Source organism: Prinia subflava, chromosome 1 (assembly GCF_021018805.1).
Source record: "Prinia subflava isolate CZ2003 ecotype Zambia chromosome 1, Cam_Psub_1.2, whole genome shotgun sequence".
Classification (NCBI taxonomy): Eukaryota; Metazoa; Chordata; class Aves; order Passeriformes; family Cisticolidae; genus Prinia; species Prinia subflava.
The window spans coordinates 3,023,877-3,168,055 of NC_086247.1; positions in this window are offsets into that span (position 1 = coordinate 3,023,877).

The following is a 144,179-nucleotide window of genomic DNA, read 5'->3' on the forward strand; positions in this document are numbered from 1 at the left end:
ATACCAATTCTTTGAAGAGGAAGAATCTTTGACTTCTGTGGTAATTCACACCTCCTGTGTTCAGTGCTGTCCATCCTCTGAAGTTTCCTCCACTTGTGTTACGAACCTGCAGTACACAACCCCTGAGAAAGAATCCTGTAAACACAGGATTCTGGTGGCAGGCTGTGTTTGTCTCTCCTCACTCATCTATACAAAGGAAAGGAATATTCAGAATTAAATAGCAACCTCCAGCAGTGCTGTGTAACTTGATGAGCAGACATAAGTATGTTGAGCAGCCTAATGCTGTCTGAAATTAAATTTCTTCAGAATTACAGACAAGTGGAAGGATGATGGACAGTCTGACTCTTTGCAGCAAATTAAAAACCAAGTAGTCCTTAAGGCAGGAATACTCATCTACATAAATGTGATGAAATGAAATTATCTTAGGTCTATTATTTTCACAGAATCACAGAGCCATTTAGATTGCAAAAAATCACTGAGTCCAAACTTTGACTAACCACCACCTTTGTGGACTAAACCAGAGCACTGAGTGCCACATCCAGTTGTTTCCTGAACACCTCCAGGGATGGGGACTCCACCAGCTCCCTGGGCAGCCCCTTCCAATGCCTGACCACCCTTTTCATGAAGAAATTCTTCCTGGTGTCCAACCTGAACCTTCCCTAGCACAGCTTGAGGCATTTCCTTCTGTCCTGGCATTAATTTCCTGGTAGAAGAGGCTGAATTCCACCTGGCTCCAATCACCCTTCAGGGCTATGTAGAGAGTGATAAGTTCTTCCCTGAGACTCCTTTTTCTCCAGGCTAAACACTTCCAGCTCCCCCAGTCACTCCTCCTTTTTCTCAAGACTCTTCACCAACTTTGTTGCCCTGCCCTGGAATCCCCTTTTCATTTTGCCTGAGACAGCTACACATTTCATCTGAGTATTAAAATATTCCCAAATATTTTCCTGCCAGTCCACCAGCTATAAAAATAACAGGAAAAGCCACAAGGCAAGAGGATGAAGATAGCATTGATCAGGTAAATATTCTTATCTCAATGAAAGTGCGACTTCTGCACAACATCCCTGTTTAATTTTTGACCAGTGTATTTTTCTGAACCAGGAATGAGTGTCACCATCTCTTCCCTTTGCACCTGCCTTGCCTCCCTGATCTGACTGCTCTGCATCTGGCCAAGATGCACAGTAGCATGGGATGTTCCAGCTGACAACTCTTCTTTTAATATTTTACTCATATTTCATTACTCATATAGTTCATACTTCACTAAAGAACCCTTTGATGGTTTTTCTGCTATAAAAGTAGAGGTCCCACAGTTGCATCCCACTTTGCAGCCATCAGGAAGTCTCAGAGAAACTCAAAGGAATTCTGCTTTGTGGGAGGAATGAAAACTCACCAATTTTCACTCAACTGATTCACACAAGGTCAGGGTTTTGCCTCCCTTTCCACGGTTCTTCTTCCAGGTAACAAGCAACAGGACGAGAGGAAATGGCCTCAAGTTGCCCCAGGGGATGTTTAAAATGGATATTAGGAAAAATTTCTTCACTGCAAGGATGGTCAAACACTGGAACAGGCTGCCCAGAGAAATGTTCGAGTAACACCCCTGAAAATGTTCAGCTAAAATGTAGATGCAGCACTTTGGGGCATGATTTGGTGGTGGACCTGACAATGTTTAATTAATGATTGAACGTAGAGGTCTTTTCCATCCTCCGTGATTCTGTGATTCTAGATCTGTGCTCCTCTGATTCTTTCTCTGCTCATGGTGAGATGCGCAGTTGGAAGTTCATATCAGCTTACCTTGCATGTTGCTTCATGGAAAGCATATTCTTCCCAATTACTTTGGACTCTAATTGAGCTGAACTAAACAATGATGTGTTAACTTGGTTTGCTTCCTATGACTCAAGGATTTGCAAAAAGATAACCCATTTAGGGCTCAAGGTGTCTGTGCTAATTGTTTTCCTGAACAATCTTTCAATCACCTTTTCCATTATCCACATGGATTAACTTCATTGTCTTTGGAAGTAATTGACACTGCTTTTTATTCTTCAATCATCTCATAATGATGTCAGTGTAAACATAACCAGAGGTAATTAAACCAGCAAAGGGGATAAATTCTGCATGCTGTGCAAACAAAAAGGAAAAATCCAGGGAGATTTAGGCAATAGCACTGCGAGCTTAATCATCTCCTAAGATACATTAATAGGGATAATATCCAGCTTTGTTTGTAATTTATTTTCCTCCAGTTTGCAAGTGTGAACAATGGTTTCCCATAAGTATCAAACTATGGTAACTGATAAACCAAGGCAGCTGTTTATACCTAAACCCTGGCTCATTATAGGCAATGGCTCATAAACGTTAATTTTGTAACAATGAGTAATCCACTTGACCACACTCTCAGATAAAGAAGCCAGACTATTTCTGTTCAAATCAATTTATTTTTTTTTCTGTATCATGAGCTATCAAAGCCTTGTTTGAGGAAAAGTGCAGAAAAACCTTTCAGGATTTTCTTTCGTAGGCTTTGTCTAAAATGGGATTGTTGACAGTAATTAAGGCTTAAACTACTTTGTCCATTACCTGCTTATCTACTTGCTTGGAAAGCACACAGAAAGGATATACTGTTTAATCAGTCTGCCTCCTTTTTCAGGCATAATTTCTCTTTAGACTCTGAGTTATGAGTGCAGGAATTTTGTGTTACCTTGCACAGCGTTGGGTACGAAATTCTCAAACTGCAGATCAAGCTCTGACATGTATTACAATACAATAACTGATCGTTAAGAACATTGATTAAAAATAACAGCTAAAATCATCTGCATCACGTTCAGCTGAGAGCAATTATAAGTAGACGGGAATACTCCCAGGTTTTACTTGCTATAATCTGTTAATTATGTGCAAAGCTGTGTTTTCCCAGCCAGTTACTAAATGTTCTGTCAACTTTTGTGGGGGAGATAAAATCACTCAGAATTTCTGAGAGACAGAATGCTTTAAATTAAAACCTAAAGGGCTGACTCTGGAACACAAGTTTCTGAAAAGATACTCAGGTTTTACATTTTTGGCCTAAGTGCCTTTTCCAACGTAAGAATACAAATCAAATTCAGCTAAATATCTGGGACAAAGAATGGAGAAACACATTTCCTAGTCCATAACACAGATTCCTGAGAGAATCATGTTTATAAATGTCCTTCCAAATATTCTCCAGAATGAAAATATATTAAATTAAACAATTAAATTAATAATTAAATAGATATAATTCAATAGAACTGGAACATAATAGTTGTATATAAATATTTTTAGATTCAAGTCTCATGTACATGAGGCCATAGAATAAGTTCATGTGTCACAGAGGAAGAAGCTCTTGGTTTTTAATTGGTAGAAAAGTACAACATTAAGCAGTAACAAGCTATTAGACCACACACTAATTACTAGAACTCAATAATAAAACTGGACAACAATTTTTTCTTGTCATCCTCATATTTAATCTTATGAATTCTTTTTTTGACAGTGAATAAATTCCACAGAGATAAACAGTCTTATTAAAAGCAGCACACGTTTTTCTGCTAGGTTATCTTTTAACAGTTTATGAGTGAACAAAACTATAGTTCAAGGGACTAAGACTACTCAGAGCTACATATTGTCCTTTTATTCCTACAAAGATAACAGAGAATGCCAGGTCCTTAAACATGTCCAGCTCTCCCAAAATGTCTCGATCCCAGAATATTTTGTTGATCCAACAGACCCATCAGAATGCAGAGGAGGAGCTGTCCTGGTACTGAGTGCTCCTCTTTTTCTGTGGTGATTAATGTTTTTGTATTGTCACTTATGTCCTGGGATCAAAACTAACCTTTAATAATGCTCATTGCTTGCTCTCCTGTCTTTGCTGGCACAAGGAGATTAATATTATGGGAAAACTGGCTCATCTAAACCAGAAAAAAAAAATTTTTAACCTTAGAGTTAATTTGGCTTTAAGCAAGACTTTTCTCATGCTTCATTCTCATTCTAGGTAATTTCAAACAATGACAGTAATTACAAGTTGTTTTGCATGATATTTTGCTTTCAGTTGGTTTAGCGACATGACTGAAAATGAACCTATTGATTTTTCCATTTTCATTGAGACACCCAAATAGGGATTTTTTAGGAAAAAAGTCCTGCAAGCAATATATAGTTCAATGTCTTCTGAATCTATGATAGCCCCCAACACTGCAGATTAACAGTTTCTTTTACATTTCTTTGGCTGATGACAGTTTAAACATCTTCCAAATCTGATCATGTTCCTATATCTGTTTTATTGACTGTTTGTGCAGCCAGTTTGTACAGCACGTTATACACTAATCCAGAATAAAACAATTCAACAAAATTATACTTACAGTATATATGAATACATATTTATTCAAAGGGGGATGAAACAGCTGCAGAGGGATTTTTCACAAGGGCATGAAGCAATAGGAAAAGGGGAAATGACATTAAGATGAAGGAGGGTAGAGTTAGATCAGATATTAGGAAATAAATCTTTACTGTGAGGGTGGGGAGGCCCTGGCACAGGTTGTTCAGAGAATTTTTGGATCCCTCATCCCTGGAAGTGTTCAAGTCCAGGCTGGAAAGGGCTTAGAGCAACCTGGTCTGGTGGAAGGTGATGACCTATAAGGTCCTTTCCAATCCAAACCATGCTGATTATATGACTGAATGATTGCTTGGCATCTCAAATATTTCCTTAATCCAGTTCACCAAGAAGTTGCCCATCTGAGTCATTCCAGCACAATGCCTGCAGTTGTTGGAACAACCAGCTGGAAACTTGTGGGAAGGGAAGAGGCACTAAATTTGTCTAAGTTAGCTACAACAGCAGTACCTCCGAATGTGCAAGCAAGAAAATAGTTTCATTTTGCTCTGAAAATGAACTTCTTTATATGGAAAATATATGCAAATCGACCAGATGTACTGAGAGGGGAAAACATAGAAGTCCTGATTTAGCAAAGTACTTAAGCACACTCTTAAAGTTAATCATGTGCTTAAGTCTATTCACTGAAGCACTTGACACATGTGTGTGCTTTTGCTGAGTTAATGTAATAAAGCAGAGACCATAATGATAGTCCTAGGATAAACAGACAGGCTGAGTTGTTAAAAGCAAAGCATGTGTGAGCTCTTGATTCCTATATCCCATCCTAAAATAGGTCTCTAGAGCAGAGATGCATCTCACACTGCAGGCACTTCTCCCCTTCCCTTGAGGGAACTCAACAAGACACCAAATGCTCACAAAGCCCAGATTCAGTGGCATGAGATGGCATCATGGACTGAAAGCTGACCTGCTTTCAACCAGCAGTGTATTCTCCTGCACAGGGGAGTTGGAAGTTTTCTGGGAGAAAAATGCAAAAAGATTGATGTCTCATGAAAAATGATGATCTCATCCCCTAAGAAGACGGCCAAGCCTACAGAGTGTTCCCCCCAGTACTGGGACCTTATTGAAAATGAATGACAAATTGCTTCCTGCTTACGACCTGCTAAAAAACCCAAACCATGGAATCATTAAGATTGGGAAAAACCTCTCAGATCTTCAAGTCCAACCATTAAACCAGCACACTCCATGTTCACCACTAAGCTGTATCCTCAAGTGCCACATTTACACACATTCTAAAACTTCCAAGGGTGGTGATTCCACCACTGCCTTGGGCAGCCTGTGCCAATGCCCAACCACCATTTCAATGAACAATTTTTTTCCTAATATCTAATATAAAGATCATGCAGGGGAGGTTTTTTCAGACTAGATCTATTGTTCCTAGGATGAACCTACACGCCTGAAATCAGGCAAGCAAAGGTGATTCAAAGAGGCACAGCCACCACAAAAATTAAACCTTCTTAATGGAAAAACATGAACCCTATTTCTCATTAATGAGCATATACATGGTCCATGCTCATTAACTACTAAATATGTGAGTGAGCCATAGGTGAAGACACACTGTGGACTTCCCAGTCCTGGAAATGGTCAAGACAGGCTGGATTGGGCTTTGAGCAACCTGGTCTGGTCTGACAGGGAGGTGGAATTGGAAAATTTCTAAGGTCTCTTCCAACCTATGGTTATATGATTCTAAATTTAGAACAGTTTTCTGACAGTTTTCTACAGGCAGAGGAGATGTCAGAGCTCCTGTGACACTCAGGGGAGATCAGGTCCATGTGATGCCTCAGGAAGGCTGACCTGGAACAGAGACTGGACAGAGCTGGAGAATAAAGTAGATATTTATTAAAAAGGCCTTTAAGGATACACTTTGGGCAGGACAAGAGCCTGGCCAGGGCTACACCCAAGGTGGACTTAAAATGGTCACAAAATGTGGCAACTTGTCATGAGGTCTTACACTTTTATAAGTTTGGGTTCATTTGCATATTGGGTCCAATTACAGCTTCAGGCTGTGAAGTCCCATCCTTCTTGTTTCTCTCTTCAGTCCACCATTGTTTGTGCTTTTGGGCCTGAAAGTTGTACCTGTTGTCCTTGGTGTCCAACAGGAAAAGGATTTGTTTTGTCTCCCTGCTCTGTGAAGAGAGCTGAGTGACCCTGAATGTGAGGCTCAGAACTGCACCCCTGGGCAGCACAGAATCTGAAAACATGAAAGCTGAAATTTAAGGCATCACATGTACTTACAGAAGCCTAGAAAGTGAAAGAGCTCATCCTACAAAAGACTGGCTGTTCCAGCTAAATTCTTTCTAGTTTTTGTACATCAAATGGAGTTCATCTTCCTTGGTTTCCATTGAATGCTCACGTGTGGGTACTTACATCTAAATCTTTCACTGAATCCTATCCTGAGTGAGTTAAATGCTCAAGACCCTCCTGTGGAGTGGTGCACATAAAGTTCATTTAGTAAATGTCTCGTTTTACCCTCTGTCTCTGGGAAGCTGGTACTGTTGAAGACAGGACCCTCATGGTCAACCTGGCTGGCAGCTAAACTCCACAGTTGTTCACTCACACCCCTCCAGTGGGATGGGGGAGAGAATCAGAAAAAAGCTAAAACTTGTAGGTTGAATTAAAGCAGCTTAATAGGACAGGAAAAAAAAAAAAAAAAAGGAAACTATAATAAGAATAAAAAGATGTACAAAGAAGTGATGCACAATTTCTCTTCACCTTCTGACTGAGAGCCAGCCAGCTCCTGAGCAGAAGCTGCCACACACTGGTGAACTCCTCAGAGTTTTATTGTTCAGCATGATGCCATAAGGTATGGAATTTCATTTTGGATCAAATGTCCCAGCTGTGCCCCCTCCCAGGTTTTTGTCCTCCCCCAGTCTCCTCGCTGGCAGGGCAGTCTGAGTGAGAAGTCCTTGACTTAGTGTAAGCACTAAACAACAACAAAATCATCAGTGTGGATCATCCTAAATCCAAAGCAAAGCACTGCACCAGCTACTACAAAGAAAATTGACTCTATTCCAGGAGAGAACAGGGCAATACTGAGCAAGGTGAATCCTGATCTGGCCAGCTCTGGCTTTTCTTATGTCCTGGTATTGTGGTGTGTTCATACACAGTCAGTGTTTACTTTGTCTGTGTCCACTGGTGGGACTTGACTCTTTTGTATTTCATTCTTTCACCAGAATCTCTGTTGTTTTCACAATATCTGCAGCTACCCATTACTTTTCTTTTCTCTTTTTTTTTGCTTTATGCAGGATTTTGCTCATTTGGCATTTTCTCAATTTTACCTGTTTGTCATAGCTCTTAGCAACCAAAGCCTTTTGTAGACTTGAAAAGAGATATTCAGGGATTCTAGGATGTGAGCCAACTATCATTTCAAGCTTAGATGCAACTTAAAATGTTTTCTTTTTTTTTTCTTTCTTTTCAACACTGTCCTTTCCAGGACTTAACATTCCACCTGCTGTTTAGTCATCACAAAATCATAGAATCATAGAATCAATCATAGAATCATAGAATCATAGAATCATAGAATCACAGAATCATAGAATGGTTTGTGTTGGAAGGGACCTTAAAAATAATCTTGTTCCACTTCCTGCCATGGGCAGGGACACCTTCCACTAGACCAGGTTTTTCCAAGTCCTGTCCAATCTGGACTTGAACACTTCCAGAGTTGAGGCAGCCACAGCTTCTCTGGTCAACTTGTTTCATTATTTCCATATCTTCACAGTAAAGAATTTCTTCATAAATGGTTTCCACCTAACAAAGGTACTGCACTCACATCCCATTGCACAGAACAATTAATTCACGCATTAAATCCTCACAGTTGTTTTACTGGGGTGAGTAAAGTCACATGTGCTTATCATCAATTACTGTCAGTAAAAAAAGATATCTTCTTCATTAATTCAAAGAAAGGCCAAAAGGAAATTTATATGTATTCATCAGAAAACTAAAAATATGGATCAAGTGTACAAAAAAGCAATTTAATATTTCTGTTTTGGAAAGGAGCTAAGGGAAGCAGGACAACTTTTGGAGAATGGTTCATGGACTGAAATGGAACAAGTTGCCTTTACTACTCCCATTCAACATTCTTCAGAGGCACATTTTAATAATGTATATGCAGGATGCACATTAATGATTGCAGACATTCGGTTGAAAAATAACACATTAAATTAATTTCAAACAGAGGTAAAAATGACAAAAATTGATTTTGTGTCTATAAATAGTAACTAAATCACCATAAAATGTTGCTGCCAAAAACCTGTTGCAGCTGGTGTAAATTTGCAGTATGAAGGAAATATGCGTGGGTTTGATTCATCACTTCTGCTCAAGTTATGCAATATCACCAAAATATTCTGCATAAATACAGTTTTGTTCACTTCTACCTGGACTTGATAGACTGCAGGACAACAAAAAATCAGATTCCTTTTATTCACTCCCGTATCAATCTGCTTGTGCTCCCCTTTCACAAGAAAAAAAAGAACCTTGGATTTGCAAAACACAAAAGAAGTTTATTCTTGTGACTTTCATCTCCCTATAAATTTTACACTGTTGTGCCCCTATTGACTGAAGGGGAGTTAGTGCTGACTTAATGACTGGTCAGAAAAAGTTCTGTTTTAACACAGCTGCTTTACAAGGTAATCTTGATGTCTGCACTGGCTACAGGATGCATTTGCTGAATAATAATATTGGACAAGAGTTCTTTTACTTGGTGCAGGCATAAATGGATACAACTGCATTGACTTTTCCAACATGTATTTTACACACCAAATTTCCTCTGTGTGTGAAATAATAATTATTCATTCATATCCTGTGCATGGGGGAGATATGAGCTTCTATCTGAAGCCTGGATGGGTTTTGTAACAGCTTGGACTGGAAGAAAGAGCTTTAATGAGAAATCAGTGTAACTGTAAAATATGCTAAATTATGATCTTCAGGAGTCGGTATCTACAGTGCACATCTGAGGAAATCACTCTGGGTTCCTGTCAAAGGTAGTAGAGAGCTCATTTGTGTAGTCAATGACTTCAGGATGTGATTCATCTCCTTAAATAGGCACCTGCTTTCAGCTCAATATAAATTCTATTGACCAGCTTTTTACTGACTATTTTAAGAGCCTGAAGAACCACCTCTGAAGCAGATGCCCTGTTGTAGATATCTGGAGTTAGGTGAGGGGAATTTATCAGTGTTGTTAAGTCTCTTATCTGAGGATTCCAGCCTGATGCTACCCCTGTGTGCAAGTTTGGCTCAAATTTGGGGTAACTAAAGAACCCTTAGAAAAATTACTCCTTTTTATTACAGAAAATAAGGGCTGTTTAACACATGAACGGGGAAAGTTCAACTTTTATTTCTTTTGTATTCAGAGACTCATAGAATCCTTGAGGCTGAAAAAGACCTTTAAGATTATCAAGTCCAACCATGAACGTGACAAAACCCACCCTGTTCAGCACTAAACCTTGTCCCCAGGTGCCACTGCCTCACATTTTCTGATCACTTCTTGGAATGTGACTGTCAAACCAGGGCTGCTTCTGTTTCAAGACTTCTGTGTGTTTCTTCACCTCAGACTCTACTGAAGCTACATGGAGCTAAAAGGACAAAATTTTTTATGAAGTTGCACTCAGTCAGTTGTGCTTTTGGAGTAGTTTTTCACATGGCTTCTTGAGCCACAATGCCTCCTTTTCTTACACAGCAAAAAAACTGTAGGATCTGTCTGGTTGGTTTTGAATTGTCTGCATTCAAACAGAATTACCTCCAGTCTACAAAAAACAGACCTTCAGCAAAAACGTATCTCTGAAAATGCATCAAAACTGTTTTATGACTTTATCACTGCTTAGCTTGTCATATCATGGACTAGTGTGAAAGTGCTCCTGGTGAAAATCCACCCTACCACACAAATGTCCCTGTTTAAAATGTCTAAGTCTCACTTTGGAAAATCAATGAAACAAAAAAAAATACAGCTTTACCTATCTTTCATATATTGGAGATCTCAGATCATGCTCATCGAATAAACTTTCCACAGTTCTTTTTTTAGTTTAGATGAGAATCAGTATCTCTTCATCAATGCTGCCTTGATACTGCAGAAGAACAGGGAAGGTAAGTGAGATTATAGATGATGAAAAGTCAAATATAAGTGGTATTAAAGAAGAATATCCTACAACGTCTGCTTGACATTTAATGTCAGATTTTTTTCTCAAATAAAGTAAGATATTAAGTGAGAAAGGAGGGGTTTGATCAGCAGCTGAAAATTGTGCTTGGAATATCAAACCAAGGGCAATTACAGAATCACAGAATAATTAGGGCTGGAAGGGACTTTGGGAGATCATCTGGTCAAGGGAAGTTCACCTAGAGCAGGTGATGCAGGAAAACATCCAGGCCAGTTTTCACTGTCTCCAGGTGGGTTTATTGCCATGGAAAATGTCACAAGTAAATTACATGGTAAAGAAGCATGGTGGTGTAGTAAAGTGAATTCCTTTACTCCAAGCTCAGTTCACCTTGTGTGGAATGTCTGAGTGAGACACCAAACATTGATGAAATCCCAAAATACAACCTAGTCTGACATTGCACAGGAAAGAAGCCATCAGGTAAGACTTAGGGGAAATTTACTTTGTCAGACATCTCAGCCTGAAAACAAACAAAGGTGGGTTTGGGACACCCCTCTTCTATTCTCTGGCTTAAAAATTCATACTAATCTTTCCAAGTCCTATCAGGAAGTAGACATGAAATTACCTCTGTGCTTCCAGATTATCATCAAACACTTTGACACCTCTGCTAAGTGTAGGTTAGAGGAGCACATCCCTTGCTTCCATCCTTTTCCAGCTTGCTCACACACATCCATTCATGCAGCTCCAAGCAGTTTGCTGGCTGAGGACTCGGAATTGTCAGTATTGCAGAAGCACCAATAACCTCAATTTACTTCAATGACCACTGAATCAAACTAAGTATTTGCAATTACACCTGCGTGTGTGTGCTTGGGCCATGAAAGGCAACTTTATTTCCTTGTAGATGAGAAGCCTCTCTGTATGTGAAGTATTATTGTTGTTCCTTCAAACCACAATCCTTAATTCAGAGATCTGAAGTTATTACAACAACAAGACACATTTGTCATCTGCTGTGGGTATTACTTTAAAAATTTATGCTTTGCTGCTTTAAATATGCATTCAGAACACTAAAGGCTTTTTGTTCAAACATTAAGATTGGAGTATTACACTGAAAATCCTTAGTAATAATTAATTTTATGATTTCAGCAGTAAAGCTTCTTGAGCCAAGAACCGAGGGAGACGTAGGAGAAGCAGAGTTTGACAGATGATTAATATTTTGTGGGTTTCTTTCTTTTTGTTTTTGCCAGTTCTTTCAGGCACATGTCAGACTTACAGCTTCAGCGGGACCTGATCCTCTTCCAAATGATCATGATTGTCACAGTGAAAGGACAGAGGAGGTCAGTACCAAATGAACTGGATCTTTGAAGGTTTGGGTTTGTTCCCTTCTCACTTTGTGTAATTATCACTCCTTGTGTGGTGTGGATCTTGGCTTGTTTCCTGGTAGGGTTCTTCTTATCACCATGGTCATGGCTTTCCTGCTTAGAGGGGCTGACAGGCTGGGCAGACTGGGGGGAAAGAGGGGTGACACTGATGCTGCTGCCACCCCTATATTTCCTAGGAAAACAACAGAAACTCCTTGATTTCAACATGCATGAATTTTTTATGAGCAATACATTTAATGCAAGGGAAACAGAGAGACCTGAGATGACTTGCGAGCTAAAACTCTGTTCTCACTTACTGGAGAAATATGATGGTGCAACAAGGGAATTAAAAGCTTTGATTACTCAGTGATCATTTCACTCATCTAACTGAAACATTCATACACTATCTGCAAAGTATTTATCTCATCTCCTTAGTTTGTTCAGATTTTTTCATTTGTTAATGGATCTTTCTAATGCAGTATCAGTGTCTTAAAAATCTCAGATAAGAGTGTAAATGAGAAAGAGGATTTTAAAGGATTGTGGTTTGGGCATATGGTCGACCTGCTTTGTAATTAAACCTCTAGTGAAAAGTTGTTTTAACATATTTTTGAACCCAGAATCTCAAAAATTCCTAAGTCACAGCAAAGAAACCACCTCATTAGACATTTCTAAGTTGCAACTATTGCACAAACCAAAGGTTTCTTGTTTATTGGAGTAACTGATGTGTTTACACAAACCTGGCATGGATTGTAGATCATGTCAGGGGTTGTGAAAGATGAGACCATAACCAAAGAGAGAAGAGAGTTCATGTGTTCATGTGCACATCTCAGAATCACAGAATGGTTTGGATTGGAAAAGACTTCAAGGATCATCCAGTTCCAACCCCCTGCTGTGGGCAGGGACATCTCCCTCTATACCAGGTTTTTCCAAGCCCTGTCCAGCCCAGGCTTAAACACTTCCAGGAGTTGGGAATACACAACCTCTGTGGGCAACCTGTGCAAGGGCCTCACCACCCTCACAGGGAAGAATTTATTCCTAATAGCCAATCTAACTCTACCCTCCTTCAGCTTAAGGCCATCCCCCTTTGTCCTGTCATCCCATATCCTTGTTGAAAGTCCTCTCCATTCTTCCTGTAAGCCCTCTTTAGGCACTGGAAGGAGCTCTAAATTCTCCCTCAAGCCTGCTCTTCTCCAGGCTGACCTTCCCTAACTCTCCCAGCCTGTCTCCGTGGGAGAGGATCCCCAACCCTGTCGTCAACTTGATGGGCTCTTCTGGACTCATTTCAGGAGGTCAGAGTCTGCAGATGGGTCTTGCTTAGCCTTGGGCACTGAGAATTTATTTTTGTGCAAGAGAAGGTGTCCTGATGGTGATGATTTTATAAGTTATTTTGATAAATGTGAGAAACAAAGGATGATCATTTTAAGAAATGAAAAGTAGCTTAAGCTTGGTGGAGCAAGAAGATGAGAGAGTTATGCACAGGCATGGAGAGAGACAGAAAAGGAGCCACAGAGCTGCAAGGAGCCGGCAGATATTCAGGGAAGAATGCAGATGACAAAGTGAACGTAACTATTCATTGCCTTTTTGTTGAGCAGAGTTCACACATCCTCAGACAACCCAAACAGAGACTGGCACAATGAGACACCACTGAGGGGAAAACAAAAAGAACAAGCATGAATGGCACAGCACAGACCTTACACTCAGTCAGCTTACACCACATTTCAGCTGGCAAGTGAACAATCTGACGTTCTCTAGCTCATTCCCAAAGCAAGAGAGGAAGCAACATAAATCTTCAGCACTACCCGCAAAGACACCGAAAGCAAGGCTGTAAGAAACCCTGCCAACGAGCCCTCCTTTCAGCCACAAGGCAGCAAAAGCTCTCTTAGAAAAAGCTCTGATCAAATGTCTGCCTGGCCCCATCTCTGGGCACACCCAGCCATGAAATCCGTGCTTCACCTCTGTGAAATCTTCCGTGCACCTTCACCCTCTACAGGAGACTTCCTTTTTTTTTCCCTTTAGTGCTTGCTAAAATTTAACTGTGAGGGTATGTCAGCTCAGTTACTGGAGTTCAGGCATTTAGCACCATTTGGGAGATCCTGAGGTGTCCAAATGTCCACATGGGCAGACAGATAGGACAGAGAAGACTCACACCCTTCTGAAATGGAGTGAGGCCAGACAAAACACCGTAGGAAGTGTCAGATTGTGTGAGTGCTGATAAATGCCATACAATTCACTGAACTGGAACTCTAATGTTTAATATAAATCTCCTTTATAGAATTTGATAATCCCCCTGATGCTTTATTGGAGAAATCTCCCCAGTCGTAGAATCTGAGCCAAGGAATTTGAACTGTTTTTCAGCTGTCCTTTGAACAGAATAGAAACAGAAACTAAGGGAACATGAAAACCTCTATGCATGGCATCTAAACAGCTTAGTATCAGAGCAGAAAGGGAGTTTTCCCTACCAGTTGTGGCCAAAACTGAAATGTTTTTTCACGTGTCTAACAGAATAGAGAGCACTTCATGCTCCTTGAAATATTTCTTCATAGTTCTTGTCTTTTCATGGAATCACAGAATCACAGAATGATTTGGGTTGGAAAGGACGTTAAAGATCATCTTGTTCCAACCCTCTGCCATGGGCACTGTCCCAGGTTGCTCCAAGCTTGTCCAACCTGGCTTTGAACACTTCCAGGGATGGGGCAGCCACAACTTCTCTGGGTACCCTGTGCCAGGGCCTCACCACCCTCACAGGGAAGAATTTCCTCCTAGTAGCTAATGTGAACCTACTCTGAGTTTAAAGCCATTTCCTCTTGTCCTGTCACTCCATACACTTGTGAAAAGTCCCTCTCCAGATTTCTTGTCAGCTCCCTTCAGGTACTGGAAGGCTGCAGTTAGGTCACCCCCTTCTTTCTTCTAGGAGGAATAGTCACAATTTTCACTGCCTTTCCTTATAGGAGATGTTATAAATGCCAAGCCAATTCCAATTAATAAAATAAAATTTTATTAATTAAAGAATTACAGAACAAAAATTTGGGCAAGCCAGCAATCAGAAGTTCAGTGTCGATGCCCGCTATTGGCACTGGGTGAACCTCAGCTACGGCCTCTATCACACCTTAAATACCTCTGTTCACTAATTGGCCCTTTGGGGGTCCCCTTTTTATACAGTTTATTTTGCAGAATATTTCCCCACAGTTGTCTTTGGGTTGGTTTCTTCATATTCATTTCTGCCACCCGGTCTGCTGAATGGGGTTTCCCCGCGGAAAGATGAATGTTAATTTCTTTCCTCCAGTGTACGAAGGGGAGGTGAAATCCTGAATGGAAGGCGTTCTCCCGATTGTATCTCCAGTGATGGCTGGGCACTTCACAGTTCCACCACCCTGGAGGACTGATTCCAATCTTGATTTGCCCTTTATTCTGGTCTCAATAGTGGGCTTCCTGATTTCCCAGCAGGGGCATTGTCTTTCCTGGATTCGTAGCCTTTGGATGTTGCCTGTCCTAAAATTATTCGGTTTCATGCCCGACCTGCTTGTGCATTTCATTTTACAAAACATATTTACATTTTATATACACTAAAACACGAATTATTTAACAGTGTTTATTACAGAGAGATGCTCCACCCCTCCAATCATCCTGGTGGCCTCCTCTGCTCCAACAGACTGATCTTCTTGCTGTTCTGGGGACCCCAGAGGTGGATGCAGAACTCTGGATGGGGTCTTTAGGTTTAACTGTGTGGCTCCAAACCTCTTGTGAAGCAGTGATAGTCTAGATCCTCTGCTGCAGAGTGACTGTCTAGCATACATTTCTCATCTGTATCTAAAAAAAAAAACAAAAACAAAAACAAAAACAAAAACAAAAACAAAACAAAACAAAACAAAACAAAAAAAAACAAAAAAAAAAAACAAAAAAAAAAAAAAAAAAAAAAAAAAAAAAAAAAAAAACAAAAAAAAACCACAAAAAACCCCAAAAACCAAACATTCAACCCTTTAGATTAAAATATGCATTTGTCCTAACTGAATTGCAGTGTAATAGTTTCTTCAGTCCACTTTGTCAAGATAATTCTGTGGAGTTTGTGCTAATCTTGTCTTCCACCCTGCTCTCCTGGTAGCCCCACCCATCACAGCGACACCAACAAATCAGATAAGAATATCTTTTACTCTCTGTTCTGACTCACTGCGCTCTGAAGACTGATAAGTTCCTGCCAGTTCAGTAGGGGATTCCTGTCACAGTGATCTGATAATCACACTGTGAACACGGTATTTCTACCAGTTATGCATCTACATCACAGTCATTCAGTTTAGATCCTGTTCATGATAAAAATACCAGAAGTGTCAAACACTTTCTAAATCTAATACAGAGGATGTCTATTGCTTTTTTATATCTGTGAGGCTTTTACACTCTCACAGTATGATTTTAGAGGGCTTGGCGAATTTTGTATTGACAAATCTATTTTGGTTTTAACTCATCCTTTTGTTATCTTCCAAGTGTTTACAGATAGTTTGATAATTTGTTATTGTGTTGTGCCAGGAACTGAAGTTAAGCTGACTGGTTTAGAGTTTCTTTTCTCTCTGAGTTTTAAAGATAAATATTAAGATTTCATTCTGCCAGTTGTCAAGGAATTCATTTGCATTTCATAAGTTCTCAGAAATGTCCATGAAGAAATCTGCAGTTACCTCAGTTTTCAGCCTAAGTACCCTATCATGAAATTCATGAGACCCAAAAGAATTGAAAACTATTTGTTCTGACTGTGAAATCTTCTGCCTTTTTTCATTGCTTGCTCTCAAATTTCATTTGCAAAGATACTTATGGTGTGGGGTTAAGGTTTTTTCTTTCTTCAATCAACATGCATGGTCTAGATTCTTTTAAATTCTGTTCATTTTCAGAACCAATAAAATGCCCTTTTTCAATTTTGACTTGACCTTGTATTTCACAATACGAATTATAGCCTATTCATGATTTTCAGAGTATTGTTCTTACTTATTTTCTGATGTTAATGTTCTTACCAGGAACTCAGAAAAGTTTCTGATGAGTGCATTTAAGAAATGGTTGGCTGTGCAGGGTTTGGCAGCTGTGTTGTTCATAGAAGTCTTCAGCATTTTTTTAACACTTTCCCATTCTCCAGAAATTACTTACAGAATTCCCTCTTTTGAACCTCCTAATCCCTTACATATTAGATTTTTTTTAATCTGGGGAAATTATCAGAAGTATCTCAAATGTTTCAATGTTTATAGGCCTATTATTTCTCATTTAATCACTTTTTTTTTATTCATTAGAGATTTCTCCGAGCCGCAGAACACAGTTTGAGTTGCAGCCAGTTTCTAGTTGCTCACAGTAAATAGTTTTGAAAAGCAACATTTAAGAAGTCATTAAAAAAATCAGATTTTTAGTGCTTTGCTTCTCAAGGTAAATTGTAGAACTTCCACCATCTCGTGTAAAAGGAACATTTACAGACTTTGGTGTGTTATGTATACATCCTTTCCTGATATCCACCTTACATTTTTAATAGGAATAATTTCATTATATGCCACCATTCTGCATTGTCTTATTTCTACCCTCCACATTTGCAGTCTACACATATTTGCAAGCAGTTCCTTAGTGCAGCCCAAAAAAGTCCAGATTCATCCTTGTCTGATTTTCTAGGTAACTGGAGAGGCAGTGTGGGTCTTAACCTTTTCCTGGTCTTGAACACTTCCAGGAATGGGACACCCACAACTTCCCTGGGAAACCTGCTGCAGGGCCTCACCACCTTCACAGGGAAGAATTTCTTCCTAATATCTTAAATAAGCCTACCCTCATTCTGTTTAAAACAACAACTCTTCATCCTACACTACTCTTCCTGATGAAGAATCCCTCTCAATTTTTCTTGGAGCCCCTTTAGGCACTGGAAGGGGCCCTGAGGTCTCCCTGGAGCCTTCTCTTCTCCAGGCTGAACAACTCCAACTCTCTCAGTGTTTCCTTACAGTAGTGGTTGAACCATCTGAATTCTTATCCCAAAAGACCCCACAAACATCCAAAGAACTCTCTGCACAAGGGAGACGTAAATCATTATCTGTAAAACTGAGATAAGGCACAAAATAGATCAAGTGAATTGGCCAAAGTCACATCCAGGCAAGAAGTGGAACCAGTGAAAGGTGTCCTGGCCCGTGGCAGGGGGGCTGGAACAAGATAATGTTTAATGTCCTTTCCAACCCAAACCACTCTGTGATTCTGTTTCCAGGGATGCAGGCATGGATTTCATCTCAAGTCTTGCAGAAGGAATGTACCTGATATAACATTTCCCCACTTCTAGTATTTCTACAAGTTCATATCCCTGTAGTTAGGGTAGCACAACAGAAGAAATAATGTAAATTTTGTTCCCCTTCTACATTTTGGGAGCTAACTGGATTTCAGGTAGAACTTCTGTGGCTAAACCACAGACAGCAAACCTGTTCGAAATCGTGCTGATGACCAGGCTGAAATTTGCTTATAACAGATTCAATGATATTGTACAAAATAGATCTGTAATCTTCCACTGCCATGGATAGAGGGTGTGTGATTAGCTGCTAAAATTAATTACAATCTTGCAAATGGAAGCCAGGCATGTAAATGTACAAATATCCAGCCTTGTCTGTATCATTAATAAGATCCTTAATCCCTTCATCTGAAATGTGGAGCACATGTGAGTTGTAGTGTGAACAGCAGGTTATTAAATCAAGAGAGTTTGGTAGGGAAGATAAGTATAGGAATATAGATTTGCCCATACAGGTAGAAATTCCTATATTGACAAACCTTTAATTCTTAATTGAAATCTTTCAAACCAGTTCAACTTTCCTTTTCCTTTTCTCTCATTTGATTCCTGTCCCAAAAAAAAAAAAAAAAAAAAAAAAAAAAAAAAAAAAAAAAAAAAAAAAAAAAGCCATCAAATTTCAAAAGATCAAAAATAAAGAAAAGTATTTTTCCTTTCCATATTTACAGCCTTTTGGAGGTAAGGTAGAAAAAGTATCTGGCAAATCAAAGTGCAAATGAGGAGCTGTATGCATTTGCTAGGAGCACACACAGAGATTGACTACAGAACGACTTTAAACAAAAGCACTCGGGATAGGATGAAGAGCAGAAAGTAATTATAATGCCAAAGGATAAATTTCAAAGATGCTTCTGGGAATTTGTTGCTGAATTTCTATTAGAGTTAAACACTGTCCTGGTGCAAACCCTGTCTGAGGATCACTGAGTTTAATAAGGTAGAACCAGTGGGCTATACAGGAAATGAGAGAAGGGCAATATCTTCTCATAAAACATAAGAAAAGGAGTCCTTTGAAGGTACAAGTGTGCATGAAGAACAGGGATGTGTGGGAATAGCTTCTCAGGTGAGAATAATTGTGTATTACATTTGTGGCAGTTCTGTGCGTGAAGTAAAACAGTAAAGAACGCAACAAAAACATTTTAACATTTCTAAAAAACACAGATGCAAGAGTAATATCCCCAGCTGGTATAAATCAGCATATATCCATTTAAGATAGATTGATAACTATTGGTAAGAATATCTGCCTTGCCTTAACAAAACAGTTAGTTTTCATATTTACTCTGATCATCCTTTTCAGGAGGCAAAGATTCTGCTTACCATGGGGTGCACTGTTCCAAGAAATCCACAGGGTTTACAAATTTCGCACATGGTGACATGTTTTATAACCAGTTTGGGGCAAAGAAAAATCTCTATTAACTTTATTATCGATTTCTTTGTAAAATGCAGCAGAAAAACTCCGAAGGCACCCAGAAAAACAAGAGCAGCATAAAATTACAGTGATGTAGACATATATCCAAGACTATACAAAATGTTTGTTACGGTTTAGAGTGACAAACAAAAGCAGGAATTAGTGAATGTATTTTGGCCACCCCCCTTAATAATTCTGCAGATACTGAAATAATTGACACTATCGTGGAATTTTCCCTGATTTCTAGACCCAGTGATTTTCCAGGCACATTGAAGCACTGAATATAATTTTCAAAGGCCCTCTCCACTTTTGTGTAGCTATTGTAAGCCCATTAAATGGATCAGTGCTTTGGATGAAGTGGGAAAACTTCCATTGACTTCAGCAGGGTCAAAATTTCATTTTCAGCATTCATCTTCCTTTCTCTTAGAGGAATGCTATTTTTAAAGCCTCCCTGCCATGCTTTGTGCCTATTTATAAAGGGAAGATGTCAAAGTGTACCTCTCCACTCCTTTCAGACCTAGAGCCAGGGGTTATTTTGCCTGGCAAAGGTCTTCCCAGTCAGGACACTCAAGGCAATGGTTTCATTAGTGAGGGTGAACCAGCAATCAAGAGGTCAGCACCCAGTGGGTTTTGAAAACTCTCAATCCTCCAAAGCAGAACATATCCCAGTAGGATTAAGAGGGAACTCTGCCTTCAACTCCTCTGTATGTTTTAGAGCTCCTTTGTATGGCACAACTTTATTTTAAGAGGCTGGGGAATGAGAGTAGGTAGCAGCAGGTCTCCAGCTGGTTTTTCCAAGGTTTCGGGCCCATTCTGATGATCCCTGGATAAAAAAGAGGATGTGGGTGGGCATGGTTAGAATTGCCCCACACGTATCAATAGCCAATTAGGGAACATAATTCAGTTTGATCTGCTACATACAGGGAAAGAGTAAATGGCTTTATATGAATAAATCAGTTAAAGAGAATTATTTCTCCCTCTTAAGAAATTATAAATGGTTCTATCAAGTACCATTATCGGCTCTAGCGGAAATAAAATCTGACATTTGTGTCTAGAGCCTATTACATTAAAGCATGATTTTTTACAATTACATTCTCCAAACTTTTAGTTCACTAATGGCAGGAAAGGAGGTGTAAGGGCAACAGTTGGCAAAGAGAGGAGGCTCATTCTCATGCATGTAAAAACTAAAGAAATACTTAGGAAAATTCAGGAAATAGGAAAGGTCACATTTGAGTCTTCAGGACTCTGGATGTAGACAACATTTTTAGAGTAAAATATCACTTTCCTGTAGTTAATCACAGTATCTGATGACATTTGTAAAGAAGAGAAGAAAACTTTTGGAAACTATTGGGTTTACATGTCATAAGAACTGAAAGGTCTTTATTGTAGGTTATCATAATTAGGGCATTTTTAGATGTTTTTTACACTTTCAAGTGACCGACATGAAACTGGCCAAGGTTCCCAAAAGGGTCCTGTACCAAATGAGTGATCACTCTGACTCAGTCTGATGGGTCTGGTGGTTTTCATTAGTGTCGATTTACCCCAAAATCAGGGTTATTGACTGTTGTATTTCTACACATAAGACAGAATTGGTTTTAAAATTCAACCCTCTTATTACATATGAATCAATCTAATCTACCTTTGGAATGAGTGCAAGAGATGATGAAAACAATTCAATCCTACACCAGGTTGTAAAGACATTAGTGAAACAAGCACTGTAAATCCTCACCCTTCACTGGCTCAGAATGACAGAAATTATTGAGGTTGGAGGGGATCTTTGGAAATCTCATGTCCTGCAAGACAAAGAAACAACCTTGCCAGGAGTGACTGGAAAGAACAGTGAGTTTCTGCTATGTCTTGACCTGCAGTCTCTGCTGGCTGGGCTCTCCTGAGGAGTGTCTGGGGACAGTGGTCAGGGACTCCATGGACATGGATGAGCTCCAGATTTGCTGCTGTCATCTGTGACCTTCAATGCCCCTGGCAGCTCCTCTGATGACAGAGACAAGGAGGGTTCTTTTTAAGTGTGTTCAAATTATCTCCCTCCTTCCTGGCTCATGGATGCACTTTCAAAATATATTAAAACTTTGGTCTATGTTTTCCAGTTTTTTTTACTTCTCAGAATTTTCAATAATTTTTTTTTCCTATATTCACTGAAAATACGGACCTTGTTATCACAGAATCACAGCTAGGACTGGAAAGGACCTCTGGAGATGATGCAGCCCATTCTTCCTGTTAAAGCAGGGTGACATAGACCAGTTACACAGGAACACATCCAGGTGTGTTTGGAATGTCTCCAGAGAGGGAGACTCCACACCCTCCCTGGGCAGCTATTCTAGGGCTGTGCCACCCTCCATGGAGAGAAGTCATTACTCATGTTGAGGTGGAACTTGTTGTGTTTTAATTTATGGCCATTTCTCCTTATCCTGTTGTTGGACACCACTGGAAAGAGTGGTGGTACCTGCCTTGGAGATGTTTATATGGGTTGATGAGATTTCTCTTCTCTTCTCTTCTCTTCTCTTCTCTTCTCTTCTCTTCTCTTCTCTTCTCTTCTCTTCTCTTCTCTCTCTTCTCTTCTCTTCTCTTCTCTTCTCTTCTCTTCTCTTCTCTTCTCTTCTCTTCTCTTCTCTCTCTTCTCTTCTCTTCTCTTCTCTTCTCTTCTCTTCTCTTCTCTTCTCTTCTCTTCTCTTCTCTTCTCTTCTCTTCTCTTCTCTCCTCTCCTCTCCTCTCCTCTCCTCTCCTCTCCTCTCCTCTCCTCTCCTCTCCTCTCCTCTCCTCTCCTCTCCTCTCCTCTCCTCTCCTCTCCTCTCCTCTCCTCTCCTCTCCTCTCCTCTCCTCTCCTCTCCTCTCCTCTCCTCTCTCCTCTCCTCTCCTCTCCTCTCCTCTCCTCTCCTCTCCTCTCCTCTCCTCTCCTCTCCTCTCCTCCTCCTCTCCTCTCCTCTCCTCTCCTCTCCTCTCCTCTCCTCTCCTCTCCTCTCCTCTCCTCTCCTCTCCTCTCCTCTCCTCTCCTCTCCTCTCCTCTCCTCTCCTCTCCTCTCCTCTCCTCTCTCTCCTCTCCTCTCCTCTCCTCTCCTCTCCTCTCCTCTCCTCTCCTCTCCTCTCCTCTCCTCTCCTCTCCTCTCCTCTCCTCTCCTCTCCTCTCCTCTCCTCTCCTCTCCTCTCCTCTCCTCTCCTCTCCTCTCCTCCACACCAATCATTCCCAGTTCCCGGTCTCTCCTCCCAACAGAGATGTTCCAGACCCTCCATCACTTTTGTGGCCTCCACTGCATGGTTATTTCAGAATTAAATTTTTCTGTGCTCCAACTGAACTCTTTCAAATGCTTTACAGGAACAAGCATCTTCTGTAGATCTCACCCTTACAGATCTTCACTGTCACTTAGGACAAAACATCAATGTCCTAAATGCATCTGTTCATGCCAGGGACACCACCAGTGCACCCCAGGGAAAAGCACCAGGGGCCAGCAGACCTTGTAATGAATGCTCACCTTCATCTTCACTTCCCTCTAATTAACACTAAAATAAGTACTCAGAGCAGACCGCTTTTACATAAAAAGGAATTCCTGATAGAGATTGGCATTTATAATTAATAGCTAGCTAGCTCAAGTGCTGGCTCTTTACTTTTAAGTGCTCCATTATTATAATTTCTCCTGAAATTCATTGTAATAACACTGATCACAAAGAGGCCATTTCTCTTTGGTTTAAAGAGCTGTTGCCAATGATGGCAAGGCAAAGATTTGACCTACATAAAAACATAAGGGCACGGGCATGCTTTAGCACTTGGACATATGGAGCTACAAGAGACTTGTGGAGCACGGTGACAGCACTCAGCTATGCAGTTGACATGAGGAAATTTTCAAATGCCCCCTCCTACAGAAGCCTCTCCTGACTTAATAGTGTTGCAGTGGAACCATCTGAAGCCTTGCCTAGCTCATTTGTATTTAAACATTTTAGCTAAAAAAACCCCACTGAAACATTTTGCTATTATGGAAATGCCAGGAGTGCTGGCCTTGTGTTTGACCTCCAATTGTTTGACAGCGAGGAGGGAATTTTCTAGTCCCCTCCAGTGTCACTGTTTACAGGGTGATGAGATAAAGCCAAAAAACCCTTCTGGGAGAAAGTCTTGCTGATCTGTGCAAGAGCAGAAGGTGTTTAGGGGTCTATCCTATACCCATGACTCACCAGAGTTAGAAAACATAACATGTAAAATGTATAAACTATTAAATGCACAAAGCGGTCAAGCATTGGCTTGGACATTCTTTGATCCTATAATCTTTGACTGAGAGCTACGGACAGTAAAATTAAAGGTTAATTAAGGAGCAAAACAGCCTCACATTTGTAAAATATACAATTAGCTGTTTAAAAATCCTGTAATTAAGAAAATAATCTAATAATGGTTCCTGGCCAGAGGCAGACTTCTAACCTAAGCTCAGTTTCTTAAGCTAGGGAAATAGCTCACCTAACTCGCATACTTAAGTGATGAAAGGTTGCAAATAATAATGTGCTCCCAAGGTGAAAAGGGACTCCAATCTCTTTTAGTGCTGCTACAGACATCTGAGAGATGACTGCTACAAAAATAAAACCAATCTTATAAAACCAATATCCAATTTACTTAGACTTGCTGAGGGAAATCCCTCAGAGCTTCAGTACATGTATGTTGCAGGTTCCTTCATCACTCCAGTCTAGGTGGATGAGAAATTATCAAGTCAAGGATTAAAATTACCTCAGATTTTATTTTTTTTCTTAAACCTTTCATTGAAAATAAAAACAAATGGAAAGGGGAATAAAAATATCAGTCTGGAGTAAGTTTCTTGCTGTTGGTTTCCATAGAGCTTAAGAGAAAAAAAATCAACACAAGCAATGCCTAAACAATGTAATCCATATAACCTGCTTATAAACCAAACGACAAATTTTTATACACTCTGATAGAATGTTCCACTACAAAAAAAATGTAATTTTGTGCCCAGTAAAACTGGACTAGTCTTGCCATGTAGCATGCACAATCCTAAATTATTCCAACTTTCTCTGTCTCAGAAATAATATAAAATCCATAATAGAAACTGCATTTTCCATTTTTGTAGCACCTGAAGATCTTGTAGCATATTCCTAAATAAGATTCCAAGTTCATGTGTATGAATTGTTCACCTTTAGTTTTGCAAGGACAAAGAGAGAAATGGAGTAATTTATTTAGCTGACATTGTGAGGGCACTGACATTGCTGAAAATAGAGTTCAGACCTCCTGGTTCACAGCCCTGTGCTGGAGAGACCACAGCTCTCTTCACAAGCAACCTCCCAAGAAGCCCATAAAATTCCTAAGTGGCAGCTCCATATATAATGCTGATCCAACATTTGCCGTGGGTAATGTTTTACAGTAGATCTACTGCAAATCATTTCTTTGAAAGTGTTCCTCTGTCTCTACCTAATGATTTATTCAGTCTTTGTTGCCTAGTGTGAATCTTCCTTCGAAAAAACAATATGCAAATCTATAAAAGTGCAACTTCAGGGTTTTTCTTTTCTTCTCCTTTTTTTTTTTTTTTTAATTTCATTTCTTTTTATTCAAATCATAAATCTTTACATTGTGGGAATGAACATTAAGAAACCTGAAGCAAACACTTTCTAAGCTAATTTATTTTCGCCTACAAATGCTGCATTTTCTCTCCCCTTCAGAGTTTTCTGTAAAAAAGGAAATGACAAAAGGAAAAAATGGCAAGAAGTTTTTAGTTATTAAGGCTGTGTTTGGAAATCAGAGGCTGGAGAGGAAAATGCCATCCCTCTGGTTAAAATGTTTTAAGGATATTTGCTAATCTTTTAATTTGTTAATGTTACTGTACCTGCCTATAGCCCACAATGAGACACAGGATTTCCAAGAAAAAAAGTTCTTTTTGAAAGGCCAAAAGGAAATAAACACTGCCCCAGTAAACAGACAACACAAAATATCCCTGTCCTAAAGCAGAGGGCTTGAGAGAAGTAGGGGGTTTGGGGACATGACAGAATATGTGGCAAAGTTGGATCAGAACCCCAACTCACACAGAGGAATACTTGATTTAATTAATGTTAGTTATCCAAAAGCCAAGAAGTTTGAAACTAAGCACCATAGCCTGTATATCAAAGGGAAAATGGTGATTAACAAACCTAAATAGATTTCTGGGATAAGCAAGGTTTTCAGGTGGAAGGAGAGAGGATTAAGATTAGTTATAGGGAGGAATTCTTTACTGTGAGGGTGGGGAAGCACTGCAGTGGGTCATATGAAGAAATTGTGGACTCTCCATCCCTAGAAGTGTTCAAGACCAAAGGTAGGTGGGGCTTGGAGAAACTGATCTAGGGGAAAATGTCCCTTCTCAGGGTAGGAGGTTGGAACTGGAGGATCTTTGGGGTCCACTCCAACTCAAGCCATTCAATGACTCCAGAGTACATCCTTGAGAAGCTTTCAGCAGCTTTTGGGTTTGAACTTCTCTTTCAGTGGGAACAGAGGTCTTTCAAAGTGTGCAAGAGTTCAAGTTTTCCATTTGTATATCAGTGATTTATCTATGCTTTAGCTCTGGCCAATTGCTCCTTTTCTATAAAATATAAATTATATCATGTCATATGACTTGGAAAGGTAATCCTTGATTATGTGGGATCAGACACTTCAGCAATGGAGACTGTGGCATTAAACTAAAAGGAGCTGCACTAACAGCAATGCAAATAAACTCCATGAAACAGTTCACACTGGATTGTTCAAACGAGTCTGGAGAACAGAACTGGGAAAATCTCTTTCCCCTTTCTCAGTCAACCATGAAAATGCACTTTGTGGCAGGGCTGGTACACACAGAAATGTAACTTGCCCTAAGCCTACACCTCTCAAGCAGACAATAACAGTGTTGAAAAAGGAGAGTTTGCTGGATTAACACTCATAATAAAGGTGATGTGCCCCACATTTCTCTTTTCTTTGATCTCACAGTATTTTGATGTCTCTCTTTCTGCATGTTCATGCTCTGCTGGTTTCTTGCTCATTGATGGCTGTCCTTTTAAAATAATTCTTTTCACTTGCCTGCATCTTTCAGCAAAACTCAAAAAGAAAGGAGGAAGAAAAGGCTGACTAGCAAGAAGCTGGCTGAGTTTCTCAAAGCACCTCAGGCTTTAAATATCAACAGTATTAATAAACATCAAAGGCAGGGCACTGATCAACATCAGAACTGGGTTAGTAGTGTTCCCAGGCTCCTGTGGCTGTGTTTTGGATGTAGCTCAATTCTACGGGGTTTGGAAACAGGGCCAAGCAGTCCCATCTCACCTAGACCTTCCTTTAGGTGGTCTAGAAACCCCCATACCTGGTTAAGAGATGAGCTGACCTGGAAACCAAGAGAAAAGGTTCTCTGGACATGCCATAACACAAACCCAGAGATCACAGAGTTTAGACTCAGTCATTGTGAGTAAATTAAACATCACTTTTAGACAATTAATCTTATCCTAGATTCCAGCACTCCCAAGGCAGTGCTGCATTTGAAGATGACACCAGTGAAGAAATAGCAATTTAATCACTACTATTGATTATTATTATTATCTTAATTTTAAAAGGAAAGATTGCATGCTTCAGCCAATCCTTTGTGCTTGGGGGAAGGTTAAAAATCCCTGGGATTGCTCCTTACTTGTCCCATTTCCTTCTCAAGTTACCATGATCTCCCCTTTTCAGTTTTGATCACAGTTTCTCTACAGACTGATTTCATACAGTGCCTGGGACAATTGACTTCTCATAATTTCCTTTTAGGAATAAACAACCAAAAGACTTTCATAAATAATTTGTTGAGTGGGCTCCCATCTCATCCTGCACAGGGTCTGAAGTGCTGAATTACAGATTTTTACCTGCAATCACTGATTTTACCTCTTTTTCTGGAGAGATGGTGTCCTAGCCGTTGTTTAATCTTGGCCTTGCTAAGCAGTTCACTTGATGTTTCTGTGCCTTTGTTTACACATTTTAAATTTAGAGATGATAATAATAATAATCTATGGCCTCTTTCTCTCCTGGGAAAATCAGAAAATTAAATAACGAATGTACTTGAAACTGCCCTCTGAGAGGGAAGAAGAAGAGTGCTGGCCATGACTGTAGTTGGAGAGGTCCCAGGAAATGGGAGCTTAATTTTTCAAGTGGTAGCCAGTTATTAATATGAGGATTTCATAGAGCTTGGTTTTAAAATATGTATTTTAAAATACCTGTCTTTTCAAAAGAGCCTGACAAAGAAATTTTAGCAGAAAAACAGTGAGAAATGGCTGTCAAATGAACCTGTATGTCATTAAAAAGAGAGGAATTTTAATGCTATGACTCATACATGGAGCTGAAATAGTCTGTCACATCAGCCCAGGGCAAGAGTCTCTTATTCCTGGCAGCACAAAGCCCAGCTGATTGATCCCAAAGCCTTCTGAATTCAGCAGAAAGACTCCCAAGCTACCTCAGACTAATTAGTTCTTCTGTTGGCCTGAATATTGTCAGTCACAAGAGGCTTTGAATTGCAGGACTTAGAATTGCTGGCAGGGATCGCAAAACACTGAATTTCCCAACCCACCTGAAACATCCTGGGGTCCTACAGCAATGTTGACTACAACTACAGCAAGGTGTTGCATACATTATAAGTTTATCAAAGGTGAGAGCAGCACAGGATGTGACTTTTGTGTTAATGTCACAGCAGGGAAAGCTGGCTGAATGTATGGGAATTATGCTAATGTATGGGAAAATTTCAGGATTATCCTTATTCTGAAAGTTGTTCAGTGCCTGAAGGGAGCCTGAACACTGTTTGTGAGAAGCCTGCCAGAAAACCCACTCTCCCAGAGCATTGTTTTGGGTCTCTGATGGCTCCAGGGCAGTCTGTGGCTTTCTCTGGCCCCTGCTGCAGTGCCACAGCCATGGCCAAGGCTTGGGCATGAGGCTGCAAAATCCCAGAGAGCATAAAACACCCAACTGCAGCTCAACATCACGGGCTGCCTGTTGGAAACAGGGCAGCTCAGCCACCCTGTGCCTCAGCCCCCTCCTGTACTGGTCTGTCTCTTTACCCCTTTGCCTTCTCTTGGTCACTGGCAAGTTGAGACCAAGACCATTTCTTATTCCTGTGTGGTATCTACCACATTTCCTCTTCCCCACGGGATGTTTGCATGAAGCCACAAACTGATTTTGCTTTATTTTTTATTCATGCAAGGAAACACATGAGGGACTAAGTGTTTGAAGTAGGTTTGATGTACCACAAGGTCAAGGATCCTCACCACAGCTTCTGAAGGCAGCAGGGTTTTGTTTTGCAGAAGGTGCTCCCTGTCTTGCATCTCTGCTTTGTTATTGTCAGGTTATAATGTTACCTTGCATTTCTACCACCTTCTATACAACCTGTGGGATGAATTCCCAGCAGTGAGAAACAGCACACCTCAATTAAAGTCAAGACACCAAAGGCAATGCACATTAGATAAACATCTACGTTATTAGACATTATTTACTATTAATTTTTTGTTATCAGTTTGCAATTTACCATTATTACTATTATTTACTATCAGGCTCATTTCCCTAGACATTATGAATCCTCCTTACATAAACGAATTTGGACACACATTACACCCCCAAGGAAACAAGATGGAAAGACGAAGAAACTTAGATGACTTTTCAAGACATGTAAATAGTTCACATCCTAAAAGCTGTGATATAATGGGTTTGTTGTGTGTCTTTGACTGATAGAGAGGCAGTGCCAGACTGGGGATAATGACCAGGACCCATCTGGTGCACAGGGAGGTGGCAGCAGGCTGGAGATACCTCGTGATGGAGCAACTGTCAGAGGTTATAGTGATGCAAAAGCTCATCTCTTACCAGTGGTTGATGTGGGGTTCAGGTGCACAAATCTCTCATGGAAAGCATGAAATTTGATTTGCCAAACCTTGCTGGTCAAAAGGTTACTTTCAGGAGTTTTCCCTGGCTGTAAATGGAGGCAGGAGGATGAGTTGTGGCACCTGCTTTTGTCTCTGGTTTGGATAATGGATTAATAATAATATTTGAATAATGGATTTGGGCAGGGGTGTAGGAGGGAGATGTTTGCAAATACTTTCTGCACATTTCTCACCAAGCACTAAGAAAGAGCTGGAAGGAGTCTCTGAGCAGGTGCTTCTCTCCCCACTCTATCCCTCTGCCCTCTGGAGACAAGGAGATCATCACTTTTAAGCTGCTGGGCTCATTTTCCATGGATTGGAAGGGAGGAACTGTTTCTCTGTGCCTACAGCCAGGAACCAATGACTGCCCACTGAGGTATGGCCTAATTTTCCACCCTGCTACCTGTCTCAATCACTCAGACATCATGGATACATGGAAATACTGCCGTGGTGCTAGAACATGATGGATGTCATGGTTAGTGAGTCTTCATTTTCATGGGTAATGAGCAGAAGATGCCTCTACATAATTCTACCTCTCTAGAACAATGGCGAGGAGCTGAGATATGCCTAAATAATGTTCCTTCATAATGTTGTTATTTAGCAGGAATCGATGTTCACACCTGTTTATTTCTCTTTCAGACACAAATGAACACAGTATGCACAATTAATAAAGTTAAACTGAAAAATAGCCCAGTATTGATTAGCTAGCTTTCCATTACCCTGCACAACACCAGTCGATCTCTCCCAGACACCAGGAGAAACCTAATGGGCTTTTATTCATCACAGCCTAAGAAATCTCCATGGAAAACTTTTTCTACCCAAACCAGTAAATCTCAGGAATTTTGTTTCGTTCCACTACCGAATATCTTTGCTGCCTGAACTCTAAGTGAGAGTCACATCTCAAATATTAATGGCATTTTTCAGAAGTGTACAGTTCCCAGCAACCTGGCAGCATTACCAGATTTTTGGCCTAATTTGATGTTTTTTGAGGTGTGTTGTGTATAAAACCCAGGTTTGATTCCAGTTTCATTTTCCAAGGTCTAATTCCAGTCTCATTTTCTGTTAAAGCTGTTAGAACCCAAGCTCTCTGCTTTTCATCTCTCTGTGATCTAAATCCCCAGATGGAGATGCTCAGGTCAGAGACAGGGCTGATTTGACTTCAGATGGAAAGTGAGACAAATTACAGCACAGATGCATCTAAAAAGCTGCTCTCAGTTATCTCTCATCTCTGACCTGCTGCTGGCTTTTCTTGTTTGGACGTCAGCATCAGGCACAATTAACCCTGCCATCCTACAGCAGTTTTATGAGTGAAGAGAAAGCTCTGGGAAGGAATTGTTGTGCACACCTGCTGATTGCTGATTTGCAGGAGAGCTCAGTCCAAATGATAAGTGACAAAATACCAAAGGTTTTAAAGGACATAATAAAGTTGTAGTTTCACAACAGAAACAGATGTAGTCCCTGAGGGTAAAATCTCATACAATTTTTTGTAGAATATCCTGAATTGGAAGGGACTCAGAAGGATCAAGGAGTCCAACTCCTGGTACCACACAAGTGGGAAGTTAAATGCTGTATCCAAGACTGTTGCCCAAACAGTTCTTGGACACTGACAGGCTGGAAGTCATGATCACATTCCCGTGGAGCTTGTTCCAGTGCTTGACCAAGTTCTCAGTGAAGACCTTAATCCTAATATTCAAGCTGAACTTCCCCTAACACATCTCTTAATCCTTTCCTCACATGTTATCACTGAAGAGATCAACACCTTTCCTTCTTCTGTCTCTTATAAGAAAATTCTACACAGCAATTAGTTCACCCCTCAGGTTATTTTTTATTGCTACTATAATAACTAACCCTTATTAAATTTGTAAATTTTTTTAATCACTTATAAAAACAAGAGTAAAACCATGAATATCAAGTTTTTTCCAATGAAAAATCAATCCATTGGCCATGGTTTTCAAGCACTTTTTTCAGATTTTGGCTCATGGATTCCAAGAGTCCGTGTCTAAAGATGAATACTGGGGATAACACTAAAAAATGCAGGGTATTTTGAGTTCCAGTTTCTATTTTGTCATGGTCTATATTTATGACATGCAGTGGTCTATAATTAAGACATCTTTAGAGGCATACAACCTCTAGTGGAAAATGTTCAGAGATCCTCAGAACAAAATGGGTTGTAAAACAGTGCAAACAGCATAGGAAGTATGCCTTGAAGTGATACAATTCCACTGCTACACAGAAGGCCTTTGTGGATTTAAGAAATCCCATAAATGCACTTTAACACATTACAAAGAAACTAAAATATAAAGGCCCACACCAAACTCCCCAAGCTCGTGCTGGAATTCACTAGCTAAGTGAGTTGTTTAATGAAGATTTACGATCTCAATATTGTCTGGAATTCATGGGTTTCCCATAGATTTTTGTTACTCTGTGTTCCTCAGAAGCTACACTTTCATTTCTAGAATGATGAAATTTTTGTTTGCTCAAAAATAGATGTAGAGAGGGAAAGTTCCCTGGGTTTGTAAAACAGTAATTATGGTGGGCAAAATTTGATTACTTTTCCTAGATGTGTAGATGGAAAGGATGAAGTGAGCACGTGCCACAGGGGTTTGTGAAACTTCACCTGAAGAACCAGCCTGGATTGTTTGCTCAGTGTCTCACATCTGGGACAAGTCCCACATCTGGTATCAAGTGTAAACATTGGGGTGGAGATAGAGCTGGAAATAAAATTCGGATGAATGTGATTCCTCAGCATCCATCTCATATCCAGGCACCCAAGTGCCAGAAACCAGCATAAATTTCTGGGGCTGCCAAAGAGAGAACACAGCCCCTTTTTGCCATCTTAGATCAGCCATAATGTATGCACTGTCAGCATGGTGCCACTCCCTCTCCTGCCCCATGAGCATGGGGATAAGGTTAGAGGTGATCAGATGCTTGAATTTCCCTGTCAATGGGATCTCTGCTTGGGAGCTGCATGGCACAGAGCGGGCAGGAGGAAGAATCTCTGTGCTGTTTCTCAGGGGTCATGACTTCTAACCATGTCTTGATGACCAAGACAGGAAATGTCTTCCATTACATAGGATCACAGAATCACAGAAAGATTTGGGTTGCTAGGGACATTGAATATCATCCAGTTTCAACCCCCCTGCCATGGAAGGGACACCTTCCACTGTCCCAGGTTGCTCCAAGCCCTGTCCAATCTGGACTTGAGCACTTCCCGGGACTGACCACCCATAACTTCTCTGGAAAATTTGTGCCAGGGCTTCACCCTCCTCACAGGAATGAATTTCTTCCTAATATCTAATCTAAATCTACTCTTTCAGTTTGAAGTCATTTCCCCTATTTCTCTAACTTCAGGCTCCTAAATAGTCTCTCTCCATCTTTCTTGCAGTCTCTTTTGAGGTACTTAAAGGCCACAATCAGGTTACCACACAGCCTTCTCTGTTCCAGGCTGAGCAATCCCAATTCTCTCAGCCTTTCCTCGTAGGAGAGGTGTCCATGTCACAGCCAAGGCAATTGCCAAGGCTGATGAAGGTCAAGCACTTTCAAAAAATCTCAGACAAAGAAATCCAGCTTTACTTCACGAGATTTCACACAACAAAGAAGTACAAGGCAATGAGGCAACAAGGCCTCAACAGAATCTCACCAAGAGACACTGCAAACTCTTCAGTCCTGCTTCTGCCACTCACCCAAAAGAATAGGAACCATTATTCCTAATGACACAGAAGCTGAAACACAGTTAATCAATTTACTTTGAGATACGGGGCTTGTTCCTGGGTGCAGAGAATTAATTTTCTTACAGTAATGCCTGGGAAAGTAGAAGATTGGTTCTGGTTGATTTATGGTGTCAGCAATTTTTATTATTATTTCACAAACAACATCCATTTAATCACAAGGCATCTCGAAATTGAATACAAAAGGAAACCCTTCATTATTCATAGATAGTATCTTCCCCAATCACGGATTTTTTTGGTTAATAAAAACTATCATTAAAAAAATTGCTTAGGATACCCTCATAGAGTATCTTATTTCTCTTCTAATACCTAAAGGGATGCTGAAGATGAGCTAAGATTCCCCTCTGCTGCTCTTAGCTGGAGGATAGAAGTAAAATTCTTTTCTTTTTTTTCATATTATCTTTCTTCAACATGTGGCAGTTTGATTTTGTGCTTCAAAGTACAGCATTATAAGAATGAAAGAGTTTCTGGTCTCTTCAGTGCAACCACTACTCAGGGTCTTGCTGCTGCTTGTGCACAACCTGTGCCAAGGCTGATCTAGGACTTCCACAGGAGTAATTAAGTATTTTCTATCTGAACTTTGACAATTAATTTAATTTCTCAGTAAAACACTGACACATGTCAATCTGAATTTCTGTAAGTTTTCAGTGTCTTGTTGTCAAAGCCTGAAAATGTGTAAGGGAAAAATTGTTTAATTATTCTGTAACTTCTGGCAGGAGTGGGTGATGGCTCTGGATTATTTGTTTCAGCCAAAACTTTTCAGAAAAAAGAAAAAATTACAAAGAATTCTCCTACATAAAAATTCCATCTCTAGGGAAGTAAAGTAAGAACTAAAAGGTGTTTTTGGTTCCCAGGACCTTGGGAATTATCTTCAAATAGTAACGATGACTAGTTTCTCCACTCACATAGTGCACATAGTAAGCCTCAACTTTCTGCTTGGGATGCTGGAAAAGTTGGTTTGATAATGCTTGTAGAGTGCTTTAAAATCTTCAGCCATTAGAAGAGTAAAATGTAGCAATTACTTTTTAATGAACCAGAAATAATGAGCAGTAGGTTTCAATGATTTTTTCTTTTCCTCCAATAATGTTTCTTCTTAAATTATGTGTTTAATTCCCTCTATATATCCACCTAGATCTGTTTTTCTTAACATCCACATCACCATTTTATTTTGGCACTGATGCAGAGACCAGAGTTTGCTTGTTTCTTTCCCTGACAACTTCTTTAGCTCATTAGTATCGATTTAGGAAGTATTGACGATAAATTAAGAAGTGGAGTCTGCAGGCAGTAAGGTGCCTCCAAGGGTTTCAGGCCATGAGATGAACTACCTGCAAGGAACAGGTTGGAACAGGGATATTTCACAAGCTCCTCTTGCAGGAACTGCTAAATTTCCCCAGGTATCTTCTGTAAAAGGCAGAATTTATCCACCGCAAGCAGAAGCAGCTCCCTGAGCTGGTCCATTTGAGGCACAGCCCATCTGAATCCTGATTTCACTGACCACCACTGCTCAAACAGATTCAGCACGGTCAGAAACCTGTGAGCTTTGCCCTTTGAGCATTACAGATGGGCTTAAAGCAATACCCAGTCCACAGTTTCCGCAACAGTAATAAATGCAGAGCATGAAATTATTTCCTAGGGTGAATTTATAGAGTGCTATTGATTCCATGTGTATGCTGAGGTCTATTCCTAATTCCTAAGGATTCCTTAATTCCCTTGTTTCATGGCAATGCTCTTAAGGAGAGAAGCAGTGCCAGGTTTTGCAGCAACTTAGTGAGGAAAAACAAGAATTAACCTGACCAACATCTGAGAAGACAACAGAGTGCTTTACATCACCAGCTACTTAGAAAAGGCTTAAAACCAAATTTTTGTGTGTGCTGTGTACACCCGTGGTGCTATAACAAGAAATAAAGGTTGCAATAACAGTAATTAAGAATTGAAAGTAATTGATATAACTGCAAGGACTCACATTCAATTTTCATATAATAACAGTTCCTACTCACTTCAGAAACTTATGCAAGAAAATTATGTAAGACCAGAATCTGATGGGCAGGAATGTTATTCTGATTAAAATACTGTTCTTATCCTCAAATATCCTATGTCTGTGGCATCTAGAAAAAAAATGACCACTGTACAGGGTGATATTAAAGAGATATATACATGCTAGGCAAAAAAATATATCTTATTCTTGCACTGATGGGTATAAAAATATAGAAGTACTGTTCTAAATATGTTGCTTTAGATATTGTAAAATATTAAAAACTTCAGTCCAGCTCTACCAAGAGCTCTGCAGTTGTATTTGCCTCATGTTAGGAAAGTGTTCCACTTCATCTGTTGATACACAGCACAAGGACACTTTACTTGACCGCAACAAAAGTGGTTGTGTCTGAATTTTTCTACAATTTAATCAGCTCTGTGTAGTTTCCTATGTATCCATTACTTTTAAAGTGCGCCTGAAACTCAGCATGATTTGCTTCCACACTGTGAGCAAAAAATGCTTTTTCAAAACAACCTTTGGAAAATCACAGACACACAGAATGGTTCAGGCTCAAAGTGACCACAGTGGGGTCATCTGGTGCCACTTCCCTGCTCCAGCAGGGCCATCCTAGAGCACAGGGCACAGAATTGTGTCCAGAGAGTCCTGGAATATCTCCAGGGAGGGAGACTCCACACCCTAGACAATCAGTTCAGTACACATTAAAGAAGTTCTTCCCCATGTCCAGGTGGAACTCCCTGGGCATCAGTTCCTGCCCGTTCCTCTTGTCCCATTGCTGGGCCCCACAGAGCAGAGCCTGGTCCCTGCTCTGAGCCCTCCCTGCAGACACTGACAGGGATGAGGTCCCCTCTCAGTTTTCTCTTCTCAAGGTGTAACAGGTCCAGGTCCCTCAGCCTTTCCTTGCAAGACAGGTGCTCCAGTCCCTTCCTCATTGTCACAGTGCTCCCCTATACCCTCTCCAGGAGCTCCATGCCTCCTTTTTCCTCAGGAAATCAGAACTGGACAGGCAGATGGGCCTCACCAGGACTGAGCAGAGGGACAAGATCACCTCCCTCAACCTGCTGGCCGTGCCTTTACCAAAGCAGCCCAGGATCCCATTGACCATGTTGGCCCCCAGGTCACACTGCTGGTCATGGGCAGCTTGTTGCCCACCAGGACCCCCAGATCCTTCCCATGGAGCTGATTGTTTTGGTTTGGAAAGACAGGTGTCTGCTAAGGAAGGCAGAAGCCTCCCTTGAAATGGAGAATGTAAACCCCTCCCTTCGGATTATTACAATTTTGAAATTAAGGGGCTCTCAGGCAAACATATGGGAATAGTAATAACAGTTCTTTACTGGGAAAATTAAAATAAAAATGCAGTAGTAGAAAAAAGCAAACAAATGAAAAAGAAACCACTGACAGAGTCAGAATACAACCTGACACCCTGTCAGTCAGGGTGTTGGGCGCAGTCCAATCAAGTCCTCCTGCAGTGACAGATGTGGTTCTGTTGCAGCAGAGATGATCTTGTAGGAGGGTGTAGTTTTCCTCTGAAGGGTCTGGTTTTCCTCTGGGAATCCAGTGCAAACAGGCTGTCCTGGTGTTCTGAATCTCAGATTTTATTCAGGTAGGAATGGTTGGCTCCTCCCCTGGGTGGAGCATTCCCAATGGATGATGGAATTGTATCAGCCATGCAGTGAGCCTTGATGGCCCATGAACAGCAGATATCCCCTGGAGGGAGGATGGGTCATGAAGAGATAAAGAACACGGCCCCAGCTGTTTTTAACAGCTGGTAATAGAACACACACTTTTGGTTACATCTTGCACTGCAACCTAAGGCACTGGTCTCCAGCAGCCTGTGCTGATGCAGAAGGTTATCAAATGTAACAACATTTAGGGGAGACTAAAAGAAAATTGCAGACCACTCCTGCCCTCAGGTGCTCATGGATAAGCTGTGTTCTTTGGGGCACTCTGTCTCTGTAGGTGGCTTGGAGGCCATTCATGAAAGCAGGAAGTCTGTCTGGGGTAAATCAGGTTGTCTTTTAATACCGGTAAAGGAAATTTGTGGTTGATTTGATATAGCAAGGTTATCTGCAACCATCCCTCAGGAGACAGCAAGTGCAGGGAGTGTGTGCAACCTGGAACTGAACCTGCTTCCTCATCTGCCTCCTAAACAAGCCTAGGCAACACAGTTTTACCTAGATTTTGTGAAAGAGACAGAAAATAGCATTCTTTCCTTCCCTTTGGCAGTGTCTGTGTTCTCTCTCCCTCCTTTCAGTAGTCATTCTCCCAAATCCCAAACAGAGGGATCTAGTGGTAAATGTGTTGATGGGATGAAGGAGCTCCTAGTTAGTGTAAGTTAGATGCATTTTCATTTTGTGCAGTAAAATCGGCAAAGTTTAAAAGGCAATTTGCAGTGTTATTTCCTTTCCAGAGCCTTTCTTCTTTGACTTTCTTTCTTCCTTCCTCTTATTGCCTATTTTTTGTTTTTTTTTTTTTTAATGTTTCTTAAATTTCCTGACTTGAAACATTGGCAATAATGCATCAAATGAGATATATTTCCATGATAAATGGGATTCTTCTTTCTCATAGTTATAGATGTAAGCATAGTGAGATGTTTCCTCTCTGGATTTAGCAGTGGGTTTTGGAAAAAAAAAGAGGAAAGGAAAAACCAGCAAGTGTAGACACAGCCTTAGATTTAACTGCAGGCAGAGCTCTGCTGTCTCTGGGCATATTAAATAGGATTATCTGCTTTTCAAAGGACTTGAGATGAATTTTTTAATGTTCCCTTAAGAAAGCTCCACAGGTATTGATACTGTAACCGTGAGGCTCCTATAATGGTGATTTCTGCATAAGTGCAATATACAGGTAAAGTGTATTATATAAGAATCTTCCCAGAGTCACAACAGAAATCAAAGAAGCAATTATTTTATTGAGTCATTCCATGTGCTAATTCAACACCCTTTTGAAAGCTGTAGGAAGGCTGGTTCGGTGGTTAAAATGACACAGAGTTGCTCCAGAGAAAGGGATTTTCCTGCACCCCAAAATTCCATGTCCTCGGGCAAGTCATTCAGGAGAGTTCAACCTTTCACATTCAGGAATTGGAACAGGTTGCCCTGGGAAGTGGTGGAGTCACCATCCCTGGAAGTGTTCAAAACGTCTGTGGATGTGACTTTGTGGTGAATACTAAATCACATTGCTTAGTGCTGGTTAATCTTAGAGGTCTTCTACAGCCTTAACAATCCCATGCCTGTTATACAAGTATTCTCATCAGTTTCTGTGTTGCCCTTATATGCACAAAAGTGATATTTTAAGGATCAAAAAGGGTATAATTGTTCTACTTCTTAAGGCTGCTGTGAGATTAAAGACATTAAAAACATTTTAGAGATCAGATGCTGTGATGACAGAGGCTGGAGATATCTCTTGGTCAAGCCAACCCAAGTTCCAGTAGAAATCCACAGTTCACTTTAAGTGCAGTTTTAGCAGGCCTGCACCAACTGGAAGCAGATGTTTCCCTTTAGGTTTTAATTTTAAAAAACCCCAAACAACTTTATTTTAAGCATTGCTTCAGTAAGGGTGAGATAGCCTTTGAACACTGTGGTAAAACAGTTGCACCAAAAATATTCAAGTGGTCTGAAAAACCAGCATTGCTTTTTAAGCTTATGGTAGTTCCAGACATCCTGTGGATTAATAATGTAAATATACAGGAAATAAGAGTATGGAAAAGAGTTTGGGGGGAAGGGAAGGGAAGGGAAGGGAAGGGAAGGGAAGGGAAGGGAAGGGAAGGGAAGGGAAGGGAAGGGAAGGGAAGGGAAGGGAAGGGAAGGGAAGGGAAGGGAAGGGAAGGGAAGGGAAGGGAAGGGAAGGGAAGGGAAGGGAAGGGAAGGGAAGGGAAGGGAAGGGAAGGGAAGGGAAGGGAAGGGAAGGGAAGGGAAGGGAAGGGAAGGGAAGGGAAGGGAAGGGAAGGGAAGGGAAGGGAAGGGAAGGGAAGGGAAGGGAAGGGAAGGGAAGGGAAGGGAAGGGAAGGGAAGGGAAGGGAAGGGAAGGGAAGGGAAGGGAAGGGAAGGGAAGGGAAGGGAAGGGAAGGGAAGGGAAGGGAAGGGAGGTTCCCTCTGCTGTTCGGTATTTGGAAGGTTTTGCTATCCTCTTATTTAGGGAGGATTTTTGCCAAGTGAAGTGTGTTTGTGTCTAGGTGATGAATACACATTTTCCCAGAAGTGCCACTACCTCCTGAACCCTGTCACGGACCACCACCTCCCACTCCTACAGAGCAGTGGCCATTCAGTATTTTCTAACAATCTCTTGCTGTCCCAAGTCCTGCTGCAGAGTTGATGCCTCAGTTTTTGTTGTAGCTGAGTAACTCTTGCTCCACTACAAGTGCTATTTTTATTAGGTGGAAATCTTGAAATCACAGCCCACATTTTGCAGTCAAAAATGGAAATGCATTACCTGTAATTTCCCAAGCATTTCATTTCCTTGGAAGATTTATTCGTAAACAAACAAGAGCTTTATTGTTGCTCATTGCAGTCACATTGTAAATTAGTTTTTCCACACTGAAATGGAGCAGCATAAAATTCTCACTCGAGGAAAGTACTAACTGGCATTATGGCATTACTTTGTTAATTATGTTGGCACATACACTGCTGCTCTTTAAATTATTTCTGTACACCAGAAACACTTCGTACCTAATGATTTCCTGCACTTCTTGTACATTAGTTCACATTTAACCTAATTTAAGTCATTTTCAAAATGACAAATGAGAAGAAGACACAGACAATGTTGAAAGCAACATGGGTCCTGAGCCAGAGTCATGGACACAGGAACCACCATGGTAAAGATTAATTTTAATATGTTGAATTTGGCTTTGACATGTTTGACAAGATTCTGATTCACTCTTATCAGTCTGACTTGTCACTTTTAAGCAGATTAGATTTCCCACATGCTCCCCTTCTCTAGCCAGTTCTCAGTCATTACATTTTTGGTTGTTGATTGCTAGTGGTATGTAATAAGATAATGAACTTGGAAGACTATGATGATGATCTTTATTTAGGTGGTTGTATATGCCAAGAAAGTCCATTATTAATCCATGACATAATTTATATATTCCCCAGTCCTTATCATTGTTTGACTGCAACATTCCTAAAGGAAAACTGCTTGACTGACACAGTCATCCTCCCAGATTTCTTCGGTGCTGTTTACAGCAACAGCCCTGTTCCTGCATGTCAAACATCTTACAAAATCAATTTATGATATTTTACCATCCCACTCAGAATGGAGCTTTTCAAAATTGCAAGAAATGTCAAGACATCTATTATGGTCATCACCACGTAAGTTCTCCCTGAGCCTGAGCTCAAAAGGGTCCATGAAAATCTGTTTACAGTGTGCAGGAGAGACTCAGGCACTCTTGAAATTTGAATTCAGCACTTGAGTTCCTGCCTTCCAGGGATACTCAGAGATGAGTCTTACACTTATAAGCACTAAGGACTTAGTATTTACTACTCAAGTCTTCATAAGTACCAAGTGGACAGGAAAAGTTTCCAGATTTTTCTCTTGAGGAGCAGCCTCTTGCCAAAGTACTTTCCATCCAGCTGGAAGGAGCGTTCCTCAGCTCTGCAAAGAGCAAATCCAGCGGGAGCCATCCGAGCTCTCCTGGATAAACATGCAAACATGGGACACAAAAAGGAGCATCTGCTAGGAGGGAGATAGAAAAGAGGCAAAGCAAAGCACAGATGTGTTTTCAGTTCTCCACCTCTCTGCTACTCTCGTGTGTTAATCAGTGCTACCTGGAGAACTGCCACAGCACAAGCAGCATGGCTGGATTGACTTTTACAATTTGTCCAGTGGAAGAAATAATGACAATAATGCTGGAGGCAAAGTGCATGATAATTATCTCAGTGACCATTTCCACGTTCATGCACAGCTGGTTGTTTCAGGGTAGCTGCCAGGGATTCCTCATCCCAGATGAGCCCTGCATCCACTTGTTTGCTCAGATTTGCGTTTTCCTTTTATTTCCACCAAATCAATCATCTTTAACCACTGATAGTTCTGCTGGGCAGTGGAAAAACCAGTGTGCTCTAGGATACTTTCAGAGAAGGTGGAAGGAGGAGTTTTAAATAATGCTTTGCACCTTCATTATCGCACTTACAGTTACATGTAGAATGCAGTTTTTGGTCCATGACCTTGACAGAGATGGGAAGATTCTCTGTGTTATCACTTGTGAAAATGGCATTTTTCTCTGCAGAGTGTAAGCACATCATAACTTTTAATACATTAATTTTATGCCCATAGTTCCCACGTTGTGCTATCACTTCTCATTTTTTTCTAGCATCATAATGTTTTTCTCTCACAACTTTCTAGGAGCTTTAAACTATTTTTAAATTGCTGTCTATTTTATTTTAACTGTGATCTCCCATCCCTTTTATAGTTCCTTGCTATATTTCCCTTTGGTTTTGCTTCATCTTCTAATTTCATTTTCCCTGGCTTCATTATTTTTATGCTGGCTCTTTGAATATTGTTTTCCCACACGTAGCTCTTTTGTTCCATGTAGCACCGAATTGTTATTTACTCTTTGAAACAGAGATTTGGATGCCTCCATCCAGCTGGTGGTTCCATCTCATATATACTGTGTTATCATGGAGTGTAAAGAGTCCACCTCAGTGGTGATTATTTTTTTTAACAGTGAATCCCTCTGGGAAGATGCTGAGCATACACAAAGAACAGGAGCTGAGTTCCCCTCAAAGCTGATAAGAGTTTGCTGTGACAAAACCTTTGTGCTTTAGCTGGAGCAGTGATAAGAGATCATTTCCAGCAGAAGGATTTTCTCTGGGATTATGACTACACAAGTACTCAACCCATTCTTGAACTTTAAAAAGTGCTTAACACTTGGTTTCCAGATTGCTTAAACCTTAACCTGACACATGAGATCTCACCCTCCAGGAATTGGGGGCAGCAGTTGAGACCAGACACGAACCACTTCAAGCAGTGCTAAAAACAGCACAGATACAGTGTGCAAGCAGGAATTTCTCCTTTTCTGTCTGTATTGAGATGAAAAACAATCAGGCAAGAAACTTCTGCTGTATTGTAAGAAGTTTTCGGTTTCTTTGTGCTTGTTTTTCCCTAATGACCAACGAGTTAATTGTGTACAGAGCACTGTGTTATGAAAGATTAGTATGTGCTCTGCAGCAGGGCTGCAAATTAAAATTTCTACTGTGTATTTTCTTTTGGGGAAATTTGGGGAAACCATTGATTCGATGGGAAACTAAATTCCTGCCTTCTACCTCCTATTCATGAACTAAAGCCTGGACAGTGAAAGAACAAATTGTCCTTTTTCTTCCCTCCTTTCCTTAACATGGCTGTCATTGTAGTACAGATTGACAAGAAAATATAATTAAAATAATAATTTCACAGAATTTAATCCATGTTTAGCAGGAAACCTGGGATTTCTCTTTGTTTCTTTCCCCACCTCCTCACTTCTCTTTTCCTTCTTAAAACTTTGTGGTTTATCAGTGTAGAGTTCAGCAGCAGCACCTTTCAAAGACTGAAATGAAAAATCAACAGGTCTTGAAATGGAGATGGGATGAGAAAGGAGGAGAACAGAGGAGAAGTGTACAGGTTATTAACACCAGAAGTTCTTGTGCCATAAATATTGTTCCATTGTTGGAAATATGGATACAAGGCTTGTGGTTTTGATCTCGGACAGGGAGCTTGAATTTCACAGAGGTGTAGACACAACCACAGACTTGCTTTTGGGGCAAAGCCAAATCCAGGAGTGTGAAATAAAGTAAATTCAGACTAAAAAAGAAAATCCTCTGGAACCACGCCTTGCAATGTTTTACATTCACATTCTCTTTCCATTGAACTCTACCTGCCTTAGTCTATATTTGTCTTGTCAGTTAAAAAATTTTTATTTGTCATCAAAGTTTTCTTGGCAGCAGTAAGATGTTTTGTATTTAAGACTATTTACTTCTGCAGAATTCAGGATATTTTCAGGGTTTTTGCTTGATGAAATAAAGACAAGGATCAGAGCTAAGCTCGTCCTTTTCTGATCTGAGAATGAAAAGAGAAAGGAGAAAAGAAACCTCAGAAAGAGGCCGTTTCCTCTTGTCCTACCATTTGTTTTCTGGGCCTGGCTACAACCTCGTGTCAGGGAATTGAAGAGAGGGATAAGAGGGCCCCTTGAGCCTCCTTTCCTCCAGGCTGAGCCCCCCCAGCTCCCTCAGCTGCTCCTCCCCAGGCTCGTGCTCCAGCCCCTTCCCCAACTCCATTCTCTTCCCTGGACACACTCCAGCACCTCAGCATTCCATAACAGTAACACAACCTCCTGGAGAAGAAATCAGAAACACATGAGGAAACTGACTGTTGCTACCAAAATGCATCAGATATTATCCCATTGCAGAGCTGTTATCATCATGAACACAACAACCTTACAATGTGTGTTCAGTTGGGCTGTGTGGTGGATACAGAGGTCCATTGTACTCCTGCACATCCAGACTAAGGAAATTGATAGCTTTGATAAATTGAAAAGAAAGAATTTCCCCTGCAAGCACTGTTCAGTCTCTCTTTTCTGGACTTTTCAGTCCCTCATGAGCAGGTGGCTCCTCCTCATGGTCTCCCACAGCCATCCAGAGAGAAAGGGTGGAATGAAACTATCAACACTCACATATCCCTTCTCACAGCCAGTCATTCTTGAGAATATTTAAACTTATTTGAGTGAGTTAGGAACATATTTACCTTGGTAAGCAAACTGGGGTTTTCTAAAGTCTCTTACATTAGAAAACATAGAAACATGAAATGTTTTGAATTGGAAGATCATTCTTAAATATAATTTTGTTCCAACCCTCTGCTATGGGCAGGGACACCTTCCACTATCCCAGGTTGCTCCAAGCCCCATCCAACCTGGCCTTGGACACTTCCAGGGATGGAGCAGCCACAGCTTCTCTGGACAACCTGTGCCAGGGCCTCACCACTTTCACAGGGTAGAGTTTCTTCCTGATTATTTTAAATCTATTCTCAGTTTAAAGCCAATGTTTTCTCCGATCAAAGACCCACACAGAACCACAGAATGGGTCAGGTTGGAGGGGACCGCTGTGGCTCATCTGATCCATCTGATCCAAGCTCTCTGCTCCAGCAGGGTCACCCTAGAACACATTGCACAGGATTGCATCCAGATGACTCCGGGATATCACACACAAGAAAACATTTTATTTAATTCTCCCAATATGTTCGCCAGAACAGCTCATTAAAAAGTTGTCAGACAATCAACATGGCAGGTTGCCCTTTGTTATCTGTTTGATTTCCTCTTATGAAACAATCAAGCAATTTTGCTGTGATTTCTTCTTCTTCACCAGAGGGCAAAATAATAAAAGTAACTTCAACAACACTACTTTTTTGCCTTCAAATTCAGGTTTAAAAAGACTTGAACATGCAGGGAGGAATCCCCCTGTTCCTAGACCAAGGCTTAATTATCTGGATTTTAAACACTTTTTTTTTGATTTACTACTGCTGCCTGATAATTAGCTCTGTGCTTTTCTCCCCTCACTGACTTTGTTTGATAAGACTTTTACAGAGTCTTGGCGTGCATAACTCAGTAAGTCCCATTTGTAAGGGAGCACCTCCCTCTGCCTCTCTCTGCTCTGTCCCAGCTTGGAGCAGAACAAGAGTCTAATTGGCACTGTTTACAAACCACTGCACTTGTGAGGAGCTGTGCCTCTGTTTGATAAATAAAGATGCAAGAGATGAGAAAATTATAACTAATTCATGCCTTCAGCCATCTACCAGTTAAGAAAGAGAGAGGTGAAATGGGAAAAGAGGCTTAAAAAGAGAAGCAGGTGCATTTGGAAGGTAAAATGTTTACTTTGAAAACAATCTGGAGTTTTTTAAGAGATGGTTGAGAGCAATTGGTGATTTATGAGGTGTGTTGGATCAATAAAAAAAATCCCATGCTCAAGTTAGAGAGGTTAAAAATCAAATAAATTAAGTAAATCTAAAAAAATAGGAAAAAGTCTAAAAAATTCCTTTGCAGGGCTTTGCCTTGCCCCTTTTAAGGGACATTTCTATGATAAATCAGAACCTGGCCCACATGGACTGAATGAAATCTGGATCCCTGCCCTAGAAAGCTTCTGTTATTGTTAACACAATATTTTTTTACTTAACTTAGGGATATGATTTATCAGAGACTCCTTAAATCAGGTGGCTGGACCCTGGGAAAGGGGACACAGTGGGGACAACCCCCTGGTGTTACAAGGACTGAGCAAGAATTGAGATATTCTCCTCTAGAATAGTATTACAGTATTTCAGCCTGTGGTGCCTTGCTATGAAGGAACTTCCAGATCTAGAGGTGTCTTCATGGTCTCTAACACCCTTCAGCAACACAACAGAATCATGATTTTAAGTGCTCTTTAATAGCACCTCACCATATCATCAGAAGCATAACTGATCTAACAGTGATGTAAGTCACTCAAATATTTATTTTTTAAGTGATCTGATAGAAGAAACCCATATTTTATCTGATGCTTTATAGTTTAGGAATTAGGCTGATAGCTCAGGCTGAAAGGTAATCATCCATATTCACTGGAATCTAATTGTGTACATGAGAATGGTATAATATGGAATAATAATACAGAATTGTACAATTATATTTGGGAGCAATTTCTTCCTTTCTTAGCTCTAATTGATTGCAAATCAACTTCCATGCAGTCCTAAATCCTCTGAACAACCTGAAATACTAAATCACTTGAACAATAAAGCTTTTTAATTTAAGGAGTCTGTCTGTTCCCCGTGGGAAAACTGGGGAAATCTGCTTTTCTGGGATTGAATTCCAGTCCTGGCTGCTTCTCAGCTCTCCTGGGACAAGATGTGAGTTGAAATGGGGAGATACCCCCAGGGGTACAGGGGTAGAAGGGAAGTGGCAGCAACTCAAACAGTTTTTCATAGAGCACAAGAACTCTCCATTCCAACGTGCAAGAAAATGGGCATGGAAGGAAGGAGACCAGCATGGCTGGTAAAGACCTCCTGACCAAAATAAAAAAATTGCCTGGTCAGGGACACTGACACTGGGAAAAACCTTGGGATATTGCAGTGTTCAAGATGAGGCTGAAAAGGGCCCTGAATAACCTGATCTAGTGGGAGATGTCCTGGGCCGTGGCAGAATGGCAGGACTGGGTGATCTTTAAAGGTCCCTTCCAGCCCAAACCATTCTCTGATTCTCTAAATCATTTGTCTGTGTCACATCTCTGCCTAATGCATTGGGGAAGAGCTGTCATCCTGCTGTGTGGATGTAGTTGGTGGATTAATAAGAATTTCTAACATCTAGTGTTGTGCCAATTTCAGAGTTCTTCTTTTATTAATTAATTCCCAGAATGGCCTGACATTTTAATAAAGAGTTATCATCACGTGTATCCAGGGAGGAGGTAGGCAGATAGTGAGGGATGAAAGGAGGATTCCAGTTCAGTGGAGCCATCAGCTACACTGAGACCTGCACATGTTTATTAATCAGTAAATATTACTGTTTCTGCCCTTCTGGTGTGTTTTATTAGATCTTCTCTTTCCTGAAATAAATCAAGCTCTCAGCTTCGTGAAGCAGAAGAAGAGTAAAATGTGAACTTCCTCTGGAAAAATGGAAACCCAGTTCTGAGACATGGAGAAAAAAGTTTGTCAGACAAAAATATCAAGACAAAAAACATCAGAGTTTGGTATTATACCCGAAAATGTATTCCATTTTGTTTCCATGAGCTAAATAATGATTTTTGAATGACAGGTGAAGAATACTGGCATCTTCACCACATGTGGAAAAAGGCTTTTTGTCTCTATAGGTGCAGCACACAGGAAAGGTTTTGAAATTACAGACAGTGAATTTCTGGGAGATAAAAGGACTGCATGGAGCAACATCTTGTAAACTAAGTCTAAAAAATCCTTGAAAAGCCACAGAAGAAACACAGCAGCTGACAGGACACTTACATTGGCTCTTCAGAACACTACATTGCCACCTGGAAGTTTATAGGAGGTCAACCATTTCTGAAAAATTAGGAAATCAGTGGTCTACAGAGAAGACAGCAATAATTTTAAACTATTAGCTCTTGTATGAGAGAAAAGGAAAAATGTTTATTGAAAGTAAAAGAGAGGGGAGAGTGCTCTGGAGTTTACTCCATAGAACCAAAATACACTTCTTGATTTTTTTTCTTCAGCTTCTCCTGACTTCAAATACCATTGTAAGACATCACACAGATGTGGTCTCTTTTTTTCTTAAGAAGAAAAAAAAAAAAAAAAAAAAAAAAACAAAAACAACAACAACAACAAAAAAAAAAAAAAAAAAAAAACAAAACCCCAAACCAAACCAAAAAAAAAAAAAACCCAAAAAAACCCCAAAAAACCATAAAATACAACAACACCAAAAAAAAAGAAAAAACAAAAACAAACAAACAAACAAAAAACACAACCCAAACAAACAAACAAACAAAAAAAAAACCCTTGCAGAAAGCATCCACCTCTTTCATAGCAGAAACCTTGAGATTATCTAATGAAGCTAAACACGAAATGAGCAATTTCAGAGTCCTGCAGCCAATAGATCCTGACCCGGGGTACTGCTAGATGGAAAACATCTGGGAAATTCAGAAGGGCAGGACAGATTTAGAAAGGTAACAGCTTGCAAGGGCTGGAGGTGAAGGGCAGAGTGAGGCTGGGAAGAGGGATGGGATATAGAGGTGGAGGAGAGATGTAGAAAAATGTGGGTTTGGAATGTGGGCTGATGAAGGGATCCTATAGGGAAAGAGGAATACTTCTCTTGGATAGGGATGACAGGACATGAAATATCAAGCTTTAACTGAAGCAAGCAATGTTCTTCCAGGGCATTTATGAATAAAGGCAGCAAAAATAACAATCAGACAAAAATTAATGCATCCGAGAGTGAGCTGCTGTACAATCATATGAAGACAAATACAAACAAATTTCTCAAAGACGTCCCCAAAAACATCTCTGCAGTGACAGGACAAAGTGAAATGAATTTTAGCTGAAAGAGGCTGGATTTAGACCAGATATTAGGCCAAATTTTTTTGTTGTGAGGGTCGTCAGGCACTGGCACAGGTTACCCAGAGCTGTGAATTCCCTGCTCCTGGAAGTGTCCAAGGCCAGGCTGGATGGGGCTCTGAGCACCTGATATATTGGAAAATTCCCTTCACATGGCAGAGAACTGGAACTGTGTGATCCTTATGGCCCTTTCCAACCCAAACCATTCTATGATGAAAAATCCACAATGAATTAAAGCAACCAGAGAGAACAATGACAACCGACCGTGCATTTTTAAGCAGCAACAATTCCAATCAATGCTGATGAAATTCTGGAAAATTTCAAGGATCTGCTACTTAGAAAATGACAAGAATTATCCACTGAGTATTTGGGTGTTTTCTCAGGTTATCCCTGTGAGAGATTACCACTGCTGCTGACTGACATCCCAGCTCAGTCTCATTTAACAACTGGTTGGGAACTGGAGTGAGCCAAGTTTGCCCATGGCCACACAACCCAGCAGTGCCAGCAGCACAACAGAGCAGATTTCTTGAACTTCCAGCTCTATTATCTGAAGTGAGTTAAAGAATAGGAGCTTTTTAGGTGAAAGCAACCAGTTAAAATGGAGATTGGAAATTATTATTATCACTAGTGACTTAATTAAGGGACTTAAGAGGACAGATAAAAAGACAGATGAATAAGGAGTTCAGAGGAAATCTGGTAGAAAGAGGATTCTCCCTGCTACAGCTTAACTTTCCACAATTATCTAATAATCACAGTAAATATGGAGATCAGCAGATTATTTTCTCAACATCGAATGACTTATGTGGCATGTCAGCAAAACACCCAGGAGAATAAAACACACCAGCAACTGCTCTCTAATTACTCTTTTCAGATGGAGTAATGATCTTTAACGTGCAGTGGATCTCATTAATTAACTCTCAGATTTTAATTAACTCTTTGCCTAATTTACCTGCCATAATACATTATCGAAAATGTCATCTTAACAGGTTTTTTGCTCATTTGGGGAGGAGAAAGAGGAAACTGTATGTTCATAAGTGGTTTTTATTTCCTCTTTCCTGGAGACTCTTCTGGTAATGAACAGTTTTCCTAATATAGACATATGGAATACAAACCTATTGAAACCTCCAATGTGTTTGGTTGCCCAAATCTAGTGAATTCAAGGGGAGATAGAGGATGATGGTCTTCTAGTGTGCCTCACACATTTTTTAGGGTTTCTTTAGGTGCTTTAAAAAATTGTTAACTGAAGCAAAACTCCTCTCTTTGAAAGCAAACAGCAAAACTGTGGAAGTCAGAACCAGTTTGTGATGCCCCAGGTCTGCTAAACCATCTACTCAAAGAAATGTACTCTAAGATTTATTTGTTGTAAACAACCACCTCCTTAAATACTGGATAATCTTCCTGTCCAATAAAAAATATCTGAGTGCTCCCTACACATTTGAAAATTTACTTTTAATCCAGCTAGTGTAATTAAAAATAAATACAAAGTACCAGTGCACTGTGGCAGCTGTCCCATGGGATGATGCACAAGGCTCTTCCTTGGGTTTGCTTCATTAGTGCTGCCACTGTTGAGGAGCACAAACTTCATAGCAGAGATTAATGCATTTGGTGTTTCATTGCCCTCAATAAGAGTTTTGCTCACGCTGGAGAAGATTTCTCCTTGCTATTCCTTCCTAGGGAATAGCAGTAGAGTCAGTAGCTTGTTACAGTAGAGGAATGTTTTTTTCTCAAGACCTTTCCTTAGGAGTGCAAAGTGAGAGTTTCCTCAGATTTCTTTTTCCCTAACAGCTCTCCTCAAAGAATGGAGACCAAATTATTGTGTCCCTTTGTGGTTTGTAGGTGAACACCTGATTTTCAGTCCTGTCTTCATCTCTGTGTTCCTATGAAATCCTTGTTTCTCTCATTCCTCTTCACACATATCCCACATTTAATCTCTTTTTGTAGCCTTAGGAAATCACAGAAAATCATGGAATATCCTGAGTTTTCAGGACCCCCCAAAGATCCTTTAAGTCCAGCTCCATGATGCCTCAGAAAGCATTTCTCACTCGGCTTGGACAAGACCAAAAAGTTTCTATTTCATGTAGCTACTTAAGTAGTAGAGGAAAATGAACACCTTCCCTACACTGACATTTTGGCTTATAATTTTGCAGAAGATCTATTGCCTTTTCTCCCTCCCTCCAGTATTTCCCAGCATTTCCAAGGCACGCTGATGGATATTTTTAGGCAAACCTCAGTGGGAAGGTGTTCTGTTTATAGCCAGGCACTTATGAAGATGAATATGCTGTAAACAATGACTACGCTTGATAGTGATCCTGCCCTGATCTAACATTTATTGATGTAGGAAATTAGAGACTTGTGCTAAGCTGAACTAATTGCCATAACTACAGCTCCAGACACATTAATTACCTAAAAAAATAATTTTAAAAAAAGTTCTAATTTGTTTCAGGGCTATTATATTTTGTCAGATTCCCCTTACTTTGCGACCCCACTATGCATTGATCCACAATATTTTCCCTGATGTTTCCTAGGAAGGAGAGCAGGTTTATCATGAAACATGACAAAATTCTGGAATGTAGACGGTGGAAGGAGTTCTGTAAGGATAAAAAGATGGCTGGAGTCACTAATTTTGGGTTTAGCTGTGATATAAAATCAAAGACGTGGAACCTGCTCTTGAAACACTTGAAACCAACATTTCTGGAATTTTAAAGTGGTTTATTTTTTCTGTTTTCAGGCAAGTTATTTTATCTTGGATAAGAACATTGGTGAGATTAGAAGCACTGTTGACTTTAGATTAGGCCTCTTCTGTTTCTTCTGAAAATGCCTCATAAAAATATGATTTTGCAATAGCAAAAGCAAACATTATAATTAATAACAATAATAAATTGATTTTCCTCCTCTGTTATAAATTTGATGGGGATGCAAGATATGATAAGGAAGCAGCAAGAGCTGAAGAACTACTGAATGTTTTTCAGTCACTGGGATAAAAAAGTAGAAATGTTCAGGTAGTCTTCAAAACAACATCTACTGCTGTGGCTGCAACCTTTGGAGGGAAATGTGGCTGAAGGGGAATGACCAGATGTAGCAGTAAGTTAATGATGAATTAAATTCTAGGAAAGAAAACAATTAGAGGTGTTTCTCTATGCATCTCACCCTCAGGTCTTCAAAAATGATACATGGTGTTGTGAAAGACTTAATTATGTTAAATAAAATATTCTTGTCTAGGTTGCAGAATCCCTTGCCTGTAACAAGAAAATTAATTGCTCATTTTTGGTAAACAAGACGTTCACAGCCGGATAATATTTGACCCTAAGTTGTCCAAATAGAAATTTATCCACTTATAGGAAAATAGCCCCCATCCTTGCTGTGCCTCGTCTGGATCCAAGAACGTGACAGGAGATCTGTGGATGTTCATTATCTAACTCAGTGCTCAAGCCTCCACTGTGGGAGACCACTGTGCTGTGATCCCCTGCTGAAAGGGATGTGTTCCACAAGAAATACAAATTTGGGGCTTTTTTTAGAATTCATTTCAGATGTGTCTTGAATGGGCACATGAATTTCCCATTTTTTAAGCCATTATTAACTAGATTAAAAATCCCAAATATATTAATGTAACATGATGTTGGAAGACATCCTTATCCACGATGAAAGAACAACCTGCATTTGTATCCCATATTCTATAATTTCTTCCCTACTGGATCTTACCTGTGTTTATTGCTTACTGCTTACATCTAATGAAAAATGACCATACATGTCTTCAGTTTTAAAAAAAAATTAATCACACATTCAGGAAGCCATGTCCTATTTTAAGACATTAGATAAATGGTTCTAGGTTTGTGTTCCTACTGTTTTTTTAATTGGTTGTGATTTCTCCAGGGTTCCCAGTATTGTAATCACAGAGGGCAAGAGACTGATCAAAGCCCTGATTCAAAGGAAAGACAAATTACCCCTTAATCTTGTAACATCATCCTGAAGGATAAACAAGGAGAGAAATGTTGTTAAACACTGAACACAGACCTGCAGAGCCTCTGGCAGTCTGGAATTCCAGCTTCATTCTCTCAGTTGTCAGTGCTCTTCTGGTCCTGATACCCACAGACAGCCCAGCACTTTTCTGTCTCAGAAATTTCACTGTTGGGGGTGTCCTGCCCTGGAGCACACCCCAGGTGGGTGAATTACATGTTCAGCATGGAGAAAAACAGACTGATAAATCCTTGAGTTAGTGACCTAATTGATGAGGGCAGCGATGCATCAGCTTTGAGAATCCTCTCCTCAGAGCAAGAAGTGCCTTTCCTCTCTTCAGAATAAAGCAGGGTTTCCAACCTGCAACATCCCCTTTCCTGACATTCATTCACCAATATCTTGTTTTACAGCACCAGGGATCTAGAATTCTGCTGATCTGCAGCAGTTTGATTGATTGATTGACTGATTGATTGACTGATTGACTGAATTCCAGTGATTTACAGCTCTCAGTGATGCAATGCCCAGGGGAGAGGCAGCTGCTGCTCCTCCCACTATTGGGTCATGGTCAGAAATATTTTCAATATTTTCTGATTCAACCCAATATGCCCAGTTTACAATGGGAAGATGGGCCTGGAGTTTCTTCCAAGTCTAATTGTCTAAATTTGGTGCTGATTTGCTGGGCTTTAATTAAAGACCAAAAAAAAAAAAAAAAAAAAAAAATTCTTTCAGATCATAGGGAACACTGACTTTAGTGTGGCTTAATGACACTCATTAGATGCTTCACCATCATCCCTCTATTTATATCCAAATGAAGGAAGCTTCCTCGGTGTGGCTTAAAATATCTAATTATGGATTTCTGGCTTCAAATGGGACCAAGTAGGTTTCCCAATCATTCCCTGTAGTTTTCCAGCACACCGTTTTATCTCAAAAGCTCATAACAAGGCTGGAATAACCCCTCTGATGACAATTCCACAGCTTTCATTGACAATTACTTCTAATCCCAGAATGATTGTTAAGTTATGATATTTCTTTTCATGTTACTTTCAAGTCCTCGTTAGTGAAGTCCCCCTAGTTTTGCACACCCTGCTTTGTTCTGTTTATGGGCTCCCCTTGACTCAAAGAGATGCTTGAGCCCTTCTACAACAATTCTTTCAGCAATGGCTGCATCCTTTTCTCTGAACAGAGGCTGCTCAACTTATTTTTAATTACCAAGAGCCTATATACCAAATTTTCATCTTTATTTCATATCTCCCCTCTCAGCTCTCTTCTAAAGAACCACCGTATTGGGATACCTTCAGCATTTGTAGTCTAACTCGTTAGTGTTGTATAGATTATTATATTTTCTTGTAAGTACTCCCTTTTGAGTAGCCATGTAATTTTTTGGGTATTTGAGGCTGGCAGAAGAAGATTTTTTGTTGTTGTTTTCAGTTATTAGGTTTTTCATGTGCTCAAAGACTTATTTAATCACACATAAAGAACTTGGGCTGTTTGTCTTAAAAAAGGACAACCAAGAGGTGACTCTATTATGGTTTAAATATCTCCACAGGGAGAAATACCAGGTAGTAAAGAGATCTTTAATTTAGTAGAGAAAGACATAACAAGAAACAGAGCCCAGAAGCAAGAAACATATAAATTCAAATTAGAAACAAGACATGAATTCTAAAACATGTGAAAAAAATTAACCTAGACTGAAATTCTCAATGGTCTTGGTGAATGCTCCATCTTCCTGGGCTTTAAAGGCCATATGCAGGTGGTTTCTTTCTGGAGGCTATTTTTCAAAAATATCCATTTTAGATTCATCACAGGAGAAACAGGAAAAAAAAAAAGTCTTGTTTTTTTATTTTTTCCCTTCAGAAAGCTATAGAAGATGTTTTAATAATTCTTTTGGGTCTTGAAACTTGTGAAATATTTGATTGACAATACAATCCTGTTGCTATGGATATTATGAGAAAAACTGACAACAGCAGGATGGGAACTTAGTTGTGAGACAGATAGCTTGATCTATAAAGGGTCAGAGCAAATTTAATTTCTGTGTGACACATACACACAGAACCTGTCTTCACTAACAGAAATATATAGAAACAGGCACACTGAGGAGAAAAAAAAAACCTCACAGAAGCATATGGGCCATCCTGCTCCCAGATCTCGCTCTGGATATAAGTGGGTGGAAGAAAAAACAGTGTAGGACAGATATTAATTCATATACTCACAGAACAGTCTAGGTTGGAAGGGACATGAAAAGACCATCTGGTCCAAGTTTCCAAGGAAAAGGGGCCTAGGTGAGGTCACTGAGCACCCTGTCCCATCCCATCCCGATAACCCCTTGTCAGGTTGTTTTGTTGGTTGATTGTTCTCACTATAAATTTTTTCTCCCTTTTGTTAATTGATTGTTCTCACTATAATTTTTTTCTCCCTTTTGTTAATTGATTGTTCTCACTATAAAATTTTTCTCCCTTATATCAAGGTGAGACCTTTCCCATTGGTACCCTTTTCTCCTCATCTTCTGCAAGTGGCTCCTCATGAGGAGTGGGGCTCTGCCCTTCTTGAGACACCCTCTAAATGCTGGAATATTGTGGTGACGTCTTCCTGAGCTTTCTCTTCTCCATGGGAGACATCACTCCTTCACTATTTCTTCACAGGACAGGTTCTCCAGCCCTTTGATCATCCTTCACTCTTCTTGAGCTGTTTTGCCAGTTTTGAATGAAACTTCTGTGTTTCTTCTTCTTCTACAGAAGAATGATTTTAATTTTGCTTTAAGAGTCTTGCTCTATCAATCTGAGACCCACATGTTAATTTCTCAAGATAATTTTGAATGTTAATCCTATCCTTTTAAATCCTTTAATAACTTCTTTCTTTTTAATGCCTGAAGTGCTTTTCCTATAGCACATTCTGCATTTCTAGTGAAAATACTGAATATATAAAATCCAGAAGCAGTTGCTACTTGATTTTTCCCCTAAATTCTTCAACATCATTATAGCCAGCTGCACACCCATTTTACAGTAGTTGCAAGGAAAGTGCATATTCCCCTTTTTAAATCCTTCAAAGAGGATTCTGGGGATGAAAAGGTGTGGGCCTGACTCCCTACCTTGTCTGATGGACATATTTTGCTAAAATTAACAAGGAGAAAGGGAAGATCAAAGTTTTGTGCTGTAGATGCTTAGAGATCTCAATAGCAGCATGATCTTGAATGAATTTGCAGTTTTGTTTGCTAATCCTGTAAATATTTCCCTTTCATTCAATGTCAAAGAATAACCTGGATAAATGAAGAGCTGCCTCAGATTTAGGATGAAGTGCTTTGCCACGACATGCAAAGACATGGTACAGACAGCTACTGCAGGAGAAATGAGCCAATAACAATCTCACTTGGTCTTAATTTCCTTTTCTTTACTTTGGCAAATGTCACATAGAAAGAAATTCAAATTCACCCAGTTGAAGTTGCTTCCTAAATCAGTCACACTCAATTTTATATATTCTGACTCCTTTTGCTCTGCTTTGGTCACTCTGTAGCTCCTTTCACCAAAAGGAAAATAAAATTGAACCCCTTAATACACAGGCCTCAAGCTCACAACAAACACGTGGGATTCTGAACATTCCTTTTGCCACTTTTAAAAGCCTGACCCCTCTGGAAGCTGTGGTCACACCAAATCATAGGATTGGGGTATCCCTGAGGTTGGAAAAAACCAACAAGATCATCAAATCCAAACTTCAACCAAACACCACCACACCCATTTTGTGTCACATCTCCTTGTTTTTTGAACCCTTTTGGGGATGCTGACTCCACCACTTCCCTGGGGAGCCTTTTCCAGTCCTTAATGAGCCCTGGAACACCACTGACAACTGAAGAAACTCTTCCTACAGGTTCACTTCCATTTCCCAGGATGTTTTGCTGCTGCTGTCGAGCATTTGTTACACCATGTGAGCCTTTGGGGCAAAAACCTCCAGACCACAGGGATAGGTGGACTCAGCAGCAGTGACAGATCAAAATACTCCAGGAAAAGAGGATTTCATTCCATGTGTTGTGAGGACTAATGCGGTTTCTCATGCAATAGAGATGTAACGACACCTCTGGGTTATACACACAATTATTTCAGTGTAAACACAGGAAAACCTTGCTCACATAAATAGTTACCCGCAGTTCTAACTTGCTCTGCTCAGGTATTTACCTAATTTGAAACAAGAAAGGCAGTCATTATGCATTAAACTCTCCCAGGACACAGTGAGCAAGTTTTCCCTGAATAATTGTGTAGATAACTCTGAAAAATTGGTCTTGGAGTGCCTGTAGCAATAGATACATTCATCATGAGAGCACTACCAAAATGCTATATTTAAACTTATCTAAGACTCTGAGCAAGTGAGAGTCTTATTAATGCAATTGTATTTGCAAACACAATCTAGTTAAAGAAGAATGGAAAGAATATAGATTACTCTTCCCCAGGGAGAGAGTAATTTTCTCCAGAGGCTAATAAAGAAATGATCTACACTAGGGAGATTATTTTTCTAAGTTAGTTGCACTCAAAACTTCATAAATAAATAAAATAATATTTAGTACTGTATTAATTGCTAGGAAAAACACTTTTAACACATCAGACAGCTGTAATATGTTTTTCTACACACCCAGATTGTAATACAGATAACAGATTTAATTAATGCCTATTTGTTTGCAGAAGTGTTCCCATCCTTTACTGTAATGGCATCCATCATGGAAAACCATCTGCTGTTCACAGGGATGTTATTTATATTTCTATTGAGATTCCATTTAAGTACAGTATAATCAAATAATTGGCTATCAGATTTTTTAAAAAGTGTATTTCCTCTTAGTTTACTTGAAGTGAAACCTACTCAAGGTCTGATAATCTTTACCTGTTTCAGACTCCATATTTAATCAATTTAAGGACTAAAATAAAAATAAGTTATTTATTTCGATTTTTTTCTACATAATATACAGATAATAAGGGCAAAATATACAGAAATAGGGCACACACTTTCCTTCCTAGAGAAAGTCATAATTTCAGACTGGTTACTGAGGTTCCCCCATGCCACGGAGGTGTATTTAGAGTCATCAATTCCTACAAGAAGAAGGCAGCATGAAAAACTGGCAGCTAGCTGAGCTACACCTTTAAAATTGCATGCCAGAATTACAGGAATTGAATAACTCTGTCTCCTGTAGCAATTGTACATATTTTCAGGAATATGACACTTCATTTTCTTATCCCAGGTAAATGTTATAACTAATCAGACATTTCTATGGCGATGATAACAAAGATTTTCAGAACAAAATGTGCCACAGGAAGCGTTTCTAACCACAGGATGGATTGGGACTCAGCTGAGCATTGAAGTAAGAGAAATTCAAGCTGGGTATTAAAAACAGGGAGCAGGTGACACGAGAAACGAGTTTGTACCGTAAGGCAGAAAACGCAACCCCCAGGACCTCATTTCTGCTTCTAATGCTGTCATTTTTTATTCAGTTCTCACTGGAACAGATTCTTGTGTAACGAGGGTGAAGAGCTGAGTGCAGATATTGGTGTGAGAGGTTCAGCAGATCCATCTTCCTGTCGAGATGTGTCTGTGTGTGAACATCCGCCGCTGTAGGACACCAACAAAAGAGTAAGGACTCCAAATATTTCGGAAGGCAAAAGGCATAAAAAAAATTAATTCTCTAATTTTATAAGGTGTTCCGATACAGACTTAACATGATTGGTGAACAGGACTGACACCTCCCCTATCCCATTGGTCAAACTAGAGAAACAGCCAAAATGTTTTTCTCTGAGCACCAGGAAAGGAAGATGCCACCTGGAGAAAGATAGTTTTGGGAAAGGATAGTGGTTTTGCCAAGATTCTTTTGGGAGGAAGCTTTCCTGAGAAACTTTTGCCTTGGGAAAGGAGTTGGCAGCTACCAGCAGGATAAAAACTCTCAGGCCCACAAACATCAATCCTTTTCTTGCAGGTCTGCAGCTGCTCTGCATCCTCCTCACAGGGAAGGTCTCTGCTCTCTGGTGACCACTGACAGGGCCCGAAGGAATGGCTGGAGCTGTGCCAGAGGAGGTTTAGGTTGGATATTAGGAAAAAATCCTTCATCCATAGGGTGGCTGGGCACTGGAAGAGGCTCTGCAGAGAAGTTGTCCCAGCACCAAGACTGCCAGAGCTCAGGAAGTGTCTGGACAACCTTCTCAGGGAAAGGGTGGAATTCTTGAGGTGTCCTGTGCAGTGATAGGAGTTGGATTTTCTCATCCTGATGAGTCCCCTCAGCTCAGGATGTTCTAGGACTCCTATGAGCAAACTGGAGAGTCACAGGAATATGTGGTTTGTGATATGGATGATTCCCTCATGTGGTGCAGAAATAGCGTTGGAAACCTTGAATACCAACTTCAAAATTCAGTCATGTGCAATTGTCATGAGTGGCAAGCCTAGAACTACTCACAAGTTTTTTATTTCTTTTAAAAAAACACGCAGAAAAAGAACAAGGGGGAAGAAGGCCAGGCTGGTTGGAGCTTTGAGCACCTTGGTCTCATGGAAGGTGTCCCTGCCCATGGTTGTAATAAGATGAACTTTAAGGTCTCTTCCAACACAGACCATTCTAGGATCCTGTGAAAATATGAAAATATGGAAATATGAGCCCTTCAGACTGAGCTCTGAGACTTCACGGAGGAAATGTGAGATTGTGTGGAAAAATAACAAACAAGAAGTCTTTAATGGCTCTGGATTTCTTACAACCTCACTTGTCTGGAAAATTTGCTTGAAGCTTTTTGTCTTTTCCAGCTTGGATTGTGCACATTTTGCCCAAAGTGAAGACTATCCCACCAGGCAAAGACTTTACTCAGAGGCAGCAATGAAAATTGAGGCTGTTTGTTCTTCTGTAACTCTTCTAGATAGAGATAAACATTTCTTCCTCTTTATTGTAATTTAATGATACATTGATAAGGAATAGTATTTTAGATTTCTATTTTGTTCATAAGTTCTTTTGCAAGTGAGGATTATAAAGGGAGGTTAAAAGACAATGAGACGAGAAAAAAAAATCCTAACAAAACATAGGTTTTTTTCTGTTTAATTTCTACTTAAATAAATAAGTAGAATAATAAATTTTCCCCCTCTGTGTTACTGGATATTTGTGAGTTTTCTTATAAGAAAAGCCAGAACTTTAAGTTTCTTCTGATCACAGGAACATAGACCTCACTCAGATATTGAGCCTGTATTTGCATTAATGAAACAATGGACTGGAGGTTATAAAATCCTATTGGGAGTCTGGATTTACCAGTTTGAATGCTGCCCTATGATAATCATTTTTAGCAGCTTGGAGCTTGGTCACATCTCAGTGGCCTGAAGGACAGAAAAACTAGCTCAGAACTTTTTTTTTTTTTTTTTTTTTTTTAATGATGTATGAATTTTTGCTGCTTTTCTATTTGAATTGTCTTTTTTGTTTTGTCATTTTAGATAATTACTGGATGTTGTCTTCTGCTTTGTTTTTTTTTTTGTTTCATGTCCAAATTACTTTCAGTTTTTTTAAACAAAAGCAGAAAGGATTATAATATTAACATTGGTATTAATAGTAGATTTTTAATGTTGACCAGTTCTGAGTCAGCTCCTTAGGGAATGGAATGTTACCTCTCAGGCACAGGGTGGAGTTCTTGGAGTGTCCTGTGCAGGGCCAGGAGTTGGATTCAGTGATCCTCATGGGTCCCTTCCATCTCAGGATATTCTGTGATTCTTTCAACTGTAAGGAATTGAGAGAAATCAAAACAAAATAAATGGAAGCCCAAGAAAAGTCAAAGGACAGCTTCCAGCTAACCTAGGAATAAATCATAACTGGATCTCTCTGCCTACACTTTAAATAAATATTCTGTGTATTACTCCTGTTGTTCTGAGAATGATTAATCAAGACTCAGTGCTGTGCTGGTGTGGCTGACGTATTTAATCACTAAAGCAGAATAACAAAGTGCAATCAATATTGTAATGGAGGATTTTTTAGCCCTCTAGGTTCAAGGTGCCGGCCAGTTTAGGCAGTAAAGCAGGGGATGTTCTGCTTCAGAACCTCATTTGCTGTGCTTCTGAGCAATGGGGGGTTTTTTCCCCTATATAATGCATATTTCAAAATCAAACTCAGAGATCCTCTCGAATTAATGCTGGGAAGAAAAATATTTTTATCAATAATTACTTGCTGGTTTACTGGTTGTTTGTGGGATACTGCTATTTCTTCAATATGTCTGTTTTCCTGTGCAAATACATTTTTCCATGGTTTCTGCAAGGACTGGGATGAGGAGTTCAATGTTTAAAAGAAGAGGCAGCAGCTTTTCGATCACTGATTTTATTGATGTAAAAATTTATTGAAATCACTTTTTTTCTCTTCACAGAATTGTGCTGTCTCACTATAAATTTCCTATGCATGAAACTAGTCCAATAATAGTTTATAACAATCAATAATTAACAATTAACAATTAATAATAATATAAACTAAATAATAGATATTTATTAATTAATAATTAATAAATATTATAATAATGTTGAAGAATAATTATGTAAATAATTTACAAAGACAAACAGGACTGTTATAGGATTAATGTTGCTTCCTGTGCAGAAATGTTGAGGAAAGCAGGAAAGTAATTTTATATGAACCTTAAGTACCAACTGGAATTTTAAGTGCAATTCTATTCTGTCTGAGAAAAAAAAAGATCCCAGCAGCATGGAAATGACTGAGAAGATAAAGAGAGTTATCTGTCCAAATAACATCCCAATCAATATCAGGATGAAAACTGTTGTTATGTCTGTTTGCTCAGTGAACAACCACTTTAACACATAAACTTTGATACCACCCAAATGAACAAAACAGCAGCCTAAACATGCCTAACCATTCTTTCTTCTTGAAGGGATGCATTCCAATGAACTTTAAGTGAAATTTAGAATATACTGCTTATGTTCAGAGGAGCTATGAGGTCTGATTGCCTTTCGCTCTGCAGTGTGGATTCTCCAGTCTCTGTTGGGATGATTGATCTCATAGGATGTTGAGAAACCTAATTCAAGTTTGTCACTGGGTTCAACAATCCACATTCTTTAAAATTTTTGATACTTTTTTATCTTCATGAGCTGCATCTTTCTGATGAATAAGGAGGGTGAAGAACCATCAGCATGGACAGACAGACAACACATCTGAGCAAATGCACTTTCTTTAGAGAAAAGGCAGAAAAAATATTTCTTTGTAGGTACACTTGGCTCAGCCTCCTTACCCAGGGAGTGAAGTCACTAAATTTCAGGCAGATTTAAGGAAAACAGCCTCTTTTACATGGAAAATTCCTGGCCATTTGCAGTTTTCTGCTAAGTGGGAACAAATAAGGAAGGGAGTTCTCAAAGCAGCAGGGAAGGGAGACAGAAAGATTATAGAAGTTCTTCAGGAGAAAATGGGAAAAGGCTTGGCAGGTAAAATAAAAAGCAAGGTTTCACAGTCATTACTGAGGAGTCTCTCATCTCTCAGAGGCTGAGCTGAGCTCCTGTTGTGCCAAGTCCCGACCTGGAGCAGGTAAGACCAAGTATGTTTGCCTGGAAGTCTTTATAACATCTGCCTACTCATGGAAAACTGAACTGGGTATTTCTTTGAACACTGAACAATTTCAGGTACAGGGAATGGTCTCAGAAATTCTCCAGAGGGGGAGAACAAGGAGAGGTAGGATGCTCCTGGTGGAATGCTGGTGGCTGCTTCAAAAACAGGCAGGGAGCAGACAGCTCTTGGGTTTGGGGATAAAAGTGGTCCAAAGCAAGGTCTATGTCTCAAATCTCTGCCTGTAGCTCTCTGCCCTTTCTGGGTTTATCCTAAATATTTTCATCAAATCAGGGAATGGTTTGCATTGGAAAAGACTTCTGAGATCATCAAACCTTAACCCTGACAATTCCAGCATTAATCCATGTCCCAAAGTGACACATCTAAATACCTCCAGGAATGGTCACTCCACCCCTTCCCTGCCCAGCCTGTCCAGTTGCCTGCCAATCCTTTTGGTGAGAAAATTGTTCCTAATATCCACTTCTTTTCATCCTAATGCTTCTTACCTGGGAGGAGCACCTGACCCTCACCTGGCTATAGTTTCCTTTCAGGGAGTTGTAAAAAGCAAGAAATTCGCCCACTGACACTCTTTTTTTTTTTTTTTTTTTTTTTTTTGCTAAACTATCCCAGTTCCTCCAGCTGCCCCTCCCAGGACTTGTACCCCAGCTTCACTGCCCTTCTTTGCACATGCATTTATTTTAGTCCCTTCAAAAAGCTGTAGACTGATAATTCAATTTTAGGAGTGAGAGCAACTGCTGCAAACCAGATTTCATCCACACCATGGGCTGAGAAAACATATCCCAGTGAAGGAGAAACAATGGCCTGAACAGCTGCTTTTTGTAGCACACTGGGAGGCAAAGATTGAAAATCCAAGACACTGTGGTCCTGCTGATATAAACTCTGGAAAGTTGTGCTTTCATTCCTGGAAATTTGGAGAGATGTTATCTTCATACAGAAGTATTTCTTTGTAATTTTAATGATTTGTTACATATATTCTTAGTGGTTAAGAGCACTTAATTCAATAATAAAATATATGGATATATACAGTTTGAGCTGTAAGGAATTACTTACAACAGGGAATTTTCCACCTTCTGCTGGGCTCTGTGTCCCGTGTTCACCAAAAGCATAAAGAGCTCCCTAGAGTAAAACAAATTCCTGTAACAAAATTTGGGAGTAACAGGACTGAACCTTAAGCAAATACCCCAAATCATAATCACTGCTTTTCCTCATTGTTGTAATAGATGCACAGAATAAGTGATGCTTTTGAGGTGCTTCCAAAGGATCTGAGAAGCCTTTTCTGCACTTCCTTTAATTCACATATCAACAGATGGAAGTAGCCATCCTTAGGATGGACAATTGTTATGATGCTGTGTTAAATGGCAAACCCAACAAAACTTCTTTCATAGTTTTATTGTATTAAATGCAAAGTGAGCTCACTCAGGGTGGTGAACTACTAAAACAACAAAATTTTTTTTTCTCTTTTTTTCATATTAATAGCTCAAAACAAGTTAAATCTGACAGATAGAAGATTGTGTGTCTCCTGCACTTAGGAGCTCTGGCATCACAGGCACAACGAATGCTGTTGACAAAACTGAGCTGAAAATAAAACTTGTGCCACTGAACACCTGCAATAGCTAATATTAGGATCTATAAAAAGACCCTGCAAAGTCAGTAGGATATTTAACTCACTATTTACTCTCTCAGAAGGCAAAGCAGCGTCCAATTCTGCGTCCAAGGAACAGCTGCATGTGTAGGTGTGGAGTATTCCAGAAATATTCCAACCAAAGGCAAAGAGAGGCAGCTGGTTGTCACAAAATTATTTCAATACATAAAAAGAAAAATTGGAGGTCAGTGTGTCTGCATTTATTCTAGACCTATGACTTGACCTGTGGGACAGAAAGAGGCGATCGCTGTCTCCTTTGCCTCAATCAGCTTTAGAAATAGGAAAAACAAAACGCAGATAAAATGAAAAATTAAAAGCTATAAGTGTATTTTATTAGACACTCAGTAAATTGCAGTTCAAGAAAGGCCACACTGATCATTAGCCAGCCTTGGCTGCCAGGAAAATGAAAGTAAGTTATAAAAGGATGGCAATTTCTAGGTAGACATAGAAATAGAAATATAAAGAAATGGAAGGTGGAAAGAATTACAACAATCAATATAATTTAAGAAGTGAGAAAAGGGATAAAGGGTAAGGGAAACAAAACACAGGAAAATATTTGATTGAGAGAACTATAGGTTAGGTGCAAGCCAATCTTGCATATAGCAAAACCAAAATAAAGGTAAGTGGTTTTACTGGACCCTTTATGAACTGAAGTGGGAGAATTGATGGTAAAAGTAAAGAGCTACTTGTAAAATAGTTAAATAATGTAAATAAGTACTAGAGACTGACAAATGACACCTCATTCTACTACACCAGAAGCTGAAGTGGATGCTCAATGTCTATCACAAACACTGAGAGGTCCTAAAAATTCATTAAAAAGTTTGAAGATAGGCATCTGAGAAGCCTGCTGAAAAATTCCTGTGTCTTCAGCAAACCCTGGGGAAATTATCCTGGTCAGTGTTGTTTCTGAGAGTGGTCTGTGGGAACTAAGAGGATGCTTAGTCCTCGTGTCACCACGTGAGGTGACACTGGTATTGTACAGGAAGATGTTTTCCTGTTGGGTAGAAAGGAAAAGAAGCAGGAGTAAAGCAGTAGAAGAGGTTTTCCAGAGATGCTGCACAACTTCCATTTTTGGAGGAAAACCAGATCTGGCACAGAACTCAGCTCTACTTTGTGCAGTATTACTGCAATCCTGTATGATATTCCTGGCCTCAGACCCATTGAATCATAATGTTTGGGAAAGAGCTCCAAGATCCTTGAGTCCAGCCTGTGACCAGACATCACCTTGTCACCCAGACCAGACCCCTGAGTGCCAGTTCCAACCATTCCCTGAAAACCTCCAGGGATGGGGACTCCACCACCTCTCTGGACAGACCCTTCCCATGCCTGACCAGCTTTTCACCCATTTCAGAGAAGAAATTCTTCCTGATGCCAAACCTGAACCTCTCCTGGCACAGCTTGAGGCCATTTCCACTTGTCCTGACACTGGCCATCTGTTTCCAAACCTAAACACAGATTAGGGTGTGAGCGCTGGCCTGAGCAGAGAAGGTCTCTTCAGGTATAGAAAATTTGAATTAATAAATATTGGTGCAAAAATAAGGCTTTTTTTTTTTTTTTTTTTCTTACTGTCAATGAACATGATAATATTATTAGACCTAGGATATTTCTGAATGCTTTGTTAGACTTTTGGGGGAAAAAAAAGTTTCCTCATTCTTTAATGGAATGATTTGACACATAAGAAGAGTTAAATTCAACCCCAAATGTGATATCTTCTCATCTCACCTCAGTTCCCGGCTAGGAAAAGTGTTCACCAGTTCTTCTGTGAAATCTGTTCTTTTATCAGGATGAATTTTAAAAAGTTGTGAGCTAATGGTAAGAGAGTGCTTACACATACATTGGAGAAATTACAGTAAGCAACTGTCAGACACATTTGGACTTATTCTCTCTCAGTCTTTCTCTTAAAACAGAGGTATAATTACTTTTATCTCCCCCCTACTGTGCTTTGGAATCTCTATGCCTGGAAATACTCATATATTCCAGAGATGGATTGCATTTCTTCTTGAAAAGGAGTCAGTTTAGGAATAACTTACAGAACTATAGCTCAGCTGCAACAGCCTTAATGAGGAAGGACCAGAAAAACAATGAAGACAGCTTTTGATTAATGTGAGAACTTCAGTCCAGAACTGTCAGAACTTCATGTGTTGTCATTATAATGAAAATATAATGGATGTGATCAGGAATGCCATCCATCTTCCATTTGTTGCACACCGAATTTGAACCAAAGGTTTCTGGGGAATTTTTAATTTTTTGCTCTCACTTATTTTTCGGAAGTAATTTCTCTTGTTAGAATACAAGTGTAAGGGAAGGGGCAGTAAAAGTCTTTGAGACTGGGAATTAGGACTCAGGCCTGAGAAAATTAAGAACAGATTGAAAATGATGGTTTTGATTAATCAAGAATGCTCAGAAGAGAAGTCTGGGAGAGGTGAGGTGACCTTTGAAAGAAAAGAGGCAGAGAAAGAGATGCTTCTTCTAAAGTCTTGCTAGGACAAACAGATTAGGGGCACAAATTACTCTGTAAACAAAGGAGCTCATGAAGCTTCTTCCCTACAGGTTTGGGCTCTGAGCAAGCTGGTCTGGTTGCAGATGTCCCTGCTCATTGCAGGGGGGTTGGACTAGAGGTCCTTTGAAGGTCCATTCAAACCCAAACCGTCCTCTGATTATATGAATTGTAACAATTTATATTCAAAATAACAATATTACCACCTATAGAAATGTTCATGTGAGTTTTCTGGTCCCTCAGAAGGTGTATGGTCACATTGTGATGTTTCCCTCTGTGAGGCACTTCAGGCCCCTTAGTTCTCAGTTCCCTTATCTATTTTTTATATCAATTTAATGGCAAAAGTTAAGGTATTCCAGATGTCTCCCTATTTAGTTGTTTTTTGAAATTGGCTAATGATTAAAACATTTTTAGGAGAAACACATAGATCATAATGATATCCCAAGCAGATAAATGAAAGCAGGAAAAAAACCCCAAACATTTGTAATATTCTGTTAATTAAAGAATCACAGAACCACAGAACCACAGAAGATTTAGGATTAGAAGGGACCTGTGCAGATCACATAGTCCTACCCCTGTGCCAAGGCAGGGTCCCCTGGAGCAGGTGAGGAGGAGCACATCCAGGTGGGTTTGGAATGTCTCCAGAGAGGGAACTCCACTCTGGGCAGCTCTCCCAGAGCTCTGCCACTCTTTGTGGAGAGAAATTGTTCCTCACCTTGAGGTGTAACTTGTTGTCTTTTATTTTATGGCCACTGACCTTATCCTGTTGTTGGGCACCACTGAAAAGAGTCTGGCACCCTCCTCTCAACACCAATCTTTGAGATATAAAATATTTGAGATATTTGTATTTGTAATAAATATGGTACATTAATTCATGTTTTGGTGTATGTAGAATGTAAATATGCTCTGTAAAATAAAAATGCAAGCAGGTCAGGCAGGAAACCAACTACTCTCAAGTCAGGCAACACCCAGGAACCACTATTCAGGGAAGGACAATGCCTTGCTGGGAATCGGGACTCTGCTATTGACATCAGAATGAAAAGCAAATCAAGACTGAAATCAGTCCTCCAGGGGCAGCAGAACTGTGAAATGTCCAGCCATCACCAGAGATACTATCAGGGGGACCCTCTCCATTCAGAACTTCATCTCCCATTCATACAAGGGAGGGAAGAAATTAACACCCATCCTTTTATGGGGAAGCCCCATTCAGCCTGATGGACAGAGGAGATGAATTTGAAAAAGCCACCTCAAACACAAAGAACTGTGGGGAAATCCTCTGCCGCAGGCCAAATAAAGTATAAAACAAGGACCCCAAAACAGATCAATTTGTGAAGGAGAGGGTTACAGTGTGCTAGGGGCTGTGACTGGTTCACCCAGTGTCGATCCCGGGTATCAGCACTGTATTCCAATTGTTGGTTTTGCCTAAATTTCTGTCTTGTAATTCTTTAATTAATAAAATTGTATTTTATTAATTGGAATAAAATTGGCATTTATAACAATATTGAAGAAATCCCTTCTCAGTCATGTCTTCCCCATGCCCAGCTCCCACATCTCTCCTCACAACAGAGTTGTTCTGGGCTCCTCACCATCTCTGTGGCCTCTGCTGGACCCTTTCCTGTAGCTCCCTGCCTTTGTGGAGACCAAAATAACACCAGGGCAGAGCAGAGTGGGAGGATGGCCTCCCTCAGTCCCACACCTTTCCTTATGAACCCCAGGATCCCACTGCCCCCCCTGGCCCCCAGGGGACACTGCTGGCTCATGGACAACTTGTCACCCACCAAGACACCCAGGTATTTCTCAGCAGAGCTGCTTTCTAGTCGGTCAGCCCCAAACCTTTGCTGCTATTTGGGATTATTCCTCCCCAGATACAGGACCCTACACTTGCCCTTGTTGAACCTCATTGGGTTTCTCTCTGCCCAACTCTGTATTCTCCTGTCTAACTCCTAAGTCCTGTATTCATGGCCAGTGACACTGCCAGCATTTCTCTATCTCATTATCACCCATTCAGACTCTTTAATTGTTGTTATGTGGTTACAAGTTCCCATAGAGACTAATGGCCATTGCCACCAGATTATTGATATTCAATTATATCTGCTCTCTGTTTATTCTGTAGTCCCTTCCACTTGCTTAATTTGAGAGATGAGTCTGTGCATTAGGTTGTTGTTTTCTCTTTAACCAATAGAACAGCAGATTAATTAAATTTCTTCCTCAATAAAGGATATATTGCTCAGGATATACCGCAGATTAAACTTCTGGTAAGGAAAATAAACCATCCTGAACCATCCAGTTTGACCAATATAACAGAAAATTCATGAGGAGTAAACCTATTTCCCTTCCACTTATTATCCCAATTATTGGCTTTGCATCTCAGAGAAAAGAAGCAGAAGGGCACCTAAATTTGTAAATCATTTGTGGAACTCATTGACAACCAGATCAAGCTCCATGTTCATGTAATTATTGTCTCAGTAGGAAGTTAATTCCTCACAATGGAGATGAAAATACTCTTAAGGGCTGGAATCAGTCAGTCCCTCAGCTGCAAGTTATTGACTCTCAGGTGCTTGTGATGACTTGCTGTAGGTGAGATGCAAATGTCTCAGTGATGCTCTAGTCCTCAGAAGTCTAAAATAGACCTCAGGGTTTAAAGCTCAGGGTTTAAAGGTATGCTCAGGGTTTAAAGGGACTTTTAAAGGTCACCTAGTCCAACTGAAGTGATCAGGGACATCTTCAACTAGATCAGTTTGCTCAGAGCTCCCTCCCACTTGAATGTTTCCAGGGATGGGGCACCTGCCACCTTTCAGGGCAACAAAACTTATTTGTTCTGCTCTTCTTTGCCACAGAGACATCTATGTGAATTTGGTGATTTAAGATCTATTTCCTGGACATTTTCACTGTTATTCCCAGATCAGGTGTTATGTCGTTGAATTCCTACCAAGTTACATCCTCTCACGCATCTTTATTTTCAGTAACGCCATTTGTCATTGTTTGTGACAGGGATGACATTGATATCTCAAAGCCCAAAGGGAGTAAAAGAATAAATACTAGATAAAAGTATGATTTAAGAATAATTGTTGCTTGGTGGAGACTCAGGATAAAAAGCCACATAAAGGCGTTACATAAAACATCATACAAAGCATTACTTGACTGGCAGTGCAGAATTGTTTTAGCAGCCATGACTGAGTGAAATAGAGCAGAGAGTGGAAGTCTCATTTCAAAGGATGCTTATCCCAATTGCAGTCCTACCTCTGCTCCAGATATCCTGTGAAGAGTTGGAAGCTATAATGCTGCATTCCTTGGGTGAGATGGAGACAGGACTTTGGTGAGTGGTAGCTGGTGTCCTCATGGGCTATGGGTTCAAGGAGAGGAGAAATACTGATAGATATGACATTCTCCATTACATCTATGAAATATTCATTTATATATATGTATACACTAACTTTCTGACCTCCTGTTTGTAAACAGAAACACCAAAATATCACAAATATCTTCTGCTGTCAGTTGTGGTTTTCAGTGGCAGCTGCAACAGATATTTCTACTGAAAAAAAAAAAAAAGAAAGAAAAATCAAACCTTAGTACTCTAGGCAAAGGAAAATTTCTTTAGCAATCAAGAAGTGATTGCACTCCATGATTGTTTCTACTGGCAAATGACAGTGATTAACGCTATGCCAGTGCCTCTCAAAATTTTGGAAGCAGAAGCCTCCTTCGTTCATCTGTGTCTGTGGAGCATTATTCTCAGAAGCAGCTTGGTTTCCTCAAGACTCAGGATGAGGAGAAATTATAACTGACTTCAGCAAGTATTGACACTCATTCCCTCCCACAAGGAACTGAGCTGCTGCCAGGAAGTAAAAGTGGAATAAAATTGGTCAGGCAATAATCGCAGCCTACACTTGCTCCTCTCTTACATCTGGTCCCTGGAGAAGCTGAGAAGTTGTTGACTGCTCTAGGTGATGCTTTAGCCTCCCTTAGAACTCCTTGGTCGTGGCCTGAGATGTGAAAGGCAGTGCCACGGCCACATTTTCATCTTAATTTGAAAAACATCAGTCTTGGAGTGCAGCTGTTTCTGTTTCTAAAAAACGTTCAGGCAAATTTTAACAGAAGAACCAGAACATCTTAAAAATCCCGAACCCGCTTGTGTCTTTCCTCTGTTGACACTTTGAAAAACCTTTACAGATCAATTATGGACTAAGCAGGAAGTCTGACAAAGGGCTCCACTGCCTTTAAATTGCTCCATTCTCTCTGAAAAGCAGGAACAGATGTTCTTTGAGCTGGCACGTTAAGCTTTTATCCAGCTCATTTCCCAGCACTGAGTCTGCCTGGTCTTCCTGGGCCGGGTTCTGGTTGCATTCAGACTCCAGTGTTCAAAAGCAAAGAAGTGATTTTTAGCTTGCACCAAAGCCACATCGATGCATTTGAGGGTATGGAAGAGTTGCTGTGGTAACAGTTCAGCAAACACTTAGATCCACTGACATCCATGAGGTTAAGGAAGTGCTTAATCAGGGTTTTAAACTGCAGTCAGTGTGAGCAAAATATCCCTCTGTTCCTCAAAAAAAAAGAAAGAAATTTCTCATACCTCCATATACACTGAAAGTTTTGACAATTTATTTCTAATATGTCCTAAGACATCCTCTTTCTGATTTAACCTCAGCTCTGAGAAGGACATGAACTGGAAAAAGTCATCATTTCCATAAATGTTAAATTGAAAAAAAAAAAAAACAAAAGATGGTGCTATCACCTTCCCTAATTTGGCCATTATCACTGAGAATTTTGTGCAAATGATGCATTTATATGCAGTTCATAAATGACTCTGCTAATTCCAGCCACTCAATGTGTCCTACATATGCTCCTTATGGTGTCTGTGGGCGAGGCAGATAAACAGTCGAGTTTCTGCGAGTGGAGCGTCAGGATCAGCATTTTGCTAAAAAATTGCTTTTTCAAGGGGCATGAATTTGCCTGTTTATTCCAGTGCAGCAGCAGCAAAGGGACTGAAGATTTCACTGTACTCGGATGGGGTCATAAAAGCTGGTTTGCATCTCATTGAAATGCTACACGTATTTTCGATAAAATTATTTTTTTACAAGACATAAAAATGCTGCATGGTTAGCTTCTAGTCAAAGAAATTATACCTTTTAAAAGTATTCTTATAAAGTGATCTTTATAAACATTTAAGTGAATATAACTGATATTTCGATCTCTTTCTTAACAGCATTTTAAATTAAAATAATTTTGTTATTCTCAATGCTAAACAACCTTGAACTAAATGACTTCCTGAAAGAGATTTTATCTATTTATTTATTCATTTATTTATTTATCTTTAAATCAATGATGCAGTGAATGGGAATTCAAGACATAAATTAGTTCAAGCCCATCTTAAATTTTCAGTGTGATGTATAAATTACTCAGTCTCTCATATTGTCAGTTTTATCATCTGTAAAATGAAGGAGAAGTTATTTATTTTTTTTCATCTGATCCCTGTTCTTGGCATGTTTTACTTGAAGTAATGTAGTCATAGCTCAGGAAATGGGATTTTTGTTTGGATAGGAAAGTCTTTTATGACAACAAACAAACAAAAACAAACAAACAACACCCCCACAAAAACCCCCAAAAACCTCATTGGATTATTGCAAGTGCCAAATAAACTTTGTATTTGCAACAAAATTAGGACAAATTTTATTTTCTTTATCAGTTTTGAAAAGTAACAGTACATTAATGTCTCTTTTCCATGTTCCCGTTCTTGGATATAGAATTCATTTTGGTCTCAGAGACCTGGAAGCATTTTCCCTGTTTTACTCTGGAACTGGAATGACATATTGCATAGTTAATTCAGGAATGCTATGAGTTGTCGTACAGTCACAGCATGTTTCCCTTTTTGACTTCTCTGCTCAGAATATAATCACTTTAGAAAAGTAGGATTTATGTTTGCTGAATATTATTTTTCACTTGGTACCTCCCAGGTTTTCTGGTTATCTTCTCAACAGTTGTACCACTTGAAAAATGACCAAAAGAAACTTGTCCAGACTGTTTTTCTTATGCCCCAGCTGTCTCATCACCATTCTTGTCTGATGTTGCAATTACCAAAACTCAACAAACCCCTCACAGACAAGAAACATGGATACCATTTATATAATTGTAAAAATGATAAATAGAGATTAGAATCTTCATAACTGAGCAGTATTTCTGAATACTGCATCAAAAAGTCACAGAATGGTTTGGGTTGGAACCAACATAAAGACATCTCATTCCAACCCCCTGCCATGGGCAGGGACACCTTCCACTGTCCCAGGTTGCTCCAAGTCCCATCCAACCTGGCCTGGGACAATTCCAGGGATGGAGCAGCCACAGCTTCTCTGGGAACCTGTGCCAGGGCCTCACCACCCTCACAGGAAATACTTTTTCCATGTTTCTGTGATGCCAGGCTTTCTTGTACCTGTTTTATTCCTTTAATATATACAGACCTAAATTTCCACACACATACACGTATTTAAATATTTATAATTGTTATGAACTAAAATATTATGGAACTGTGCAATGAAACTATAACACTTTGTGTGTAAAAGTGTTTTCACAGTGCAGCTTTACTTTTCTTTTCCAGACAACATATAACAAGATTCCTAATTGTCAAAATTCTGTAGCTTACAGTCTCTCTACTGGACTTTCCAGTAAGAGAATCATCAAAAACAATACTGCAATTTTCAATATAATAATATTCAGTGCCACAAAGAAGACACCAAATTGTAGATCTTTTCTATGGTTTCTCATTCGTGCTTCAGAAGTGTTCAGGTATCTTTAAGTCCTGGTTTGTTGAGATTTAAAATGCAACTTGGAGTTTTTCCTTCAGAAACTTGTGACACAGAAGCTGCTCCCAGAGTTTGTGTTTTGTATCTCATAAAACACAGTGTGAGGAGCAAGACCAGACAAGATGAACTTCAGCAGGTAACACAGCAATCATTTCTTTCCAACAAATAATAATAAATAACAACTTACAGAGTAGCTTGGAGAGTCAAATGTTCCTAAGATCTTCCCTGTTTAAAATTTTCAGATTAAGGAATGTCCATCCTTTTTAGATTGAGATAATTCCTCCCAGGCAGTATCAGTGCTCTCACCCAGGTGTTACTGGGAAGGACATCTGGAGGAGCTAAGCAGAAGCACAGCTCTCAGCACTGCCTAACAGGGACTTTGGCTGTCAGGGCTGGGCTGGGCTTTGAATTGGTTTTAAAATAGTGTGGGATTGAGGGAGTCTGCACATTTTCTCTGGTCCTAGATGGAGCTACTGCTCCAGGGTCACTTTTGCCTGGAATAAAACACAAAACCTTTACAAACAGTGTTAAAATGATAATACAGAACAAAATGTTTAATTGAAAGCTTCCGAGGTACACAATATGGCCATATGCACACTTGATGTAGTATTTGTGAATTTTTTACGAGTTTAGTTGATTAGTATATCTATCAAATATTTTCCAATTACAAGAGTAGTTGGTCAGGTAATTTCCCCCCAGGGTTCTGCCCCACTGGAACCTCTCCTGCCCCCCAACTTTTATTCCTACACTTCATTGTGTCTACAATGTATAGCGCAAAAAAAAAAAAGTCCTTCTTAGACTAAAAGCAAGACTAAACAGATTTCAATATTGTATTGGTAAAGGTTTGATAAAGTACGATAGAGGGCAGGAAAAGTACTAGAAGTTATATGTATCAACAGCCTACAATGATACAAATATATGAAAAATATATAAAAAAGGTAAAAATCTTTAGGCATCATCCTCTTTCTAGAAATCTCCTCCCTGGCTTCAGGCAAAGCCTCAGGAGGGAGGATGCAGTGGCCCCAGTCTCCCTGCTGGGAGATTTGGCATCGGAGGTGATGGTGGTTTCACATGTGAGAGATGCACCCCAGTTTAAACACTGAGCTGCCAAGTGAAGGAGCTATAGGAGGAGGTGGGTAGACTGTAATTTAGCTTTCAGTATGATTTTGGATCAAAAAACCTCAGATCAGAGGTCTTTTCCATGATCTGTTCTCCTTTAACATCCCATATGTCGAGCTTCTCTGTCTTCCTCGTGAACCTTGCCAGGGATTTGTTGTCTTTCCATCTTCAGTTGGAGTTAATTACAAGCCAAAGGTGGCAAGTCAGAAACAATATGCTGGGCTAATAAATTTCCTGTGCAGGAATCATGTTGCCTATTAAGAAAGCTCTAAGAACACTGAGGAGGGGCATAGGTTAAGAGAGAGGAAACATTTCACACTGTGGTCATCTGCACAGTTATTACACTCCTGAACAGCTACAAATGACAGGCTGGAATATTTGCAAGATTCATGGTTAATGTCTGGATATTAATTTACACTTATTCTAAGTTCCCAGAGGGGCACATGCTCTTAAACTGAGGCTAGGCAGATATATTTGAAATGTCTTTTATCTAATTTTTTTCTTATAATTTGTTTATTTGATTTAGTTGCTTACCAGCACACAAATACATACACACAGATTCATATACCACTGAAAGTCTCTTTTAATCTGAATTTTGAAGCTATTGAGCTGATCCACACACTTGGTCCTTAAGGACCAGTTCCTCATACAAATTCACCAGCTGTAATTCAAAGGAACTTGTAAGGTTAAAGAGGAAATACTATCTTTGCAGTCACAGAGAGAGGAAAATGCCTCTGACTCATTTCCCTGACTGAAAAGCATTTGTTCCCTGATGTTATTATCAAGTCTAGTAAAACATATATTTATCAAAGTTTAAACCAACAGAAGGAGAAGAAATCAGCAGGAATCCTGTTTAACCTCATTTATCGTAGCTCTCAACAGAGGTATTAGGCATATTGAGCAGTAATGAATTATTTAAGATAGCACTAGATATTAAATGCTTTAAATTGTGGGCAAACAGCCAAATAGATGTCTTTCAGATTTTTTCCTCTTCTAATAGGAGACCCCGGGACATTTTAGCTAATAAATGACTATGTTCTCACAGATCAACTGTTTATATAATGTGGAATCTATCTCTGAAGCTGAAAATGGGCATTCCAGGAAAGAAATGGGCACCCTGTAGTGGAGAAACAGGGCTGGAAGATGCATAGAAGCACAGATTGCTTCAGATGTGCCCAAATGTGCTACATATTTTAGTCACTGGTGGAATCTCTCTGCTCCTGGAGATGATAGGGGTAGTGACAGAATGGAGTCTGCACAAGTAAAAAGATATCAAAGTTTTAACACTCTAACAAGGATAAAAACCCCACAAATTAGAGCTGTAACATCTAATCCACAATTGTACTGGTTTGGAGTCCCACCACTTACCTGAAACTTTTATTCTGGATTTTGCTCTACTGGAACCAAGCCATGGGACTGAAACTGCTCTCTAGGCACTGTCAGACAGCAAAGTTCTGCAGCTGGTCAGAAAGTACTGCTGTCTAATCTAAAAAATAATGTGGCTCAAACCTTCTCTGAATGAACATATCCAATAAGTAGAGAGAATTAAATTACCTTCATCTCTACAGTTTTAAAAAAATAAATTGTCTTTTTATTTCTTATTTCTATCCTCAAAAACTGCAGTCAGCAATGGAGAAAAAAGATCAGAAATAAACTCAAGTGCCAGTAAAAACTTGTGAGAAGACAAGATTAGTTTAGAAAAAGAAGAAAAAAAAAGTAAACAAACCCAAAACCAATCACTGTCAGAAGTCAAACCCTTAAAGGGTTCCCTTAAAGGGAAGTCATGAAAGAATGGAAAACACTTTGAGGAGGTAAGCTTGTCTTGTATATAACCACCACTGGCTATTTCAGTCTGTTGCTCAGGGGTTATCCTGATTCTGAAACACCTTTGTAATGAAAAGTGACTTAGCAGTTTGACTTTATGATTTTTATTCCAGTGTCTGAATGCTTAGTATTGCATGACCTCACAAGGAAAAAATCATCAGAGGCAAATCAAAGAAAGAGTTATTTTGACTTAAAGTATTTGATTGGTTTGGGTAGCTGTAGGTTTACTCATGACTTCAGGGTCTGGGAATTATGATATGAATACCTGAAAGATATCAATACCAGTCTAGAAAAGAACTTAATGGAATAGAAAGTAAGCCAAATTAATGGTTCTGATTATTAGATGTATTACAATAAAAACAATGAGAAAATTCAATTATGTCATAACACTGATTTCCATTAAGGAAGGGATTACATTACTGTGGATTGGACAGGAAGGTCCAGAAGTCATTACCAGGTCTGCTAAATCCAAAATGGATTAAGTTTACAAGAGTATTCTGTAAATGAGTGTTCTTATCATAGTTTGGATCCTGGAGTTCAGTTCGACTCCTGAGCACCTCACAACAAAAACTTCCTTTGATGTGAGAAGACCACGATAGATCAGAGATTTTCTTTTCCTCCCACTTCTGCTTGATGTCACATAGGCATTTTGATTGTTTTTCAGACAATTAAAGGCAAACTGCAGGAACGGATGCTTGTGCCTGGAGTGCTTGTTCTCGCAGTCGAGCTTGCCCTGGAGTCTCAGAGCAGCAATAGCTGTCAGACAGGCACTTACATTAAGCACCACGTTGACATTAAAGGGATTGGGAAAAGTGCCCTAAAGAGTACTCCCCTCCCAACCCTCCTCCCAGCAGAAGGTAACATTTACTCCTCAGCCTGGGACAAATTACCATATTAATTATTCAAAACACTTAATACCATCAAACAGAAATGAATTCACCAGACGCAGTCAAGAGCCAGACGCAAGAAATCAATGAAGTTTAGAGACCTGGGCTCTCAATGAATCATTAACTGGGTGCTCTCCTCAAGTGTGGGGAGTGGAGAGGGCCTGAATTGCCTCAGGAGGCAGGACAGGAGGTCAGGCCAAACTGCAGCTCCAACCACGAGTGAATTCCCCCTTCACCCAAACCACGTATCTATGATAATGTCAGCACTTAAGGGAATATTTAAGAGTGTGATGGACTCGAAGAGAGCTCTGAGAGCAAAATGCAGCTGTGCAAACCAACTGTGTTTTGAACCAGGCAAGTAAATCTACCCTGCTCTGGTCATCTCGCTGTGACACCAGTAGAAGTAAGGCTCTTTTAGTCTGGAACATGCTGTCCCACAAAGCTCTGTTGGTCAGGGAATGTACCTCCTAGCACCTGGACAAATCTGCTCAATGTAAATCCACACTGATTCTTCAGACTGATTTTACAGTGGTGATGTACAGGACAGAGCTCAGCCTCTGTTCTTCCTTTTAGTGAAGGAAGCCTCTGTTCTTCCTTCCTTCCATACTTGCTGGGGTACAGAAATCAGATGTTTCTTCACATCCTTTTTTTTTTTTTTTTTTTTTTTTTTTTTTTTAAATTTCCTACTTGTGACAGAGCAGCATGGGGCAGCTTCTGTTTCTGTGTTTAGTGGTGAGTAGTTTACAATCTGCTTGCATACAAAAGCGTAGTGACTGAACTCTCAGCCATGGCTTCTTCACACAGAAGCAATGTGGTAAAAAAAGTTTTAGAAATACCAAGTGAAATTTGCAATACAAACCCACAGAAAGCATATCTAGACTAGAACAGCTTCTGGTTTCAGTATTCTGGGGGTAGATGACTCTCTAGCTGAGTGTTTAACACATTTTGCTTAATTAAGGAACACTAGGAACAGTTCAGTTGTAGGGAGCTGTAGGGGAAATTCATGTCTGGCCTTTCCTACCCGAGTGCTCCCCCAGTGAAATGTCTCTCAGAGGCTACTTTGGCTTCTTGCATGGCAAGACCTGTGAACTGTGTATTTTGGTGACTCACACTGGCTGGCTGTGCCCAGGTGTTGGCAGTGGGGGCTGCAGGGAGCCAGGGAGAAGAAATTGGATTTCCCCTGTGTCAGACACAGGTTTCAGCCTTTGTCTTGACCTTTTCCCACCTGTTGATGAGAGTGAGAGAACAGTGATGTGCAGGGCTGGCAGCTGCCCATGGCTGGGGTGGGTTAAACCTGCTCCTCCTCCTCCTCTGGCTTTGGTGTTCACAGTTTTTCCTCACACTTTTTTCCTCACTCCCCACACTGCCATGCAGTGGTTTTGCCTGCCCAGCCTAACAAAGTCAGAATGCAGCAGAAACACCACAAGGGAGAGAGGACATTCCCAAGAAAATGAATGGTGCTAAGCTGGTGGGATGGTGGGAGTACACACACACAGTCTTCTAGTTCTTCTCACACTGATTTTAGGGCTTAAAAGCATTTTGTGTAGTGGGTGTCTTCAACCTTTTCTGTGAAGGAGGAATGACAACCCCTCATCTAAGGAGACAAGGTGCAAACTCCAAAATGAGTTCTCCCTCTTGGATGACTCCTGTCTGATGCTCATTTACTGTCTGTCACCAAGTCCTATTTGATTCCTTCCCTTTCTGATCTTCCTCAGCTTTCTGCTTCCAGTCTTCTTTTACTCTTGCTTGTCTGCTCACTGTTGAAAATACCAACTCATTTTAATATGAGCTGAGGGAAAGGGGAAACATTAAGCAGAAGAAACAAAAGTCTGTGAGACTTTTAAAGCCATGCTCTCACTGACTCACAGTGAAGTTCATCAGCTGTTCAGAAATGCATCAGGAATACATTCCTTTGGGATCAGCTTCTGGAGTGCAGTGTCTATGAAATAGTTTAAAACTAGAGAACATCCAGAGATCAAAACCGGAGCAAAACATCAGACTAAAACCCAGTCCTTGAGTCCTGTAAAAGAGTGAGTATGAAACGTGTCTAGGTTTGGAAAGGCAGGTATCTGTCAGGGAAAACTGGAGTCTCCCTTGGAGTGGAGAATATAAAACCCCCTCCCTCCAAATTATTACAATTTTGCAATTAGGATCTTTCAGGCAAATTTATGGGAATAGGAATAACATTTCTTTACTAGGAATAATAAAAATGCAAATGCAGTAATACAAAAACAAAACAAAAACAAAACAAAAGAAAAAGCAAACCAAAAACAAACAAACAAAAAACAAACAAACAAAAAAAACCAAGCAGGCAGACAAACAAAAAGTCTTAGAGAACCCTGACAGAGTCAGCCAGAATGTTGGCAACAGTCTAAATAAGTCCTCCTGGAGTGATAGATGTGGCTCTGTTGGAGTAGAGATGATCCTGTACTGGCAGTGAGATGAGTCCAGTCTTCCTCTGAGAATCTTTTGGAGAAGAGGTTGCTTTGAGGTCCCTGTGTCCCCATTTTATCCAGGTAGGGAATGGTTGGCTCCTCCCACTGGGTGGAGCAATGGGATGAGGTGATGTTATCAGTCATGTGAGAGGCCTTCAATGGCCCATTCACAGGGGATGTCCCTCGGAGGAGGATGGGTGGAGGAAGAGATAAGGAGGCCCTGCCTTATCTGGTGTTATCAGGTGTCCCATTAACAGAAGGCATCTGCCCTCTTCCCCCCCTAGAGTTACAAGAGATAAAGAACAATATCTCCCAACCAACTTCAACAGATGAAAATAGAATACACATTTTTGGTTACATTTTGCAACCCAAGACAAATGAAAAAAGCCTTAGCCAGGAAAGTAAATATGGCAGGATGAGCTGGAATTGTGTGGTGATATTGGAGACAAAACAGCCATGGAATTTTCATAGAACCACAGAATTACAGAATGGTTTGGATTGAAGGGACTTTATAAATGATCTGTCCAACCCCTGCCATGGGCAGGAACATCTCCCACTAGTCCAGGTTGCTCAGAGCCCCATCCAGTCTGTCCTGGAATACTTCCAGGGATTTTCTACATTCAAAATTGCTAGTGGGGTTCTGGAGAGTTTTCCTTGGGCTCTCAGAACTAGTTGATGGTGGGTAGCTCTGTAAAAATCAAATTAATCCTTTTGCTGTGCCCTTTGCACAAGCTATTCATACTGAACCTGAGTTATGTCTTGTGTGTTTGGGGACAATTCATCCCTGCCAGCCCTTCAAAGTGTCCTGGGGAAGGACATGAAGGTTATGAAGGTTTAGGTTCTTCAGACCCTGTGCAGTGCCAAAAAAAAAAATAAAATTAAAAAAAAAATAATATATATATATATATATATTTTTTTTTTTAAACCTTTCCCTTCCCAGATAAGCTGAGGCATTTATGGAGGAGCTGAAAATAGTCAATTCTTTTTGCATGAACAATGACTGAGTTTTCATTTTTTTTTTTTTTTTAGGAAGAGAATCAATTTTATGTGAAAATGAATCAGACAAAATAGGGATTCTAAGGACAATTTTGAATCAATACGAAATGTTCTCTTTTGTCAAATGATTACAGGGAGGGGGAAAATAAAGATAGTTTTTGGATGTACTTTTTTGATTGGTCTCTGCAAGGGTCTCGAAGGGAAGGGGATGTGGGCCATAATTTATTAGCACAAGAGTATCAAAAAATCTGAATTGGATGTTACTTTTCTGAGTGCTATAGGAAAATCCTAAAAGACTGGTTGGAAATATGTCCCTCTATTTCTCTCTGAACAACATTCTCTTTGGAATAGGGGCTTGGTCCAAATCCTGCTAAGAAACAACATGTGATGGAAATGATTATATGGACATTATTTTATAATACATAGTCATTCATATAGTTTTACAGAATCTCTGTTGACGAGTCAAGAAGAATAAACATTTATTATTAATAAATAATATTGCTGCTCCGCAGCAATACAGAGCAATATTTATATCTCAAATTATTCATAGAATCATAACTTACCAAGGACTAATAAACACAGAAAAATGACCTCTGGCTCAGGGAGTTCACAAGCTGCAAATTGCTGGAGTCTGGGAGAGGTATTTGAGGAAATATCATGGTGTATTTTTCATCCTCTAAGCATCCACATTCAATCACTCTTTTTCATCAATCAATCTGGTTTTATGTTCTTCCCACTTTTAAGTCTCATTGTTATTTGTGTATTTTGAAGTCTAACATATATAATAAGTTGGCTTCTCTGTTTTTATTGTGTTGTTATAACACTTCAAATTTCTGGCCATGACATAAGATTTTGCAGTTCTTTTTTTTTTTCTTTCTTTTTCTTTTTCTTTTTTTTTTTTTTTAGAAATAATTATAAATACTACAAAGAAAAATATCCCAAGTATTGCACTTTCCTGGGAAGACCTTTCCAAACTACAAGCCCCCAAGTACCAGTTCTCCCCTATAACTGGGGTCAGACACAGGCACCATTTGGAGGATCCTTTCATGATTCAGTTGTGGAGTTTTGGCCATCAAGTTTCTCAAATAATAAAACATCTCTATTCTGGTGATGATGTTTGACAATGAGTTCACTCCTCAGTGAAATTCATTCTTCAAGGACATGATTAGATTAATCACATCCCATCTTCCCATCAACACAGCCCTGAAGAGACTTTCCTTTCTCCCAAACTACTCCATAAATTTAATTAATTGCGGTACAAATACAGGTAAAAGAGGTCTTTGCATGTTCTACCCTGACCACAGGCTCAGATCTCTTGCATGGTCCATGAGGACAACAGCACTGAGGAGCAAATTTAATACTCTGGTGTTAAATTTGTCCCACCTTGCAAGGAGCTCTGACCATTTTTCAGGCAAAGTGTCTTCATATTTGATTTCTAGTATAGGAATAGAAAGTGCCAGTAAAAGGTTGACACAAATAATTTTGCTGCTCCATTCCTGGATGAATAACTTAATAATTATAAAGGATATGATGCCACTGAAGGAGGTCCAGGTGAGCTTATCGATACATTATTAAGCACAGCAGAAAGAATAGTAAAGGCACAATCTAATGTTGTGAGAAAATCAATGAAATAAATCTATTAAAGAAAAAGTATTGACACCACTCTGGCAATCTGACTCCTTGTGATGTGAATATTTAGAGAGTAAAATGTGAGGAGCCAGTGATAAACTTAACTAATCTCCCAAAGAACATCTTGGGCAAAATGGAAACCCCATGTGAATGCATCATCAGAAAGAACAAGGGAGGTACTCAGTGGGCTCAAATCACTCTGTGACATGGAAAAATTGTTAGAAAAGTTAGAGTGAGCCTTCTCATGTGTTATCAGGGCTCATAAAAAACTTCCATGAGAAATAAGTGGTCCAATAAATACTAATGTGACAAACCAAACTCACAGATTATAATAGGAAAAGAACATTAAATAGTCATCGACTAAAATATACCTTCTTCCAATTAACTTCATCCTGGGTAATTTGTTTAATTGGCTAATGTTATCTCAGATTTTCAAGACCTTGTGGTAGAAAAGGAAACTGGAAGAGGAAAAATCCACAAAAGCTGTCCTTATAATGGAAAAGAAAAAAAATAAAGATTCAGTCCCTGGCAAAAGTGAAGAACACTGAGCAGACAGCATCTAAACAAACAGGGTGACAAGGGGATGGATTTGTCAGGAACAGCACAATGTGGTTTCCTTGTGTGGCAAGATAATAAACACTGTGGAGCACCGTGAAGGGAGGAAAAGCCTTCAATCCTTGTCTGCAGTGAGGCTCTGTCACTGTAGGACATGACAATCCCATCAGTAAGACAAACATTAACTAAACAAAATTACTCTGAGGGAAGGCAAACCTGACAATAACTTCTGCCCAGAGCACATAACAAAGTTGTGCTGATGAGTTAAGAGTTGTATCAAACAAGGTTTTTGAGACATCTCTGCTGGATAGAACTCAGTTTATATCCTCAGTGGTGAGACTGGGATTAGATTTATTCATGTCAAGTTTTTAAGGACTATTCCTATTTTTGCAAGAGACAGTGGTAAACCTTGGAAAATATGAGAGAGAACTTGGAAATTGTGGCTACATATTCTTCTAGATTGGCACATACCCTCAATTTTGTCAAAACTACTTTCCAAGATGGAAGCTGAGGAACACTTGGAAAAGTGGGAGTTGTTCTGCAAAGGATCTATGGATTATAGTAGATCTCAGGCCAAATAGAAGACAAATATTTCCCATTCTGGCCGAAAAAAAAAAAAAAAAAAAAAAAAAAAAAAGAGAGAGAGAGAAAGAGAGAAAAAAAGACAAAATAGTGAGCCAGTTTGGTCTTTTTCTTTTCAGACATATAATAGCAGACTGAAGAGATGAGAAAAGGAAAATGCACTGAATAATTTAAGACAGATCATTAGTGTGGTTTATGTAATTTTTTACAGAGAATCTTGGGAGCCCCCTAAGTACTTTTTAGGAGGTTGGCAAATCCACTAGCCCAAAAAATGCCCAATCAGTGGTGTAACTGAGCAGAAATTCCAAGTAGGCACATACAGAGCACATTAATCCATATATCCATGGTGGCCACACTGATCCAGACACAGCCTCACTCATAGCCTTGGCCTGCTGCCCTTGTTTGGCAGCTCAGGATTAAGATCTGTTAACAGGAGGGATATTTGTTTATTTGTTTAATTAGATAAATGTGTATGCATCTATATACATATACATGCATACATATATATAGACATATATACATTTATACATATGCATATATACATATACATACACACACACACACGCATATATATATATATATATATATATATATACATTTGTGTGTGTGTGTGTGTGTGTAGAGTGTGGATCCAACTCCCTTGGCTCCTGCCCTTCCCAGTTTCTGGCACCTGGAGAGTTGAGCCCTTGAAGGCCTCAGTGTCACACAACAAAAACACACCCAGGGGGGAATTGTGTGGTGACTCAGACAGATCTTTCTAGCCCCTGATCCCTCTATCTCACAATTCTTGTTCCTTCTCAAACAACTTATACCTATTCCTTTTTCTGCCACTGCTTTGTCCTTCCACATCCAATAACAACTCTTGTGAAATCACAAAATGCTCTTTTTCTGGATCCCATTCCTCATTTCCCATTTCCCCATTGGAGCCTCTCCCCAGCCCTTTGAGGGGGTGTTCCCATTCCCATGGGGCTGGGGCTGGCTCTGACCCATCCCTGAGAGTTCCCCCACTGCCCTTTGTCCTCTTGGCTCCTCTGTGTGTGGGGAGATTTCCCTGTGATGACCCTGGGAGCAGCCAGGGCAGGGTTATTTTTGGGGTCACCTAACCCAAACTGATCCTCTCTGGGTCTTTTGTGGGTGTGAAGATGAATTTTGCAGGAAGTCACCAATGGAACATTCATATTCACTTAAGGGCAGTCCTGAACAGAACCCAAAATCAGTGTCTTTTGCAGGAAAAAAAATAAAAAAGCAAAATTAATTCTACCATTTATTTTTGGAAGTGCTAAGTTTAAAAAAAGAAAGGCTTTGAATCGCCAGCTGTTAAAGAATGTGCAGATGTTGGAAACAGCTGGCAAGCCACTGCCCTCATGCTTACAGAAATCTCAACCTGTTGTTATTTTTTCATCCTGTACAACTTCTACTTTTGCTGTGATAGGATGCAGATGTAAAATAACTCTCTGTGTTTGTCATGTTCCCCTCAATATCCCCAGTGCAACCTGTTTTCTTTCCTCTGGTCTCTCTCCAACTGGTGCCACTTCTCTGCCAGTGCAGCTCCAGCACGTCTGTGGACACTCCAGGAGAACTTTTGTGTCTCATGAACCACAGAAATAAACTTGGAAAATCCTGGAAGTATCTATCCAGCATCACTCTTGAGGAGTATCAAGCCAGAAATGAGGCACCGTGTCATGGAATAATCCACAGAATCACAGAAGGGTTTGGTTTGGAAGGGACCATTAGGATTATCCAGTTCCACCCCTCTGTCATGTGCAGGGACACCTTCCACTGCCCCAGGTTGCTCCAAGCTCCATCCAGCCTGGTCTTGGACACTTCCAGAGATGGGGCAGCCACAGCTGCTCTGTGCCAGGCCTTCACCACCCTCACAGGAAATTATTTTTTCCTAATACTTAATGTAAACCTACTCTACTTCAGTTTGAAGTAATTCCCCTTCATACTGTCTCTCCATACCCCTGTCCAAATTCCCTCTCAGCTCTCCTGGAGCTGCTTTAGGCACTGGGAGGGGCTCTGAGGTCTCTCTGGAACTTTCTCTTCCCCAGGCAGAACAACCCCAACTCTCTCAGGCAGTCTCAAGCAGGCTGTGTCCTGGCAATCCGCCTATCAGCCTCAGATTTAAACAAACCTGGAGCAATGAATGCCTCTCCAGGGCCATCCAAGTGCTCCCAGGCAGTGAAACACCTTGCCAGCATCATCCTCTGCAGCTCACTTCCACCTACAATCGAGGGAAAAGAATTGCTTAGCTCAGGAGTACTTTATTCCAGGAGTGCATAGCTGGGTCGAATTGGATATATTTCTGATCACAGGGGAAGAAGCTTTGCAAGGTTAAGGCTTCATTATGTTGCCTGGGACAGGGAATGTCAGCAGTTTGTGTCCAAGGATGGAGTCTCCTCCATCCTTTCTCGGGAGGGCGATGCTGCCGCTGGCCACACGCAACGTCGCCTCCCGATCTTCCTCTCAAGGGCAGGAGGGCTCCTCTGACAGAGCAGCCCTCCCAGAACTAATTCAGCAGATGTTTAATGCACTTAAATATATATGAATTTACCAGGAGCTGACAGTGCAGTCACACCAGGCTCAGCCCTCACAAAGGGACTCTGTGTCCTTTAGCAGCAGAGAAGCCAAGTCAGGAGAAATTCCTGGGCAAGACTGTCCCACTGAGCAGCCTCTCAAACTGCTCTGACTTATCTCCAGCTAATTGCTCAGCATAGAAAAGTGGTTTGTCTTTGTCATTGTACCTCTGTTAAGAAATGTGTGAGCATGAGGAGAGAAATATTTTTTTCTGAATCTTTGAAAAGTAACACCCAAAGCAGAGACAGGAGACAGAAGCCCAAAGCGCCTGGAAACAAACCTCAGTGATAGGAATTGTGCTGGAAAAAGCAATAAAATCCATCTAAATTACATTTGGCATTTCCTTGGCTTGAGTTATTTGCAGAGAACCTGTTCTCTGACCCTTGGGTCTTCTGGTTTTAATTTGCCACTGCTGCTGTTGTCTTTCTAATCTTGTGCCTTTCTTCCATAGGAAAAAGGCTCAACCTTCAGAAGTTCGAGTGCCACGAGCTGGAAAAGAACCACATCAATTATTGTCACTGGAAGTGTCAATGCTTTGCTCATTTCTCCTCCTTTGTCTCTGCAATCTCTTGGCCTTATTTGTGTGGCAAATTTATGACATGCACAAAACTATCTAACAGTACTCAAACCCTTGCTTGTCAGGGATTGCAGTCCCCAAATACTATTTCTGCTCCAATCAAATTAATATTTGGCTACACTAATTACGCAGAACTCTTAAAATATAATCTGGTTTTCCTGGGAAATCAATCACCATCCTGGGAAGATCATCTGCTTTTACCATCAATGTTTTATGCAGGCAAATAGGCTCCTCTGGTGTGTTTATTAGGAGGTAATTATTGGGCAAATCTGGACATTAATCAGGCATGATGATGGAATAGATTTGGTTTAGCTGGGATACAGTTAAATTTTTTAACAACAGCTTGCATGGGGCTGCAGTTTGGATTTGTGCTGAAAGTTGTGTTGGTGCTTTTATAACATCAAAGCCTCTTCTGCCCCTCACTGGAGGGGCACAAAGAAATCTGACGGGCACATCCAGGACACCTGACCCCAGCTGACCAAAGGGATATTCCAGACAAATTCCAGATATCCAGCCTGCTCAGGATATAAATCTGGGGGAAGAGGAAGGAAGGGAGGGATGTTCTCAGTGATGGATTTGTCTCACCAAGTCACTGTCACACATGAGGGTGGCTGAACACCTGTCTGCTCTTGGCAAGTGGGGAAGGAATTTCTTGTTTTCCTTTGCTGGGCACAGCTTTTCTTTTCTCTGTTAAACTCTCTTTATCTCAATGCACAAGTTTTCTCACTTTTACCTTCCCATTTCCTTCATTGCCCCATCCCAGGAAGAGGGGAGTGAGTGAGACCCTGTCTGTGGCTCAGCTGCCCACAGGAAATAAACCCTGACACAGGAGAAAAAATGTATAATCAAAAAGCAAATATTATTATGTACTTTAGAGCAAGTTTCAAGCATGTTTCAATTTCAAATAACATTATGCAGCACTGTCAGTTCCGTGTCCCAGGAAAATTTCCTTCTCCCTCCAGAGTTCTGCAAATGGAAGCCTAGGGCAGTATATTTATATTTATAGGAGAAAAGTTCACCTCTCTGAGTATCAGATGTAAGTATAGATGTACATGTGGCAGAACAAAAGAAAAACTATCCATCAATAAGCCTGACTGAAATGTTGAGCTCTTTGGATACGCGGAGGTCGACCTTGAAATTTGAAAGTTATGGAGCTTTTATGTGCACAGAGATTTTGCTGCAGATCAAAACAAAATAAAAGACTTGAGGATATAACTGAGTAGTCATCTGGGGTTTAAAATTTTCTTTTGGTGCCTCTTTGGCTGAGCGAGAGGAAGGAGAATCAACTGACAATATCAGGTAAATTGATAAATCAATCAGATATGTTTATGCCTAATTGCTAATGACAGGTTTTCCAACAAAAGTCATAGCTTGTATCCAGTGGTTGCAAGGGACACAGACATCAGCACAGGAATGATGCAGAGAATTCAGAGAAGATTTTTGAGCATCTTCCTCTCCAAACTGTGGCATTTGAACTGCCGCTGAGGATGGGTGCTTTGCTGGCAAAAGGCAGTGGTCTCACTTTCCAATGTAATCTTTTCCTCTTTCTTTTCTCTGAAAAACAAAACCACAGCTGCACCTGGGGGTGGGGAGGGGAGTCTTGTTTAGTGCAAAAAGGTTCAAGTGCCCAGTCTTTTTCTTGGAGTAGAAATCACTTCATCTTACAAAGTCAAGCAAGACCTTGAATGTAAGGGTTTGTAGTTCCTCTAGACCTCCAGTACCCTGACCTGAGACAGCCCTAACAAGACAGGATACCCAAACATCTCATTCTGACAAAGTTACCACTTCACTCGGAATCAATATCCTTGGAAAAAATGTGCTTCCAGTCACAGACTAGAATGACAAGGCTCAGAAACACATCTGATAAATTTGGCAGTCCATAAATGACCTGTGGGATGCAACTTTCAGCTGCTGCAAAATCCTTCCAGCACCATTTGCTCCAGTATCCAGCACACCCTGGTTCCTAAGTTCACTTTTTTGCTGGCACTAAAATTGGAAAATCATTCTGTAATTCCCGTGCTAAATGCAGACTCAGTTTCAAGCAGCAAGAGGAAACCTTCAGCCTTCAGAGAGCTCTGATTGACAAGAATAATGTGACAGCACAGGGCAGGAGGATTTTGTGATTTGCTAAAGAGAAGAAATTACTGAACTGTAAAAGCCATGAACTGCCAAGGAGACATTAAACCAGAGTAAATGTGTAAGAACAGACACCAAGAGCTAACACTGCAGCCTCATCAGATTCTCCCATCACAGATGGTGCTTCCTGACCTTCCTACACAGACGAGCCTCACCAGGAGAGATACCTGAGCCAAGAATTCCTGCTGAAAGTTCCCATCTACTCCTTCTCCCCTTTTACTTTTGAGGTAGCTGATGGGCTGAGCAGGGGGAAACACAATTCACCCTGCTGCCTGTAGGAATGCCTTAAAAGGCAGATAAAAATGCCAAATCGTGGAGGTTATCTGAGGAAGTGCCATGAATAAAACATGTTTTGCTGTCTGTGTGCATTTGTCCTCCCTGCCCTTCAGTGGAAGATCCCTGGTACACATCAGGATTTGGAGAGCAGAAAAAAGGACCTGGGTGACTTTGTTCTGCCAGGGCAGGAGCAGACAACCCTTCCCTAAAATGAGACAAGACTGTTTCTGACCTGTGGGCCAAAGTTCAAAGGCAGAGACATTCAAGCACATTTAAGCTGACAATTCCCATCTGAATGAATAAACCATTAAAATTAATGGGACTTAATAGCAATTGGATTTCTAAATATATATTACCTACTGAACACTTGTATGATTCTGGACTCTATTCTGAAGATCTTTTTATGTTGCCCACCCCTGAAAACCTCTTCATTTCATTTCTGGTCACATCATTTCAATGGAAAAGAAAAAGGTAAATGAAAAAAAGTGTTGCAAATTTGGAGAATTTTTTGGTTTTTTTAAGCTGAAAGAGGGTAGATTTAGATGAAATACTAGGAGGAAATTCTGCTGCCAAGAACAATGCAGCTGAATCAGAGAAGAGAAATTGCAAAGGAACTTTTTGTTCCTTACTGTTGTGTGGGGGGTTTTTTGTTTGTTTTTTTGGGTTTTTGTTTTGGTTTGTTTTGGTTTGGGTTTTTTTTGTTTTATTTTGTTTTGTTTTTTTGTTTTCCTGGAAAAGTCTATAGATTTTTTACAGGTGTTTTTTAGTTTGGTTTTATTTTTTGGTTGGTTGTTTGTTTGCTTTTCTGAAGAGGAAGCTAGGGGGCTATTTTTAGTTTTGTTCATTTGCCTGTTTCTTTATTCAAGGAAAATAAAAATAAGCCCCCCCCTCATTTTGTCAAAAGGATTAAAGATATCTTCATTCTTTATTACACTAGTTTGAGATTTGACCCTCTCTTGTGTATAAATTATACACAAAAAGACATAAAACTGGTTCATTTATTCAGTAATTTATTGTGTCTTTTGACTGCCATGGACAAAAGAGTTCATGTAATCTACAGCATGAGAACAATAGAGGGGGGGAAAATATGTACCATATATATGACTTTAAACTGAAAGAGGGTAGATTTAGATTCCATATCAGGAAGAAATTTTTCTCTGTGAGGGTGGCCCTGGCACAGATTGTCCAGAGAAGCTGTGGCTGCCCCATCCCTGCAAGAGTCCAAGGCCAGGTTGGATGGGGCTGGGAGCAACCTGGGATAGTGGAAGGTGTCCCTGTCCATGGCAGGGAGTGGAACTGGATAAACTTTGAGGCCACTTTCAATCCAAACCATTCTATAGATATTGAACTATACACCAAAAGACAGAAAAAAAACCCCAAACCCAAACCCAAACCAAAAACAACAAGAAAACCCCACAGAAAACCAAAAAAAACCAACCAAAAAAGAAAACCAAACAACCAAACAAACGAAACCCCACAAAACCAAAAAAAAAAAAAAAAAAAAAAAAAAAAAAAAAACAAACCACCACCTAAAAAAACCCCAACCAACCAAACCCCCACTATTTTAGCAGGTCTCTATATTCTGCCCATGCTGATAAATCACTGTCAAACCAGCCACCCCTGTAAGCACCCCTGAGAAAGCTCTCAATGTCATACAACCCAGGAGTACCTGTTGATTTTGGGACAACAAACCAGTTAATTTGATAAGTCAGAGTGTCTCCAAATGTGGAACAGTACCTTACAATATTTCTAATGTATTTAGAGACTGTGAGTCTGAGCCAGTTCAACTCTCCTTTATATATTTGTACATTTATGATCACATAAAACTGAAACACAACACAGGATTTTGCTCTCCTGAAACAATAGCAGATTTCTTTATTTGATATTTTTGTTGTGGAAGTTTTTCAAAGGAAAGGGTCTGTTTGGAATTTTAGGTATGAAATAAATAAATCATAATAAATAAATAAAATAAATAATTGCTTTCTATGACCATTTCCATCAGAGGTCATCAGAATTCCAAAGTTGTCATAGGGTATCAAAATTATTTTTGTAAGGGTACAAGACATGCGGTTTGTAAAATGGGAAAATTGTGGACAAACACAAGGAAAGGTGTTTGAAAAAATCACTGAAAACAAAAGAAGTGGGGTGGGTTTGTTTTTTTGTGGTTTTTTGTTTTGGTTTGGTTTGGGGTTTTTCTGGGTTTTTTGTTTTTGTTTTTGTTTTCATTTTATTTGTCTGTTTTTCAGAAAAATGCTGTAAATATTTCATTATGAAATATATCTTCTTCTTTGAAGTGATCAAAATTAAAGGGTTTTTTTTTTTTAAATAAATAATGAACCTAACCAATACAATGGACTGCTTTGTTTTTCTACAGACACTTTATATAATTTTTCACTGTGTTAGTTTTCTTCATCAAGAAATACTTGAGTTGAATACGAACAATTGAAACCCAAAGTATTTATTTTGATTTGTGTGCACTGGGAGAATGTGGTGGGTTGGTGGGTTTGAGCAGTTTTTTCTCCATTTTGTCCACCAAACCAGATATTCCATTAGTTACACAATTCCAAACCAGATTTTCCATCAGTTACAAAATTCTTATCTTGGAATCATGCAGAGGTCTGGGAGATATCACTTCACTTTCTCTGTTTCTACTTCTTGATCTCCTTTGATTGTAAATTCTTGGGATTAGAGCTGATTTTTTAAGAATTTACCAACCCTTGAAGAAATGGATCCCTAATCTCAAGTAGAATCTTAATTACTTCTGTAACAGAAGTAGTAAAATAATGAGAGGAACAATAATAATCACAGTGCTTGGGAACCAAACCTGATTAGGAGGCATCACTCAGTGTCACCTGGCAGTTGACCTTTATCTCAAACAGACACAGATCTTTTAATATATATTTTTCCCCCCACTCTCTGTTATTGCTGTGAGGCACTAGTGATATGTGAAAGCTGCTGCTGGAAAGCTACTCATTAAATTGTAATTTTAGTGTGCTGACATTTCAATGGGAGCTTTGCTGCCCATGTGGCTCAACAATTTAGATTTGCAAAATATCATGCAGGGCTTTATAAGCTTGGCTGTGTCAACTGCTGGTGGATTACAGCAGCAGAAAATACGGGGTAAAATGAATGGCTAAAGGTGGCTGTAGGGCTCTGTATTTTATCAGTCTTCAAGTGAATAGAATTAAATTATAATATATGCCTCTGATCAGAAAGAAAGAAAGGAAAAAGGTCACCCTTCCTTCCAAGACTGAAAATCTCGGTGGTGTTTCCTCCACACATCCTGTGGGTTTTGCAAGGGTGAGGATGCAAATCTACTGCCCAAGGACTTCCCTAGTAACTGGTAAAGGCAGCCCAACTAATGGAATGCTTTTTATCAAACTTCCGAGCTAGAAAATGTTTCACCTCAGTCCCTGTCCTGAAGATGGACAAGTAATAAGGACAAGGACAGAATCAAGATTTGAGCAGCCTTGGGTCAACTCCTGCTTGACTCTAGGGAGGGGGAAAGGTGTAGAATAGTTTGTAAGGATATAACAGAGGGGTTGCACTTCCAGTGACTGATCAAGCCTTCATCCTTTCCCGTGTGGGAGATATTAAACAACCTGTACCCTCTCTCTTTGGTTATAAAGCAAGGGTTTTCCATTAAAATGAAAATTCATAGTGATCCAATATGACAAATGCTCCAATGTGCCTGAACATGGGAAAGGAACTTCTTGACATTTGCCCATGTCTTGTTGGGTGTTTTATTGATCTTTTTCTGAACAGCAAGTTCCAGAGCATCTTGCAGTTTTCTGTACAGTGCTGAGAAGCAGATTGTTAAACAGAGACTATCTCTAACCTTGATGGCAGCAGCTCCAGGGCACAGAAGAAAAACTCCTTTGAATTAAAGTTGCAAGCAGCCATATTAACAAGCATGTGATTACAGTACAAATTGCCCTGAATAATTCAGGAAGGGTCCTATCCAAAGTTTGATGGTAATCACAGACTGGGAGAATATTATTAAAAATGAAACCTGCTGTCAGGGGAAAGAATTTTCTCTTCTCTTCTCTTCTCTTCTCTTCTCTTCTCTTCTCTTCTCTTCTCTTCTCTTCTCTTCTCTTCTCTTCTCTTCTCTTCTCTTCTCTTCTCTTCTCTTCTCTTCTCTTCTCTTCTCTTCTCTTCTCTTCTCTTCTCTTCTCTTCTCTTCTCTTCTCTTCTCTTCTCTTCTCTTCTCTTCTCTTCTCTTCTCTTCTCTCCTCTCCTCTCCTCTCCTCTCCTTTCCTTGAATCTCCTCTTCCTTTCCCTCTTCCCTTCCTTTCTCTGATTCAGCCAGGAAAGAATTAGAAAATTGAGCAGTGTTCACTCACTTCACATTCTTCTTGCTGCTGCTTCCTAAATCCAAAATAAATAAAACAAATTTTGTCAGTCATTAAGTCTGTTGTTTGTCATGGAAAAGAAATGTTCATTTGTGCCATGGATATGGACCAAGGGCTGTTTTAGCAAACCTTGTCTGGATATCAGAGCTGATGATGGAAATGCAGCAAATCTCTCAGGTACTTATGGTGTCCTCCTTTGCTCTTTTATTTTTCCTTTCTTTTTTATTAAAAAAAAATTAAGAGTGAAGCAACTCCAGAGGGAGGAGTATTTATTCACCCATGGCACAAACGTAACACATTGCACAGCTGCCCCCGATGCCATGGGACATCTGCTCACACCAGTGGCTGAGATGCAGCAGCACAGCACAGTCCCCACTGCCCCTCACACAGATAAAATGGAAATTAGTGCTCCCCAGGGCAGAGCTGGTGTGTCAGGAGCTGGGCTGAGACATCAGGGGATGGTGCTGGCTGGAGGTGAAGGAGACACCTGGTGTGCCCAGGGTGGGACAGTGAACTGTGCTTTGAACTCAGCTCTGTTTTCAGCTCTGCTGCTTCTCAGTTTCCTGAGCTGGGCTGAGTCGCAGTGTCAGCCTTGTCTCATCCACCATCTGTGCCTGTCTGTTTGCACTGAACAAGCTTTGGGGACAATCTCTTTTTTTTCCCTTTTTTTTGTTTGCTCCTTTGTGCTGCACTTATCAACAAAAAGCCCAGAAGCTCAAAGAGGATTCTGGGGGAACGTCTGTGCTGTAAGTATAAGAATATTCCTCGTAAAAGGCAAGCAAGCCACAGAAATGCTACTTGACAACCTGCACAGACCTGCCACTGCACTTGTCAGACCTCTTGGGCAGCAAATGTTATCTTAGGAGAGTCTTTTCTCAGTCAGAGGAACTTACAGGCATTTTCCAGGTCTCCAGATGCCTCCCTCACAGGGAGACAGGGCTCAGCACAGCTTGGACTCTTTGCAGAGCTCAGAACCCAAAGAGTTTCTGGTGAAACGTTGCTGCTGCTGCAGGGACTCCTGTGACAACTTTTTGTCCTTTCTACCCAGCAACTCATTACAAGTATAGGAACAAGCTGGGGGTTTTTTTCAAGATATTGACTGACAACTCCAGCGACAGATTTTTGAGTTCTTGACATAAAGTGGAAGGGGGTAAAGGAAGGGAAGCACAAAGCAGGGGAATGTGTGTGCTTGCACAGAAAGTGCCAAGCGTCACAGCCTGAAACTAAGTTTTGACAACCTGAGCTGATGGAAAGAAGATGGAGACAAATGTGTCTGTATTTGTGAAGGGTGAGAGATGCTGTAAGCAGAGAAGCAAAAATCAGCAGGCTTCACTCAGTGGTTAGAACAGGTTTTTTTTTCTCTCTGCTCTGCATCCACATGTTCAGGTGTGTGATTTCATGGCCAGCAAGGCAGTGCACTAAAATACTGAAGCTGTTAGAAAATAAATGCTCTGATAATTCTAATTCTTTTTTCATCTACTCAGTTTTTCATTTCCATATTGAAGTTTCAAACAAGACACTATATTGTTAGTTTTGGGTTTGTTTTGTGTCCAGTTTCACTTTCTGGTCCTCAGATTTTAACTCTGCAGTATTGGGTTGTCAGGGCTAAGAGAACCATCTACATTACCCTTATTTACCCTTATTCGTTGGTCTGCCTTGAATAGAAGCACTCAGATTGATCTAATTTGCTGAATTTGCCAATTAAAATTTAATTTTACCAAGAGCAGTTTTCTAGCCATTAGTCTCCACCAGAGTTAATGTCAGAGGCTCAGCTTAGATCAGCTCAGATCCCTGCATTAAGAGCACCTTGTCAGAGCCACTTTGGGACTCATAATATTTATCAGAATTGCAGAATCTCTCCCACTCAGCCTGAATTTACCAACTTTTAAGCAGAAAGCACAGCTCGTACTCCCAGTCAAAGGGCAAAATCCAGCATGGAGAGAACAAAAAACTGCATGACCAATTTCAAATGAAGCGCATTGAATAAGTGTTTCATTTAGAGTAGAGAAATCACTCATTGGGTTCTGAATTACATTAAAAAAAATTAAAACATGACTATGCGAGTCTGCCATCAGATTGTGCCTTGATTAAAAGTCAATAGATTTGTTTCAACAGTCATTACCCTTTCTGGAATGTGAAATAACTGTTCTGCACACAAGGACACAGTGTATCCAAAGCTGTGTTGAGCCCAGCATTGACCTCAGCTGCTGCCCAGTGCCTCACTGGGAGGGACAGGAACTCTTGGAATTGCATTTATATGGAAAATGTCCTGCAGAGATATTTGTAGCCAATATATCAGGACAGTTTTGCTCCTGACAAGCACACAAAGTTCCTGCTCCTGTGATTCATCCACCCACCATGACAAAGCAGCCCCATTTTCTACTCTTGTTTACAGGCCTGCTGTTTGGTCAGCATGTATTTTGTTTAGCATGGTGGGTTTTTTTAAAAAGGTCATCAGAAGTTAAAATACAATTCCAGATCAAGTCTCAGTGGGAAAAAAACAAGACAAACAAAACACGCACAAAAATAACACACTAAAACCACACTACCCCAATTTGTCCAATTTATATAAATAGTGTCATTTACTCTTCTAGGGGAAGAGGAAGGGGAAGGGGAAGGGGTTTTGCACAAAGGTCAATATGAGCCTCAAAAGAGAGAGGACCATAGCCAAGTACATCACCTTTTACCCAAAAACTTTTTTTTTTGACCAGGAAATATCTTCTGCCTTGAAGTCACAGAGGGAGATTGAAATGTGAACCCAGACTTGTTATAAATAGTGGTTCATAATTGTTTGCAAAGTCCTTGCTGAAGAAGAGTAGGGCAGGGCTTACTTTGAGAAAACAAGACATGATACTCAGACTTTCCATTGCTTTTAATAAACAATTTATGTAAATTTGAATACGTTGCATATGCATGCTTAAATTTCCTGCTCATAATGATGACAATCACAATTAAGCTCTCTGTTCCTCTGGCAGGAACAATAATACAGAACAAAATTAAATAAATAATAATAGGTTATGTTTCTTGTGACCTTTCTAAAAACTTGTAAGCAAACTGCAAAATCGATCTTTTTTAAAAATCTGGATTTTGATAACAGTTTAATAAACACATGCATTTATGTAGGTATTTATGTTGCCTTGAAAAAAAAAAAAAGAGGGATTAATTATACAAGAAACCTATTTGCAAAGGGAAAGGCTAACTGTGAACAGAAAACATCTTCCATTGTTTAAATTATTTATGTACTATACTATAACTTGAGTCTTTTATGATCAGTGAAGGAGAACTGCATTTAGACCAGTGATACGGGGAGATAAAACCTCTTACTGTGAGCTAACGAAGTTCATACTTCAAATGGATTGCAGACACAAACCTACTCAGATTTAGTTTAGCAGCTCTGTTCCTAGGTCTAATTTAATGACTGGAAGTGCAGAGTGCTTGGATTAATATACATTAAACTTCTTTTGTAAACATTTCTGTCAGGTAAGGGAGAGGACTGAGAAGGAAGAGAGGAAGTGCCCAACAAATGACAAACGGTAGGAAATTCTGCTCCAGGCCCAACCAGGCTGAACAGAGAAGTGCCCCAGTTCATCCTGTTTATGCCACACTCCCAATTTATCCCATCCCTGAATTTTAGGTGCTGAATCCCTGTTCGTCCCACACTGAGATCTCCACCTCCTTTACTGCTGCCTCTCCCTGTCACTGCTGCAGGTCATCAGCTGCCCACATCCATTTGGGCTCATTAGGTTAATTAGGTCTCTCAGACCTGCTGTTGATAAACTTCCTCTGAAGCTCAGCCAAAACCTTTGTTTTGCCATCCTGTGGCCATTCCATTGCAGCTTTCCAGAGAAGAGGATTAATGAATAATCATTTTTTTTGAACACTTGGGGGATTTTTCTTCTGGGTATCTACTTGTGAGTTCAGACTGAGTCTTGTAGCTCAGTCTCAGATTGAGACTGCTGAATGAATAAGGACATTCCCCAGTTTGTAGTCTGTTTTAAGGCAGCTGGATATGCCTGAGAGTAGTGAATCTTGGGTCAGACTCCTGGTCTGGGATAATTGGAAAAGTGGGCATTTATACCCAGGAAGCTGTCCCATTCCAGATATTTTATCCTGTGCATTTTTGCCTAGGAGACAGACACGAGCATCCCAAACAAACAAACATGTTTTGCATTAGACATGTTACACCCTTTAATGGAAACAAATTCACTGAAATGAAAGGAACAAGACTCTCTCATTGATTCCTTATCTACCTGCTGACACGGAAAATTAGCCATTTCCAGCAGATCTTTCATCTGCTAATTATCCTTATTGATTTTGGATGAGGGAGTGTAGTGTCTGAATTCAGCTCCATGTTCTGCCAGCCAGGACCTGCTCACATTCTGACATACAGGACAAAGCTGGAAAAAAGAGCCAGAAATTGGATTTTACTGCCACTTCCTTGCTCAGGGACATTGTGGGCTCCCCATTCCTGGAACTGTTCAAGGCCAGGTTGGATGAAGCTCTGAGCAACCTGGTCTGGTTGAAGGTGTCCCTGTCCATGTCAGGGGTTGAAATGAGATGATCTTTAAGGTCCCTTCAAACCCGAACCATTCCGTGATTCTGGGATTCTATGATCACACCTTTCCCCTAGGATATCTGTGAGATCTCTCCATTTGACTCAGGAACCAGTGGCTCCTTTTAATTGCAAGAAGAATTATTTTTACTGCATTGCATGAATTTCCTATGGCAGTGACACACAGAGCTAGAAATTTCCAGTGGCCAACCTGCAGGAAAATCAGAGGAGAGGCAGGTAAAGAGGGGAGAAACCAGCAAATGAAGTGAGGCTGAGGAACAGATGCTTTAACCAATATTGAGGAGTTTCACCAGGTTGTTTCATTCAGTAGAGAAAACAATAGACCATTAAACCCATCATGATGTTATTTAATTTTGTGCATGTTTTTGGCTAAATGGGGCTCAAACTTTCTGAGCTCAGAATAAGACAGACACGCATGGCGGTGCAGAAAGCAGCATTCAGAAAAGTCTAGTTAAAAAAAAAAAAAAAATTTGGAATATTCCTTATTCTTGCTGTATTAAATTTATTGGCAAGGAAATTGCATTAACATAAAAACAAGCCCTGTCTCTTCAGCAACACAACAATGCCAGAACAGAGTGAATCCAGTGTATCAAAATAAAAACCCAGATTGTCTCCTGAGCTTTATGGCTGCAGCAATTGAGAATTAGTACCATTAATTAGCTGAAGCTATTTGTTTTACAAATTACAATTGCATGTCTAATCCTGTAACTTTCTGTCCCAGAGGAGTTACTTAGCGAGAGCTCCACAGCAGAACTAGGCAATGAATGGACTTAACTTCTAGGAGCATCTGAGATAAGAAGAAAAGAACAAACTGTTATTTTTATTTCGCTCTGCTGCCTTTTTTTTGTTTACAGTCTTAGATGAGAACAGAACACCACATCTGCCTTCTCTAAACAATTAATTATTTCCCTGAATTTCTACTGCATTCAACTTTTTTTCTATTTTTTTAAATTGTGATATTTTTTTTTCCTTCCCTCCCAGTATGTGAGTGCTTTTCCAGCCTTTTAATCACTCCCACTGGTTCAGTCCAGCCCCCTCTCTTTATATAAATAGTTTCTGTGTTGATTTTACCAGTTGAAAGGTCTGACTCACGGAAGCTGCAGTACTGATTTGCATTAGGGCATCACTGGATGGGATGGTCTATTTGAGGAATATTTCACATGGTCCAAATATCTTTAGTCAGAAACAAATCAGCCTGGCTTCAAGTGTCTCCCATGAAACTCATTCCAATAAAAACTCACTTTGACAAAGGAGTGGGTAATATTTCTCTTGCAGCTCTGCGAAAGGAAGTCAACAAGTTCCCTGGATACATCAGGAAAAGAAATTATTTCACAGAAGAATGGTAATATTTTTAGAGATGATTTATGAGCTGTTTTTTTGCTCATGAATACTCAGCCTTGAAGTCCACTTGAAAGTGATTTTTTACTTTGGTCGTTGTTGATAAATGCTTTACCATCATAATAAAGTCCACAGCACATGAGGGAACATCTGAAATCTTGGACATCTATTGAGCAGAGGCAACACTGCACATCCATTTCTGTAATGATACATGACTTAGCCACAGACTGATGGATGGCAACTGGGTGTTCCTAAGGAATGGAAATCTGCAGTCAGATATAGTTTATTAATTGAGAGTACATGGTGCTTTCCTGTCTGGCCACATTACCCAGGGGTAAAAAAAATTAAAAGGAAAAAAGGAAAGGTAGAGAATATATTTAATTTTAATTTGAAGGAGTTGGTTCTTTTCCTTCACCTTATGTTGATGGTGGCAGATGGGTCACTGAGTAAAGGCGTGTGATAAATGGATGCAAAGACAGAGTATTCTCTGTGATTTTACACCTTTGTTGGAAGTAGAGGATGTATCTGAAGAGGCTTTCAGAGATCTCAGCTGAAATGTGGAAACAGGAGTTCAAGGCCCAGCCACAGAGTCTGCATTCCCTGGGAATCCAAAGCAGATGGTCCCACCACTTCCTTAGTGTGGAAAATGACACATTTTGTTGGTTTAGTCCACATAGGCCCAGATGAAATTTTGACCTTGATACTGAAAGACCTATTTTTACAGGCATATGCTATTCTCTTGTTTTGCATTTCTTTAAATACCTTTTAAAGTTATCTATATGTTTTAATAATGCTTATTATTCTTTTCATTATAGAGAAGAATTTAGGAGTTTTATTTGGTTTTGGACAAAATTATAGAGTAACTGGGACGTGACTTAAGAAAAAAAAACTTCTTCATGGCTTGGATTTTGAAATTTTTCCTGAGTATTATAATGTCAAAGCACAGTTAACAAGATTTCTTTGCAACTTATTGTTTTTGAAAATGCTGCTTTTACAGAAACTTCCAATAGTTTAAAATGTTATTTGTTTAAAATATATTGAAAACATAAAGTATCAGGGTATATTTTTTTGCTTACTTTAAACCCAAGGCTATTTCTGTAAACAAAATATGTTTATTCTGGAAGGTTTGTGGAAAATACCATCTTATGACAAATGTATTTGACAAAAGGCATATACAGTCAAATTGCTGAAATGCGCCTGCAGACGGAGACTCAGCTGAGATTAATCTCATGTTTGGGTCTGAAATGCATCAGAGAAGAACTTTCTGCTGCAGATCTCCTGCATGGAAGAGCAAAAAAGATGCCACATGGGTTTAAAGCTGTTACTCCAGAGGGACGGTCCTTGGTGGCAGGAGCAAGGCCAAAGGTTTGGTGCTTGCCTGGAAGGAAGGGATCCCAATTCTGAACAGGATTTCTGCACAATTCCCTGTTACAGGTGACAATAAATGGTCCTGATAGGCAATGGATATTTATATTTATGAGTCAGGATCATTTTGATCTAAGTTGTTTTCTCGTATAACACAATCCAGGGCGCTTACACCCTCATTCTGTTTCTGAGAGTGTGCATTACTGATCTCATCATATAAAGGTGAGTTGATTGCATCTCTGCATGTGGTAAATTGTTCTCCCTTTGAATATTTGGGGTTTATTTATAATCTGAATTTATCTTGTTTCAAATAAAAGCTCCTACATTGGACTATTTCATTGAGCTGTGCACAGTACCAAGCTGTCACTTATCAATAATCTGTTCTCTTACCAGTGAAAATATCTTAGCATATACATGTAGACCTTAATTAAGTCCCTTGCTAATCTCCTCTTCAACATATTCAATGTATTTCACACTCTGAGGAAGCCGAATTACTCTTTTCTAAGCCCTTTCTAGTAGTCTAATTTTTTCTTCAGTGTGGATTTCAGAAGTGCTTCCACATTATCTTTGTATTGTTCATAGCTGCTTGCAGTTTGACATCTCCAGTGATTGTATTTATCACCATATTGCAGTCTGACTGGGTGAACTATGCTGACTGGAGATCAGGGCAAAGCAGATGTGCTCTGCACTTCAGGTTAATTTCCCCAATCCTAAATTAGCACGAGCTCTGAACACATTTATGATACATTAAATATGTCTTCATAACTTCAGCTTAGTAATCTTCATGACAGTCCTGCAAAGCAAGGCAATACTGTCACCCATTTTTACTGAAAAAGAATTAAAACATGAGCAAAGTAAAAAAAAAAAAAAAATCTAATCTTTGAAAGGCATTTAAGTAGGTAAGAGAATCATATTGGAAAATTTAATATAAAAGACTCAGGCAAGAATATTGTGGGGAATTGGCACATGTGTCTCAGACTCAATTCACAGTGCTGTAAAATCAGGAAAGAGAGAGGCTGATCAGAGTAGGAGCAAATTCTACTGTCAGCCACACGAAAATATTCCTGAGCTGTGGGACTCAGGATGTCCTCTTTGCTTTCTGAGGGCACACGTGTCAGCCAAACTGGGAATTCATGTTAGGGCTGGACCTGGGCATAGATCACTCCACTTTCCACCACAGAAATTTCCAACAACCCCTTTGCAGCACAGAGTAAGAGAGAGTGATGTCATAACTGGGATAAATGGGAGCTGACAATTCAGAATGTCTCCAGTTTGCATTTACCTGAAGGGGTGGTCTCAAACCCCATGAGGATGACAAGCTGAGTTGGAAGGGAACAAAGAATTTCCCACCTCCCAGCTCTTATCACGGGGCTGCTGCATTGCAAATTCATTTTTCTTGTGGGTCTTTCCAGGTCTCCAAGTGACTCATTAATCAGAATTTTGTTCATTGAGCCCATAGGTGACACCTCCAGACCCCCTCTGGCAGAATGGCCTGGGGACATCTACCTGATATCAGACCTTTGAGGAACTCTCTCCTCTCTTGCTTTTGGATCCTTTCTTCCCTGAACTCTGTTCCCTTCCCTGAAGTGGTCCTACTCAGTTTTCAGGCTTACAGTGCCAGAATCAAACAGTTGTGATTAAAACAGCCAAATGCTGTTCATGAGGCTGTTTGAACGCACATGGGGTATGTAAGAAAGATTCTCAGAGAGCTCAATTCAGTTTTCATCCTTTGAAGGCTTAGTTCAAGGAGTTGTGTGGTTCTAGGCAGGAGCAATTTACAGTAACACCACAGGTAATTTGAGAAAATTGAATTTTACTGTTTAATGCAGGAATTCTGTAAGAGATTTTAGAAAAAGAAAGTGTAATTTTTCCAGCCTGACGCTGCGATTCAAGCTTAGGAAAGTATTGCATAGATTACTTATTTAATTCAGCTTTTTACTCAGCTACTGTTTATGCTTCTGTTGGAATAATCACAAATCACTGATGAGCTTGTCAGAGATTGTTTAGACTTGGTTCAAGGTCATAAAACAAAAAGTCAGGTGGAGGAGTCATGGTGGGGGAATGCAGAATGAACATTGTGGTGAGTTTCATGTAAGGCAAGTTAAGCTGGAGAAAGCACTGATTCTGTAATAAATCTCCCTTTTAGAAAGGAATGAGCACAGATCTGCCCAGTGCTCACAGGTTCCTTTATTTTCTAGTCAGTAGAAAAAATTGTGTAAAAATCTACACGCATATACATAATCCAAAAATAGCTTTAACCCCTTCAGTAAATTTCCTGTAACTTATTTCCAAGCCCCTCTCTGTCACAGAGAATATCAGAGCAACCTCTAGAATGTTCATGTATGAAATGTCCCACAGCTCTGGGAAAACAGTGAGGAAGGAATGATTCAAAAATATTCATTTCCTTGAATACAAAGTCAATGAGGAGCAGATAATTCTCCAGTAGGACTGTGAGACCTGAAGAAACTATCATGGGATTAAAGGATGATTTGGGTTGGAACCCCCAAAATTAAATAGCAAGATAATAAAATATTTCGATTTTTGTAGAAAATATTTTAGATATTACCTTACTGAGTGTATGAATCTATGTATAATGAATTAGATTATTAATTCAGGGAAAAAAATCTCAAAATGTTTAAAATCTTATTCTGGCATTTTAAATGATAATCAAAGCTTATTTTCATTTGTTGAAATATAAATATAGCTACATTTTGTTACTGTGACATAATCATAAGATCTGGAAAAGTATTTATGATCTTATGAACATATTTATTTGCAAATAATTAACTCTACTTCCTTAGGAGCTTGAAAGCTGTGGTTTCTTGGGTTTTCTGTTGCCAAGATCTTGCAGAAATACTGACATTTACATTGGAATTTAGTGCATTATAAAAATTATATCTGATTATAATTGATTTCTATATATTCTCATCTTTGTCTAATTTTCTTCTTCACCTAAACATGTAGAGAGGGTCATTGATCAAAACAACTAAGCTTTTATTCTCATGTAGATCATTAGGTTTAAAATAAAAGAGCAAAAGTTTTAAATTACCAAATAACTTATTTATTTTCCTTATGCTTCCAAAATTTGCAGCCAAAGCATGGAATTTTTGCTACTACTGATGTGTGCATGAAGGTCTCATTCCTTCACTGGAAAATGTCTTTACACTGATTTTGTTCCTATGTTCTATGAACTCAACCTGGCTCTTGCTGCAGCCACCCCAGAGGACGTGGGAGGTTTTTGAGCTCTGTACATGATCTATATTTTAACACTGGAACAGATTGCCCAAGAAGGGTGTGGAGTCTCCCTCACTGGAGATATTCCAGAACTGTCTGGACACAATCCTGTGCCTGTGCTCTGGGATGGCCCTGCTGCAGCAGGGAGGTGGCACCAGGTGACCCCACTGTGGTCCCTTCCAACCTGACCCATTCAGTGATTTTGTGAACATAATAAAATAATTATTAAAAAAATTATATATCCCAAAGAATAGCACTAACCTTAACTCATTCTGATTTTAAACCAGTCTATATTTATCTGGTGATAAGGTATTGAAGTGCTCTCGTCAGCAGTGCTGATCTCATCTCAGCTGGGCAGTGAGCAGCCTGTTAAATGATTTTCAAAAAGCAGAAAAGCCACGAGGCCTGGCTGGTAAAAGGAGAAGAAAGGGATGATGAAAGCTTTAGGGTTCAATTCTCCATGGTCTCTGAGATATGATGCTAATTCAATATAGTACAAATTACTATTCAAATTCATTAGCATCACACTAAGCAATATGCAATCACAGCCAAGTTCACAATTAGCATTAATGATATTCTCCAAGTGGGGAGAAAAAATCGAGGATTGAGTTTTACACTCCAGACAAGATAATACAAGGAAAATAATGCCAGGGATTAGTGTCTAAGACAGGAATTTATTTCTGATGTGTTTACAAGTCCCAGAGCTGGAGGAGCCTGGAGTTGACACACAGATGGGACATTTCCTTCTGCAGATATTCCCATCCAGCTGCTCCCAGTTTCACCTGATGCCTCAGTAGCTACCAAATGGAACTGGGGGCAAAGCTGGAGTTCCTCTAAATCACCCTTCCCTTGACTTATAGGCCAATTCCTCACCCCAGCTTTATTAGCAGCTTTTTGGAAAATGAAATATTCAGTTCTGGAAGTTTCTTTATGTCTGCTCTCACTGCAGGGAAAGTCTGACGCAATTTCTCAAAGACCAACCAGTGAAATTTAGACAGATGTTGCTGGCAAAAAATATTTTTTTGGAGTCCACATCCATTAAAAAAATATTCACAGATTTTCTGAAATGCAACAGATCATTACTTATACTTCCAGAAATTATTGTTATCTTGGTTGCTGCACCACAAAATTCACCTGTATGGCACCTGGATTGGCAGCAGCTGGATTTGAAAGGCAAAATTCTTACAAGGCTTTTGCAGCTTGTTCAAAACGGAATTATTCTTACACAATCAGTGGCAGAGGTTGCAATTCAGATTAATGCTGTGCACCCCGAAACCAAAGAATGGCTTATTTGAAAATCATTTTTCCTTTTAATGTAAGATTTTAGTCTGGGAGTAGAATCTTCTGAGAAGAGAATGCTTTTTGAAGCAATGCAAATCTTCCATTGCTGAAGAGAGTAAAAATCATCATAAAAATTTGAATAACTTTTTATATGAGTCCTGTATTAGAAAAGGACACTGGTGGTACATTTCCTGCTCTGTCATGCAGCCTCTCTCTTACGGTGTTAAAATGTGACTTCCGTTTTTGCTGTTAAAGCAAATCTAACCAACAAACACTGTGGTATGCAACTGTGTGTGTGCTTCAGCTTCTTCTTTCCTTTCAATCATAATTAAATGAATTAGGTTATTTAAGACATTTTTTACAAAGCTAAAAAGAACTTCTAGGTGAATAGCTAACTCAAATGTAGAATTACTGTGGACATCTATAATCAGTTTTCAAGAAAATTGTTAAAACTTGAGTATAAAACATTTGTTTCTGAAAAATCCAAATTAATACGTAAATTTAATATCATAAACCCACTATTTGATTGTTTTGAAGATGCCAAACACTGACTTATTTTTTCTTTGTGGAGCTCCTACCCTTCCTGTTGCCTGAGAATTCATTGTTTTGGGAAAAGTGTCTTAATCAGAAGGCTCCTTTTTTATCTTCAGTACATCATAAGACTTGTGATGGTAAAAAAACAAAACAAAACAAAACTCTCCCAATGATTCAATACATCTTCATGCTATGAAGATGAACTGAGAAATCAGTTTTATGGGAAATCCTCTTCAGATCTCTTCTCCCTCACCCACTTCCTCTAGAAAAACGCTCATCTCTGTTTAGGATGGACTGAATCACCCTCCAGGAATGTTATTTTTTATCTCAATGTGCCTTGGACCTCGACAGCAGTTTAATATTCATAGAAAATCATAGGAGTGCAATAGTAGAAACCGAGATTTGTGGATGCAGCTCTCTGGAGGAGAGCTCAAAAGACCATCTCTTCCACATTTCTGACCTGAGGCAGGGTCAAACTTTATCCAAATCACTCCTGACAAGTGATTGACTCTCCCATTCTCAGAACCCACAGCGAAGGCAGACGGAGATTTCATGCTCACAAAAGCAGAGTGCAGGGGTGACTCCTCTGGCTGGCTGAAGGTTTTTTCCCTGATGTTCAACCTAAGGAGAGTTCCTTGAACCAAATAATTGCCTGCTGAAAGGCAACCAGAATTCCAGGTACACTGACACTCTTTGTTGTGCAGATGGAGAGAAATTTGACCTAAGAACAACCTCTGTCCTGAGCAGTGCCCTGGATTTTCAGGATTACACCCTGGTTCCACTACAGGACAATTCACTGAGGACTACACCAACCCAAAAAAAAAAAAAAAAAAAAAAAAAAAAAAGGATGGGTGCACACTTTTATCTACATGAAATATTCAAAGACCTACTTTTCTTATGTATTAAGCAACACAGTTATCAATTTAGTGTTCTTATGGGAGCATGAAAATGTAAATGATGGTTTATGGGTGCCTTCCTGGTTTTCTAACATTGAATTGGTGCTGTCATTAACATCACCACCAGAGAAACAAAAATAATCTCTTATTTGTACCTGGAACTGCTGAGGCTGCATCGTGAATTCTGGGTTCATTTTTGGGCCCTTCACCATAAGAAAAATTTTGAGGTGCTGGAAAATGTCCAGAGAAGGGAACAGAGCTGGGAAAGGGTCTGGAGCACAAGGCTGGTGAGGAGCAGCTGAGGGAGCTGGGGGGGCTCAACATGGAGAAACGGAGGCTCAAGGGAAATGGGTCAGACTCTTCTCCCAGGTAACACGTGAAAGTACAAGAGGAAAAGGCCTCCAGTTACACCAGGGGAGGTTAGATTGGATATTTGGAAAAATTTCTTCCTTGAAAAGGCTGCCGAGCATCAGAACAGCCTGCCCAGGGAAGTGGTGGAGTCACCATCCCTGGAGGTTTTTAAAAGAAATTCAGATGTGACACTAAGAGACATGGTTTAGTAGTGGACTTGACATTTGGACTTGATAAGCTTTTATGTCTTTTCCAGCCAAAAAGGTTCTGTGATTCTGTTTCCTTAGAAATTTCTAGCTGTGGGCCTTGTGGAGGCCTCTTGTCAAGCAGCTCACTGGAAGCTGGAATACTCTCAGCACTAGGTACAGACAGAATGATATTTTCTGGCCAAGCCAGAAAACCTCCAAGGGTGCATTTTGGTCATTAGAAAGTGTCAGGCTTAGCCACAAGGGTCTCCTGCTGAAATTCCCAAACTTCCTACATAATGGGATACTTGTTCCTCAAAGTTCTTTGCAAACCTTCTGACTCTCTTGCCTTTTTCCTGCTGAAGTTTCTTAGGGAATACTGCCAGGAACCATAATCTGCTCTCCCAAACCCACTCTTGCCTCTTTTTCTTGCCTTCCCAGCCTTCCACTTCATCAACACAATCATTTAATCTTCACTGCTGTGGCCACATTTCCCAGCAACTCCCCCCAGCTCAAGCACAGCATCACCCCTGATTGGCCCCTCTGGCATTTGTATAAATAAACTCTGACCAACACCATCCAGAAACTCCCTGCACAGTCCTCTCAGTGCTAATCTGCCTTTTTATCAGATGCTGGATGTGTGAAAAACCCCTGGTGGAATGCAGGGAGCAGTGGCTGAGACAGGGCTCTTCCAGTCCAGACAGCTGTCTGTGTTTCACAGCTCTTTTCTACAGAAATGAAAGCCTTTGTGTTTCAAGGATTCCAGACTCTGCTTACTGAGAGTCTCTCATCAAATTTGAGATAGACAAAATAGCTAAAATACCAAGAGAATGATTCTTTCCTTCTGGTTTCACCTCATTTTTCTTCATATGTTTTTTTTTAGAGGGGGGAAAAAATGGAGAATTTCAGCATCACCCTTTATCCATCGGTAGGAGACTGTGAATCAAGACAGTGAATCAAGGCAAGTGTGGTCTATTCACAAATATGCAATTCAGGTTTTTCCTCCTCTTCCTTTTGATTTTGAAGTCTATATATTCTCTTTCCTTTAAGATAATGTTCTTGTCCCACTGTATTTCATTTATCTCTGGAAGAATCCATATTCATCTGGCATTTCAAATAAGAAAGACAAAAAAATCAAGATAGTAACTGGAAAATTCACATATATATATATATATACAAATCTATATATGATACATATGAAAAGTCTGCTGTACATGCACCATAATGTAATGCTGGTGTGTTTCTGATCTGATTTTATTCTAGAAAAGATGAAAGAGGCTCCAAAACTTTTCCAAACCCACCGGAAATCTTGTCTAACTGCTGGAGTTCTGTTCTTCAACAATTGAAAGAACAGTTGACAGTAAAATTATTTCATTAACATCACAAAGAGAAATGCACCAAGGAGAAGCATCTGCAGTCTTCATACACCTGAGGTCAGAAGTTATGGATTCATTCCTCGCTAATTTCCATAATGAAAGATAAGTGGCAACGAAAACACAGTCGTTATCACATAAATGATTTTTAAAAAGAATTAATCACGATATGCTCTAATTACTACCCTTTTATCTGTCCTTACTTGCACTTTTGCTTGGGGCTTTTGGCAGATGAAATCAAGTGAATGGAGAAGTATATTTTAGCTAACAAGCTTCCTAGTCTAAAAATTCCTCTCGAGTGCGTGATTCAAGCAAATTAGGAAACAGAGAGAAAGAGAGAGAGAGAGAGAGAAAGGAGAAGAAGCAAATGGCAGACGATTGCCTTGCTAATTTAATCCTTTTGGTACACAATTAGCACACATCAGGCTGGTCGATGGGAGCCTGCCCCGCAGGTCAGGACTCCGCTCTGAACAGCTCCTGGAGCTGTGCTGGGCTCTGCTCCTGCTCCGGGGAAGCTCCACAGAGCCTGCACCTGCCAGCTTGCCAGAGATGAGCTGTCAGGAAAGTGCCACTCGGAATTTCCTCTCCCCGTGATGGCTCCTAGTATCTGGTAAACAACAGCCAAAATGTGTTATTTTGTAATTTTCTCATCCTCAGAACGCCGGGCCAGGTCGATGCTCTGGCAGGAGATGGATGCTGAACAAAGCTCATTCATTCTCTCTGTTTTGAGTAGCAGTGGAATAAAATAAAAAAATAAATAAAAATGACACACCTCCAGCCCGTTGTGAATCCCTGCAGCAGAGTAGAAAAATTGATGAATGACTGCTGGAAGCACATCCTCACATCTTTCAGGCTGGAGGCAGTAGGCTGGACAGTGAAATCCTGTGTGGAATGGAAAACAGCTGGTTGATGGGACAGGCTGCTGTGCTCAAAGTTCAACTGCTGCTTAGATTTGGGGTCAGAGGAGAATGTGAGTGTTCCCTCCAGGCTAAATTGGCAGGCAGGATTGTTTGTTTGCTTTTATGTCTTCCTCTGCAGGCAACTCATTGTCAGCTTTCAGTAATCACCTTTTTTTTCTTTTTTTCTCTTGAGTTGTCTAATTGATTAACAGAATTATGTTGTCACAGCAATTTATTCTTTAGCCCGGAGTTTGCTGCTTCTGCTGCTAGCCTAAAAATGGGAACATGCAGAAAGCCTTGTCTTTGCCCAATCTGGTGTTCTTATATAAGATTTTCCCTCACCCTACACACCCCACCTCACTGTGATACGGTACCACAGACCCCTAATTCACTGCAACTCAAAATGGATTACACTGCTAAAATTAGTTGAAATGAATTCCACAGTGCAGGAGCCTGAGCAGTCAGCTCTGTTCCTTTTATGGAGCCAGTGGATAGGAACAGACGTGGCACATCTGATCTATTTTAGATGTCAGATATATCACATCCCAGAAATGTCTGTTTCTTTCTGTTGATTCCTTTGATTCTGGGAAAAGAGTATAAATCTGGGTTTGTAGCTCAGAAATATGCAGTTGTACTGAAGCAGGAAAAAAGCCCATTCTTAATTTACAAGTAATTTTGCCTTGTTAACAGCTTATTCTGTGGATTTATTTTGCTTATGTAGCAATAATAGATTCAGATGTCCAGCAGATATTGAGTTGAAGTAATCTACAGGGCAGAGAATTCTGGAAAAATAGAAAAGATCCATGCTTTCCTTACCAGGCATATGAAGCATCTTGAATCCCTTGTTTCTGTCCAAGATATTGGTGTTTCTTCAAATACAGTACCAGGGTGTTGTAGGAAATGTAGATAAGGGAAGGCTTCTGATAATTTATTTCTAATAACATTGAAAAATCCAAATTTTTGGGGCATTAATAGAAAGATTATGAGTAGGCAGATACCTTGAAAGTTACATTTCTGGTGCCTGAACATGGTGTGGGGGACCAAAGGATTTATACATGATAATAAAGTGATAACAATGAGATCTTACATCATAACAACGGGAATAATAACAATAATGATAAAAGAGGAAGAGGAAGAAGAGGAAGAAGAAGAGGAAGAAGAAGAGGAAGAAGAAGAGAAAGAAGAAGAAGAGGAAGAAGAAGAAGAAGAGGAAGAGGAAGAGGAAGAGGAAGAGGAAGAGGAAGAGGAAGAGGAAGAGGAAGAGGAAGAGGAAGAGGAAGAGGAAGAGGAAGAGGAAGAGGAAGAGGAAGAGGAAGAGGAAGAGGAAGAGGAAGAGGAAGAGGAAGAGGAAGAGGAAGAGGAAGAGGAAGACGATTTTTTTATTGTGACAGTAAAAATGCAGAGTATAAAAATAATTGGCTAACACTTTTCTTTTAGAAGAAAATGTTGAACACAATATGAATTTAATTGTTTGGGGAATTCAGTTATCAGACAGTATTGATAGATTCATTTTCCTTAAACCACCTGAGTAACCAGAAGGCATCATTGAAACATTAACCAAGAAGAATCTCATGATAATAGAATCACTTAATTAGAGCACAAGTCTATGTGCTCTAATTAATAACCATGACAGAATAACCATGAGAGAAATGTGCCTGATTTTTACCTTTAGAATTAAAAAGGTTCTCCCTTCTTGTTTTTTGTACAGATAGGTAAGGTGTCTGATGTCATGGAACACTATCAATTATTTCTAGGAGCACCTGGAAGCTGATTGTACCACCTACCCCCTCAGTATTTCAGAAGAAATAAATAAATTACTGCTCTAGGAGCTGATCACAATATACGAAATTTCTCACAAATTTGGAGGGAAAAAAACCCACCACCAACACCAACAACAGCCAAAAAATTTGTAACACTACCTTATGTAACCAAAAAACTTCTGTGATTCCTGACTGTGAAAGTCTAGAACAAGTTACTTGTCTGTGTGATTATACAGCTGCTTTGTTTTATCAGCACATTATCCTCTGTATTAGTTCCCGATCTGAAACTGTAATCCTAAAGGCATTTTTCGGGATAAAAAATTATCTTCATTTGGAGATATTATCTGAAATTCTGGGCAAAAGATCTTGATTTAGAACAGAAACTCCTCAGAATAAGTGAATGCCAATATTCCCTGGGCTGATGGGAAACATGGGGAACTCTTTCAGTGTTTTGATATGCTGGGCCCATCAAAGATCCCAGCAAGATAATAATGCTGGTATCAAAATTGAAGACATGGATGGATTTCACACTCTTTCTGAAAATCAGATCTCTCTAAATTGTTTTACATTATATATTAAAAAAAAATCAGAAGCAAAACAAATCATCAATCCTGTGAAAGTCCTCAAAAAGACCTTCACAGATCCAGTGGACAGATTGCTAATAACACCCAAAAAATACCTGGAAAATCTGTATATTTTTGGGTGTCATTATTACCCAAAGATATACCAGATGGTGTAACTGAAATGATTTGTTTAAACTTCCCCATCTCCAAAACCATATTTTAGACACAGACTTAAATGAGGACATTAAAGACTTGGGAAACAAAACAACACAAAACAAAACAAAACAAAAAACAGAGAAAGAAAAAGTACTCAATAAGGACTAAAGAAAGTTGTATTTATCATTAAATAAATACCTAGAGATTTGTAGCTGATTTATTCTTCATGTTATATTGACAATACTGACCAGACCTCAAACAGATGGAGGTAACTTCACCTATACACTCACATTTAGAGATACTAAAGTGGGATTTCATCTCCCCATGGAGGAAATTTCCCTTCCCAATTGTATCTGGTGTATTCCAGGCTGTCCAGGGTTTCTCCATAGGGCTGTAAACACAACAGTGGATCCTCGAGGGAGCTGCTCCTTTCTGGAGCAGTGGCTGGAGCTCAGGGGGGACTCCTGTGAATGCTTCAAACAGCACCAGGTTATCTGGGACTCTTCCACATTCCCTGGCTCTTGGAAATGCTCACAATGTCCTTTTCTGACCTCTGTCTTCTTAAATTAATTGCCTTTGTGAGAAAGGATTTTCTGTTGTTATGAAACCTCATTCCTTGGGTGGATCTGTGTGTCTGAACATAACCAAAATATTAAATAACACTGAGTGGAAGAGACAATGCAAGAGATGTGAAACAGAAAATTACATCAACTCTCAGGAAATGTGCAACAAGAACGTGTTTTATATTTTATTGTTATAATTATTAAATTGGCATAGGGCATTATAATATATGAGTATTTGGCACAGAAGGAAGAAGGTGAGCTCTCCAAATTCTCATCAGTAGGAACAGACTTAGAAAGAGGGTGAGAAAGGACATTTTCAATATTACTGATTTCTTTATTTTCACTGCTGCCCAAGGAAATGTGCATGACTCAAAATGGGGCCCTTCAAGGTATGAGTATTTCCAAGCCTGCAGTACCTCTGAAATGAGAATGCTTTCAGGACATCTTCTTGCTGTAACAAAACTTTAACCTCAAAGGATCTTTCTGATCCTTATTTTGGGAGCAGAGTCTTCCAACTAATTTATGGTGACATTAGAGGATAACAACATGCACAGTAATGAATTCTCTTTAGCCTTTGGGCTGTTGCTTTGTTTTACTGTCTCCAGCAAAATAAAAGTGGATCCATGGAAATATTCAGCATTTGTATTTTAATTGCCCCTGAGAGCCCTAACTGTTTTGTAAAGAATGCAACTTGTCATGGTAGGAGAAAAGAGGGATGTTTTCAAGCTAAGTTTTTATAAGAATAAGAGGCAAAGTCCATCAGCAGCAGTGAAGTTCCCAAACACTGAAGATAATTAGATTTATTACTGTTTAGGGTGAGCATTAAAAACACATGGGAAGGGTCAATTAGTCCTGGAGAGGACAAGAAGAAATGAAGGATGGGATGCAAAGGATGAGACAGACCCTTTTTCCATGTGAAAGAATCTTATGGCTTGCAGAAATTTTATAGGATCTCTTAGCTAAATTAAATAACTCTACACAAATCAAAGGGTTTGAAAGGCAATCTGATATGATAAGACTCCTTCAGATTGCAGAGCTGACCTGCATCCTTCATGTCCCCTATAAAGCAAGTCAAAGGTAATAAGAAAGGAACAGGGTTGCACTGCCTTTAAACCTATTTTCTATTTTGGTTTAAAAGGTTTGTCTTTGACCTTTCATCAGGCATCACATCTGTTCTGAAGAATGGAAGATGATAATTTGTTTAAGCAGAGCTCTCATGATTTAAAGTGTTACTGGTGTTAATATTTCTCCTGTCATTAACTATATGATGTTATACGATTTCCATACAGTTATAAGTAGTGGGAAGAAGGAAAAAGGAGTGTGAAATACACCTTTCAGTGTGCTACCTCAGGCCAAAATAACAAGCTTGTCTAAGAACTTGATTTCAGACAGAGATAAAAATCCTCAAATTTAACCAGTTTCTATTTCTTTTAAAAGGGATGGGATCTATTAGTGAAGATTGAATGGATTTTCCCTTTGCCTTAATAGAGTGGAACAGATTACCCCAGTCTGGAGGCCAAACCAGGCTCCAAATCACAACAAAGTAGAGACTGACATTTTCCTTACCCTTCCTGTTCTTTAGGAAAAGTTGGGAGTGCAATTGGGGTCTTGCCCAGTCAAGCTGCCTCGCTGATACGCTGCCAGTTCATAAGGCCAGGGTTTAAAGTAATCTCATTGAGCCACACGAACCATCCTGTGACATTTCATAAACTTTCCAGTTTCACTCAGATATGTCTTCAGCTAAATGAGTTACTGTTGTAGGGGATGCTTCAATAGCCAAAACGTATTTCCCTTGGTTCCCAAGCCACAACAAAATATGGCATTATGGACTGATGGCACCACTTTGTGGGCTGAAGAGACAAAACTGGATGTCCAACAATCCATGACACAGGGGGAAAGTTCCCTCTCTGGACTAACCAGTGTGGAAACTCTCCCTGCTGCAGAAACTGCTGATATTTAGTTATTATTTAGCAGACAAGGCAGGGAATGGAGGACAAAACAAAGGGCAAGTGAAAAGAAGAAACAAAGCACGGGAAGAGGTCTGAGAGAAATGTCATGTGCTCTTTGGTGGGTTATGTGATTAAGGGCCGTTCTTTCAGAGAGCCAGGGTTGAGTCTGAGTCCCTGTAACCTAATCAGTGAATCCAGCCCAGGTGGGTGGGTCAGCTAAAAAACATTTTCTCATGGCCTGAAAACTGGAGGGGGTCCTGCTTGAAGAGGATCAGGGCTTAGTATGGGACACAGAAGCAGAAAGAATGTGGGAATGTGCAAAGATGGAATGTTTAGCAGGAGCAAAGGCAGCAGAAGGGAGAGATCAGATGGACCTGGAAGAAAAAAAAGAGTAGGAAAATAGACAGGAAAAGGTTATGGGCAAACTGTCTGCTGGGCAGGATGTTTGTGTGGCTGAGGCCTGCACCACAATCTACCCTGACTTATTCCTAAATCCTGATGCTTTCTCCTGTGCTGGTGAACTCAATATTGTGACCCAGCACACAAAGGTGATGGGCTGCAAGCCAGGATGGGAGGTCTGGAGCCAGACTGGGGCCACCAGGGGTCTGAGAGTCTTGGTAAAAGCCTCAGGCAAGGATGGGGACCTCAAGGCCTGCTGTTTCAAAATCTGTCTTAGTCCAGCTACTGGAAAAATCTCTACTGTGTCTATTCTTGTAGTAACTTCAACCCCAGTTAGCTGGGGAGGAGGAAGGCACTGTGGTGACTGTGCTGCTCAAGTTTGTGAGTGCTGTGTGAGATTATGAGGTGCTCTCTGTGTTCTTTGTGGCTGTTTGTGTCTGTAATCGTGTGTGCCCTTTTTGGGGACACATGTTCAACTGTTGGAGTGGGAGTCAGAGTGTCACAGCAGCCTCACGGGTGGATGGGAGGGACCTGCCTGGTCCTGAACCCCACTGACCTTGGCTACCTTTATGTGTGCAAAAAATGCAGAAGGCAAGATGGGTACCCAGAGGATCAACCCAAAGTGCACCATTCTTACAGGTATATCATGTCATGTCTTTAATTTGAAAATGAAGTTTAGTTTAGATACTGGGAAGAAATTATTTCTGTGAGGGTGATGAGGCCCTTGGAAAGGTTGATGAGAAAAGTTGTTGACACATATCTTGGGTTACATAACCAAAAAAAAAAAAAAAAGTGTATTCTATTTAATCTGTAGAAAACAGCTGGGAGATGGTTTCTTTTTTCTTTATCTCTTGTAACTCCAGGGGGAGGAGGGCGGATGCCTTCTGACAACAGACCAGCTGTTAAAACCAGGTGGGGAAGTGTTTCTTATCTCTTTCATCAACTTTGTCCACCCTCAGGGGATATCTTCTGTTAATGGGCCATTAAGGCTCACCAGTGACATCACACATTCCATCATCCCATTGTGAGATCTCCACCCATTGGGCAGGAGCCAACCATTCCCTACCCAGACAAAAATGAGACACAGGGGCCCCAGACATTCCTCTTTTCCACTGGATTCTCAGAGGAAAACCAGACTCATCTCACCACCACTGAACCTGTCTACAGGATCATCTCTACTCCAACAGAACCACATCTGTCACTCCAGGAGGATTTATCTGGACTGCTTCCAACACCCTGACAACAGGGTGTCAGGTTGTATTCCTGATTCTGTCAGGGTTTTCTAGGACTTTTGTTTGTTGCTTGGGTTTTTTTGTTTTTTGTTTTGGTTTGGTTTGGGTTTTGGGGGGGGGGGGGTTGTTTGTTTGTTTTATTTTGTTTTGTTTTGGGGTTTTGTTGTTTGGTGGGGGTTTTTGGGGGGTTTGTTTGTTTGTTTGTTTGTTGGTTTTGGGGTTTTTTTTTTTTTGTTACTACTGCATTGGTATTTTTTAATATTCCTAGTAAGGAACTGTTATTCTTATTCCCATTTTTTTTGCCTGAAAGCTCCTAATTGCACAATTGTAATAATTTGGAGGGAGGGGGTTTTTACATTCTCCATTCCAAGGGAAACTTCAGTTTTCCTTGACAGATACCTGTCTTTCCAAACCAAGAAACACTCCATCCTTGGAAGTGTTCGAGGCCAGTTTGGATGGGGGTTTCAGCAGCCTGGTCTAGTGGAAGGTCCATGGCAGGGGTCTGGAACTGGATGAACTTTCAGTTCCTTCTAACCCAAACCATTCTGTGACTCAATGATACAATCACAACCCTGTGACAGCCTGACTGCTGTGAGTTGGACCTGGGTGGTTACGAGCTGAAGGTATTCATTGCTTTTTTGTTGCAAACTCAAATGCCAAATCTTCCATGGGGGACTGTGCTGAAGGAATCACACCTCTCACCCCGTGGATACACAGCTTTGCCATGATAATTTTGTTCTGCACTCATGGCAGCAATGGAGCAGTACCTATTTAACCCATTTTCCCATGTAGAATTCCCATTTCCCTGGTCTTTTGTGGGTTTTGGGGGTTATTTTTCAGACCAACAGTTACAGGTTGTTTACATCATCCTTTCTCTATTATCCACCTTTTTCTTTTGTTATTGCTGGATCTTTGATGCTGTATGAAATTAATTTTGCAAGGCTTTAAAAGGCAGTTAAAAGGTGAACCATAATTGATTTCCTCCTGCCACCACCACCAAAGGCCAGTAACTGGACAAAACCTGTCCTTAGCAATCATCATTACATTCTGGTAGTGTTAATGCCATTTCTTTGCCTACTTTTAGTTTGATTATTGTAAATAGAAAATTGGATTCCATTTACATTTGGCAATAAAAGCTGTTTAAATATTTTTAATAAAATTTCCACCCTGCTGGTTGACCTTTCTGTTGGATTCCAAAAGCTTTTACACACAATAAACCAGGGAAGCTGACAGAAGTATAAATGGTTTGTTTTACCTTTGACACTGGGCTTTATCTGCCCATGGAAAAGAACTCTCATGTATTGCTTTGCCCCCTCTATCTTCCCCCACAAAGGACTGTATCTTGTATTTTTTTCTGCAGGAACTCTTCCAAAATAAGATCTTCTTTGTTTAAGTTGCATGTCTTGAGTTTGGCATGCCTAATCTTGGTTGTCAGCAACTTTTCAGGCTCTTAGTGTAGCTGAATTTGATTTCACCTAACTTAACTATCTAAAAGCTGAATGCTAAATCTGAGCCAGATGTCTAAATTCCCTTTATATTTGTTAGAGACATCACAGCTCTGCCTCAGAATGGGATGAAGTAACTTCTGGTGCTGAATCTGTCAGTCCAGCAGCTACAAGGAGAGCCTAAATCATCAGCTTAGAATAAGCACATTATTTTGGGGCAGATACAGTAAATGAGAAACAACCTGTTTCCTGAAACACAGCCCTAACAGGAGCAGCTGCATCTTACCCAAGTTCATCCAAAGCAATTTCAGTGCCCTGTCAGGGAGTGGGGGTGCAGATTTTTTTTTTTTTTATTACATTTAGAAACTCCTAATGGGATCAGAAGCATCAGCACAGGTGATGTGGTGCCTACAGGAATAGAGGGACTGGGCTTGGCTCATCCCTTCCAGTTCTAAAGCCCTTATTAACAATTCAGTTGTGTAAGCTTTTGTTGGGGCATAAAAATGGGGTTTGTGACCTCAGTTTGGCTCTGAGTGTCTGACCAAAGCAAACACCCTGAGCTGGGAAGCAGCAGAAACAGTGAAAGATAACTTGCTGTCTCTTTCCTGCTTAAAATGTATTTTCAGAGGAATAATTATAGAAATCCATCTTTGCTCTTTCTCTTATGCAGATAAAGGGAAGATTTAATCACTGAGAGTCTAACACAAACCCATATCCCAGTCCCCTATAAAAATGTCTTTACAAGCTCTGTATTTTAAAGTCATAACTCTTTTAAAGTTCACCTGATTAATAATGTGCTGGCTAGCTCTTCAGTTTCTGTTTAGAGCTGATTTTGCCAGAAAGACCTGCACCAGATTATAAAAACCTAGTTTTCCAATACTCCAAGTGGCTGTCATGTTAACCAGGACATCAAGTTCTGAATGGTTCTAGCAGAAATAAGTTAAGTGGGATCTATCTGGCATTTTCAAGTGCCATCTGGGCACATTCATTAGCTTCACTTTGGCTGTAGCATTAAAAAAAAAAACAAACAAAAAACCAAAAATACCAGGGGTTTTTATGCTATTTGAGGGTTACTTTTTCTTTCTTTGAGAGCAGTGCTTGCAAACAGGGGTGCAATATGATGACTTTTTACTCCTGGGTAGAATATCTAAATGTTGCAGTCTCAAATGGAAAGAACACATTTTCTTCAGTAAGCTGACTTGGCAAAAAAATGCATCTGCCCCAAAAAATTGCACTGCCCCTGTCTGGAGGGGATGTGCAGGTCATTCCATTGGCTGAAGCTTTCAAAGCCACATAAACTTCAGCAGTGACAGGGCACTGCACTTTGTGGATTAAATATAACCTGGTGCCTCAACATCCTTTGAAGAAAATGGAGAGGAACGGGCAGGGGAGAATGTGATTCCTTCAACCCACTTCAACATCTGCATGGATATATCTGACCTCAATACTTCTAATTCTTTCCTCCAGCTGTTCCAGAAAACTAAACAAATTTGTTCTTTGTATCATCAGTTGGATCACAAATAACCACTAGAGAAAATCATCTTCCCATTGAGCCTTCCCACCCTCTGGGCATTACAGGGAGTCACAGAATCATCAAGGTTGGAAGAGACCTTCAGGACCACCCAGTACAACCATCAAAGCAGCACCACCATAATCACTCCTAGCCCATGTCCCAAGTGCCACATCCAGACACCTCTTGGAAAATCCCAGGGATGGTGACTCCAACACCTTCCTGGGTGACTTAATCCAATGCCTGCCCATATTTTCAGGGGAATTTTTTTTCTTAATACATAATCTGAACCTCCCCTGGTGCAATTTAAGGTCATTTCCTCTCATCCTTTCACTTGAGACATGGCAGAAAAAATGAACCCCATCTGGCTCTACCCTTTTGTCAAGGGTAGAGAGCAAAAAGGTCCCCCCGAGCTTCATTTACTCCAGGCTGAGCCCCCTCCAGCTCCCTCAGCTGCTCCTCTTCAGCCCTATGCTCCAGAACACAGCTCTGCTCCCTTCTCTGGACATGCTCCAGCACCTCAATGTCCTGCTGTCATGAGGGGCCCAAAACTGACCCAAGAATTTGAGATGTGGCCTCCCCAGTGCCCAGCACAGAGGGACAATCCCTGCCCTGGTCCTGCTGGCCACGCTATTGCTGACACAGAATGCCAGGAGGCACCAGGCTCCTTGCACACATTGGATCAGGTTCAGCCACTGTCAGCCAGCACCCCCAGCTCCCTGAATACAGAATTAAAGATGGGCTGAGCCACTTGCCTTGCACACAAACCGCCATCTATTTAGGATGCACTAGGGCTTAGGAATGTAGATTAATCCCTGCTCACTTCCTACTGTTCTGGAAGAAAACTCTGGAGTTCCAGGCTCTAAGCAGGCACAGACATATCATAGGGCAGGGCATACAGAAGCTGAAGGCCTGAATGACTGCTCATTCTCTCAGCTTATTGGTCTTAACTAAATGCCAAGCAGATTTGTTTTAAGCTTGTGAGCTCCTGTGTTGCTTTCTAGTAACGCGAGTTCCGGGGCCAGGCGAGTCACAGCGTTGTCGCTGTTTGCTGAAAACATGCATTTTCACTCAGATCCCATAATTGAAATTCAAGCTGCACATGATGCAATTTGACATTAATTTCAGTTATTTGTGTCTGAGGTTTGCCCCATCCAACAAGAGCCGACAGTAAAGAAGAGCACTGGAAATGGAAATACACAGCGCCATTAGATGCAAGGCTTGATTTGTAAATCACTTAGATAGCAATAAAACTGGGGATGGAAATAAAAGTGGCAAAGCTCAGCTTTCTAAATGTTAAATAATTCAAGAGGGAAAGGGTGAGAGAAAAAAATACAGAGCAAGAGCTTCGTGTGTGAAAACAATGGCATCTGAGCAAATCAGAAATTTCAAGCTCTGACTAAATGTAATTTCAGTTCAATTAAAGCATAACATCAAGATTGTGGGCTGCTAAAATCTGGGATGAAGCATGTCATTGTTGTGTGCAGTTCTAAAAGATGTACAGCAAAACCTGGATCTAGGAGAGATATTCTCTGAGATGGTGCTGCAGGGCTCTTTACTGAGCAGACAGTTCCTGTTCAAAACTGTGCTGTGGGGAGTCAGAGCAAGCAAAATTCAAGATGAAAATAATTCTTCCCCCTTTTTCGTGTTTGTTTGTTTGTTTGTTTGTTTGTTTGTTTGTTTGTTTATTTAATCTTTGGGAAGGTAACACTGACAGTAAGTTAGCCACAGGAACAAATGCCTGAAGGAAAGTCTTTTGTCACCCGAACTTTGCAAATTTGGAGTTGAGGGGATTGTTGTTGTTACTTTCTTTGTGTTCTAAAAATAGTCTGTGCTCCAATTAAAGGTTTCTGATTTCAGCACAAGAACTGCACCATGAAATTTTATGGTTTTTGTCTGGAACTATGCTACTGCATTACACTGTGGGGAGGAGAAAAGAGGGTTGGCAACAAGAAAATGTAGGCCAGATTCAGGGAAGCAGATGTTAACATCTGTTCCCCTCTTCTTTCCCTGGGAGAGATTGAAAGTGTTTAAGCATCAGATGCTGCCTTAATAGCAAAACATTTCCTCCAGTGCTCACAAACAATCTGATAAAAAGCTGAGAAGTAACATTATCTCAAGATCTTAAGGAAATAAATGCTCGGGGATAGAGGTAAAGATGTACAAGTTACCCAGCAGGGATCTTGTTCCTGCTATTGTGACCCATCCTGGAAGACTCTAAACCTTGGCCTGATTTTTAACAACAGTTGGAATCATAATAGTTTCTTTCGAATTGCAAATGTAATCATTTGTAGTGCCTGGGAGCCCATCAGGCCTCTGGATGCTCAGGACTTTGCTGTGGGATGTGGGGGACTAGGGAGGCAATAGCCATGGAGAAACAGCTGTGACAGGAAAGAGGAAAAACTCTTGGAAGGCATCTTGAGAACTCCTTCAGCTGCATCATGATCCCTGTTACCAGGAAGGGTTTGGACGATCCACAAACTGGTGAAATTACTTAGGAAACTTCTCCAAGGATTCCTTGGCTCACAGATAGAGCTGAGCACATCGTGGCATGTTTTAAATGGGATCTGCCTTGCACCTGCCATTAACAAATCTCCTGGTTACTGGAAGGGTGGGAGGTTTGGATTAGATATTTGGATAATTTTTTTTCTCTGGGAGGATTCTTCCTCATTTTTTCATCCCTTCTCCTGGGAGGAAAAATTTTTTGCTCACATCTCCTGGGAGGCCCTGGCACAGATTGCCCAGAGAATCTGTGGCTGCCCTATCCGTAGAAGTGTTCAAGGCCAGGTTGGATGGGGCTTAGAACAATCTGGGATAGTGGGAGGTGTCCCTGTCCATGGCAGGGAAGTGGAACAAAATGATTTTTAAGATCCCTTCCAATCCAAACCATTCTGTGATACTATGAGTAGTTTATTTTAAGCAGATAGTGAATAATATTTATCATTTGTTCTATAGTAACAAATAAAATCTGCAAAATATTTTTTTTTAAATGCATTTTCTCCCAACTCCTGAAAATGAAGCTTGAGCATTATGACTTCTTGAGTCCTCTAGTGTGATCACTGAACAAATTCAGTACCCCAGATCTGAAGGGATGGATCAGCAGCCCAGGGTGGTAGTCGAAATGGTTTCCATCTCAACACCTATATCCTATATATCCCTCTGAACTCCCTCTAACAAATGGAGAAAAATAAGACCCATCAAGTGTGACTCATCTCATCCCAAAGCAAACATCCAAGTAGAGAAGGCTTGCACCCAAAAGTCCCATTATTTCTGCTTTGTCTGGGAGATGACTCAGCTCTGACGGAAACATCAATGCACCAGAAATAGAAAGTGAAAGAAGATGTGTTTTCAGATGTCAAGTAAACAGAGAAAAGCAAAGGTAGGAGAAACATCCAAGCACTCAAACATCAAGCCATTTGCCCTGGGTGTCAAAAGAAAAATAGATCTTCACCCCAAAGTTTTACAGTAAAAAAAAATGTTGAGTGCCATGTCCCTCTCCAGGTATGTTGTACGATTACACAGGAAAGCCTTGGAGACACTGAGAAATGAAAGATCAAGGGAAATTCAGAGCAACTGTTTTCAAGGTGGATTTTATTTTGAAAGCTGCTGCTTCTATCAGAGATTTGAGGAAAGGAGTTTAAAAGCACCAGTGGTGTTGTTTGGTTTTTTTTCAAGGATATCATAAAAGATATTTCCTACTTCTCCTGACCTTGCCTCACCTCTGCTCACAGCTACAAAAGGACCTGCATTACACCCGAGGTAGGAAGTGTCAGAACAGTCATTTTTCCTTGCAAAATCTCTACCATCTTTCCTCTTCAGAACTAATGATCCCCAAAGGTGAATATTCTGATAAAAATTTAGGGAAGGTGACAATTCTGCTGTGACCAATGCTACCTGTCACAAAAGGTCAAAATGTTTGCTTCAGACAATTTTTAATGAACTCACAATAATCAAATCAAAATCATACTTGCAATGGAAGAAAATATTGCTTAAACACTTCTATCTGTTTGGTCTTTTATTGGCTCATACCTGAATACACCAAACATTTCTCTGTGAAAAACCATGAAGAAACAAAATTTTTTTTTCCCCTTTATCCATTTCCTGATTGTTTTCATTGTCCATTTCCTAGTCTGCAAACAGCTTAGGTTATAATTTGCCAACAGCTCTAAGGAAATCAGCCACAAAAGCCCATCCTCATTCAGAAATTTTAATTCAATCACATTCCTGTTCTGGCCAGAACTGCCTTTCCCAAAGCCATTCCAGATCTGCTGTGTTCAGTACTTGGTAAATCTCTGATCTGACACCTAAGAGTGGAACAGATTTTATAGAAAGACATCCAAGATCTACAGATAACTATCTCATGTTTTTCTCTGACTGGGATATTTTTTCCCAGAGATGATAACCAAATACTGCAGCAATTTTTCATTTATTTACTTAGGCAACTACTTATTTTTTTATGTATATTCATCTCTGTTTATGTTCATATTCTCTAAGTCTTAAAGCCTTGAAGTGTTATGATAAACCAATGCCACAAAGAGTTTTCTGGCTGAATCTTACAAGAATTTCCTTGGAGGTGGCTGCACCATTCACCTCTAGCATTCAGTAGTTTGTTATTTTAGGGATATTTTCCATACTTCTTTTCCTGTATTTATTTTTTTTTAATTTTACCCAATCCTGGAAGAACAAAGTATTATAGGTTAAGCATTTAATATTCTCTACTGCTAAAATAAATTTCAGTGTATTAACTCTAAGAATTAAACTTGTGCACTGGGTCAGCATAGTCTCACCTGGGTACAAAGCAGGCCTTCCAAAGTATCAACAAAATGATGAAGTTGTTTTCATAAAATAAAATAAAATAAAATAGTTGAAATAATATGTATTTTCAAAATAGTACAAGCAGCATATAACATCTTCAGCTGTTTCAGTATAAAATGTGGTAGCCTTCACAGCAGAGGAGAATGGATCTCACTGACTGATAGATGGAGAATGCCTCAAGTCATTTATTGTCTGAAACACACACACATCTCCCGAGCCAGTTAAAATATGTAAACTTCAGTGAAGAAAACAGCAACACTAAATAAAACTTCTCAGCTCTGCCAAGGTCAATAGCACCACAAAAAGGCCCCTGGAGCTGGGGAAACAGAGCAGACAGAGCTGTATTATATCATCTTCTCCCACACTGACAACTGCCTTACACTGTGAATGATGGACATAAATTGGAGCTATTTGTTGAGCAACTCAGCCTCTCAGTCTGGATAAAGGAAGGGACAAGTTGATTGCTGGACATAGTAGTCTTGGTCTGGCTATTTTTGAGGGAACAAATAAAACAAAGTGAATTAATTTATTGCGTCAGCTGGGAGAGCCTTCAGGTGACCTTGGAAAGAATGGGGAAAAACAAAGAAATGACTCAAGGGAAGAAATGGACAACTGGAGAACAGTGCAAGGAGAAAAATGAAAACTCCAACTGTCCCTGCAAAAATATTTATTACCTTGAGATGCAATGAATAACGAATTCTGGAGCATCCAGCAGATTGTTTCAGATGTTGTTTTTAAATGTCCTTCTTAAAGGACAGTTTTACACTTTGTTTTCATCTTCAAAGGCTGGATTCAGTGATCTCAGAGGTCTCTTCTGGATTTTGTGGTTCTGTGATTCCCAAACCTCATTAAGATACAGGAGCAATGTCTTAGACAGCTGCAAACAGGCAAATTTCATAAATTGCTTTGAGCATATTGTGCCACACAACTGTAAGCCTCCATCAACACTATTTATATATTAATATAAAGGTAACTTTATATTACTATATATTGTAGCAGTGACTTACCAGTTCTGGCCAGGTTAGATGGGGCTTGGAGTAACCTGGTCTGGGGCAAGGTGTCCCTGCCTGTGGCTGGGGAGGTGGAATGAGGGGGTCTTTAGGGCCCCTTCCAACCCAAACCATCCTGAGATTCCATGAATTTGCAGTGGTTTGCACTCTCTGTTGAGCATTCTATCTGGAATAAGTTCTAAAAGTCACAAGTGATTCATTCAAGCAGATCTTAGGGTTTTTTCAGAGAGAGAGTGTAGTTTGAAGGTTTCAGTTTTCCTGGAAGAGGTGAAGAAAACAGAGCAAATTAACCTGTTTATTAACAGAAAAGATAATCAGTGATTGACAACATAAAATATCTGGAACTCTTAGAATAGAAGTTAATGAAATCACTCACACCAGGCCTGATTAGATGCAATTTCTCCCTTTGTCTGTTTAAATACTGCATGGGCATTAACTTTCTCCTTTACAATGTTAATCTGATGTCTTGTCAAGGGAGAAAAATTACTTAAAACGTGTAAAAGCTACCAGCAGGCTGATGGTTATTACATTGAGCAATACGATTTGAAAACATTAATCTAATGGGAGATAGACACAGGTCTTTCATGACTAAATGGGAAACGTGTCCATCATCCTCTGCTGCAGTCTGAGGAGCTGAGGGAGCAGCAAACAGCAAACACAAAGTTAAAAGAGAGAAAAGAAATTAGTGCAGTGCTAATGACAAACAGGAACTCGTGAAACAGCACATGACCTTCTCTCTCATTCTCTCCTTTACGAGTAAAAAGTCCTTTTAGTTCCTCCTCATTTGCATTATTGCAAAATCAACCAGATGCAATATGAATGCTTTTCTTTTTCTCTCTTTTTTTCCCTAATTTGCCCCCAGTTTTCTCTCTTTCTTTCCTGACAAAGCACATTCAAAGCAGAAGACATGTCTAGGTGGCCTGATTCAATAAAGTATTTCCACTGGGCAACCCCAGTTTGCATAAAATAATTAAGGGAGTTGGGATGAGAAATGAACTGGCATGATGATGGAACTGGCAGGCTGGAATAAATTAGTTCAGTGATCAGCAGTGAACAAGCAGAACACGTGGTCTTTAAAAGAGACTGAGAGCCAGAGGGGAAAGAACAAAGTCACATTTTGGATGTCCACATGGATTTTCCAGGACATCATATAAATGTTTTTGAAGAACAAACTGTTTACTGATGATCTAAAATATTCAAGGCATGATTCCAACTGCATTCCAGTGCAGTTATCACCTTCAATTTTGACTGTAATTATCTTCACAGCATCTTTCTGGTCCTGGATACTATTGGATTATTTTTATAATTCTAACAAAGACTTAAGCTCTGAAAGACCAGGAGTTGGGTACATGAAAGTACCTGGGAGACTGTCTGCTGCCAAAGCAGGACTGAAAGTGGAATTAAGAATCTTGGTCATGATTTGTCACTGAGCAACCCTGGAGGCTTTTGAAGCTTTAAAAACCATAAGGAATCAGGAGCATCTTCTCTCAGATAAGAGCTGCACTAAACAGGAATTCTGCACCTGAGCTGTTCGCCCAAATTGGTTTTGTAATGAATGGAGAAGCACATTTAGATTGTGGTTAACTTGAATTGCTACAAACTTCTTATGATGAAGAGTCTTGCCTAGAACTGCTTAATGACAGAGCCCTTTTTGTTGCCCAGGGACAGCAGAATAGCTGAGGATATTCACTGAGATATCTGAGGTTAAGTAAAAGGGACAGACTTCACCCAGGTTTGAGGTTCCTCCTGTGAGTCTGTAGTGTACAAGGCCAGAATTACCTGAATGCTGGGAGCATTTAATTTCCAATAGTTGCCTCAAGATGAGTTTTTCCTTTCTGTTTGTAGTTTTCAGATCCCAACATCTGAGTTTTCTTCAGAGTAAACAGCTTCGGGAGCTCAGAATCACAGAGTGGTCTGGGCTGCAAGGACCTCAGAGATCACCCAGTTCCAATCCCCTGCCATGGGCAGGGACATTGTGCAAAATAACACTGAGGGAGAAACTGAGATTGCTTCTCTGCCTGTATTTAATATTTCAACAATTGCTCCCCCTGCCCAGGAGAGATCTGGGCTCCTGGCCCTCTCCCAGGAATAGTCACCAGTGAACAGTTTGGATCCAAACTCACACCCAGTGATTTTACAAACTGCTCCCATTGCCTCCACCATGGTGAACTTCTTGCCTATAAAATGGACAAACAGCATTTGTAAGTCAGGTTGGAAGACAGCCCATCACTAACTGTGCCAATCACTAATTTGGCAAAAAGGAAAATCGAGCCTGGTAATAGAAACTGATCCTGGTGGTTTGTGTCTGAAGCAATCTTGCTGATGCCCTCTCACCTCTCTTTTTACATATTTGCCTTCTTTGAATATTTTTTATTACTTTCATAGGAAGGATGTGTGCTAATGCCTTTAGAAACATTCCATGGGTGAGGGGATGGGTGTCTTTGAAATGGGTCTTTGATGATGGCTCTTTGAATGTCTTCAGTGTCTTTGAGATGGGTCTTGATGTCTCTATTACCTTCAAGGGTTGTTACAGAACCCGAACAGTTTCACTCCTGAGACAAGTGGGTCTGCACAAGCCTGAGTTTCTGAACTTTGGGGTAAAATGCCAGGTTCAAGGGGGATATGTGGCAGCAGGTTTGGGGAGGCTGCACCTTCCTGGTACCTCAGGCAATGGGAAAAGGAAGAGGGCAACGTGAAGCCGGGAGTTCGGGATAAAAGGAGGCTGCACCTTCCAAAACCCTGAGAGAGAAAACCCCAGGGGCGTGTGCCCTGCTGAAACCTCTCCCTTTATTTGAATGCAGTTGCAGGACTCCTCTGTCTCCTTTATGGACACTGCCTTTTCACAGCATGATTTTCCATAATTTTAAACTAAAATTTATAACATTTGGAGTAGTTATATTTTGTGACCCAGAAACAGTGCAACAAAAGCAGGTGCCAGTTACAGAAATACTTAGTAAACTGCATAATATATATATATTTTTTTAATATATATATTATAATAGGTATAATGTTCCCCAAAAAAACCACTCAGAAATCCAGACTGCATGGGAACAAATTGGAACAACATAAGCTGCTTAAAATCACAATTTAGGTGAGAGAATTACTAGGAAGCACTATATTCTTATTTAACCGTGAGAAGAAACGAGGGAAGGTTTTTTTTCCTTTGGAGGCTCCTTTTGCTTCTGGTGAGTCCTCACTGGAAAGCAGAAATGAGCAGCAGGAATTGCAGTGGAGATATTACAGTCCTGTGATATCCCAGATCTCACACCTCAAATCAGGACTTCTGCCCACAACATCCACGAAATAAAAACAGGCTCTGTCACAAGATAAAACCCTGTTTTGGCACTAAGCTCAGGTCCTTCTTGAATTTAATTCCCAATATGGAAATACTAATTGGGAATACTGTAATATAATTATCTGGGGATTGTGAAACCCCAGTAAATAACAGTATGTGTGTGCTCTTGAACAATTTGTCCACAGCTTGAAGATGTGTAAAGATCTGAGCTGCTGTAAGACTCATCTTCTGAACCACACAGAAAAGTTGGCTGCTGCAGAGGAGTGGGTGGATTTTTTTGTGTGTTCCCACCCTTCCAAATACATCCAAAGCTGTGGAACACCATGGGAGATGCTGTAGTTCCAAACCCCTTCTTCTGCATCATCTCTGTGTTGCTCCATTATTTCCCCATTTAAGTTTCCATACTAGCAAAACACTTCAGCTAAAACCCAGCTGAGGGGTGGTTTGGGGGGGAAATGTCGGTCTTCTGAAACACATTTCATTTTCTAAGTCTTCATGTCCCTGTTTTCAATATAAAAATATTTTCAAACTGACAGTTCTCCTAATTACCTTGTACTACATTTAAATAAATAGAGAAAGGAATAAATAAATCTTCTCTCACTCTACCAAATGAAAAATAATGGAACAAAAGGTTTAGCACCATAAGTGAGACAGGTAGTATCCCAGATTTAAAGGACAATACCTAGAATACTGAGAGAAAGAAATGCCCAATTTCAGAGCACCTTTAGGACCAAGAAAAACCTTTATTAAGACCTGAGAGCTCAATTTATACCTGGTATCCTTAAACTGTTGTTTCTGTGTTCCCTGATGGGGTGCATGGGAGCTCCAGGAAATCCCTCTGAAAATGAGAATTCCTAAAACTGGCAAGATCTGCTCTGTGGCTGAAATGGATCCATGTAAAAAGAGCTTTGCCTGTTTTTGAAAGATGGGGCTTTTGGAGAACAGAACTCCACAAAATTCTCTAGTCATGTGGAACTGTTCACAGAAAAACAAACCTTGCTTCTCTCTAAAACATTTAAAGAGTGACAAAAATACACAATCTGTGTTCAACAGTATCAGCAGACTCTAAAACATGAGTTCAGCCTTGTCTCTGATTCATTTTGGAAAGGAATTTTGTTCCCTTTACCCTGATTGCATCATTTCTTGGAAAAGGGATAAACATCCTGGTGAGTTTGTTCTCTCACAAATGCATTTTGCTTCACAGTCAAATGGTCTGTTTGCTGCAGAAATTCTGGTTTTTTGTGGGTTTTTTGTGGGTTTTTTTAATTGTCAGGGAGCAATTGACTGTAAAGAAAGATTGGAGCATGTTGTCACTCCCACCAATAAAATCCAGATGTTATGGCATTACTTTCTCTTCTGGAGCTTTAAGGGATGGGAAGGCTTTTATTATGAGGAGAGGGGTTGAGGAGAGGATGTTATGTGGTCCCATTTTAAAGGAAAATAATCCTGTGTGCAACAATGACAGGTACACAAACAAGAATAATTAATCCTAGATGGATAGAGAGAAGGCTGAGCTGATAGCTTCATGCATACAGCTTTTCCTGAAGAAATTTATTTGATTCTTACCTCATTATATGCTTTGCAGCAGCATTTTGTAGTTCTTGGCATTCTGCTGATCAGGCTGGAGCCAGCAGGAAAAACAGAGATGCAGAGCTTAGTTCATTTGGCTAACGATGACTGGAGATACCCCAAGGTTCTTGGGACATTCACAGGGGCTTGGCAGGCCTGACAACAGTCCTGTAGGGTCTGCATATATTTTTGGAGCTGGGAGCCACTGCCCTAGAGAACTTCAGATTTCTCCAGGTACTCTGTCAGGAATTACTATGAAACAATAAGTTAAAATAGCTCATTAATTTGCAAATTAAATGTAACATAAATTTGCATTAATAATCTAAAATATTTTTATTGTGTTCTAGCCTGGAAAAGAGAGTCAGGGACGAACCTTATCCCTCTCTGCAAACCCCTGATATCAGCTTGTAGCAAGGTGGGGGTGGGTCTCTTCTCCCAGGTGACAAGTGACAGGACAAGAGGACAGGGCCTAAAGCTGTGCCAGGGTAGGCTCAGGTTGGACATCAGGAAGGATTTCTGCAGTGAAAGGTTGGTTAAGTTTTGGAACAGGAGGGTGGAAATGCTCAGGAAACCACTGGGCCTGGCACTCAGTGCCCTGGTCTAAGGACAGCCTGGGGTTCCAAAGATTGGGCTGGATGATCTTGGAGGACTCTTTCAACACTAATGATTTTCTCTTCAGATATGTTTGGTCCCAATTACCCCAGAAACCAGTGGCAAAACCAGGAGCAATGCCCAATTCCTCCTTACTACAACATGGAAAATATTCCATTCCCACCTCACGCTGTGCTGATCCATGGATGCTGAGGGACAGGAAACACCAGTGTAAAGTGAGGCTCCCTCTGCTAAAAACAAAGTCAGGCAGAGGTGGCTGCTGAATTCACTGTGATGTCTCCAAGTGTTACCATGGAAATTTCTAGGGAGTTTGCAATCAAGCATGTGCAGAGGAACTCAGCCTGGGAGCTGCTGGGTGAGGCGTATAAAATGTATAATTCTTCAGTGAACTCAGTGTGGCCAAAGTGACAGCTTTGGATGGCTCCTCTGCTCTCCTGCTGAGCTCAGCTCTGACTGTGACAGAACTCCAGCCCAGCACAGTCCTGTGTTTCCAAATGCCTCTGTCTAGGCTTGGGTCTGGACAAAAGCTAATTGATGGTTTGAGCAGCAAAAAGCTTTAGAGCAACTTTCAGTTAAACTCCTGAGTCTTTAAATTGCAGAGCTGGGGAGGAGGCAGCATGAAGGGAAGCATGAGCTGATGCCACATGTGTGTAGGGGGAAGGAGGGAGAGGAATCCAGGTGCAGAATGACAGAGCTGTGTCCTCTAAGTAAGAGCTGTGTATCCTGCAGTCATCTTGTCCAGCTGGAAAACCCTGGGGGGGGAATTCACAGTTCTTTAATTTTGGTACCACATTCATTAAGATAGTCTCAGTGTGCGGGGAGAAAATAAATAAAAAATGAAACCTTCCCCATCTGCAAAGTTCTTATTTTAAGCGTCATTTCACGTCAGTTGTTCAGTAGCAGGAGCACTCCAATAATTAAATCCAGAAGTGCTGCTGGCAGTGGGAACAGCAAGCTGAACACTGCCATGAAGCTGGAAATGTCATGGATTTATCCAAACCTTGGCCTTTATGGCCTTCTTGCACTTAGTTACCTAGCAGGTAGAAAGAAGAGTATTTTGGAGGTTGTCAGTGCACATTCTGAATAATTCAGTAATCAAAATATGCAGGTGACTTTAGGGTGCCACATATCCCCCTTCTAATTTCTTTTTCTTTCAGAATGCAGAAACATTTCCTGTCCCACTAGTGAGAGAAAATTGATGCTCATTTGTTCCAACTGAAATAGCAATAGGACTTTTTGAACAGCAGTATAATACGGAAGATAAAGCTTGTTGTCTCATAGAACAGAATTGTGTATTTATTATTTACGGTTCACAACAGACAGGCACCTCCATGAAAAACCCTGGTCTCCTTTTTAGACATTGTGGAGCAGAATCATAAAAAAATCTTCCTGTTCTGTGGAGGGAAAGAAGACAAACAGCAAGGAAATGAAGTTTCAATACTTCCATTTTAAGCTGCAGAGTACAGAGAGCTTTGCCCAAGGTCTATGAATTGTCTGTGGCAAGGTCAGGAGCTGCAGCCACAGCTCAGAATCCCAAATAGCTTTTCTCAGATAATTTCAAGTATTGGTTCAATACTTGCTCATAGGCTTTTCTATGCTCCTGCACACAGCATGAAAAACAAGGTGTATCCATCTAAATTCTCTGAGGAGACTTGATTTGAGGTTATTTACTCGCTGTGCTCCAGAGCCAGGCTCTTCCTCACACTGGTGTTAGTGACCACATCTCCCAGCACAGGGATGGTGTCCCAGGCTTGAGCTGGTGGGGATAAATCAGATTTTACCCACTGGGTGTGGCCACCTCCACCAGGTGTCTGAATCACAGTATCACAGAAAGGTTTGGGTTGGAAGGAACATTAAAGATCATTTAATTCCATGGGCAGGGACACCTCCCACTAGAAGAGGCTGCTCAGAGCCCCATCCAGCCTGGCCTTGAAAAATTCTAGGGATGAGGCATCCTCAGCTTCTCTGGATAACCTGGTGAAATAGAGACTGAAATACTGTCCAGAAAAAAATACTGTATATCTCCTCACTGGTACTCAATTAAAGACTGACAGTAAGAAAATCAGAGTCAAAATATTCAATATTTCACTGCTCAGTCAAGTCATTAAGGGAAGACTAAAAATGTCACACAATAAAGTAAAACCTGCCTCAGGTCACTGCTTTCCAGGAATGGGATCCCAAGGCTGTTATCAGCTTAGCAGTGGAGGTGGGATACAGTTTTAACTAGTTTTCAAAACTTTCTGAAATTCTGTTTTAATCCAAGTTTCATATGTCAAGCCATTGGGTCAACATATTGTGAAGTTTTGCGTGGAAAGATTTGTTCCAGTTCTATCCTCCAGGATAAAAAAGGTAGGTAAGAAATGCAAGAAAAGTAAGAAATGTCAAGTCCATTTACTGCCTTTCTTGTGATGAACCAATACAAATTACTGGGGTCCTCTTCCCCCTATTTAGGTCCCCACTGAGGAAGAAAATGTTTCTTTGTCTCTTCCTGACAAAGGAGAGTTTATTTTGGATGACATTATGCTCAGGTCTCTTCTAAGGAAATATGTGCATGCACTCACCTTATTGGTCAGCAAAATGGCATGCACAGTGAAATATTACTGAAATTTTACATAACCTATTTACTCAGTGAAGAAAAGGCACAGACCCATTTTGCATAATTCTCTACACAAGAAATCTTTGAACAAAAAAACATTTGAATATAAATGATTCTGAGGCCTATCCAGTGCTGTTGTTTAGAGCAGCACTATCACCTGCTTGTGATGAGAAAGAGGGTTAATACCCACAAATCCGTGGATGATAATTTTTCTCTGTCTTTGGGATATTTTCATGTTCCCTTTCAGGCCCTGGTTTCTCAGAAAAGCAGGATAATTATGCTAATAGATGCTCTTATTCTGACATGAAAATTACTTTTTTTTTCAGCTTGGCTTCTGTCATTTAGAAAAGATTTTACAGAGAAGTGAAAATTAAAGAGCACTGATTTCAGAGTAAGAGTATTTACACAAGTCTGTGGTTTAGACTTACTGCTTTGGATGTTTTCATGATGCCTGTCTAGTTTTGTGTGCCCAATTCAGCTGTTTTGGGTGGGAGTCTCATATCCCAAAATATCTAATGATGAAAGTTCAATTCCCAATTTTCTAGTTATTTCATGACATTGATCTTGAGTACCTATAGCACTTCCAGAAACAGTAGGGAAGACTTTATCCAACACCTTCAATTAAACACAACCCTGAGATGTTCACCCAAGTGTAGTAACTCAACTTTTCTTGGTCTAATTAAATGAAAATGCTGCCTTTTTTCTTGGTATCATTAAAGCTTACCATGCTCAGGACTAATAAGGCTCTTCTTCATGACGATTTAATTTATTATTCCTTACCAGAGATGCAGATTGATGGGCACTCAATAATCGTGGCACATTTCTTCAGAGTTACATATTGGTGACAGAGAACACACAAAAAACTCACCATTTTCTACTCCAAACAAAACATAATTCTATTTGTATTCTCTCTCTTACTCAGAATAAAAATCAGTGCAAAAAAGCCTACACAAAAGAACATATTCTGCTTTCAATCCTTGCTGTAGGAAGAGGTTCAGAGAAGATAGAGAACCTGAGCCATGGTAAGGATGTGACTCCATCACCTTTGAAGAGAGGTGCAGATGTCAGATTTGTGAAACTTCAGAGCTGTAACTGCATGAGTACTAAGACTGGATGAAATATTAATCCAGCCCATAGTTCCTGCCTCTGGCAGTGACCAATAATGTCTATTTATGGGAAAATGACAGTACTAGGAGAACACAAACTGTCTGAACAGGCACACACTCCTTGAATAATAAATACTAGTAAGAGAAAAAAAGATCAAACCTCAAAGGAGTGATAAGGCCTGAACTTAGGTGCTTGCACAACCATGGAAATTGGCAGCCTGCTGGCAGCTACTCAAAGAATGCCAAAAAGCTCTTCCTGGGTGCAAAGCACCCACTGGATTCCCACACAGTACCCTAGAAAGAACCCTTAAAATAGTGCAGAAATTGGAGTCTGAATGGTTCAGTCATCTTCCAGAGGAGAATGAGAATATGAGGCAGCTGCATAACAATTCCCAGGAGATCCTGTGTCACTGCTCTGATGCCAGCATGGTGATATGGGAAACATGTATGCATATGAAAATTCAGAATTTTAGAAGCATAGAGTGTGCTTAAACAGGTGAAGGGGGAAACAGAAATAGATAGCTTATTTAGCAATTTTGTAAAAGTAGGGAAACAAATTGTAACAGAATGCACAGGAGCGTAACTTGTTAGGTAGAAACAATTGACATAGGAATTTAGTTGTTAGGTAAAGACCATAAGGATAAGATGTATATTGTGAAAACTCAGTAAAGCAGGACTTAGCTATGGTGAAGACCTGATAAAGCAGAACCAGCTGATTAAGAAGCCAGCAAGAATCAGGCTCCTGGTTTTGGCCGGGACAAAGTGACCTGGGAATTAGCCAAACTTCCACTGTGCCTGCCCAGAGATGGAGGTCAAGCAGCAAACAGCTGAGGAAGACTTCTTACTTCACCAGAAGACCCCTGCCTGAGACCACCAGGAGGCATGGCACCACAGAAAACTAATTATCATATGAAGTGCAAGGAGGTGGGGAATGGGGAGGAACAGGTGGGCAGGGAGGTGTGGTTTTGTGGGATCAAAGTGTATTTAAACCTGGAACCTGTCTCAACCAAGCATGCATGTATGGTGGAAAATCCCCCACGCGCCCCAGCTGGAAATAAAACACACCTGCTTTGCAATTTTTAATTGTTAACTCTTTATTCCGCAACTCAGTGGTAAAACATCAGCCTTGGGGAATTTTTGTGTGTTTTCCACACAGAGATCAAACTGTGTTCCATCTGGGGCTGTGCAGCAGATCAGATCATTGATTCACTCTTTCTGTGCATTCATTCTTAATTGTGCATTTATCCTCAGTGGAGAGCTGCTGCCACAGGGCTTGAACAATGTTGTGTTACCCAAAGTATTTCAGTCTGGAACACTGAGCCCGGTGCTCCTCAGGTTGTGGGGAGTCTCAGGAGGATGGAATCCTTATCCAGCTCCTAACTGAGACCATGTGGTGGAAACGTGGGATCCAATCTCCCAAAATCTCCATCAGTACTACTAATGGGACCAGGGGAATCTGAAGGGCAAATGTCAACTCATGGAAGCTGGACTAGGGACTGCTTTTAAGAAATCTCTTTGCTTTTCATCATCCTCAGGAGCGCAGGGCTTTCTTCCAGACATGAGGATGAAGCTGGACACTTCCAGCCTTAGATCTCCCCAGCAGCTCTTTCCAAGAGCTGTGCAGATAATGAGAAGTTTGCAACAGATTTTTCAGAAATAATTACATGTGGGATTCCATATGGGGTGGGCCAGCTTGTTTGTTCAATGAAGGAAATGTTACCAAAGTCCTTCTGCCAATGCATTAAATATTTAGTGTCTTCTGCTCAGCTCCTCTGTATCAACAATTTAACTTCCCATTCTCTATTCATATATCAATTTAGCTGGTTTAAGAGAATTTAACTGGCATGTAAAGCAAACACAAATGTATCAAATAGATTTCTTGGCCACTTTGACACGTGTGCTCAAAACCTACAGGAATACAAAGCCTGAAAATATTTGTAAGAAGCTGTTTTTATCTATGCATGAAAAAAATCTCAAGCATTAATATTTCACATTACAAAATGAACATAGCAAATATAAAATGTATTACTTAACCATTCCTTCTGAAAGGAGGATCATGAAAAGTTTATAAAGATTCATTGATAAAGAAAGTTTCAAGATATTTTGCAAGCAGTATTATCCAAAATGACAACATGTCTTAATGCTGTTTTCTTCTCAACATATATGGAAATTTTTTGCCCAAATGCATATTCAGGGTAGATGTATATGCACTGATTTCTGGGGCCAGATCTGTGGGGCCCGATTATTACCACTAAGTTTGATGGAATTAACATAATTATGCCTCTGCATTGTTTCTTCTTTTTTGTGACATTTTCATTTCTCTTTCTTTCTATTTCAAATAATTTTTTTCTTTTTTTTTTCCAAGCATTTTCTGAAAATGATTGAGTATTTCTGGCAAAGCAGCAATGTTTGCATCCTACTTCCATTGTCTCTTTAGAAATAGTTCCTCTTTTTTTAATCCCCATGGCAAAACAGTAATTTAGATCACTGAAGTCCTCGCAGTGGTATTTTCCTTTTCCAAAATACTCCAGCTTAAAAATGCTTTCAGAAAAGATTGAGATGAGACAGAGAGTATTTGGTAGAATGTTTTCATGAGGAAGTTTACAGGGGGAGTATTTTACTCATCTGCAAAGTGCCGCAGTGATGACCTTGTTTTGGAAACCCTTAAAGCTGAATCACAGGTGTTTTGTTTTCCAGGCTCAACTTCCATGGCCAGCATGCTGTGTTACTTTTAAAGTGTCCAGCTTCCTAGGAACATGGAGAAGCTGTTAGCACTCCCTGGCATGGCTGAAGGTTTGAAAGAGTCCCCACTTCCTCCAGTATCAGCACAGCCCCCAAGTGTGGGTGAGAGGTGCGCCACTGTCACTTTGCAGCTTGACTCATTGGGAAATCTTCCTGATCCTAACTTAGACCATTAAAATCTGATTCCTAGCTCATCAGATTTCCTCAGAAATAATGGCTGTTCCTACTTTAAGAAATAATTCAGAGCAGCAGCAGTGGGTCTGCAGCAAAGAAGAGCTCTTTTAAAGGCCATGATTCCATACTATAGACAACTTAAGTTTGTGGCTCAGTACTGGACTTAAGACAGTGGTGTGGTCTTCTTGCACACTTACAGCTTGATTGGTTTGGGTGAACCCCAGACTTCCAATTCCATCTATATGGAGCTGAGTTTGGCATCTACCAAGCTCTGCAACAGAAAACGAAGTGAAACATGTGAGAATGATTGTGTGATCCTTCTCAGCCCTTCTGATTCAAACTAACTGTTCTTCCTTCTCCTGATTCAAACTAAACTCTCATAAACCAGTAAACAGGGACACAAACTGCTGTGATGGCATCAAACCTTCTCTCTACTCTCTACACAAGTATTTTGCTGAATACCAAGCTGTGCAAGAATTTTATGGTTTATTGTCTCTGAGATGCTTTATAGCCCAAATCCAAGCTGGCTGCCTACCTATATGTGTCACCTGGAAGTTATGACATGATATTCAAGTCTGAAGGACCAGCCATGGTTGTTAAGCTCAAAGTTTGGTTTATGGGCAGAGAGGAAGCATAACTTACCTACATATTCGGTAAAACCAAGAATTTGTTGGTGTAATTTAGATGTAACTTAAGAGTCTAATAATTCACAGTCTAATTCAGAATCATCACAAGTCCAGTTTTAAAGAAAACAAGATGATAATGCAGGTGAAGTGCTTATGTACAGAGAAAGTAACAAGAATAAAATCATCGAAAATCTCCAGTTGGCAGGGACACACAAGGATCACGGAGTTCAACTCCCTGCACCTCACAGGGCTGGCTAAAACTAAACCCTGTGACTGAGATCATCATCCAGGAGCTCCTAAGTGCCATAAGCACCTTCCTGGAGAGCCTGTTCCAGTGACTGACCACCCTCTCAGTGAAGAACCTTTCCTTGATGTCCAGTTTGAACTTCCCCAGTGCTGCTTCATAACAATTCCACGTTTCCTCTTGGTCACCAGTGAGAGCAGATCAGCACCTTCCACCGCCACTGCCCCACTTGAGGAAGGTGCAGACTGTGATGAGGTTCTCCAAGCTGAACAAGTTAGTTAAACCATATAATTAAAATTGTTAATCCACACACTTCTTAACATCCACCCTCTTTCCTAGCACTATGCTGACCCTTCCACAGCTCCTGTGGAGCTATTTCAATAACTCTGCAGGCAATAACTCTCAACCTGGAACAGCAGACATCTCTATTTCAGGAGTTAATCTCAAAAGAAAAGAGACGACCCTTGCAACAGGAATTGGCAAGACAAAGTAATTACATTTCCAAGGAAGCAGTGTCCAGCACAGCTCCTCACTCTCTCCTGTGATCTGGAGGACAGGTTTACAAAAGTAGAGTAATGGTAGAAAAAATGAGATCAGTCACTCAATAGGTTGAAGGAAGCTTTATCTCCAGCATCTCTTTTTGGAACAAAGTCAGAGTACTGCACATAGGTAAAGCAAAAATAAACTCGTAATAAAGTAAGATACTGCCTTGGGTGGTGATTTTCTTGAGGAGACCTTCAGGAAGAGACCAACCATCACATGACAAATGTGAACAGTAGCAAGTAATGCATGGCTGGGTGACTAAATGTCTCTTTGAGAGAGGTGTAAATTATTCAGGCACAGGATGGTCTGGGTGTATGTTCATGCATGAGAGAAGCATGATAAGCAGTCCTATTTCATGCTTAATAAAGTGTCTCACTTTTACCTTATAGCCAAAAACACGTTCACACCAGCGAGTACCCTGTGTGTCAGATTATGAGGAGGCATTTATTGAACAGTGTAAAAAATTCTGTGTTTCTCCTTTATTTATTTTCTACTTCACTTCGTGAGGAAGAGACAGAAGAGCAAACAGCACAGTTTTGTTGACCAGTCGATATATAGGAGGTGAACACACAGTTTTCATCAGGACAGATGCACCATTCAAGGGATTCAAAAGGTTAAGAAGGAAAAGCAAAGAGCAGATGCAGGAGTTTACAGTCCCCAGGGCAGCAACAAAAATAAGAGCCACACAGCAGTCAGATAGTGTTAGCTCTTTCTTCCATCATTAGAATGAGCTCACAGGATATTTTTCATGTTATGTTTTAGATTTTAATTTCGGTCTGACACAGGGAAGGACCACTTTAAAAAATTTTGAGCAGATTGAAAAAAGGAAGATCTCAGTCTGGAAAAAAATCCAAAATAAAGAGACTTTAGAGAAAAGTAAAAGAAAAGCTATTAGAAAAATCCAGAGGTTATCTCTTTGAGAAAAAAATGAAATGAATAGTTCTCACCTCAATATACAGATTTACATAGGGTCATAAGAAATTATTCACATTGCAAGATCTGGCAACTATTCATGTTCTCATATGCAAGCAATAGCTTAACTGCTTAGCAAGATCAGAACCAGAATATGTGTAGTGGATTAATCACTCAAAACCACTCAGCTGAGAGGGGAATATACCAGGGACAGACACAAATTATTTTGGCTATATTAAAAAAGAGTCATGCATTAGAAACAGGAATAGAAATAGAAAAGGAAACAGCGATAGGAACAGAGAAAATGTCACCTAAATATTGGGAATTGTTCCTGATAGGGATCTAAAGACTATAAAGCATCTTCACTGGGCAATCAGTGGCAGTGTAACCACCGGGGAAACTGAAAAAGGAGAGGACCAGCTCCAAGGGGCACAGGGAAGGGACAGCCTGACCTAAAGGGTCTTTTCCATCTGGTGCAAACAGAACTGTACATAATAGACTTGCCAGCTTCTCAAAAGCAAAGCATGAGCTGAATCAACCTCAAAATGTACCAATAATAGGGATGAAAAATGCTGAAACTCCATTTCAAGGTGATAAGAGTAGGACTGGAGAAGCAGGATGAATGCTGGCAGCCAGGTCCATGGACTGAAATACAGCCCATAAAATGAGTGGCTGGTCTGCACAGCAGTGCCATTCATCTCTCATCTTGATTTGGACATCAAGAATAGACATATTTGATCATGTCCAATACAAAAAGAAATGCACTGTTCAGTGTTTTTCAAAACCTACCATTTAAATTCATTCAGATATGGAGATGACCTAAAGAGGAGAAAAAAACCCAGTTATACTTCAATTTCTGTCACTAAACTTCTGCTGCCTTTTCTGACAGAGGGAGAAATACAGTTTCTGTTCATCCTGTAATTCCAGTTTTATCTGAATAGAAATCAAAGACTAAGAGAACAATTCTGGTCCTGCTAAATGTACCCGTCTGCTTTACTATCAATTGAACTTGTCTCTCTAAATATTTTACAAGGCATAACTTTTTTCTTTAATTTCTCTTCATCTTTCTCTTCACTTATTTTTCTACTGGGAAAAAATGCCAGATTTGTTAGAAGTCATTACTTTCCCTGTGGGTCACCTCTAAGCTTTTTTTTATCATGTACTTTTTCCTTATTCTGACAGAATATGAGACATTATCAGATATGCCCTCTGCTTATTGAGTTCTGCCTGGAACTGTAATTGTAATATACATGAGCTAGTACTTCATGCTTACATTGTGCCTCACATTCAAAGATCTCATAGTAATTCAGAACGAGGTATAAAGTATTAATGACCTGTATAAAAGGAGAGGAAATATAAAATGAAGAGAAGAGTGGGAAAGGAAGTAAATTTGCAACCATATTTTATTTTGGTTCTTCAGAAAGGAGACAGTATTTCAGTTCAGTGGAAATGAAAATAAAAAGTGTGATTTTGTTTTGAATGAAAAAAAAAGTAATTTTAAACTTGAAGGGCTTACAAAAATTTTCATTTTGAGACACTACCTGTTTGAAAGCCTGCAACCAACTGTATTTATACATATCATCCAATTCATTCACAAAAGAACATTGTCAGACAGTGTTATTCTTCAGTTTCCAGAGATTTTGAAAACTGGATGTGTCCACGAATGCATTAAGCCACACATAAAATTTGAGGAAAAGGTCAAAGAAAGAATGTAGGACTCCTGAATGCAAAAATCAATCTTCATCCACACTACATGCAGGCTGACATACCCATTGTTTGCTGCTGCCCCAAGAGATAATTCTACTCTAGAGCAAAGCTTAGAAACTGGCTTTTGGAATTTGCTACTTACAGACGATTACCAGGTATCTCCTTTGGAAAAAAAAGACACTTGAATATCTGCTTTAAATGAAAAATAAAGAAAATTTTGACCTAATAATGTCAACTCTTAAAATCTCTCTGGAATCCTTGAAAGAACACTACATTTAGAAAGAACTGTAATGGTTTCAATACAGTCTATATACGATATTCTGGATATTTGCAACAGTCCATCAATATTTTTGTCACCATGTAGGAGTTTCTGTTGATTTGGACTTGAAATCTAAGGTGGACATTGCAAATATTTCTCAGTGCAAAAGCACTTTGATTTCTAGAGCCATCAATTGTTAAACTGTGGCTTTTTTTACATACTGTTACCACAGAGATGAAAATGTTTAGTACCACACAGGTATTATTGAAGTGATTTTGACAGCATTTCACACCTCATTTGCTGCCAAAGTTATTAGATTTTAGTCAATGATCAAAGACTCAATTGACTCTAAAGGGCTCCTTTAAAGCACTGAGGCATGAAATTACAACAATTTGGAAATTATCTTGATCTTTACTTCATCTTGTGTTCAAAGTAGAGATGCCCATCTCCTCTAGCTACCTCCTTACTTATTTTAAAGGAAAGACTTAGGTTAATATAAACCTTGAAATGATGCCATTTTTATGTGACTTCTGGCAATGGAATTATTTGGAGGGGCAGCTTTGACAAAGCAACTGTTTGAGTGTAGATTGGCTGTTATAACTTCCAATGACAAAAACCACGGCTAATCTGGAATGAAGGCAAAAAGTGCCTTTCCCAAGGATGAAATCATCAAAGCTCATAGAACTTGCAAAAACGGGAAAACAGAGTTCAAGGAGACACATCCTGTTGATTGTCCTGTTAACTCCATCAGATGTACACATGACATGTCCTCTCACCTCTTTTACACCTGTGTAAAAATACTGTTGTGTTTTCATAGCTCATAATGCTAGAATTATTTAAAATTCTCCTTCTAGACAAAGTACTTTCAAGATATTTACATCAGCTGGGCCACCACTAAACTCTGTCCCTAGGCACCACTGCATGTTATTTGAGTGTTTCCAGAGATGGCAATTCCACCACTTCCCTGGGCAGCCTTTTCCAACCCTTGACAACCCTTTCAGTGAAAAGCTTTTCCTGACATCCAACCTAAACCTCCCCTGGTGCAACAGGAGGCCGATTCCTCTCATCCTGTAATTTGATAACAGGGAAAAGAGACTGGCACACCTGGCTGCACCCATTGTCAGGGAGTTGTGGAGAGTGAGAAGGTCCTACCTAAAACTTCTTTTCTCCAGACTGAACACCCTCTCCAGCTCCCTCCGCTTCTCCTCATCACACTTATGCTCCAGACCCTTCCCCAGCTCTGTTGCTGTTCTCTGGACACCTCAAAGTCTTTCTGGTGGTGAGGGACCCAAAACTGAACCCAGAATTTAGGGTGTGGCCTCACCAGTGCCCAGTCAGAGGGACAATCCCTGTCCTGGCCCTGCTGGCCACACGGGATGGTCAGATTGCTGACACGGGATGGAGGTGAAAGTGTCACAGCTCTTTGCTACCTGATCCTTTTTTGGAAGATTCACTGTTTTATTCATGAGGACCTTCAGCTGCACCAGCCTGGCTCCCACAAATCAAGCAAGACATGTTTGTTTAAGATCTGCACAATTAGGCCTCCAGTTTTCTTGCCTGTCTCCCTGTAGATATTTTATATTTCCTGGAGGAATTCCTACAACTCAGGGCACTTTTTGTCAGCAATGACAAACTCCTCACTCAAGTCTCTTGGCCTCCAGGAAGCTGTCTCAACACCCAACCTGAATTGTTCCATGAATTTGTGTTATCTAAAAAAAAAAAAAAAAAAGATATTTGAAGTGGCTTAAAACAGTCAGGATACCCCATTTATCTTCTTTGTAACACAGATCTGGCATTTGAGGACACTCTTGTTCACATACAATCCCAAGCCACTTTCTAGGAAATGGATTTCCACCCCTGATGGTTTACTGATGGCAAAATATCTTTGATTTATATCTTTCCATAAAAACTTCCGAGCTGAACTATTAGTTCTCTTCCTTGGAACCAAGGAACCATTGAAAAAGCATGGGTTCCATTGTAAAAAAAGAACCAAATACATCCCTTTTTTCACTCCTACAGAGCTGCAGGAAGCTCTTTAGTTAAATCAATTGCCGGTAATTAGAGTACTACTTCTAACTGAGCCTAAATCATATTTGATTGGGGCTATTGTGTTAGCTCTTCTCTTGCCATGAACTGTATTTCATTGCATCTGAATTATTCTGAGCCATCCTCTAATCCCCTCACTTTCCTTCGATTCAAAGATGAATCTTTGCTTTGCACTACTGTATTATCAAAACCTCCTCTCCAGACTAATGCGCTAGCAAGAGTCATTTTTCATTGAATGTTAGGCCTGACAAAGAATTATTATTCTAATGTATTGGGGAGATTAGCTCATTTTCACTCTCCTTCTGCCTTCCCATTCATCACTCTCCTGCTGTTGGGACTTCCAAAATGATTTATTTAGGCAGAAAACTTGAGTGTTGTGGAGAGGAGCTGAAAATACACAAATGGCACAGGAAATGCTGATCCTTTCCCCTCCACTAAACGTGACTCATGAGTGTGTCTCTTCCTTTTAATTTCTGTAAACTGGGAACTTTAGGGAAGTCTCTCTTCTTATTCCTTCTCATCTTTACTGGTAGCATTTACATAATACAGACAAAATACGTCCTCTCTTCTCTATCAGGTCAATCAAATCCATCTTTATATTGCCATTTGTTGTTATCATCAGCCTAAATTGCTGATAACTCACTCTCTTCTAATTACATTTCAATTTCTTTAATGCTGTCACAGGGCTCAAAATATGGCCCTCTTTATCCCACAAGTCATCTGGACAACAATGCCACGAAGACATTAGAAAAATGAATTTATGAATACATCATAATGTATTTATGATAACTTAGAATGGCTCATGGAGTTCCCTGTGTTGTATTTAGTTGTATTGGTCAGGGGTATTATGGGATTCTCAGCTGATGAGGAGCTCAGGATTAGGAGCTTTTTCTTGAGGTCAGATGGGAAAAATAAGTTATTCAGGATGACCCAGAGGGATCAGGATGCCCTCCATGGAGACCTGAACAAGCTGGAGAAATGGGCTCATGGGGATCTCGTGAGGCTGAACAAGGCCAGGTTCTGGTTCTGTACCTGGGTCAGGGCAACCCCTGGTGTCAGTCCAGGATGAGGGGATTCTTGTCTGATATCAAGGGGAAATTATTTGCTACAGTGTTAAAACAGTAAAATAAACAGCAGATTTTATTTGTAAGCTTCTGGGTGTCCCGATGATCATGGCCACATCCAGTATTGCATTTTTACAGTTTTATAAGTTAAAAATTTTGCCATATTTAACAGATATTGTCTAATTAGAAGAGCAGTTGGTTAGGTAATTTTTCCCCAGGTACTGCCCCATTGGAGTTAGTCCAGGGCTTATTTACCCCATTTCCTTGTTACTTCTCAGATTCTGATGGGAAAACAAAATGTGCTCCTTTTAGGTTGTCTTCTTGAAAACAAGACTAAATGGTATTTCAGGAATGTATTAGAAGGTTAACTTATTGTTCTAAAATCTAAGAGAAAGGGTAGGAAAAACATTAGGAGCTACATAACTATGTGATAGTATTCTACAAGCTATGAATATATGCAAAATACATAAAAATCAAAAATCTTTCGGCATCAGGATAAGAAGATCAAGAGCAGCCTTGGGGGGAAGGACTTGGGGGTGCTGGAGGATGAGAGGCTGCGCATGAGGTGTCAATGCCCACTCAGAAACCCTCTGTGTCCTGGGCTGCATCCAAAGCAGGGTGGGCAGCAGGGTGAGGGAGGGGATCCTGCCCCTCTGCTCAGACCCCACCTGCAGAGCTGCACCAGCCCTGGGGACCCAGCACAGGAAGGACAGGGAGCTGCTGGAGCAACTCCAGAGGAGGCCACAGAGATGATCAGAGGGATGGAGCACCTCTCTTATGGGGAAACATTGAGAG